A 144,179-nucleotide genomic window follows, 5' to 3' on the forward strand; every position below is an offset into this window, starting at 1 on the left:
ATCGGAGGAACACTGGTGCACCCTGTCACACTGCAGTCTGAAGAGAAGGAAGTGGTGATGTAAGTATGTTCACACTGCGCTGCTCTGCATAAAGGAAAAACAAAAATTTGCTTTCCTAAAACAGAAAGAATTTGCGATAATTCAGGTTGGAGTGAGCTCGAGATGTCTCCCAGAGCACCACTGCTGAATATATGCAAATTAACCATCGTACCCTTAGAAGCTAAACACACCTCCAGAACCGCTGGAATGCAATGATGTGTCAGCTTGTTAAATTGTACAGAGCCATAATAATCCAACATGCATACAGACTGTTTCGGATTGTTTGATCCTCATCAGTGCATGGCATGGATTAATTTGGCTCTATGGAGTAGGGCTTGTAAACCGAGAGGTACAGACTAACCAGCAAGCTCATGGTGACCCAGAACTCATTGGAGTGTGTAAGGGACTACAATGGTCCTAAAAGCCCCCTTACTAAGATGTTAAGAAAAACAAAAATTTGCTTTCCTAAAACAGAAAGAATTTGCGATAATTCAGGTTGGAGTGAGCTCGAGATGTCTCCCAGAGCACCACTGCTAAATATATGCAAATTAACCATTGTACCCTTAGAAGCTAAACACACCTCCAGAACCGCTGGAATGCAATGATGTGTCAGCTTGTTAAATTGTACAGAGCCATAATAATCCAACATGCATACAGACTGTTTCGGATTGTTTGATCCTCATCAGTGCATGGCATGGATTAATTTGGCTCTATGGAGTAGGGCTTGTAAACCGAGAGGTACAGACTAACCAGCAAGCTCATGGTGACCCAGAACTCATTGGAGTGTGTAAGGGACTACAATGGTCCTAAAAGCCCCCTTACTAAGATGTTAAGAAAAACAAAAATTTGCTTTCCTAAAACAGAAAGAATTTGCGATAATTCAGGTTGGAGTGAGCTCGAGATGTCTCCCAGAGCACCACTGCTGAATATATGCAAATTAACCATTGTACCCTTAGAAGCTAAACACACCTCCAGAACCCCTGGAATGCAATGATGTGTCAGCTTGTTAAATTGTACAGAGCCATAATAATCCAACATGCATACAGACTGTTTCGGATTGTTTGATCCTCATCAGTGCATGGCATGGATTAATTTGGCTCTATGGAGTAGGGCTTGTAAACCGAGAGGTACAGACTAACCAGCAAGCTCATGGTGACCCAGAACTCATTGGAGTGTGTAAGGGACTACAATGGTCCTAAAAGCCCCCTTACTAAGATGTTAAGAAAAACAAAAATTTGCTTTCCTAAAACAGAAAGAATTTGCGATAATTCAGGTTGGAGTGAGCTCGAGATGTCTCCCAGAGCACCACTGCTGAATATATGCAAATTAACCATCGTACCCTTAGAAGCTAAACACACCTCCAGAACCGCTGGAATGCAATGATGTGTCAGCTTGTTAAATTGTACAGAGCCATAATAATCCAACATGCATACAGACTGTTTCGGATTGTTTGATCCTCATCAGTGCATGGCATGGATTAATTTGGCTCTATGGAGTAGGGCTTGTAAACCGAGAGGTACAGACTAACCAGCAAGCTCATGGTGACCCAGAACTCATTGGAGTGTGTAAGGGACTACAATGGTCCTAAAAGCCCCCTTACTAAGATGTTAAGAAAAACAAAAATTTGCTTTCCTAAAACAGAAAGAATTTGCGATAATTCAGGTTGGAGTGAGCTCGAGATGTCTCCCAGAGCACCACTGCTGAATATATGCAAATTAACCATTGTACCCTTAGAAGCTAAACACACCTCCAGAACCGCTGGAATGCAATGATGTGTCAGCTTGTTAAATTGTACAGAGCCATAATAATCCAACCTGCATACAGACTGTTTCGGATTGTTTGATCCTCATCAGTGCATGGCATGGATTAATTTGGCTCTATGGAGTAGGGCTTGTAAACCGAGAGGTACAGACTAACCAGTAAGCTCATGGTGACCCAGAACTCATTGGAGTGTGTAAGGGACTACAATGGTCCTAAAAGCCCCCTTACTAAGATGTTAAGAAAAACAAAAATTATCGCAAATTCTTTCTGTTTTAGGAAAGCAAATTTTTGTTTTTCTTAACATCTTAGTAAGGGGGCTTTTAGGACCATTGTAGTCCCTTACACACTCCAATGAGTTCTGGGTCACCATGAGCTTGCTGGTTAGTCTGTACCTGCATGAAGGAGGGAGAGAGAGCGTCAAGCCCTCCTCCTTTTGCCCTCAATCTTCCCAGCGTCAGGGCCTTCTCCAATGAATCTTGCCTTCTCATTATGTGCCCAAAATATTTTAGCTTCAGCATTGCTCCTTCCTCTGAACAGTAGGGGGTTTATTTGTTTAAAGTGTACCCGAGGTGGATTTTAAGGGAGGCAAAGGGACACAGAGGCTTGTTCCCTGTTCCATGACATGACTCTGTGTCCTTCTGCTGTGCTCTCTTCCCCCCTGCTCTGTGCACTCACCCTTCCATATGGTACAACTTAGCAGGGGTCACACTTGCGCCTGCATTTTACTGTGTGATTCCTGGTTTTCCAGTGCTCTGCGATTGCGTCAGGGGCGTAGCCAGGGTTTTCAGCACTCGGTGACAATGACAGACACCCCCCACCCTGTACAAAATAGGCTACACATCAGAATGTGAGGTCACGGAAGTAGCCAAATGTACAAATGCTGTTTAGATGTATCCCCTTCCCCCTACGAATATCAATTTGTGATGAGCTCCGAATGGATTCCAAATTAGTTTAGACTTGAAATCATTCAGAATCCTAGCGCTAATTAGTGCACCTGAGCGGGCTGGTGTGGAGGAGTTAATTTACCCAGGGTTCCTTCTTCTTTAATCCGTGTCTAACTGCATATCACGTCGGGTTCCAAGTTGCTTCACGTGACTAACACGCTTCCTCTTTCAACACAGGAGGAGGAAGCATGTTAGTCGCGTGACAGGTGATCTGTACGGATCTGTACGGAATGTTCATTACTGAGAGTTCTATGTTTATCGTCTGTCTATCTTCTGCTCCTCTATCATCATATGGTATGCAGGCGCTACCGCAAGCAACAAGTATAAACTACAAAGAGTGATCAATGCTGCAGAAAGAATCATTGGGACAACCCTGCCACCACTGGACCTCCTCCACACAACCAGGGCAAACAGGATCGTGCAAGACCCCCACCACCCTGGTAGTCGCTTCTTCATCCGCATGCACTCTGGCCATTGTTACAGAACTATTCCCACCAAAACCTCCAGGTACAGGAACTCTTTTTCCACCAAGCACAGGAACTCTTTTTTCCACCAAGCAGTACTCCTTCTAAACTAGTGCCCCTTACGCAGCTTGTCCTCAAAGCATGGTCCGCCGGTCACCCTGCAGAACTGCTACATAGGTCCCTATATCTGTATGTTTATTTTTTCATTCTGTCTGTGTTTTATGGATCTTCGCACAATGTCAGTTACGTTACACTGTTGTAAATCTGTACATTTGCACTATGCCCAATGCCTGTGTACACCACAAATAATTCTGGGTGTGGCATCCGCCAACATATGGCGAAATAAATCTGATTCTGATGTTTAGAGGGAGATGTGGCTTGCTTAGCAGTTGGAAAAAGCTGTTATTTCCCACTTTGCAATGAGGTTCACAGACAAAAAACTGTCAGGACCAAGGTTCTGACATCACACTGTGGGAGGGGTTTACTACAATATCAGCCATACAGACCCACCTAATGATCTATTTAAGAAAAGGTAAAGATTTCTCATGGGAAAAGGGGTATCAGCTACTGTTTGGGATGAAGTTCAATCCTTGGTTACACTTCCTCTTTAAAGGATACCCGAACTGAAATGTGACATAATGAGATAGACATGTGTATGTACAGTGCCTAGCACACAAATAACTATGCTGTGTTCCCTTTTTTCTTTCTCTGCCTGAAAGAGTTAAATATAAGGTATGCAAGTGGCTGACTCAGTCCAGACTCAGACAGGAAGTGACTACAGTGTGACCCTCACTGATAAGAAATTCCAACTATAAAACACTTTCCTAGCAGAAAATGGCTTCTGAGAGCAAGAAAGAGGTAAAAAAAAGGGGAATTTCTTATCAGTGAGGGTCACACTGTAGTCACTTCCTGTCTGAGTCAGAACTGAGTCAGCCACTTACATACCTGATATTTAACTCTTTCAGGCAGAGAAAGAAAAAAGGGAACACAGCATAGTTATTTGTGTGCTAGGCACTGTACTTACACATGTCTATCTCATTATGTCACATTTCAGTTCGAGTATCCTTTAATAACCAAAAGCACTGAGCAGCACTGATCTGTATTTACAGCATTTTTAGAACAAAGGTGGTATCTCCCTTGAAAAAGTGGGCCATTAGGTATGTTTGGAATTTGGCATAGACACAGGCGCATGAATTTGTCCATTGTATTGTAAAATGAGCATGATGAGATAGAAAAATCCGTATACAGTACTGTAACTCCTGTGAGTTTTAATACAAGCTGTCAGACAATAGCAGGGGAAAAAGAACAAATGTAACGTCTATCTTTGATGCTTCCAGTGGAATTCTGTTAATTTCTAGAGTCGGAGAGACTTTGCTGCATGCGGTGAGGGAATTACGCTGACAAAATTCAAAAGTCTTAAGTAAATCGTGTTCCTGGCGTTTCCATTTACAGCACAAATGATTCATTTTTCAACAGACAGTGTTATTGGGTGTGAAATTTATTGCTGTGGCTTGTTTAAAGCAGAAATTTGAGCAGAAGTAAAAAAAAAAAAAAAAAAAAAGTGGTGAAAGCTTTTAAAAAGTTGCAGTTCTATAAAAGTCCAAAAGAAAATTGCAGTAAAGTAATGTCAGTTTCAATAATCATAAAGTTAGACGAAGGAGTTGTAGGTAGATACCTATTTGGGGTTCTGTATTAAGAAGGATAATCCATGTAAATTGTATTATAATAACTATAAAAAATGATTTCCAGTGTGTGATGGGGAGCACAATCATGGATATGTCCCAAGCTGGTGAATGTCCACTGTGATAGATCGAATCCCTTGCCATAGAGATCTGTTGCAGTGCATGTTTCATAGCTGTCTTATGTGATTCTATGAATTCCCCTATTCAAATGGGGACATTACAAATAGGCCCAATACAAATTATTATGTTTTTAGTACAGTCAACATTTAAGCTAGCCATATATGGATCAGCAATGACCCTATCGTCCTATCGACCCCTTTAAAGGCAACCGAGACCACCGGTCCTCCTTTGGCTATGGGTCCCAATGCAGCTGCTATGGCTGCTATGGTGAACTCTACCCCACAGATGAGACCCCTAGACTACCAGGGAGGAATACAGGGGACTACTAGACCTTCAAGGAAGCTTATGGGAGGCCACTAATCCTCCAGGGAAGCATATGGAAGGGTCACTAGATCACCAGGGAAGCATATGAGGAGACCACCAGGAAAACATATGGGGGGACCAGTAGACCACCAGGGAAGCATATGGGGACCACTAGACCACCAGGCAAGCATACAGAAAATCACTAATAAACCAGGAAAATGTATGGGGGACCATAAGACCACCAGGGAAGGATATGCAGGATCACTATACCACCAAGGAAACAAATGGGGGACCACTAGACCACCAGGGAAACCTATAGGGGAAGACTAGACTACCAGGAAGATATGTATAAGGTAAGTGGAACATGTCAGATGGGGAAATATAATAGGGAAACCATGGTAATGGGGAATTGGGGGTGCAATGAGAACTAGTACAATAAAACATAATGTTTAACCGTGCCCACTTAACGACCGCCTAACGCCGATAGGTGTCGGCGGGTCGTTAGTGGTATAGCATGGAAACGACCGCTCGATCGAGCGGCCTTTCCATGCTAGTTCACGGAGACTGTCTCCGTGAACAGTGTGCGAGCCGCATGCATAATGTAAACATACATCACACGGCGCTGCTCCAGTGACGTACATCGGCGATCCCCGGCCTCTGATTGGCCGGGGATCGCCGGCATATGATAGGCAGAAGCCTATCCTATCAGGCGCAGGACGGATTTCCATCCTGCGCATTAATGCTGAAGAGGAAGAGGGAGGTAAGCGGAGGGAGGGTGGAAATGGCTGCGGAGGGGGGCTTTGAGGAGCCCCCGCTACTCCGTAATAGCCGGCGGCGATCAGACCCCCCCAGCAGGACATCCCCCTAGTTGGGAAAAAAAGGGGGGAAGTCTGATCGCCCGGCCACAATCCTGATCGGTGCTGTGGGCTGTAGAGCCCACACAGCACCGATCATTAGAAAAACCCCTGGTCCTTAAGTGGTTAAGACCACACCCTCTACATAATAAAATGATTATTTAAATAGGGGGCCTGTTAGGTTTGCCCATTGTGGTGCCTATACATTTCTGATGGTAATGCTTATCGCTATGCATTCCACACACCACGATACCATTTTAACCACTTTTGTATGAACAGTCTCTGGCCCCTTAAGGACCAGATTTTCCAAAAGCCAAGCTGTGATCACTGTGATTGGCTCACAGTGATTGTTCAGGGTCCATAGTACTGATGTGAATCGCAATGGCCACATTGTAACGTGGAATGTCGCACAGCAATGCAACAGCAATGGGACTTTCACAGTGAGGCCATTGCGGTGCTGCCTGGCGGAGTGTGTCATCCCAACGCACTGCATGCAGTGTGACTACTGCATAATGCCTGCGTTAACAGTATAGTGAAGCATACTTTCCGTTCACTTCACTGGCTTCACTGTATGCGACTACACTTGCAGATAAGAGATAACGTGTGGTGCAGATTTCCTATTCTGTTGCGTTCAGTTACAGGAAAGTGAACTCAACTCTCTCAGTGAATTAAGCCTAAATGATCCCCCCAGCCCATAAATAAATAGATAAATAAAAGCCTTAGACTATGTTAGGAACTTGAGACTGATGAGACAGTGTCTATGGTGAGGATTAGAGTTGGTAAATGTGATGAAAATAATTCTCAGTTGATGCAGGATTATACATATTATAGCGAAAGAAGGTGTGCAGGTTGGCACTGCAGCAGGTGTACAATCTTGAGTGGGGAGCTGGCAGGACCACTATGCTTCAAACAGCATGGTTGCAATTGCGTGCTCTGGTATAGGAAATAGTAATGCTGTACAACAAGAGGAGAGAGAGGAGAGGAGACCGGCACTGCAATCGACTTATTTATTCCATGCTGTAAAAGGTGCATACAAAGAGTCACATACTCAGTGCAAAATAGTAAACATACCAGGTGGATGAAGCAATGTGGGTGACGGTGGGTGCTGGGCACTGTGGGCCTGACGGCCGTTTCGCGCAGACGTGCGCTTCAACGGAGGCTCTAGTGCGGGCTGGGCGCTGGCCGCACATAGTGCCACTGTACCAGTATTCATAATAATATTTATATTGTCCTTTTGTCCAGGAGTTCCCTCTCTCATTCTACCTCTCCCAACGTTTTATCATAGTAAGCGCAGCTTGCCACTACCTCCACTTGATACGCCATTAATGAGTACACAGTTTACAATATATTTAACTGTTTACGTGCACCTGATAACGTTATTCTTACACTTTAGTCACTAAGCTGCTATAATATGTTATTCACGTATGAGTTCAGTGTCACATAGGCAGATTCCTGCCCTTAATCACCATATGTTGGATCATGTTTTATCCAATTTTCTTATTTGCACTGCCTTCTCAACATTGGCCACAAGATGGCGCACATCCGCTCTCGGATTGCCGTTTATATGCAATAGCATTCAGCAGCCACCTAATAAGTGTGGACTGCTCAGGCAACCGTAGAGGGGAGGTGCCGCCCTCCAGGAAGTCCCAGCTGGAGTGCAGATGCATTCCAGCATGGGATTGGAGACTGCAGGAGGAAGTGGGCGGTTTCTATCGGCGTGGACACGCCGAATGCTGACCCCGGTATGTATTTAATCCCCGGCCATCGCCCAGCCCGCACTAGAGCCTCCGTTGAAGCGCACATCTGCGCGAAACGGCTGTCAGGCCCACAGTGCCCAGCACCCACCGTCACCCACATTGCTTCATCCACCTGGTATGTTTACTATTTTGCACTGAGTATGTGACTCTTTGTATGCACCTTTTACAGCATGGAATAAATAAGTCGATTGCAGTGCCGGTCTCCTCTCCTCTCTCTCCTCTTGTTGTACAGCATTATACATATTATGCAGGCAAATTTATGCAGCTTGAAAATGGCCTAATTGAATCTCAGCAAGGTGGAATTCAATTGGTCTATTTTCAAGCTGCATAAATGTGCAAATTTTGTATGCAAAAATATGCAGCTTGCAAACAGACCAACCAAATTCCACCTTGATAGGATGTGATTGGTCCATTTTCAAGCTGCATAAATTTGCATAATTATGCATCAACTTGTAAGTAGTATGCTGATCAGGTGATGTAACTCAATTCCGACTCCTAAATACCTGAAAACTGTGAATGCAATATATGTTACATTTGATGATTAATATATATCCCAGTTGTGATAAAGTCATAGTCAAGTCTTATCAAGTCAAGTCAAGTCTTATCTATTTGCCATAAATACCTCACAATCCTTGCAAGATCCCTTGTAATTAATGTAGCTGAATGACACATACTGTATTTGCAAAAATCCCTCTACCTCCTTCTGATTGTATGTTTATCAGTCAACAGGAATAGAGTCTGAAGAAGGCTTACTAGCTGAAAGCTTACTGTTTTTTCTTTTAAATTAGCCAATAAATTGTATTATTCTGATTCAAAACTTCCTGTGTGTAAAATACAAGCTCTAGCCCGCAGCAATGCTTAGATACTAGGATAAGGAATTACACACACAGTGATTCTCTCCATCTTGCCTCTTATCCTTCCCCTTGCTTGTAGAGTCATCAGACACAGGCTGGGGTTGGAATGATTTGTCTGTGATCTGTCCACACAGGAACAGCTTGCTGGTAAGTAAGGATTAAAGCATGTCAGCTAACATCTGTAAGTACATTTTTTTCCATGATAGCACCATCATTTGCACAATCTGCTCTGTTAAAAAGTCTCTAAGTTCTGTTTGTGATATTTACATTTGGTTCCTATCGTTGCTGAACTAGTTAGCCTTAATTTTATCACCTGAGTTAGGCACAAAATATCTAAAGCTTGCCATACAAGCATCAATTTTGATTATCCAAATGGGCCTCACCAGCCAGCCATCATGCCCCCTTTCATTTTTTAAGCTGGGGCCACCACTGGATAAAGTGTCAGGAACTTCTGGGGTGACTCTGATCAAGAAGGTCAGCGAGGTTAGGTATTATGCTGTCTGAAGTTTAGCATGTGAAAGTCAGCAAGGGTAACAGCCAATGCATTTTGTAAGTGGAAAGGCACACAAATGTATGGTTTTACAAGAAGAAAAGCAGTTACCTTCAGCCATTAATTTCACCAATAATAATGTCATGCCCGTGAAGACTCGGCCTTTTCCATGGAGCAATTTTAATGTGGTCACGGACAGGAAGGCAAAACAAACTAATAAAACATTTTCCAAATTTGTTCAAAGTGGAAAAATGTCCTCGTACTCCAGTGAACTATTACTAATCTCATGGCAGCGCAATATGCTGCTAAACAGTCCTTCGCTCTATTTCAGGTCTACAGAAATGCCAAAGAGAAAAATGTAAATTTACTGCAAAAAAAAGAGACCCAATATACTATAAATATTGGCTTGCTTGATTGACCTTTGAAAAATGAAGCTCCGCCTCCATGTGCACACACAAATACACACGCACACATGCTTGAATGCTAATACACACACAAACACACCACCATTTTATCCAGTAACGTATCGTTTCAAAATAATTGGATCTCTGCTTTCAAAATCAGATCGTTAAAGCAGATCTAAATCCAGGACTTTCTCTTTGCTTTAAAAGATAAGCAACAGTATAACAGACTTTTGCAGAAAACAGTGATGAGCAGAAACTACCCCAGTGCGAATTTACGCATCGTAGTTCGCATCTACACATCGTAGTTCGTAGGTGAAGTTTCAAAACTACGTTCACGAATTTACACGTAGCGAAGTACCGCTACGCGTAGCTTACGCCCACTATGCATACTTAACATGTGTATTGCATAGTGAATAGAACTACAAATGCATTACTCGCGTCTAATTTTCCATGTGCGGTTGCATGCTTGCAAATGTATGCATTGGAAAGGGGAATGTACGCATAGAAGAGTTACCGGTATAAGCATTTAATGAAGAATTAATGCGTAAAATTTTCTGCATACGGGCATAAGCATCTGCATACACTACGCTTCATACTACGCGTAATTGCGTATTTTAACGCGTAGTTTACGAAATGCATACAAAGCGAATATTTGATTTCGAAGCCGTAGTTTAGTGAAGTGTAAATGCGTAAAACTAGGCATAGTTACAGCGTAGCGAAGTTGACTGACTACGACCATCCCTGGCAGAAAAACATTTTTTGTTACAGCCCACAGAACTCCTACTGAGATTCTGCAGTGCAGTTACTTCCCGGTTTCATGGAAGCACGTATAGGGTTAAGCCCCTGTGTTTACATATAGCTTGTCTGAAGGGCACAAACCTCAGCACAGATCAGACAGAGCTGACAGCTCAAATTACAGGGACTCATTACTAGCAGATAAGGGAGAATTAGATCAGCTGGTATCTCTAAATACGAACAGGGTGGGGTTCTTTGTGTTTTCCTTCTCTCCTGTGAAAGAGTTTAGGTCCTCTTTAATGCTTTAATTAATCCTCGATAAAAGCTCAGGTTCCTTTTGTTCTTTACTCTTGTTAAAGCATTAATATAAATTAATTATGAGAAAAATCCTCTACAAGATACATTTTGAAGTGTTTGCAAAATGAAAAGGAAAATACCAGCAGCACCAAATCACAGTTTCTTATTTCCTCCTGTCCTCTCCTTTCATAACCACTCCCCCAGTCAATCTGAATGTATTCTGTTGTTATGGAGGGGGATGGAGGGTCGAGGAGGTGCACGATGGAGATTTTCCTGATGGAGCAGTTTGTCAATGGAACAAGTTCCTTAGGTGATATTGGTAGCAGGAAATAAGGGCGCTGGCCCGGCGGCTAGTGGACAAAAAGGGTGCCACCATAGACTCTAATGCAATTATCGTTAATACGGCAAAAAAGGCAGAAAAAAAGGGCGCCCAATAAATACTGTTAATAACATTAGAACATTACAGTTTTTGAAGTATGTTATCATTTTAGAAGCTTGCAACGTTATAGTTTTTGTCATATTATTTCATTTGTATGTACAGATTTTACGTTATCAAAGATATTATCATTTTGTATGTGTAAAAGGGTATTTCTGCAGGTGAGGTGGTTAGGGTCAGGCACCACCAGGAGGAGTGGTTAGTTTTAGGCACCATCCAGCCAGCGGTTAGTGTTAGGCAACACCCGGGTGGGGGGGGTTAGGGTTAGGCACCACTAGGGGGTGGTTAGGGTTAGGTACCTCCAGGAGAGTGGTTAGTTTTAGCCACCACCAGGGGAGGGTTCTGTGTGAGAGTAGGGTTGGGTTAAGCTGTTCTGTTGAATTATGCAACAATTTTTAACGTTAATATGTTTTCGTTATTATTTCCCATCTGTTTTTAAAATAGTATTTATCGTTAACCAAGTTTGACAGTGATGTTTATCGTTAAGATTTTGTTATCCACTGGCACCATTTCGTTATCTAGCCGGGCCCTTTTTTTCCTGGCGCCCTTTTTTTATATTGGGCTGCTGCTGTACACACAATAGATGACAGAATGATTGTTGCCCAAGGCCGTCATATAAGCCACGCATGGAGGGGTCGTCTGCACTTCCCAGCCTCCCCCTCTGGGGTGCTGCAACAGGGCTTCTGAGCAGTGAGAGGGCTCGGAACTCTGCGGCTCCCCGGTTGATGGGGGCGTGGGGGAGCCTCCCCAGGGTGCCCCTGGATAGTGCTAAATGTTGCATGAACTAATCCCCCCAGGGCAACCGTTTTGCGGTAATTAGTTTTAGACCCTGCATATTTTGGCATGCGAAAGCAAATGCAAATTTGCATGAGCATTGCCTCGTGATTAAGCCAATTAGGCCAAATTTGCAAAGCCAGATATATCAGGTTTTAACTTGATGTTCAATTTACACATTCCTCTGCTGCTGTGTTAAGGCAATCATTTTCAGCTGTTTCAGACGACTTTTACCTAGTGTGTGAATGCAGCTTTAGGCAGTAGGGAGGTGTGGCTTTAGATGGCAAAGCAGTGACTTATTTCTCCCCCCATACCCATGTGGCAAAAGGGTAAGTGTTTTAGGGTTCATTTTCACTTACATGCTGTGCCAACTTCAGCAACACATATAGCGTACACAAGAACATCAGAAACACATTGGCTGTACTGTCTGATGTTCTGATTTCTGTGCTGCGCAGCTTTTTGTGGCAATAATGCACTGCTGCATGCATTTTGGTTCGTAGCGCTGTTACTGAATGGGATCAGCACTACAATGAAGAGCAACGCAGGGGCTGTGTGTTTGTGTACAAATGCAAGGCCATTGACATTGTTTAGTGAAAACAAGGCCTAAATATTAGGTATTATATAACAGTAATATTATATAGTATATAATATTAGTATATACTTCATACAATGTTTTAAATTTCTTTTCAAGAATGACAACCAATTTTTCTGAGAGATGCAGAAAACACAGCAATGGGCATCAATATAATACTGTACATCCACCACTGTTATTTTATGGCAATGTGTGTAATCCTGGGAATGGGAGGAGCCTGTTGACGATATGGTTGCTAGGCAGATTCAGCTACCTGCTGAAGGTGGGTGCCAGATCAATGAAATTTGGATGACGAACCTCAGGAACTGGGAGAGAAAAAAAGGAAACAGAAAATGCCAGACAGTGTAGCATTTCTAGGCAATGAAATAAAGTGTGAAACAAATACTACTTACAATCCTGGGTTTCTATTAGTCAACCACAGTATTAGGCAATAGGCAGGTGGGTATCCTTTTCAGGATTGGTTGGGTCGCACTCCAGAAAAAAGACCACTGGATAATAATCACAGGGGACTCATGGGGGGGTAAGCTGAACACAAAATGAGAGGAGGTGCCCCAATGTAGTATGCAGTGGGTAAACTGTACACATATTCTTATGTCTCCTCAGTAGCAAAACCCCACATCAGTGTAGAGCCTGGTACGTACGTGTAGAACCTGGTACATACGTGTAGAGCATGGCACATACGTGTAGAGCCTGGTACGCACACAATTTTGATTGGCCAATTTTACCACCTCCATGTAGTATGAGGGTCACTACATGGAGGTGGTACAATTGATCAATGATTGGACAAAGTTAAAGGTGTATATACCAGGCCTTAAAGAGACTCAGAGATGAGTCTTCTTGCCTTTTTTTACTTACTTGGGGCTTCCTCCAGCACCATAAGCATGAATGTGTCCCTCTCCGTCCTCCTGCAATGTCCCGTTCAGCTGTTATCAACTCCTGGTACGTGGCTCAGTCGGACTCAGTCTGGCTGTGTGACATCAGCCAGGGCCTTCTGCGCTTGCAGAAGGTCCGCGCATGCAAAGAAGGTCCGCTGCTGACGTCACTGAGCCGCTTACCGGGGCTCGCCGCTGCTGAACAGGAGATTGCAGGAGGACGGTGAGGGACACATCCATGCTTATGGGGCTGGAGGAAGCCACGGGTAAGTAAAAAAATAAGGCAGACTCATCTCTGAGTTCCTTTAAGTGCATGTAGGACTTAAATTAACCCATTCACTACCAATCATCTCTGGCATCTTAAAGCAGACCCAAACCAAAAATGTTTTTAATTTAAAATATTTAGTTGCACCACTCTGACACATACAAAGATAAATAAACACTCCTTCAAGCCTATGAGCATTTCAGTGCATGGTTTTCACCCTTCTCTTTCCATAACTAGGGTTATACAGGTGGCAGCCATTAGCAATTCTCTTCTCTCCTTTGCCGGAAACCACCTACTCCAGCATTTTGCCGGATTCTGTCCCGGCACTATGAAAGGAAGGGAGGGGTTCCTCCAATAAATGTAAAATATTTTATATTTGTCATCATGCAGTTGAAAAAAGGCTGCTATTTATTATTATAATTTAGAAAATAGATTATACTTCTGAAATCTTGTATTTTTAATTTGGGTCCACTTTAAAGGAATGGATACCTAAAGTAACACTAAGTTGCCCAGTTTAATTTACCTGTAGTTTCCTACAGCTCCCTGAAGTTGTCCTGGTCTCTCGCCATCTTTCTGCTCTGATCCATTCAGCAGCTGTCCCCTCCAAAAGAAGCATGCACGGGCCCAAACCACGCGCTGCTGCAATCCTGCTCCCACGGCTGGGATTGTAAAAACTACAACCTTGCATGTGCCAAACGCTCATGGGAGCACGATTAAGGTGAAAGTGGCCCCTGACAGGCGCACAGAGCTCAGCAGTCATTAGGACAGCTTAGCGAGAGCAACCGGACCACGTGACGGCAGGAATAAGAGGCAATAAATAAGGCATAGATTTCAATTACCAAGGTGCGGAAGAGGTTAATGTTAGGCGGGTACCAGGCACCTCTAGATGTGCAATCAGATCCAGCCCCTTTACTTGGTATTAGCTTAGATGTTGTTTACATGTGTAGTTAAGCAAATATCTAGTTTGTGAACACTTGTAGCCTTTTCTATGTCCATCCGGTCACATCCCACATGGAATATACAGTATTATAAAGCTCCTGGAGAGATCAGAGCCAATCCCAAAAGATAGAGTCTTAATGTGACTCGGGATGTACATATCATTGTATTACATTAGTATTGAAACATATTTTGTAAAAACATGAGCTTATATACAATTATAAAACTAATAACAGTTTGTAAGTTAAAGCACCCCTCTTCATATCATACAAGATTAAAATTGAAAAAAAAAACTAAATGAGGGCTTGAAGGCTAGGTATTAGTGGTCAGTAAAAAACATCACTTTTTATAACTATATTTATAAATAGTCAAATGTGGCATAGCACAGACATATGTCATCTGAAATGTAACGTGACCTAAGGACTCATACTACTGTGTGGACTCGTTTTACTGCAGCCACCCAAGGTCCGGGCCTTTGTGGCCTTTAAAAAAATCCGGCCCTGCTTAGTACATGTTTCAGGAGCTGAGAATGGTGCGCTGTATACTTTAAGACATTATTTACACATATGATGTATACTAAGATAAAATATTATGTTTTTATGACCCATGATTGTATATTTAAGCTCATTGTTTTTACACAATTGGGTCCAATCCATTCACTTTTTCTCCTTGGTGATATTTTCCCAGCTTATAAATAAAATACTCTTTAAAGAGACTCTAAAGCAAAAAAAATATATATAATATACTGAATTGGTTGTGTAGTATGGATAATTACTAGAACATTAGTAGCAAAGACAATACTCTCGTTTTTTTTTTTTCAGTTATATAGTTTTTTTTATAACATTGCATCATTTTCTAATATTTGCAGTTTACACACTACTCAGCATTCTAAATGATTTTACAGAGCAGGCTAGTGAACTTTTGACCTGTCCTCTGGAGAGAAAAAGAAAATACAGTGACTGACAATTGAGATAACAAGCTTCAGAAGGCAGAGCTCTCTGCGACTTTGAAAGTCATGGAGCTCAATGGCTCTTTTGCATAGATAATAACTGGAGTTTCTTAACTGTTCCTGTACTGGAAACAATATTAGACGTATGTCTCTGCTCCTAATGTTTTACTTCTTAGCTGTACTACATATACAAATCATCATATCATATTTTTTTTTCCCGCTTCAGTGTCTCTTTAAGCCACCAGCCAGCCAGAAAATACTTAGAATAATTTTGCCAGTATTTTTCAGTTGCAGAGTGCTGAAAAGGTATTTTAAACAGAAGATTAAAAATTATCTCCTAGGAGAAAACTTAGGAGAAAAAGTGAATTTGATCGTCACCATATATTTCAAAACTAATGTAACGCAATGATATGTAAATCCTGAATAAGACTGTAGGCCCATATCTTCTGGAACTTTCTCCCAGCACTTTTGAAAAAAATCTAGTTAAGCAAATACCTTGAAAACTGCAGACACTGTACAATTTTCCAGGTATTTGCTAGTTGGCCGTCAACCAGCTGTAAGTGGTTAGCAGATGGCGAACCAAGCGATTAGCTCTTCTCATAACCGTACCTCCACAGTCCACTACATAGCTCACCATGGATAAGCTTGGAAATATCCCCACAGTCATTACACACATATGCAGTTGAGAGCAGTTGCCATAATCCCAATGCTACAAGTAGTGTTCTTTAACCACCTTCAACCCTGCCTCGGTCTAACTGCATTCCTGCATCCCAGTCTATAGGTTAGTGCACGCTCAATGCCTCAATGCCAGTTTTCTGTCCTCTTAACCTATCATGTAAACAAGGCCTTATGTTGGGTGTTTGTCACTTTTGCCCTTCCTCATCAGCAAGGAGTAAGTGTCTTAGTGGTTAATATTGGTATAACATTTCAGTAGCCAACTTAAAGTGATCCTTAAGCCCCCCCTACCCAAAAAAAATGAGTTTTACTCACCTGGGGCTTCCAATAGCCCCCTGCAGCTGTCCGGTGCCTTCGCCGTGTCCCTCCGATCTTCCTGTCCCCGCCGGTGGCCACTTCCGGTTTCGCCATCAGCCGCCGACAGGCTGGGAACACGAGTGATTCTTCGCATTCCCAGCCACAATAACGCCCTCTATGCTGCTATAGCAGCCCTCTATGCAGCATAGAGGGAGCATAGAGGGAGCTATTGTGGCTGGGAACGTGAAGAATCACTCGTGTTCCCAGCCTGTCGGCGGCTGATGGCGAAACCGGAAGTGGCCGCCGGCGGGGACAGGAGGATTGGAGGGACACGGCGAGGGCACTGGACAACTGCAGGGGGCTATTGGAAGCCCCAGATGAGTAAAACTCTTTTTTTTTTTTTACTCAAGGGTCACTTTAAAGTAGAACTAAAAATTAAAACCATTTGCAAACTACTTCTGCAAATAGATGACTCTCTTCTTAATACAAAAATATTCATAACATATTTATTTTTTTGCGGTGATGATAGTTGTGGTTATTTTCTTTGGGAAGAAGGCACACAGCTGTTCTTGGGAAGAGACTGTGAGAAAATCAATAACTGCCTGGATTACATGGTGCAAAGTGGGTGAGCCAAGGGCCACTATTCAATTAGCGTTTTTTCCTGAGTTTTCCCTCTAAGTGATATTTTCATGCCCTGTCAATACTTTATCACCTACGTGTTGGTAAATTTTCTATTGCAAAGTAATGAAACGTTATTTTAAAGACAAGATTAAAAAAAATTATCTCCTAGGAGAAAACTCAGGAGAAAAAGTGAATTGAATAATGGCCATTGTCTACTCAGTGGCATCTGCTGAAAGGAAGTTACCACCATCCATATGTGGCTATTCTCTAAACTTAATATTAGCGCAAAGCCTCAAACACATATGGGTGAGTAGTCTGTCTTGCCATTTCTAAAAATGACTAATTACTAGCTTCTACTTTCTAAGGTAAAAGTCTTACTGTTTCTCCTTTCTATATTTCCAGTGGATGCCCAGACGACCATACAGTTCTCCTTAAAGTACCTCTGTGGTGAAAATCTTAAAATTTAAAATGCATGTAAACGGATACAAAAAAGAAGTATGTTTCTTTCAGAGTAAAATGAGACATAAATTACCTTTCTCCTATGTTGCTGTCACTTACAGTAAACAGAAGAAATCTGACATTACCAACAGATTTTGGACTAGCCCACCTTCTCATGGGGGTTCTCAGGGTTTTCTTTATTTTTAAAAGCACTTAGTGAATGGCAGTTGCTCTTGCCAAAAAAGTGTGCAGCGAACAAAGGCATCTTTGTATAATTCTTCTTCAGGGAATTATTATTATTAATTGTATTTATGTAGAGCCAACGAATTACGCAGCGCTGGTCAACAAATATATACAATGATACAAGGATGACAGACATAACAAGGTTATACAACATAGAGCAAAGTTATACAAGGCAAACGTTACAAAATTCATGATCATGCGATATGGGCTGGTTAGGTAGGCCCAGTAATACAAGTACAGGCTAGGTAGACTATTACACTAGGGAAGGGAGGACCCTGCCAGAGGCTTACAATCTAAGGAAATGTCTTTAGACACAAAGAATGAAGGCCATGCTGAGAATCCCTCATGAAGAGATGGACTAGCCCAAAATCTGTCTGTAATGTCAGATTTCTACTACTTACTGTAAGTGACAGCAACATAAGAGAAAATAAATGTAGGGCTCATTTTACTCTGGAAGAAATGTACTTCTTATTTGTATGTGTTTTAAATTTTAAGATTTTTGCGACGGTTCCTGTTTAAGGCCCCGTTTAGACTTGCATTGCAAGTGCGTTGCATTAGCCTGTTTTACTGCAGTGTAATGCAATGTCAATGCAAGTCAATGGGGCCTAGCACACTTACCGCCTCACGCTTCACCAGAAATTTCTGAATTGCTGCCGCAAAATCAGCAGCACTCTATCGTATGACTTCCACAGCGACGCAGTGGCGACGGAAGTCATTGGAGCCAATGGGCTACGCAGGAATTTCAGCGATGGGAGCATGCATGTGCGGGCCGATGGGAATCCTAGCAATGTACTTCATACCCAGCAGGGAGTACGTCACTGAGTGGAGGACGGCGCTGTGCATATGATCCTGTCGGCGCACTATGCTGCAGGGTCATATGTTAGTAATTTTTTGCATTACGGTGGGTTGCGGCAGAGGCACCGCATCCCCACCACAACTCAAAAATTAGATGTAAGACCGGCCTAAAGCTCTAGCAGTCTGTGAGGTTCCTACATATCTTACGCTCGAGATTACTTAAAGGATACCACAACTGAAATGTGACATAATGAGATAGACATGGGTATGTACAGTGCCTAGCACACAGATACTGTGTTCCTTTTTTTCTTTCTCTGCCTGAAAGAGTTAAATATCAGGTATGTAAGTGGCTGACTCAGTCCTGACTCAGACAGGAAGTGACTACAGTGTGTCCCTCACTGATAAGAAATTCCCCCTTTTTACCTCTTTCTTGCTCTCAGAAGCCATTTTCTGCTAGGAAAGTGTTTTATAGTTGGAATTTCTTATCAGTGAGGGTCACACTGTAGTCACTTCCTGTCTGAGTCAGGACTGAGTCAGCCACTTACATACCTGATATTTAACTCTTTCAGGCAGAGAAAGGAACACAGCATAGTTATCTGTGTGCTTGGCACTGTACATACACATGTCTATCTCATTATGTCACATTTCAGTTGTGGTATCCTTTAAACATAAAAAAATGAAACTTTAACATGGGGTAGAGAGTGAAAAAGCCTTTAAACGTGGCCTATTCTGGGTGTCTGAGAACCCAAGCTCCAAAAATATCCATCTAGTTCTTTTATTTCATCAATAAAACTAAACAATTTCCTTGCATTTTATAAAATTGAGCTGCGTGGAGTATCTTAATTTGTTTTTATTGCCTTACTTGCCTACCTACATCATTTTAGAACATAAAACGACACTATTATTTTATATCAAATAAAAGGATCGTAAAGGCACTTGAATTATTTTGACCATTATTTTTTTTTGTAGTGCAGAAAGGGCCTTTGGATCAGAATCTAGACAATCTTTTTTGATTATTTATATTAAACTAAAAGCAGGAAATGATTCATTTAATTCCTGCCAGTATTGGAGTGTTGCCACTTTGAGATCAGGAAGAGTATGCTTTCCCTTGGCAGATCTCGCTTGCACATTGATGAATGAACTTCTATGTTTAGAGCCAACTAACATTTTATAAAGTCCAAAAAGCAAGCTAACCATGATAAACCTAACACTTTTTTTTTCTCTTTGCAAGTGAATATCCCCGCTTAGGTTCCTCGCGTTGCCCTTAAGAAATGTTTTTATTCAAAATAGATTCCTGTGCTAAAATTTATTGCAACTTTATTTAAAATAACCAAAATATAAAATGTTCTTTTTAATCGGTGTCTGCTTTAATACTAGCCAAATACTAATGTATTTTTAAATATTTTAAAAAAATGTCATGGGGAGTGTTGAGAAGGCTGACTGCAAACAGTACTTATCCAAACCATTTCATTCATAAATTATCCTTTACATTTTTCTATATAGAGTCCTTGTTTATTATTTAATTTATTGTCATATGTGTATAAAACACACATACATACATACATACTGTACATACATACTGTACATACACAAAGACACAGACAAAAGCCTGTTTTTATTGAGTTTGAAACCATGTGTAGCCTCCTTCAATAGCAGTTTTTGTTAAAAAAAAAATGTGTATAGAATAACAGTAGCAGTAGAGTGCTGTACCATGTTAGCCATCAGTAAAAGCAAGAAGTTTTGAATCAGGATGATACCATTTATTGCCTAAGGTAAAGATAAATAAAAAGTAAGCTTTCGGCTAATACGCCTTCTTCAGACTTCCATCCTGTACACAGATGGGTGTTGAATGCCTTGACAAAGGGGACCCACCGTGGCCCCGAAATGTTTGTTGGTTATTGGAATGGACATCTGAAATGTAAATAAAAAAATATTTTGCTTCTACTGAATATGTGGACCTTGTGGATTATACTATGACTTGATTATCGGTCAAGCACCTTGAAATATTACATGGTGTGCGACTCTCTGTATGCTCCTTGGACCTCTCTCCATGGGAAATGGGTTTTGGACATTCAATGACTCATGTAGACCAAAACTTTCAGTGGAATAGTACATTAAAGAGACTCCGTAACAAAAATTGCATCCTGTTTTTTATCATCCTACAAGTTCCAAAAGCTATTCTAATGTGTTCTGGCTTACTGCAGCACTTTGTACTATCACAGTCTCTGTAATAAATCAACTTATCTCTCTCTTGTCAGACTTGTCAGCCTGTGTCTGGAAGGCTGCCAAGTTCTTCAGTGTTGTGGTTCTGCTATGAACTCACCCCTCAGGGGGGAAAGAAACACACAAATGATCTCTTGAGATTCAAAAGGAAAGCTGTATACAGCCTGCTTGTGTATGGATGTATTTTCTATGTGTGGACATACTGTACATCAACCTACTTCCTGTTTTGGTGGCCATTTTGTTTGTTTATAAACAAACTTTTTAAAACTGTTTTTAACCACTTTTAATGCGGCGGGGAGCGGCGAAATTGTGATTTTAACAATACAGATTCTCTTTAACAGATAACATGAGATGACATAGTGCAGTTAGCACCACTTTGGCACCACATGTCACCCAGTGCTGGAAGATCCATTCTAGTGCCTAGCTGAGCAGTGCCAGACCTCCCAAGTTGCATATTCATACAGTCAGTGTAGTCTTAGCTCTGATAATCTTGGTGCCAGGTCATTTTAGTACTGTTTTCCTTTAGAGGCATTTAGGGATTTCAGGATTTTATTTTACAAATTTGGGAACCCAGTGTTAGGCTTGGAGAGACCTGGTGGTATGATTATTTTCATATTTTGTCTAAAAACGGTGCAATTTATTCACAAGCTTTTAGACCCTAACAAAAGCGTACTGCTAGATACATCTGCGGCAGTTCTGCACATTATACACCTTGCATGGATCCAGTTCGGGTTATCGCTCTGAGTTGAGGATTTCCATACAAGCCTGACTCGGGGTTACCACTAAGGAAGATAAGGATAAATATTAGTGCCATGGTTAAGATTAAGCAAGGGGTAGGGTTAAGCTCAGGCAATGGGAATGTGGTTTGTTAACTTCCAGGTGGAGACATTTATTTTAGGATCCAAAAGTGATATCAGCTGCCTGCGCATGGCAATATTACCGGTAATATGTGAATCAGGTCCGTTACGTATTTATCTCAACTTCTTTTATCTTAACTTCTTATAGTTAAATTATAAAATAATTATAGTAATATAATTCAAGAGGTAAGCTTTTTGAATAAACTACGAAGGCAGGAACTTAAGGTCAGGTACCAAGAGGGGAGATTAAGATTAGGCACAATGGAAGGAGGGTATGGTTAGGCAGAAGAAAAGGGTTAAAGTGGACATGAACTCTTGCACAGAACACAAGGAAAACATAACAGAAATGCACCCTGTATGTATTTAAAGAGTTTAGCTTGTGTAATTCTCCCTTATTTGTGTCTAATCACTAGTTGTAATTTGCTCTCCCCCCTGTGTCACATGGCTGCCTATGGCAGATAAGCAGATAAGCCCATTTGAAAGTACAGGTGTAACCAGTATGAAACCTCTTGTACCAGGCTCCAGCTGAGTGTAATCCACTAGACACTGATGAAATTATCAAAGATTTATTCGCAACCAAACAGTGGTCACGGAAATAGTTGTCAGCCAAAACACTTCAATGTCAAAACACTCCTCTCTTGCACATCAAAGGTCAAAAATACACAATACCTAGTCTTCACAGCCGGTGCACCGGTAATACCTGAAAAGGAAACGGTTAGTTACACAGAAATTATATTGAGCTACAATAGGTCTTCTTGTACAACAATCAACCACTTTACAGCATATACAGATCACAGTACCGATGTTGGGCGTGGGCTGGTGAAAAGGTTGGTCTACTGAGCAATTCAGTGCAGTACCCAATCAGTTCTCAGTTCCTTGCCACCAAGTCCAATCTATATTGCTTAGCAAAACCTTGGGGGAAACTCGTGACAGTTTGCAATATGGTACTGAATAGATGACAGTTCTTTGGTTGGTCCAATCAGGACATTCACCTTGCTCCAAGATGTTGTAGACTCTTTAGGTTGCAGTTGTAGCACTCAATACACTCAATACACTTTACTCCTAAGACCTCCCCTTAGAATTGGGCTCCCCAAAATAACAAAGAAAATATAATAATAAGCAAATAATCAAAAAGGGTTAAAGTAAAATAAAGATAAACAAAATAAAATATAAAGTGACCGATGCACCCCTCTATACCACCAACACCACCCTCCTATACCCTACAATAGAACTTTCTTTAAAGGGAATGGGAACCCGGATTAAAAAAAAAAAAGTCAGATACTCACCTAAGGAGAGGGAGGCTCTGGGTCCCATAGAGCATTCCCTCTCCTCTCCTAGTCCCCGCTGTTGTCCTGGCTCCCCCGTAGCGGTATTCGACCGTTTCGGTCAAATACTGCTGTCTCCCGGCCTAAGGAAATGCTTCGAAAATGCTTCGGGAGCCTGAGTGCTCCCGAAGACGGGCCGCTCTACACTGCGCATGCGCGAGCACCCTTTATGACGCACTCGTGTGTGCGCCGCCTGTCTTCGGGAGGACTCGGTTCCCGAAGAATTCTGAAGTCCCCTTGGCGGGGGATGTGAACGGAGGAGCCAGCGCAGCACCGGGGGCACCGGGAAAGGAGAGGGATGGCTCAATAGGACCGAGCCTTCCCTCTCCTTAGGTGAGTATGTGACTTTTTTTTATTTAAATAAGCATTCCCATTAGCTTTAAGTGCACTTTGATGTTAAGGCTGAATAAGCTCTGAATTAGTTGATGCAAAACTTGTAATCTTACTTTCTCTGTAGTACACTTTAGTATCGCAAGATGCTAGGAAACTCCTCCTCTTCACTTAACTTTGTAATACTGACAGGTTCACTTTAAATATCAAACTCTTTGTAATCATGCAGAACACATCAACATCAGAAGTTTTTGACTTGAAACAGACTTGACAGGGATAATGTCTCTATATAACAGGACCATAGGCAACCGGGGGCTGAGTCAGCTTAGTAGGGTACTTTGGGTATTAGAGAATGTCTCTCATTGACAGTAGGGCCTAGACTTTTTATAAGCAATAGCAACTTGTCTTACTTTAGATCAGCAGCTTTCTTTTGCATAAACAACTGTTTACTCAGCACAAAGTCTCTGTGGCCAGAAACCCACTAGGAGCGCTTCTCTGAGCGCTTTGTGATTTGAAAAGCTCTTGCTAATGTAATGCTATGAGTGTGATCCCACTTGAGCAATGTGATTTTATAAAAATCCCCCATAGCATTGCATTAGTAACTTAGTAAGAGCTTTTTCAAATCACTAGCGCTTAGAAAGCGCTCCTAGTGGGTTTCTGGCCTGTGACTGTACAGCACTCTTACATAGGCAGTCTTTAGTAATGCCACTCAGGGATACAATTTGGGCCTCTCCACGTTCTAGTTTGCTATCTTCAGCAAATGACGCTGGACACTGGCTACTAACTGTACACACGTTATGGCTTAGATGTGGCTCTCAGGCCTATACTCATCTGACTGTGAATGTCTTTAGGTAAAGGTTAGTCCGGGTCTGCCGCTCTGGCTCCGGATGGTGTTTCCTTCGACCGCCGCTGTCCTTACTGTGTGGCCGCCGGGTCCTCTTAGCTTCTGGGCGACTGCTACGGCCCTTCTCTGCACTGGCTCGCTCCTGATCAAGTACTCTCGCCTCCTTCCACGCTCTCCAACTAACTCCAACTAGTTCCCGCCAGTAACTCCCTTCTAGACTCTGCCCCCTGCGCCTGCGCTGTATGTTTGTGGTAGGCTGCGCGGGTCTCGGGAAAGTCCCCGAAAATTCCCCTAATTTGCATACTGGGGTCGCTTGGCAACAGTCTATGCGACCTTACCTTCACTTACTGGGGCTTCTCATGCGCTGTTTTGGTTCTAGCAGCATGGGACTTAGTCTTAAAGACGCCACACACCTGGGAATGCTTAAGTAATCTGTAACCCTCTTTTGGAGGTGTTGCACAGGCTGTAAACAATATGTCTGCTTCCATGAGTCAGGAAGTAGAAACTGTGCAGATTTATTTTAGGATTTGTATCAGCTGTAACAAAGAAATGTTTTTTGTTTAAAGAGTAACTGTCAGGCTGCAAAAGCTAATTTAACCACTTGAGGACCGTGGGCTTTACCCCCCTTAAGGACCGGCCACTTTTTCTCCATTCAGACCACTGCAGCTTTCACGGTTTATTGCTCGCTCATACAACTTACCACTTAAATGAATTTTGGCTCCTTTTCTTGTCACTAATAAAGCTTTCTTTTGGTGCTATTTGATTGCTCCTGCGATTTTTACTTTTTATTATATTCATCAAAAAAGACATGAATTTTGGCAAAAAAATGATTTTTTTAACTTTCTGTGCTGACATTTTTCAAATAAAGTAAAATTTCTGTATACATGCAGCGCGAAAAATGTGGACAAACATGTTTTTGATTAAAAAAAACCCATTCAGTGTATATTTATTGGTTTGGGTAAAAGTTATAGCGTTTACAAACTATGGTGCAAAAAGTGAATTTTCCCATTTTCAAGCATCTATGACTTTTCTGACCACCTGACATGTTTCATGAGGGGCTAGAATTCCAGGATAGTATAAATACCCCCCAAATTACCCCATTTTGGAAAGAAGACATCCCAAAGTATTCACTGAGAGGCATAGTGAGTTCATAGAAGATATTAATTTTTGTCACAAGTAAGCGGAAAATGACACTTTGTGACAAAAAAAAAGTTTCCATTTCTTCTAACTTGCGACAAAAAAAATAAAATCTGCCACGGACTTACCATGCCCCTCTCTGAGTACCTTGAAGGGTCTACTTTACAAAATGGGGTCATTTGTGGGGTGTGTTTACTGTCCTCGCATTTTGGGGGGTGCTAATTTGTAAGCACCCCTGTAAAGCCTAAAGGTTCTCATTGGACTTTGGGCCCCTTAGCGCAGTTAGGCTGCAAAAAAGTGCCACACATGTGGTATTGTCGTACTCAGGAGAAGTAGTATAATGTGTTTTGGGGTGTATTTTTACACATACTGATGCTGGGTGGGAGAAATATCTCTGTAAATGACAATTTTTTATTTTTTTTTACACACAATTGTCCATTTACAGAGATCTTTCTCCCACTCAGCATGGGTATGTGTAAAAATACACCCCAAAACACATTATACTACTTCTCCTGAGTACGGCGATACTACATGTGTAACACTTTTTTGCACCCTAACTGCGCTAAGGGGCCCAAAGTCCAATGAGTACCTTTAGGATTTCACAGGTCATTTTGAGAAATTTCGTTTCAAGACTACTCCTCACGGTTTAGGGCCCCTAAAATGCCAGGACAGTATAGGAACCCCACAAATGACCCCATTTTAGAAAGAAGGCACCCCAAGGTATTCCGTTAGTAGTACGGTGAGTTCATAGAAGATTTTATTTTTTGTCACAAGTTAGCGGAAAATGACACTTTGTGAAAAAAACCAATAAAAATCAATTTCCGCTAACTTGTGACAAAAAATAAAATCTTCTATGAACTCACCGTACTACTAACAGAATACCTTGGGGTGTCTTCTTTCTAAAATGGAGTCATTTGTGGGGTTCCTATACTGTCCTGGCATTTTAGGGGCCCTAAACCGTGAGGAGTAGTCTTGAAACAAAATTTCTCAAAATGACCTGTGAAATCCTAAAGGTGCTCATTGGACTTTGGGCCCCTTAGTGCAGTTAGGGTGCAAAAAAGTGTCACACATGTGGTATCGCCGTACTTGGGAGAAGTAGTACAATGTGTTTTGGGGTGTATTTTTACACATACCCATGCTGGGTGGGAGAAATAACTCTGTAAATGGACAATTGTGTGTAAAAAAATCAAAAGATTGTCATTTACAGAGGTATTTCTCCCACCCAGAATGGGTATGTGTAAAAATACACTCCAAAACACATTATACTACTTCTCCTGAGTACGGCGATACCACATGATTGGCAGCACTTTTTTGCAGCCTAACTGCGCTAAGGGGCCCAAAGTCCAATGAGTACCTTTAGGATTTCACAGGTCATTTTTGTTTCAAGACTACTCCTCACGGTTTAGGGCCCCTAAAATGCCAGGGCAGTATAGGAACCCCACTAATGACCCCATTTTAGAAAGAAGACACCCCAAGGTATTCCGTTAGGAGTATGGTGAGTTCATAGAAGTTTTTATTTTTTTGTCACAAGTTAGCGGAAATTGATTTTAATTGTTTTTTTTTCACAAAGTGTCATTTTCCGCTAACTTGTGACAAAAAATGAAATCTTCTATGAACTCACCATACTCCTAACGGAATACCTTTGGGTGTCTTCTTTCTAGAATGGGGTCATTTGTGGGGTTCCTATACTGCCCTGGCATTTTAGGGGCCCTAAACCGTGAGGAGTAGTCTTGAAACCAACAATGTCGCAAAATGATCTGTGAAATCCTAAAGGTACTCATTGGACTTTGGGCCCCTTAGCGTACTTAGGGTGTAAAAAAGTGCCACATATGTGGTACCACCGTACTCAGGAGAAGTAGTATAATGTGTTTTGGGGTGTATTTTTACACATACCCATGCTGGGTGGGAGAAATATCTCTGTAAATGACAATTGTTTGATTTTTTTTACACACAATTGTCCATTTACAGAGAGATTTCTCCCACCCAGCATGGGTATGTGTAAAAATACACCCCAAAACACATTATACTACTTCTCCTGAGTACGGCGATACCACATGTGTGACAGTTTTTTGCAGCCTAGGTGCGCTAAGGGGCCCAACGTCCTAATCACAGGTCATTTTGAGGCATTTGTTTTCTAGACTACTCCTCACGGTTTAGGGCCCCTAAAATGTCAGGGCAGTATAGGAACCCCACAAGTGACCCCATTTTAGAAAGAAGACACCCCAAGGTATTCCGTTAGGTGTATGGCGAGTTCATAGACGATTTTATTTTTTGCCACAAGTTAGTGAAAAATGACACTTTGTGAAAAAAAAAAAAAAACAATTTCCGCTAACTTTTGACAAAAAATAAAATCTTCTATGAACTCGTCATACACCTAACAGAATACATTGGGGTGTCTTTTTTCTAAAATGGGGTCAGTTTGTGGGGTTCCTATACTGCCCTGGCATTTTACGGGCCCAAAACTGTGAGTAGTCTGGAAACCAAATGTCTCAAAATGACTGTTCAGGGGTATAAGCATCTGAAAATTTTGATGACAGGTGGTCTATGAGGGGGAGAATTTTGTGGAACCGGTCATAAGCAGGGTGGCCTTTTAGATGACAGGTTGTATTGGGCCTGATCTGATGGATAGGAGTGCTAGGGGGTGACAGGAGGTGATTGATGGGTGTCTCAGGGGGTGGTTAGAGGGGAAAATAGATGCAATCAATGCACTGGGGAGGTGATCGGAAGGGGGTCTGAGGGGGATCTGAGGGTTTGGCCGAGTGATCAGGAGCCCACACGGGGCAAATTAGGGCCTGATCTGATGGGTAGGTGTGCTAGGGGGTGACAGGAGGTGATTGATGGGTGTCTCAAGGTGTGATTAGAGGGGGGAATAGATGCAAGCAATGCACTGGCGAGGTGATCAGGGCTGGGGTCTGAGGGCGTTCTGAGGGTATGGGCGGGGGATTGAGTGCCCTAGGGGCAGATAGGGGTCTAATCTGATGGGTAGCAGTGACAGGGGGTGATTGATGGGTAATTAGTGGGTGTTTGGAGGAGAGAACAGATGTAAACACTGCACTTGGGAGGTGATCTGATGTCGGATCTGCGGGCGATCCATTGGTGTGGGTGGGTGATCAGATTGTCCGCAAGGGGCAGGTTAGGGGCTGATTGATGGGTGGCAGTGACAGGGGGTGATTGATGGGTGGCAGTGACAGGGGGTGATTGATGGGTGATCAGTGGTTTATTACAGGGAAGGACAGATGTAAACAATGCCCTGGCGAATTGATAAGGGGGGGTCTGAGGGCAATCTGAGCGTGTAGGCAAGTGATTGGGTGCCCGCAAGGGGCAGATTAGGGTCTGATCTGATGGGTAACAGTGACAGGTGGTGATAGGGGGTGATTGATGGGTAATTAGTGGGTGTTTAGAGGAGACAATAGATGTAAACACTGCGCTTGGGTGGTGATCTGATGTCGGATCTGCGGGCGATCTATTGGTGTGGGTGGGTGATCAGATTGCCCGCAAGGGGCAGGTTAGGGGCTGATTGATGGGTGGCAGTGACAGGGGGTGATTGATGGGTGATTGACAGGTGATTGACAGGTGATCAGTGGGTTATTACAGGGAAGCACAGATGTAAATATTGCACTGGCGAATTGATAAGGGGGGGTCTGAGGGCAATCTGAGCGTGTAGGCGGCTGATTGGGTGCCCGCAAGGGGCAGATTAGGGTCTGATCTGATGGGTAACAGTGACAGGTGGTGATAGGGGGTGATTGATGGGTGATTGATGGGTAATTAGTGGGTGTTTAGAGGAGAGAATAGATGTAAACACTGCGCTTGGGTGGTGATCTGATGTCGGATCTGCGGGCGATCTATTGGTGTGGGTGGGTGATCAGATTGCCCGCAAGGGGCAGGTTAGGGGCTGATTGATGGGTGGCAGTGACAGGGGGTGATTGATGGGTGGCAGTGACAGGGGGTGATTGATGGGTGATTGACAGGAGATTGACAGGTGATCAGTGGGTTATTACAGGGAAGGACAGATGTAAATAATGCCCTGGCGAATTGATAAGGGGGGGTCTGAGGGCAATCTGAGCGTGTAGGCGGGTGATTGGGTGCCCGCAAGGGGCAGATTAGGGTCTGATCTGATGGGTAACAGTGACAGGTGGTGATAGGGGGTGATTGATGGGTGATTGATGGGTAATTAGTGGGTGTTTAGAGGAGAGAATAGATGTAAACACTGCGCTTGGGTGGTGATCTGATGTCGGATCTGCGGGCGATCTATCGGTGTGGGTGGGTGATCAGATTGCCCGCAAGGGGCAGGTTAGGGGCTGATTTATGGGTGGCAGTGACAGGGGGTGATTGATGGGTGATTGACAGGTGATTGACAGGTGATTGACAGGTGATCAGGGGGGATAGATGCATACAGTACACAGGGGGGGGGGGTCTGGGGAGAATCTGAGGGGTGGGGGGGTGATCAGGAGGGGGCAGGGGGGGGGGGGGTAAAAAAAAATAGCGTTGACAGATAGTGACAGGGAGTGATTGATGGGTGATTAGGGGGGTGATTGGGTGCAAACAGGGGTCTGGGGGGTGGGCAGGGGGGGTCTGAGGGGTGCTGTGGGCGATCTGGGGCAGGGGGGGAGAAATCAGTGTGCTTGAGTGCGACATAGGGTGGCTGCAGCCTGCCCTGGTGGTCCCTCGGACACTGGGACCACCAGGGCTGGAGGCAGCCTGTATAATACACTTTGTAAACATTACAAAGTGTATTATACACTTTGTATGTGGCGATCGTCGGGTTAACATCCCGCCGGCGCTTCCGTATGGCCGGCGGGATGTTGCGGCGGGTGAGCGGAGACAGGCGCCGGCGGAGGATCGCGTCACGGATGACGCGATCGCTCCGCCCATGCCCCTACAAGGACCGCCGCCATTTGTCTATACGGCGGTCCTTGCGGGGTCCACTTCCCGGCCGCCAATTGTCAATACGGCGGTCGGGAAGTGGTTAAACCTCTATTCTCCTGTGTTAAACAGTTTAGAAGGAAGCCAAAAAGGCAATACTGAAGTTAAAAGTCTCTCTTACTGTGATGTGTGCTGAACAGCAAGGCTGTTATTCCCAAGCTCTGTAAGGAGGCCGGCAGGACGCATAACAGATACTGCAAAGCATTCTGGGGCTGCTTCTCCCCAGTGCACTACCTTGGGTCATCCCCTTCATTTCCCTATCACGCCCTAAGGCTGCTTTCACAGTGAGAAGTTACAGGCTCATGTTACAGCAGCTTCTAACAGCAGCAGTCTAAACTCACAGCACTGAAAAATCACAGGGCACATGTTCCGTTAGAGTATACTGCATGAGTCCACTATTGTTCCTAGCCTCATGGCCAATTAATATTCACTGCACAGTAGTGTTGTCCATTAGGATCTTTTTTCTGAGTGGAATCATCAGGAAGCAGGGAGGATATGACATCACAATTGGCTTCATAGGAGACAGACAAACATGGAACCTGTCATGAGCTGTCAGGAGCATCATTCTCTGCAAGTCCTATATAAAAATTCTGTGAAATCCAAACGTGGACAGTGAAATGCATATGTAATGTAAGTAGAGCCAATATTTAGCTACTGATATATGTGTTTTTTTCTCTGAGACCCTATACCTAACAGCTCCTCTTTAAAGGTTAATATGCTGTTGTGTATCTTTTGGAGCAGAGAGGAGTTCAGAGTTCAGGTCCACTTTAACCTCCTTAGCGGTAACCCCGTGCTGGACACGGGGTAAGCCGCCGCGGAGGATTTCTCAGGCCCTGCTGGGCCGATTTTCATAATTTTTTTTTCAAACACGCAGCTAGCAGTTTGCTAGCTGTGTGTTTGTTGCGATCGCCGCCGGCCACCGCCGATGTGCCGCTACCCGCCGCGATACAGGCCCCCCCCACATACCCCTTGCGCAGCCTGGCCAATCGCCGCCAGGCTGCGCTATGGGGTGGATCGGGATTCCCTCTGACGTCACGACATCGGTAACGTCGATGACGTCACTCCGTTCATCGCCATGGCGACGGGGGAAGCCCTCAAGGAAATCCCGTTCAGAACGGGGTTTCCTTATGGGCAAGCGTCGCTGGCGGCGATTGGTGAATACGGGGGGACGCCGCAGCGAGGGGGGAAGCACAGGGACGGATCTAGGGGGGGGGGCAAGCGGGTCTCTTGCCCCAGGCGCAGTTTGTTGAATTCTTAAAAAGGCGGCAAAATTTGGATGGGGAATGGCAGTTTAGGCGCCAAAACCTGACCTTGCCCCAGGCGCAACTTGGGGCAACTTGGTCTAGATCCGTCCCTGGGGAAGCATGTAGCTAGCGCTAGGCTAGCTACATGCTAAAAAAATAAATAAATAAAAAGGTGAAAAAAAACCTCCCGCGGCCGCGCAGCCGCACTTATCATACCGCCAGGGAGGTTAAGCATAGTGCAGGTTTAAAGAGAACCCTAGTTGGCATATTGTAATCCTAATAGGACCCAGAGGCATGCCGTGTGCACAATGACATGCCTCGGGGTCATTGTATCGCTGCTGCCAGCCCCCCTGCGCTCTGCTGTCCCCCCTAAAAAAAATCGCCAGGCTAGCAGCAATCTGCTTGTCCCTAGCCTGCTTTATTTATTTATGTAAGGCTGTCAATCAGCCTCCTTCTCACCGCTGCCTCCATGACAGGCTCCCACCGACGCTCTCTGCCTCTGTTAGCTTCCTCCAATAGGAAGCCAAGCCGCGACCCAGGAGTACTTACGCAGCGTTGGACAATAAATAAGGTAACAGACATCACAATACAGGTAATAAGCAATAAGATACACTATGCCAGATCATACACTGGAGTTCTAATCCAATTCAAGTTCACATTATTTTGTGAGTAGGCTGCACAATCAGGTAGAATACACATGGAGGGAGGGACCTGCCAAAGGCTTACAACCCAAATCGCCCTCCCTTGGTGGTGATACAAAAGGAGGGGGACTGCTTCGAGAGGTTATCAGCTGAGAGCGTTAGAGCATCACCAAGGTGGGGCAGGCCTTCTTGAAGAGGTGGGTTTTGAGGGTTTGAAGGTACTTAAGGATTAGTTGATTTATTTCAACCACAAGAACTAGTCTCTCCCCACCCGAAAGCACAAGCCAACAGAAATATAGAACCTTGGACCCAAACCTCTAAACCCCCATTTTCATACTCATTTACTAAATCAATCTCAGAGAAGACATTGCCCTCTTTCAAGTGAACGATGCTGAGCTTTTCACCACCCATATCAAGGGGAGGTTGGGGCAGGAAGAGTTTTTGGAATTAGAGGGAGGGGATAGATGTGGATTACGCTGAAGATGTTGTCACGGAACAGTCGTGAGAAACAAAACGCAATCGCGGTCGGTTTGCGACACAATCGTTAAACCGAGATGTGATATGTAGTCCCCCTCTGCTCTAGGAGTAGCTGGGAGGTTTTGGTCTTAGCTGAAAGAATTCCTGTAGAAGGCTGAGGGGAGGTGTTGATTAGCTTGGACAATACTTATGCCCACGGAGGATGTTTATTTTTAATTAGATGGGGACTCTATTCAGAGAAAGGCTGCCTTCCCAGCAGGGGGCTATTCAGAACCTGCTCTCACCCAGACTATCCGGCACTGACCAGGGCAGATCTGAAGGCATGTGATGCATGGTTTCTTGTCGATTATATGGCGACTTTACATCACACAGCTATAAAATTCATATAGTCGTATTCTGTAAAATCTGGCCATCGTGCTGATATGAAATTCATTGTTATAGCCCATCCGGTTATTGAGGTATGACCCTTCTCAAGAACTGCATCTGCTGCACTAGCCATGTATGATGTCATATTAATCTGTATTTTCCGACAAGTATGAATCTGTTACCCCCCTAAATATGACTTGTATCGTTTGTGAGTTACGACAGTTTATAAGTTGAAAACCTAAAATCTCTCAGAGGAAATGAACTGTCATTGGTTGGTAATTCAGAGGGGGCTGGCACTGCCACACCCCCAAACCAGCTTCATCAAAAGAATCTGCGAGGGGCTCTCCCCTCAGTCCTCCAAATTCCATCTGTATGAGAACGGTCTGCTGCCAGCCAGAGGACACATGGTTGGCGGCCATCTTGCTGAACTTTGAATCTTGCTCTGAAACAAAGAACTTTGCGGAACTTAAAACCATTTTGCTTGGATTTTAAAACGAGCTGAAACAAAGGATTTTACCAAGGACTTTATGATTCTTCCCACAAAAGGACATCTTTCCATGAAACTAAGTATTTTTTCTCCCTTTCTTTTATTTTTCATACTGGCTATTAATGTTTCAATAATTGTTGATTTTAATAATTGTCTGTATATATTAATTATTTATATTGCCCGTGAATAAAAGACTTTATCAAAGTCATTCACTGTTCCGCTACCCTGCTTCTCAGCCGCACAAACTGAACCAGACCTCTGGAGAGACGCTACTATTGTATTGTTGTTATCTAGACAGGATACAGCGTGTTTTAACCGTTTTTTATTTGCAGGTCGAGAAATAGTTAGTCAGTAGGGTCCACTGGCCCATACCAGTGGTGGTGGCAGATACCCTGAAATAGTGTGTAAAGTTGTAATTACCGTACCTCACAGGCTCCCTTCTGGTCAGGCCGCTGCCCAAGTTCCGTCGATTTCCGTGCACCGAGTGCGACCACAGCTTGCATGATCCGTGTGCTGAAACCGATTGGAAGGCAATTTGTATTCCGACCACTAGGGCTCTTGTGACAGATGTTACCAAGAAAGAAAAAATGGCAATCCATTTTAACATAGTGTGCAAATCATATTAAAGGAACCCAAGGTGTGAGACCATTGGAAGCTGCCATATTTATTTCCTTTTAAACACCGGTCCCTGCCAGTCCTGCTGATCTTTCTGGTCAGTAGGATCTAAATCAGACCCCTGAAACAAGCATGAGGCTAATCTTGTCAGATTTGTCTTAGACATCTGATATGCATAGATAGAGGCAGATGTTCAGCAGGACAGCCAGGCAAAGTGTATTATTTAAAAGGAAATAAACATGTCAGCCTCCATATCCCTGTCACCTCGGGTTCCCTTTAAAGTTTACTCGTCAGTCTGTCTGGTATGATCTCCTCCAGAAATTATTGAATTTCCTCTCTACCTTTCTGATTAAAAAAAACACTTGAACTTTCTCAATGAACTCTAGGGAAGGGTTTATTTAAAAGCCAAAATCAAGAGATATTTATCTGAAAGGTGGAAAGAAGTTCAGGACAGAGAAAAGCATGAAATATTTTACGGGTGGGTCAGCCTGAAGGATATTAATTTTTACCCAGAAATGAACTTTCCATACTATTCACACTTTTTGTTTTTTAAGAAGCATTTATATGATGTAGATGGATGGTTTTAATTTAATTAATGTCAGTTACTTCTCGTCAATATGGATTGTATTTCTGTAGCTTGGCTGTTTAATGTTTCTCGGTGTTGAGATAGAGGGAGGTGTGGGTGACCACCAACATAGCATTAATTATGAAAACACCAAGACACTATCTCAAGATCTGATGGAATGAACAAGATAACAAAATGGAACGCTTTACTCATACGGTCAGGTCAGCATCAAGAAGTGCTAAAAGCAAAAACTGAGCAGTAAAGATGAGTCTATTATTGCATCTAGGTTAAAATCTTCTCATGTGTGAAACAGTGACTGCAACAAATTCAGATGGTGAAAGTGAAATAATAACTAATTAAAAAAAAACGCAGCAAAATAAAATACTGCTACCGTGAATGCAGATGAGAGATCTAATAAAACACACAGCCGCCTCCTAAAGGTGCCCATTATCAGTACAAATTTTTTATCAGATACAATCTTTCGACGTGATATGAACGATTGTAACTAATCGGAAGTCAATTATTGATTATTCGCATTTACTAAACAAGTCTTTCTTCAAATTCAACCATAAAATCCAACTTTCGGATAGATTTTATCCTATTTATCCTTATCGATTGCCTTTACAAATGGCACATTTTCTATACAATTCGATCATTCAAATTGCATCAAAAGATCGCATTTGGTGAAAAAATTGTACCCTCAATGGGCGCCTTAAAGCATACCTGAAAAAATCTTGATATATTAAGAGACTGTGAGATAAAAATCTTAATATAATGAATTGTATGTGTAGTACAGATCACAAATAGAACATTAGTAGCAAAGGAAAGAGTCTTATATTCTTATTTCCAGTTATATAGCTTTTCTTTTCTTTATAATACTGCATCATTTGGTCATTTTTGCATTTTAGAAACCACACTCTGTATTTTAAAGAGAATCTGTAACATAAAGAGTTCCCCTGGAGGGTACTCACCTTGGTAGGGGGAAGCCTCTGGATCATATCGAGGCTTCTCCCGCGCTCTTCGATCCCAAGGTGGCAGAGATTGAGCTTCCCGAACGGCAGGGATGCAAATATTACCTTTCCGGCTCCAGCGCAGGCACAGTAGCAGCATGCGGCTCCGAAATAGGCGGAAATACCCGATCGTGGTCGGGTCCGCTCTACTGCGCAGATGCAAGTCTCCTGCGCCTGCGCAGTACAGCGGACACAACTGAGATCAGCAATTTCCGCCTATTCCCGAACGGAGAGCCGCAACAGAGCCCCTGCTGGAAGCAGGAAAAGGTAAACATTGCACAGCCTCACAAATTGTCGGCTGTGCATTCCGTGGGCTGCAGCGAGATCGCCGTGTGACACAGGAGGATGGGGAAAGCCTCGACAGGATCCAGAGGTTTCCCCCTACCGAGGCGAGTACCCCCCAGGGGAACTTTTTTTAATTACAGAGTCTCTTTAAGCTATAGAACAAAGCAGAAATAATGACCCTTTCATGCAGTACAACCTTATTTCAAGCTGTAGCTCACAGTTTCCTGGCTGTTTAAGTACTCCAAAAAACAGGACTATATTCAACCCAATAGATCCAAGAGCTCAGAGAAGCTCTTTTGCATTGATAACCAGATGCAGTAAACTTACCGTATATACTCACAAGCAAGCCAACTTTTTGACCCCCAAAAAGGGGGTCAAAAGTTGGGGGGTTGGCTTGCTTGCGAGTCAGCTGTGGGCACTGTACTAGCTATACTGGGGCACTATACTAGCTATACTGGGGCACTATACTAGCTATACTGGGGCACTATACTAGCTATACTGGGGCACTATACTAGCTATACTGGGCACTTTACTAGCTATACTGAGCACTACCTACCTATACTGAGCACTATACTAGCTATACTGGGGCACTATACTAGCTTTACTGGGGCACTATACTAGCCATACTGGGCACTATACTAGCTATACTGGGCACTTTACTAGCTATACCGGGCACTTTACTAGCTATACCGGGCACTTTACTAGCTATACTGTGGCACTATACTAGCTATACTGGGCACTATACTAGCTATACTGGGCACTATAATAGCTATACTGAGCACTATACTAGCAATACTGAGCACTATACTAGCTATACTGAGGCACTATACTAGCTATACTGGGCACTATACTAGCTATACTGAGCACTATACTAGCTATACGTGGGCACTATACTAGCTATACTGGGCACTATACTTGCTATACTGAGCACTATACTAGCTATACTGAGCAATATACTAGCTATACTGGGGCACTATACTAGCTATACTGGGCACTATACTAGCTATACTGAGCACTATACTAGCTATACGTGGGCACTATACTAGCTATACTGAGCACTATACTAGCTATACTGGGGCACTATACTAGCTATACTGGGCACTATACTAGCTATACTGGAGCACTACCTATCCATACTGGGCACTATACTAGCTATACTGAGCACTATACTAGCTATACTGGGGCACTATACTAGCTATACTGGGCACTATACTAGCTATACTGGGGCACTACCTATCCATATGGGGCACTATACTAGCTATACTGGGCACTTTACTACCCATACTGGGCACTATACTAGCTATACTGGACACTACCTACCTATACTGGGCACTATACTAGCTATACTGGGCACTATACTAGCTATACTGGGCACTTTACTAGCTATACTGGGCACTATACTAGCTATACTGGCCACTATACTAGCTATACTGGGCACTATACTAGCTATACTGGGCACTATACTAGCTATACTGGGACACACTGGGGGGATCACGCAGCCTGCACCAATCCAGCATTTCCTACCCCCGGCTTATATGGGGGTCAATCATTTTTCCCTGGTTTTTCAGGTAAAAGTTGGGGGGTCGGCTTATATGCGGGTCGGCTTGCTTGCGAGTATATACGGTATTATGCCTGATGATAATTACAGGAAACCAGAGATTCATACATACCTGGGGCTTCCTCCAGCCCCCTCTCCAGCAGCGGAAGATTTGGGGTATAATGGGTTGCAGCGTCGTAAAATACTGCGTGCAGTGTGTTAAACGTGTAAATTAACAATAAAAGTGAAGCATACTTTCATTGACAGTATGCTTTACCGTACCCAACGCAATGTGAGCATAATGTGCGGTGCCGCTGTCTCGATCCGTAGCGTTATGTTCTTGCTGTCATACAGTATGTAAGGGCCACTGTGAACGTAGCCTTAATCCTATCTACATATTTTCCCATCTCTCTATTTTGCCTCCCATACAACACCAAGGTGGCTCAGTCTCCCGCCTTAAAAAAAAAAAACTATTTCCATGAGCGCCTATAGGGCAAAAATCGTGCATTCGATGCCGGTACCCAAATCTCCTCCTACCACAGCACATTGTAAAGAAAGCTTTCAGTTAGAACACCTAGATGTAAACTGGCCCATAGGGAAACATGGAATATTGCTTATTTTGCACTGCGTATCAGGAGTCCACAGTAGCGTACCTACCATAGGGCTGCAGGTTCTCACAGCACCGGGTGTAGCCATGGCTAGGGGTGCCGCAGTGGTACTCAGCCACAGTGTTCTTCCACCTGGGACCTTTTCTCATAATTTGGGCAGCATTCGGGAAAATAGCAGCAGGCAGTGCATGGGACAGTACTACTTCCTGCACTAGATGTAGCACCCCACCCCCTTCCTGTCACGTAGGCAATGTGTCTCCTCACCTGCTACACACATCCTGCAGTGAGTGAATGTGCAGAGCAGCAGGGTGAGTAGAGAGAATGATTGCTGTGCTGCAGTTGGGACATTAGCAGGGAGAGGTGGCAGGATATGTTTAGTGCTTCAGGAGTTGCCAGTCATTAGTAGCCATGTGCACTGGCCGTTGTAATACCAGAGTGCCCTGGATTATTGATTACTTATCCTGATCAAAGTAATTAATTAATAATGCAGGGCAGTCTGCTGTTGCAGAAGTCAGTGATACAGGTGCTGACAGCAGACTTCTGTAGTGAGTAGAGAAGCAAGCTCCAGGCAATTTAGATTAGCTTGATTGCAGGTAATCCTATCACGTTTCCCAGCCTCCCCTCCCTCCCTGTTGTCTTCCCCCAATGACCCTTTCCTCTTTTCAGATTTCTGTGGCTTCTTTTAACAGCATGTCCCTGCCAAACAGCACTGGTGATGTCTGCAGTCTTGGTGAGAGGTATCCCTGCCATTGCTCCTCTCCCACCAGACTCTCCGTCTTTTGCCTCTACTTCTTTATCACCCCTTCCTCCTATGCATCCCCCTCTCTCATATGTCCCCCTTTTCTGACTGTCCTCAGAGGAGCTCACAATCTAATTGTAACATAGTCATAGTTTAATGTCCTACCATATCCTGACACATCCTGACGACTCCTTTTCCCCAAAATATGTAGTGACACGCTCAGCGCCCCAACCCGTCAAACCTCCCATAAAAAACTGGTTGTTTTATTTTTTTATTTTTTTTGGGGGGGGGGGGGGGGGTCTGTAAATAATCAGCATTGGATGTCAAATTCCCTTAAGTACGTCACTGGGTATCCATTGCATTATAGTTGAATAGTTGACAGCTACTGCTTCAGTGTAATTTGGTCCTTACAGTCAGCAAGACAGTAAACGGAGACTCATAGCTGCCAGTAGAGACTTCCTGTCACTAGGGGAGTGTTATTCAGCTTCTTCTTGCAGCTTATTACCTTGCTAATTAGGTTGCACTGTGATATTTTCACTGGCGGAGATTTATCTCTTTACAGCTTTACAGCTTGCAGTCACAGCTTGTCCCCTTGTTGCTTCTTCAAGCACCTGCCAGTCAAAGCAAATCAAACACACATTAATAAGTAGCACCTGCAATACAAATGCAAATGAGATGCAGTGCACATGCATTGGGAAATGTCCCCCTTAATCATGCTGGAAGAGGGGAGAGTGCCTAGCATTTAAAATGAGTGAGGAGTGAAGCCTCTCCCTCTGAAGAATGCAATGAAGGAAGAGAGGAGGGGGCTGCTGCAGAGGCACATACACAATTTTGCTTTCTTTATTCACAATCTAATGACTTGTTTCTATTTAGATGTTCACAGAGCTGTGAAGCTCAGGTGAATAGGACTGGGGGGGGGGGGGGAGTTACTCCGCCCATAACTCGATCAGCAGCAGGAAGTAGTTAACACCCCTGGTAATGTAACATGGTAGCATCTGGCAGCCAGCTGCACAGGAAGTGCAGACACCCTTATGGAAAAATATGTGTGTAGACTAATTTTTTTTTACAACAATTAAACTGTTATAGCATTCCTATAATATATTGGTGGAGCAACAACTACACCATTTTCTATAGGATTCCTGCTATTTTGCTTTAATAGCATTCAGCCTGTCTTAATCCACTACCACAGTTTATATGAGACTTAAAACAACTGAAACTGATTAAAAACGTTTGTACTACATAGTGTATAACGTGTAGTATGGGTCACTGAGAAGACGCCTGGCTGCCTCTTCACAGTGACCCGGTGCATGTCATTTCATAAAAACATGCGCCTGATCACTGAGAACAGGCACCCCTGTCAGGGTGAAGATGGTAGTGCATGGAGTAATCGAGCAGTGCACCCGCCAGGACGGCTGAGTTGCTATGCTGCCAGGGAGCACATGTTTCAGGGTCACCTGGGGGGTGGCATGTGCTTCCTGGGCCCCCTGAAAAGTTTTTGGCAGCATAGCAACTCACCTGTCTCGGTCAACACGCTGCTTCATTAGTCTGTTTGCTCTCATCTTCATTCTCGTCTCACCAAATCCTGACAGTGACCTAGCGCATGTCATTACATACAAACACATGCTGGATCGCTGGGAATAGGCGCCCCTGCAAGGGTGAAGATGGGAGTGCACCGAGTAACGGAGCAATGTTCCCACCAGGACAGGTGAGTTGCTATGCTGCCAAAAACGTTGCAGGAGCCCCAGTGAGGGTAGCCTTCAGTGCTCAACAGCTGACTCAGGAGCACGGGAGGGCGTGAATTTGTTGGGGGGGGAGGTGTCGGGGGGACTTCAGGCTACTTATGCCCCAAAGCCCCATAATAGCTAGAACAAGCCCTGAATACAAGTACAAAGTTGAAATCTCTGTTTTCATAATATCAGTACCTATGTAATATTAGGGCCTATATAATATCAGGGCCTATATAATATCAGGGCCAACGTATTCCCCCCAGTTGCGCTACAGGAAACAGTGAGATGAAAAATGAGAACTTGCTCAGTCACCACTGCTGTATGAACCGTATTCTGTCATTTAGAAAGGTAAGACCTTACATATTGTTATTGGAGGGGCTTTGCTAAACACAGGGCTACGCTTATTTATTTGGATTTAAATCTGAATTAAAGTTAGTAAAGTAATGAATGACTAGCTCCTTTATTTCAGCGTTTTCCTCTAGTCAGAGCTGCACAGTGAACTGATTTTGATATAAATTCTCTTTCACCAGACAGAGGTAAGACCTTTATAGGCTCGTTAATATCACATGTTTTCGGTTTTCACTTTTATTATGTTATGATACAATCGCTGCTGGCCACACACACTGCTAATTGGATTCATAAACTCTGACATGCATAAGTGGAAAAGGTTTCAACTTTGCGGTCAATGCCTTTTAATGGCAGACTTAAGGGGATGATTAAGGGGATTATTTACTAAAGGGTGCGCATTTTATCTTGGAGTGGCAAATCCATATTTGCTCCAGATTCTTAGCACTGCTCCATTCTAATATAAAACAACACAGGTTTAAAAAGTAAGACCTTTATAAACAATGATTGATTGGGGAAAGGTGAACTTAGCTTTGCAGGTCATATTTCTCGTCAGTCAATCAGCCATCAGGGTAGACTGTGAAAAGTTAATTCTACACAGGTCCCATTTCCACTACAGGCTTTACTCTCAGACCCCTTGCACACTGGGACATTTTCATTGCGTTTCGTTACCCTTTTTTACCGCAGGGCAACGCTAAAGCAATGAAAGTCTATGGGACATTTCATACCTGATGCGGTGCGATGTAATACGCTGTAAACATCACATGTGACGCAAAAGCATCAGTGAGTTACCGGTGAACATCTGTGGCAACGTGTGGTTACTGCAAGTCATGTAAGTCAATTGCACCGCACATATTTTAACATTTTTTGTGCGGAGGCATATTTTTTTCTATTTAATTCCGTGCAACTCGTAGTTTGGCCACAGGAAGTGATCGCTAGAGAGCTTCACTTATAGTTTGGCTTGCTGCCAAAATAGACATTACCGTGCATTGCCACGGATATCGCCAAAGCTTATTTTAAGCGTTACGGTGTGATGCAATCATCATCCGATCGCAACCAAAACACAGGTTTGCTGGTGAAACCAGCTTCAGCATTTAAGTGTTTACATGGCCAAAAAATGTGTTAATTTTGTACAAATTTTTGCATACAAAAAAATGCTGCAGGCTGTTTTCTTTTCATGCTTGCAAAAATTTACATCTATTGGAAACAGTATATTGGAATTCATTTGTAGAAAAAAAAAAAAAACAGATGAATTCTGATCTAGTGGAAGAAGGCCCAACAAGTATTGTGGAAGAAATATTCTTCATAGGAGTCCTTTGCAAGGGCGTAACTATAAAGCAGCAGCCCCTGCAACCTCCAACTACTAACTTTCACTCTCTCCAATACTGGGATCCATCCTTCAGATTAGGTGTTTTTATGGTTACACTTTTTATGGATATGGAGATCATGATGGTCACACTTGATTTATGACGTTTGTAAGATGGGCCCCCTAGGCTGTGAGGGTCACCGAGGGGAGGTATGGGAAGGGGTGTGAACATAGGGGTCCAACAAAGTTTTGTTGAAGGTCCCCATGATTTAAGCTTACGCTGCTTTGTAGCCTGAGTAGATCTACGGTACTGTATATGCAACTTCTAATGAAACTGTGCAGACACGGTGAATCATGGAGACAACAGAGTTATTAGTAGGGAAGTAGTATTTTATTACAATGAAGCTATGTACCCATATTGGAACTTGGAACTACACTTTAGTAACTGTGGCTTTATACAGCTTGGAAAATGTTATAAAATTACGGCAAGCCTTGAGGTAAATAGGTAATTAGCTTCTGATAGCCAGTTAGCCTAACTGGATCCAACATGTAGACATGCGTTACGCCCCTATGGATTCTGGGGCAATTGCCCCCTTTGCCCATATGGGAGCGCTAGCCCTGTTATCACAATTGATAGTCTCAGCTGATGAAAATCTAGTACACAGCTTAACACTTAGCCCAGTGTATGATGCCAGCAGATGTTTGACAAATTAAAACAACTTGTAACCAAAGCAGTAATACAGCTCTCTATGTATGTTAAAGTGGGTGCCTTAAACGTCTGTGTTAACTGTCAATACTGAAGAGGAATGTTGATGTTAGATCTCCTTGGGGAACATGTCCATGGAATAATCCTTTGCAGTGAAGAAAGATGAAGATGACCATACACATACTATCCAGATGTTAGCTTTCATTTTTATATTCCCTTTTAAATATTTCCTGTTGTTCCAGGTGCTGAGGCAATATCCGTATGAATTCCATCCTTATCCTGTGTCAGTGAGTGCTGACCTAAAAAGTGGCAGGTTGTATATTTTTATTTGTGTACCTGTTAGTGTGGCGGAACTAAAAATGTCTGCTAAATGCAAATGAAACTGAATAAATATGGCCTGAAGTGAGCTACAAGCTGCAGGAACATTACAACCTGATTTTTATTTTAGTGATGACATAAATACAAAAAAATAGGATCGCTGACTATTGTAAGGAGGAATGCCAGTGAATACTTTTATGATATGAATAGAAGGTCTGTAGAAATGTAAGGTCATTGCTATAAACACATGTATTTTCCTTGTAAAGTCAGCCTACTCTCTATGGGCCTGATGCATGATCCTATGGTGATTTTGCCTTCAGATGACAGCACACATAAGTATTACTGACACCATGGCCGTTTCTTGGGCAGTGTGGGCAGGACGACCACCCTGGGCGCAAACCGCCAAGTAGAAGAAGGGGGGCACAAGCAGAAGGACATAATCGCTAGGGAGCTGGTGACACGCAGTGCAGCCAAATGGAAGAAGAAAGAAGAATACCAGCACAATCACCTTTGTTGACTCCTCCTAGGCTGCTTGCGTCAGAAGTCAAGTCATCATCACGTCACCACCGCGTGATGACACCTGATGTCCTGTAGCGGTACTGCTGGCCGTCAGTGCGGGGCGCCCATGGAGGAGTCGGCTTTCCGGGCTCTCTTTGTCTGTGTGTTTTCCTGGTCCCTGCTTCCTTCTGGATGAGCGGCTGGTCACTAGTAAGTAGGCAGATCTACTTGCGACCTGTGGCTGTGTGACTGTCCCTAGAGAGTATGGGTTCGCAAGTCCACTTTGGTGGGGTGGAGGGGGGTGCAATTTTTACTACCTCGCCCTGGGTGCAATTTAGCCTAGAAACTGCGCTGACTGATGCTAACACCAGCAGATTATGGCGTATTGAGAAATTAACGTGGTCCGTGGTACATGGGTAATGCAAGTGTTTCTATGGTAATGTGAAGGGATGAGATGCAAATATTTCAGAGTTTATGCAAATTGATGTACATTTCCATTCAAATACATGCAGCCTGAAAATAGACCAATCAAGTCCCACCCAGTTTTAAATTGATAGGTCTTATTTCAAGCTGCATATATTTGCATAGGAAATGACATACATTTGCATAAACTCAGAAATATTGGCAATATCATTGATGATCATCCCTAATAATGTGCAATAAGCAAGTAATGTAATTATCATAGCAATGTTTGTGTCACCCAAGCTAATTGCACAATGCGCGTGCACCCTGCTGCTGGCGTTAGTAGTACCAGTTATATTGCCGTGCGTTACCTGCGGCAGGATGATGTTACCATAGATTCATACATCAAGCCCTATGTCTGTAGTGGGCAGTATTATCTGAGGGAGTGAAAGTGGCGACAGTGCAGTACCGAAAAAACTGACAGAGATGGGTGGATTTTATGGCTTATCGGACCAATACCGGTAGCTTGTGAAATGACTCTTTCCTCACTGTACCCCTCACTATTTGTAATAGGTTGACTTCTGACTGGAAAACTTGCATTCAATCATGCAGTTATTCCTGTAAAAAATGATGACGCTTTTAAGATCCTCATGTTCATAAAAGATTAGCTCACTTGAAGTAATCAACACTTTTATAGGAGAGCAACACTGTTCACATGTGTACAAATTATTTTTTATGATTAGTACTTTTGTGAACATCAACGCATTAAAAGTCGGTTAGCCTGATCACATTTGTCTTATTCACAGATAGGACGCAGCTCTTTCAAAGTGTAGAATACTTCTAATGGAGAACAGTGGAGCCAAACACCCATCTGCAAGAGAGCAGTTGAAAAGGGTGCAAGACACATCCTATTGAAACTTCTCACTTTGCAATGTATTGATTTATTTTGTCCCCCTTTTCACTAAACTTCCTCTTTAATTGATGCTCTTTTTACAAGGCTTTGAATTACTCAATGAAACATTTCTTTTACTTCTATCTGAGAACTTGTTTGTGTAGGTTTCAGAGTAATGAATTCAGTTTCTGCCCCACACTCATTGCCATGCTTTGGTATCCATCTTTTTTTAATCTAGTTTAAAATGGAAGGAAATTCCTGACTCCCGTGGGCCGACGTCTGGACCACACGGCATTTCTTTGTTTTTAATTAAGATAACATACATAGACCCTCACCAGGAGCTGTCAAATGAAAGTAAACAGTTGCACTGTATATTGCCTTCTTTGCAGGAAACCTAATTTCAGATTCCGAAATCTATCTCAGAAGAGATCTCTGTGAGTCCCGACTTCAATTATTTTCAGTACAATTAAATGGATTTTAAATTATTTGTGTTCCCAGCTGTTTGAAAACAGAAGTGATAAATAATAAGTGATAGAATCCAGTTGTCGGCTGTAGTAGATATAATCGGCATCTAGGGAGAGGGCAAAGAATGTCTGTGACTTTTCACTACACATCTTAAAGACCCTGTTTACCTATTGTTTTTTTTTTCTTTCACTAAACTGATGGCTTATTTTTTCTTCTCGAAGACCAGCAATAATACTGAAATAAAAATGTTTTTAAAAATCCAGGCTGGACCGAGGCAGAGGCAAGAAAGGCACCAGCCTCTGGGCATACCAGCCACCAAACACCCACTAACGCCCACTAATGTTCAGCACACCGAACTCACCACTCCCCCAGTGCTATTCACTCGTATACAGGAGTGTAACCATAGCCGCTGCGATCCCCACAATTGCAGGGAAGGTGAGGGCTAAGGAAGCCCACTACTGCTGCAAATGCAGAGTAATCTAGAGGCAGCAGAGCATCATACTTTACCTATTTCCAGTGTTGGGATAGGTCTTCTCTGTACATTGTAGTCACGCCATGTAGCATATCTCCTTGTGGCTCTTTATGCATGTCATGTGACATGCAGAGACAGGAGCCTCCGTGGGGGGAGCAGAGGTAGGCAGCTCCAGGTGAATGGATAGGCCACTTTTTCTGTAAACTGCTGTCCCTGGATTGGGATGTAGGTGACCTTGTCCCAGCTCTGAAAAAGGTCCATAAATATTTTAATATACAGGGTGGGCCAATTATATGGATGCACCTTAATAAAATGGGAATGGTTGGTGATATTAACTTCCTCTTTGTGGCACATTAGTATATGTGAGGGGGGGGGGGGGACTTTTCAAGATGGGTGGTGACCATGGCGGCCATTTTGAATACAACTTTTTGTTTTTTCAATAGGAAGAGGGTCATGTGACACATCAACCTTATTGGGAATTTCACAAGAAAAACAATTGTGTGCTTGGTTTTAATGTAACTTTATTATTTCATGAGTTATTTACATGTTTCTCTTTGTTTACAGCCATTGATATGTCGCCGAGATTAACACGTTAGGAGCGGATAGAAATTGTATTGATGTCTGGTGAATGCAGTAAGCGGGTCATTGCAGCAGATTTCAATGCAAGAAACCCTACGAGACCACCCATCTCCCATGCTACAGTTAGCAAACTGCTTGCTAGGTTTCAATCAACTGGGTAAGTGTTGGATTTGCCAAAATGTGGACGCATGAAATCTGTCACTAATTAAGAAACATCAGTGGCTGTCCTAGCGGATATTAGCTACTCAAAAATGGCACCCTTACAAACTCCAGCTACTGCAGCATCTCAACGAGGATGACCCAGATCGGTGCACTGAATTTGCAGAATGGGCAAAGCAAAAATTGGAACAGGACCCTCAGTTTACACAGAAGATTGTGTTCAGTGATGAGGCAAACTTTTATGTGAATGGTGAAGTTAACAAACAAAACCACCGCTATTGGTCTGACACTAACTCATATTGGATAGATCTCTCCAAGACTGTTGGAACAAAAACATTTATGGTATGGTGTGGTTCATGGGGTACAAAGATAGGGGGGCCATTCTTCATCAATAGAAACCTCAAGGCCACTGGATATCCAAAATTGCTACATGATGATGTGTTTCCCTCTTTATGCACTGAAGCTGGCACGTTCCCTGAGTTTTTCCAGCAAGATGGTGCACCACCACATTATGGGTGTCAGGTCCAAGCATTCCTAGATGAAATGTTTCCTGGAAAATGGATTGGTCATCGTGGGCCAATTGAATGGCCCCCAAGGTCTCCCGTTCTGACCTCCTTAGACTTTTATCTTTGGGGTCATCTAAAGGCAATTGTCTTTGCTGTGAAGATACGATATGTGCTGTGCAGCACTTGAAACGATGGATACTGGAAGCCTGTGCTAGCATTTCTCCTGCGGTGTTGCTATCCGTGTGTGAAGAGGGTTGCATTGACAATCCAACACAATGGGCCGCACATTGAACATATTTTATAAATGGTCAAAAACTAGTAAATAACTCATGAAAGAATAAAGTTACGTTAAAACCAAGCACACCATTGTTTTTCTTTTTAAAAATTCCCATTAAGTTGTGTCACATGACACTCTTCTTATTGAAAAAAACAAAGTTGGATTCAAAATGGCCGACTTCAAAATGGCCACTATGGTCACCACCCATCTTGAAAAAGTTCCCCGCTCACATATACTAATGTGCCACAAACAGGAAGTTAATATCACCAACCATTCCCATTTTATTAAGGTGTATCCATATAAATGGCCCACCCTGTAGTATTAAGCTGCTATTCAGCTATTCATTTCTGCTGTCGGGGACAGTGCAACTCTGCTTTGCAGATTCCAAAGAACAATGTAATTCAAACTCCGCCCCTCTGCACTAATCAATCCTTCCCTCCTCCCTTGTCCCTCAATGGGATGGGAGTTGATTGACTTGATCAAACTCGACCAAACTTGCTCAAGTGCCCATACAAAAGAACTCTGCTTTCATTACGGGGAGAATGCCAGAGCATATTTTGCTGGCAGTGGTAAACTTCGGGTTGTGTGGGGGGAGGATTAATTATCAGCCTGGGGGGGAGGTGAAAATGATGGGCTTGCAGGGGTATGCTTTTAAAGAAGCTTTACAACAGCTCCGCTGGGAGCAGTAGTGCACTGGAGTTTGGCTACACAGTAGTGGAACTGTAGCCTTTAGGTAGGTAAGGGGTTATTATATATATATATAGGGGAAATGTTAGTGTCAGGAGCAGGGGCATAACTACACCTAATGGGGCTCCCCTACTAAACTTTTAGGGGCCCTCTTCCTACAATCAGAACCCCCTTTACCCCTGTACCCAGTGAGGAGGAGGGGCCCAAATGTCTTCCTTCCTCCACCGGGGCCCCCCTCCTGTGCTACCCTGGATATGCCACACAGATCTACAGATCAGCGCAGTGTCAGTGACAGAGCTTACATATTCACACACCAGTTCCCTACTGCACTCCTGCTGCAGCCACTACGTTTCACTGTCCTATCTGCAGTCCTATTGGTCTGAACTTCTCTGCACATCATGCGAGGTAGAGAGCAGAAAAGGACCGTGACAACTAGTGGCTGCAGGGGGAGCATCATAAAGATTCCTGTCTGATACCTGTCAGATCCAATACAGCACTGTGGGCCCTTGATTTGCTGCCCCTCTCAAACCCCAGCCGATCAACCTAGACTTTTTCTCTGGTCTGATCAATCTATTTGATCAATTGTAGGCAAAAATCGACCAAATGATCCATTGATCAGGTCACTCGCTGCATAGATTTCTAGCAGATTCGTTCAGAATGATTGTATCGTTTCGATTGGAGATTTCAATGAATGTATGGCCACCTTTAGTGTGATAATTAGATTACAAGGGTAATAGTAGAATATGGGTATAATTACAGATATCGGGGATAGTTGATTATTGGTAAAATTACACATATTATCTGAGCAGTATTATCTCACTCCCATTTTCCCAGGTGCCCTACATGTACACTACCACACTTGGTGACAATCATCTAATGTCTGCATATAGCTTAACTTGATAGCAACATCAGCAACCATCTGCAATACTGCTCAAACTCACACCGTAATGGAAATAAACAATATGTCATAATGTCAGCTATCTTACTAACGTCTATGTAGTATGACGGCCTAAGCAATCTAGCCAAAATATTATCTATTTAAGTGTTTCACCACTTCCCAAAGAAAAAAAAACTGTATTTATCAAGTCATTATTGTATAGAGCAATCATTTTAACATGTTGTATAGTTATAGTTGTAATTACGTTGGTGTTTCTCAGGCCTTTTCTTTAGGACTCATGTTTCATTGAGAAAGCTGCCGTGTTTTCTTCTCAGCTGTTAGTGCTAACTGATATTGCCTGAAGAAGAGCTTGTCATATTGTTTATTTAAAAAAGGTGCACCCAGGCCTGGATTTACATCATAGGAGCCTATAGGCACTGATGTCCCGGTACCCTAGACTTTACCCTTCATTAACCTACAAACCCCCACCGAACCACGCCGCAAGTGTGCTGGCTGGCCCAGCTGTCACTTCTCCCTTACTTGCCTTGCCTGTCATAGGGTCATAGGAAGCTACAAGTGTTCCTTAGCATTAGGTAGTCAAAAGCTGGGTGAGTAACCACTCATTTATGCTCTGCCCAGGACTTTGCATAGGGAAGGAGGGAGGAAGGCACTGAGCCGCCTTTCCATCATCATGTGCCTATAGTACCTTATGGTAAATCTGTCCCTGGGTGCACCACAATGATAATCAAATAATGGCTTAGCATTGAGAATGTGTGTGTTGCTATTGCCAACGGTTTCTAAAGCTGGGTATGAGTATGAGGGTAATGGCTGGGAAGAGCCAATAAAAGTTTTAAAATCGCTTACCTCTAAGAGAGGACCAAGCCTATATGGGGTAAGTAAAACATTTTTTATTATAAAATCAAAACACTTGAGGGATAATGCATTTTGCAGATCTCTGTTCATTTCTTCAAATCAATAAACAACATGTCTTAAATAAAACAGATCATAGAATAGGGAATGGGTAGGGCAGCCACCAACAGGACGAGGAAGGCCTCTAAAGTTAGTGGGGCCCCCAAACTGCCAGTAATGATTACATTTGCTGATGACCAGAAATAAGCAAATAAGTAAGCTTCTACTGCACTCTGCAGTGAAAATAAATTATTTGACACACAGGGAATACATGGGAATGTTTTCAAATGTTCTTTTATGTAACTATCAGTAGTTACTTAGCCTCCCTGGCGGTATGATTATTTCCAGTTTTTAGGGTCTAAAAGCAGTGCAATTTTTCAGACCCTAAAATGCGGAAATAATCATACCGCAAAGAGCTCTGCAGCAGCCCCAGCGCTTACTCACCTCCCTGGGATCCAGCGCTGCAGTTCTCCCTCTGTACTCCGGGTGGCGCTGTGACCCTATAGAGATCTCACCAAGGGGATGCAGAGCCTCGGAGCACAGGGAGAAGAATGGCTACCGGCATCTAGATCCCCGGGGAGGTGAGTGAAAACGCCCGTTGTGCGCCATTGCTCTGCATTAATCTCGCAGCGGTCACTATGAGTCTGGCTCGAGGTTACCACTCTGAGCTGTGGATATTCTTACCCCCGAGCCTGACTCGGGGTTACCGCTAGGGAATCGGGATGTTACATTTTACTTTTGGGAATATAATCCCACCTTAAAGTCTTTGCCCTTCCCAACTATGCTTATTACAGCACATGACGGCACACTGCCTTCCCATTCATAGGATCACACCATTGCAGTGGCCACACTCAGGTATTGCGCCTGATGTTTTAGGGTGCTTGCTAGAGGCTCTCCCCATTAAATTTTAACAAGCAATTTGGCCTGCAACTTTAAAAAAAAAAAAAACTTAAGGGGCCCATACACCTAACGATTTTCCCGCCGATATACAGCAGATTCGATCACTGTGATCGAATCTGCTGTGAAATCGTTGTGCAAACGCAAACGCAAATGATTGATTTCCGTCCAAAATCAATCGTTCCCGTCGAGCCGTCCGTGCGAAAGATTTTTCTTGATCGCCAGCGGGACGGCAGTGCATCGATAGCGGCATTCGAATGCCCAACGACCGACGCAATACAGCGGCAATACATTACCTGCTCCGGCCGGCGCATATCCCCACTGTCACCGCTGCTCCGTCTCCGCGCTGGGCTCCGAGTCCAGTAGGCTTCACTTCCTGTCCCGGCAGGAAGTTTAAACAGTAGAGCGTCCTCTACTGTTTAAACTTCCCCGGACAGAAAGAAGTGAAGCCAGCCAGAACCTGGAGCCCAGCAGAGAAGACAGCGGTGACAGCTGGGACTCGCGCCGGCGGAGCAGGTAATGTATGCGGGGGGGGGGGGGGGGGGGCAGCGGCAGCACCACCACTGATTGTGATCGGTTTCATGCTGAAATCGATTTAAACAATCTGTTTGCAGTAAAGGCAGCCATATGATCCCTCTCGGATCAGATTCAATCAGAGAGGGATCTATCTGTTGGTCGAATCTGATGGCAAATCGACCAATGTATGGCCACCTTTAGACTGTGCCTTAGATTTTTGCTCCTTGTGTGTTTGAGTTTGACACCCCTGAATTAGTTGGCCACAGTATAGGTGTGTGCTTGCCAACTGCAGAGAGAGTACGCTCCTCTGAGGCAGAACCCATGTAAATGGCTCTATGTACTCTATAAAGCACCTACATAAATATAGCAAAATAATGATATAATACTACGGTATATTTATTTAAACCTGCCTGCAAGTGTCCTTTTTCTAAATTGCAGGACCTAACACTTTCACGCATGAAGGCTGCTGTGTCCTAGATAAAATCGTAGACAGTACCTGCATTTTGACTGCGCCCCCACTAGCCGTTAAACGAAATAGGCAGGTAATTATCATCTCCAGGAAGAAGTCACAGAACATCGAGGCATCTCCGCTGACACAAGTGCATTTATCACGCCTAATGCCCAATTTGTTAAACTGTTGTAGCTGATTACTGGCCTTAAAGTAAAACAAACAAGAGCGAATAGAAAAACCTGACTTTTCGACTATTCAAATCAAGTTTGTCAGGCGTTTCACTTAAGCCAGAAAAACAGACTATCATGAATCTGCTTCTCAATGGCCGCCTGCGCTGGGCAGCTCAATAAGCTCTTTATTTGTTAAAGATGGATTATTTTAAATAAATTACAGGGCACTTTCACTGAATAAACAGAGTCTCAGTGGCGGTGGCATGCTATACATGTTTAATTGAGCACAGAAATCTTAAATGACTTCTGAACTGTATAATCATCTTTGATTTTGCTGATCGGGTTGATTCTTGGAGACTGAGACTGGGCCATTGAGAGCGCTGAAAGGGAAAGCTACCTGGAAGAAAAAAGAAAGTTTAATCTGGAATATATACTTATAATATCTCGGAAACCACAAGGATAGAGTGTTCCATTAACGGAACACAAGGCCGCTTTAGAAGTGAATGATCAGCGCGTCGTTTTTATTTGAACTTGATATGTTAAGCGGCCCACATGTTTGTGCTCCGTAAGCCCACTTAAACTTTTGCAAAGTGCAATAGATTTGCTGGCAAAATAAAACTATGGTGCCTTTTGCTGGTATGATAAGCTTAATTATTTTTCACCCAGAACAGTCACGGCTGGTCCACGATGATAAAGGATTGGAAAAGACACATGGAAAAAAAGGTGCAGGGGATTGCCGCTAGTGGAATATCGCTACAATTAGCGATATTCTACTACTGTATTTTGATAGTAAAATATTAGTAATATTCACTGATATTTTACTATGACTAAACCTAACCCTACTCTCACATGGAGCCCTCCCCTGGTGGTGCCTAACCCTAAGACACCCCCCCCCCTCATGGCACCTAAACCTAACCTCCCCACCAATGCCACCTAACCCTAAATCCCCCTAAACTGTAACCCCCCTTGCCACAGTATCTATGTAGTAAACAGAGGCGCTAAAAAGAATAACATGAACTAAAAATGTTAAAAATTGCTTGGAAGGCAGTGGTGGACTTACCTCCTTAAAGGAGACACATAAACTGACAATTTCATGACATATGTTTATCAGATACTCCACAAAGTGTTGCAACACATTTCACAGGTATAATCCTGCTTCTTCAGGGAATATAAAAAGGAGTATAAACAGTGAATGGTCCGGGATGCACCAGGCGCCTCTGTGCTTGTTACAGAGCTTACCCCCCTACCACAACGCCACCGCAATATGCAGCAAAGGTTCCCAGGGGCAATTTGCATTTCCACAAGCCCCCTGCTACTGCAATTTTTTGGGACGCCCCTGGACGCTGTTATTTTACAAAGTTGCTGCTAATCAGGCACCTTCGGGTACCAACATTTACCTTCTTTACCACATATTACAGCCATTACAAAAGCCGCAACAACATTTTCGTGTGGCGAATATCACAGCAAACTTTCTTGTATTTTTTTTCACACGAATTGCATTTTATATGTCTAGCAGGTGGACTTCGACTTCTACTTAAAAAAAACGAAACACCAAACACCTCTTTGCATGTAAGATGTAATTACTTGAAGCTTACTGGTCATCTCTACGGCCGATCAGTTATTTGGCTGCTGGTTAATTTACCTGCAGCTAGATGCATTGATTGGCTAATTTTAATTCTATTCCGTGTAGTAGGATGGTAAACTGAGCGAATATATTTTGCATGAATACTTTACGTAGTCCCTCATATTATATAGAAGGGGTTATATTATACAGTACAATCAAGATTGTATCATTAGTGGGCACATTAAGATCGACCAAGAGACAGATTTCTCTCTGATTGAATCTGATCTAAGAGAGATCTGTTGTCTGCCCATACAACACAGGTCGATTTCAACAAGAAATGTCTTCGGAATCGGCCTTGTGACTGCATCTGCTGCCTCGCCGCCCCCTACGCTGTCCCCCTAATGTAAAATGTGCGCCCCCCCGATTCCCGGTGCAATACACATTACCTATCCGTGTCCTCTGCTGGCCTGCCTTATACATGGGCGTGTGTGTAACGCCACATTAGGAAGAAGAGTGCCAGGGTTCCATTGCATTCGTTGCTCGTCCCGATATTGCATGCCATTATCACCACGCACCAGATCGAGCATGTTGGCCCTACATCTTGCAGCTTTTTCCAACCAATATATCCGACCAATTTTGGCCGAAATTGGTTGCATTGTCAATCGGGCATGCTCTTGGTGGCACCGATTTTCATCCGATTCAAAAATAATTATCAAATAGGATGGTCAATCGGCCGCCAATTCACCTGACGTATGGCCACCTTTACTGTCTTCTTGATCAGATCTTTGTATTTGTACTAAGATACCAGAGCAAAAGCAAAGACAACAAGAGAGATAATAACAACACCCACCGAATCTGACGTCAGCTTTCCATTATTATACAGACGATGTGAATGATTCGGTAACGAAAGTCTAGTCACCTGCGTTTCCAATAAAATATGATCTAATTGGCTCACTGAGACTTGGCTGCATAAAGCAGCAGACAAGGATATTAAATCCACAGTATAGTGCATAGTACAAGGAAAGGAAAACCTCAACAGGACACATGGGGTATAGACATATGCGTTAGACATGATGGTGAGCCAGAAAAAAGAAATGATATTTAATTTGCCACTGATGTGGAAACAGCTGGGAACTGGCGCGGAGTTATGATCATAGGAAACAATTATAGATCTCAGAGGACCGATGACAGAACAGATCACACACAATCTGCTGCCGTACAAGTCTCTAGTATAATGGTTCAATAATATTGATGACCAGGGGATATTATTTACCATTTAAAAAAGAAGAACATGTGCTAAATCAATATCAGATGCCGTCCCAGTTGGAAAAATCAACTTGTAAAATGAGAAGGCAAGTTAAAGTTAAGGTTTTAAAATGCAGCAATAATTACCAAATAGTAGTTTATATGGTACTATCCAGCCTGGATTAGTTTCACAGATTTACGGGTCACGGAGGCAGGAGAGGGTTTGATCTGTCAGTACATTTGTGCAAAGTTCAGCCTAATGCTTTCTTTGTTTAAAGCAGACTTTACACCTTGCCTTGGAGAGCTATGGAAGCTGACATATTTAACTTCTTCTAGATATGGTGAGATTCTAGCCTGCCAAGCTGACCCCCTGTACCACTGCTGCTTTGGCGGGCATCTCATTTTTGCCCCTCTAGTGCACCTGCTGTTCATTTCATTAACACTCCAGCAGCTGAAACTCAATAACAGCCCTCTCTGCTACTTAAAGTACTTAAAGGACCTCTGTCGTGAAAATCATAAAATGTAAACATATACAATTAAGAAGTATGTTTCTTTCAGAGTAAAATGAGCCATAAATTACTTTTCTCCTATGTTGCTGTCACTTACAGTAGGTAGTAGAAATCTGACAGAACCGACAGGTTTTGGACTAGCCCATCTGCCCATAGGGGGTTCACAGGGATTTCTTTATTTTCAAAATGCACTTAGCGAATGGCAGTTGCTCCATCCAACTGCCAAAAAAGTGTGCAGCGAGCAGGGAGGCTGGCCAGCATCTTTGTATAAATCTTTTTCAGGGAGTGTCTTTATAAAGAATAAAGGCCATGCTGAGAATCCCCTATAGAGAGATGGACTAGCCCAAAACCTGTTGGTAATGTAAGATTTCTACTACCTACTGTAAGTGACAGCAACATAGGAGAAAAGTAATGTATGGCTCATTTTCACGTACTTCTTATTTGGATGTGTTTTACATTTTAAGATTTTCTTGTTCAGTTCCTCTTTAAAGGAAATCTAAAGCAAAAATAAAAAATCAGTTTAACTTACCTGGCGCTTCTACTAGCCCCCTGCAGCCGCGCTGTGCCCACGCCGTCACTAAGTGATCCTCCAGTCCCCCGCAGCGACCCTCTTCTGGCCAGCCGACTGAACGAGATGTGCGGCCACAGCTGTGTGTCCTCGTTTCATGCTCCCACCGCCGGGAGTGTTCTGTGCATGCACAGTAGAGATTTCGGTGTACTGCGCGGGGGTGAGATCAGTAGGCGTGCTGACCGGTACCGCACAACAAAACAAAAGTAGGGCAATGTGGGAACCGGATGATCGCTTTGTGACTGCACATGCATAGGACGGCCTTTTGAAGAGAATCCAAAGCAAAGCATACTTACCTAAGAAAGGGGAAGCTTCTGAATCCTACAGAGGCTTACCAGGTCCTCCTTGCTCCTCACCAGGACTCTCCTTAAAATTAGGGTCATGCTCCTCTACTGGCACAAATGTGGCCATGCTGTACCCGCTTGAGAAGCGCACACTGAGCAGCACTGCTACTTGTCTGCACATTATAGCCTTAAGTACTTTTAACTGTTGAAAAAAAAATCCTTCCTGGAAGGGTCATCAGAAAAGAGACAATATAAAAGCACATTCTGTTCTATAGAAAATCAAGCGAGGAGTATGAATAGGTGTCCTTCTGCTCTAGTCATAGAGTGGTAACAAAATAGCAAACTAACCAAGACCTTTTCACCCTGGTAGATCAATTTAGATGAGCCTGTGATATCAAGGGACACCCTAATCCATAGAGCCATATCAATCCCTGCCAGGCACTGTTGAGGACCAAAAGTGTGAACCAGGCTGTCTGCATGCTGGGTTGATGTGGCTCTGTGAAATGTATTAGCTCCCGGCTCACTATACACCCGCGGTTCTGGATGTAAGCCTGCTTTCAGTGGCAAAAAGAGATCATTTGCATAATTAGGAGTAATGCATCATGGGAAGCCACAGTTGCTCACTTAAAGCAGAATTATTGCAAATACCTTCCGATTTAAGAAGACAACTTACACTGAGTTTTGCTTTTTAGTAGGAGGGTTTTCAGTCGCTATTCTTCCCTATACTTTCTTGTGGTTCTGGGTCACTATCAGCTGCTTGGGTATTCTCATGAGACACTTGTAAGACTTTCGCTCACAATTATTTGGGGGATAAAAGCTTACTGGGTGTACCTATTCATGAATCTGAGGTGCCAAAGTCTGTACTCCATTCCTTTCAGAGTCAAAGCAGTCATTGGTGTGAGACTGCTACAAAGCGGATCAAGCTGTGTAGACCTAAAGCGGACCTGAACTCAGAATGTCCTCTCTGCTCTAAAAGATACGCAACAGTATAATAACCTTTAAAGAAAAAACATTTCTTTGTTACAGCTGATACAAATCCTAAAAATACATTTGTGGTGTGTCTACTTACTGCTTTCATGGAAGAAGACATAGGGTTAACATCCTGTGTTTACAAATTAGCAGCTCTGCCGTGGCAGAGGAGATTCCTGAGCTGACACCGCTGAAAGATCAAATTACACTAATCCTTAGTCACAGATGAGGGGGGACTAGACAGGCTAAACTCTCTAAACACATATAGGGTGCATTTCTCTATGTTTTCCTGCTGTCCTGTGCAAGAGTTCAATTCCACTTTTAATTGATCCCTTTTATTGTCTCACTGTGTTGAGTGATGTCACTGATGTTGGATCACTGTGTTGAGTGATGTCACTGGATATCCTCCTTATATATGGGCATAAAAGTGTTGCCTATTTTCTCATACTGTAGCAAATTCTACATTTGTCTGTTCATTATACTGTGGTTAAGGAGTAATTTAAAATACAGTATACAGTATTCATTTTTTTTCTTCCATTAGTAGCATTCTGTCTTTGTGAATGGAACATTTCTAATGTTAACGTCCAGAAGCAACGAGGTAAATATTAAAAATACAATGCATTGAATCTTCATAAAATTATGCTTGGACAGCAAAAGTCGGTTCTTTTATTACTTCTGGTTTAACACAACTTTTCCACATGCCATCTTTGTATTTTTCTTCTCCTGACTGCACATTACATGTGCCATATGGAAGTCAAGACAAGCTAACTGTTATTACATGACCGCAGACAAAAAATAAGAGAAATATTCATTAAAAATGAATGTACCATTATTTCATTTTAAGCAGATTAAAAATACACTAAATGGAAAAGGGTAAATGACATTTTGGGATGATTTCAGGCAGCCTCCCTTCTCTACACTTAATACATTCAATACACATACTGTAATCACGGGCTGCTGCTGTTGTAATTATTTGGTAAATTGTAATAAAAAATATTAATACATATACTGTATACAGTATATATGGTATATATAGTTTAATCTCGTGGGGTTTCCTATCTTAAAGGACCACTGAGAAATTGTAAAATTTAAAAATAAATACATATAAAGGTACATTTCTCTGAGGCTAGATTCACAGTGGGACGTTGCGTTTTGATGCCACGTTAAAGTCGCACCGCAAGCTTACAACGCAACGCGCCCAAAAAGTGGCAACGCAGCGTTACCGTTGCATACAGCAGATACAGTAAAAAATACAGGCAATGAAAAGTATGCTTCCAAGTCATTACTGAGCATGTGCAAACAGTCCAACGCAGCTAATAACGTGTATAACGCACTGCATGCAGTACTTTTACTTAACGTGCAGCGTTGGACACCAACGCAACGTGTGCACTGTGAACAGGGCATTGATTTTTCATTGCAGTGAGTTATTATGCGTTAAATGCTGTTTTAACGCGCGACTTTAACGTCCCACTGTGAACTTAGCCTGAGAGTACAATGCACTATAAATTACTTTATAACAATACTATTGCCACTATCAGAAGCAGTGAAAATCTAAAAGATCTGTCAGGTTTTGTTTTGTCTAGATAATTTTCTCATGGGGGATTCTCAGTTATATCTGTATTAACAAAAGCACTTATTGAATTGCAGCTGCTCAGTCCAACTGCCAGAATAGTGTGCAAACGAGTAGGGAAGCTGGCTGACGATCTTTGTGTAGATGCTTTCCGGGAACAGTTTTTTCATTTTTTCTAAATTTCAAGAAAAAGCTAAAGTGAACACTGACAATCTACTATTAGGAAATTGACTAGTCCATTAGTCCATTATTAGTGACAGCAACATAGGAAAAAAATAATTCCCTTTCAGTTGTATCGCTCTAGAGTCATACACATTTGTTGATATCCTTATAACTTATTGAAAAAGTGTTTTTTGCCACGTCATAAAAAGTAACTAAATGAAACAATTGTCCCAAATATTCCTGCATGTCACTGAAATGCTGTCAAATAAAACAAAACCATTGTTTTGTTTAAGAAGGGCAAAAAATCTGATCCAGGAAATTATAGACCTGTAAGCTTAACATCAGTTGTATGCAAACTATTTGAGGGGTTACTAAGAGATACTATACATGACTTCATAGTAGAAAATAATCTTATTTCTCAGCATCAACATGGGTTTACTAAAGACAGGTCCTGTTTGACTAACATGCTCAGCTTTTATGAGGTAGTGAATGCTAATATGGATATTGGGAATGCTGTAGATGTGATATACTTGGACTTTGCAAAGGCCTTCGACACTGTTCCCCACAGAAGTCTGGTGCAAAAGTTGAGGATGCAAGGACTGGGGAAGAGTTTGTGTGCATGGATAGGGAACTGGCTAATGGACAGAAAACAAAGAGTTGTGGTCAATGGATCGTACTCAAAATGGGAGACTGTTAGCAGTGGGGTCCCACAGGGGTCTGTACTGGGTCCAGTGCTCTTCAATTTATTTATTAATGACCTAGTAGATGCAGTAGTGAGCAATGTTGCTATTTTTGCAGATGATACAAAATTGTGCAGAATCATCAACTCTCAGGAAGATAGTGTCATATTGCAACAGGATCTGGATAGGATGGCTATATGGGCACATACATGGCAGATGAAATTCAATGTTGACAAATGTAAAGTCATGCATTTTGGTCGTACCAATGGTCTAGCACCATACAAAATAAATGGGATACAGTTGGGAACATCAAACTTGGAGAAGGACTTAGGAGTACTCATCGACAACAAGTTAAATAATCGTACTCAATGCCAAGCCGCTGCAGCTAAAGCGAACAAAATTTTGGGATGCATTAAAAGGGAAATAAAAACTCGAGATGCTAGCATAATATTGCCCCTGTTTAACTCTCTAGTAAGGCCACATCTGGAATATGGAATTCAGTTCTGGGCACCACATTACAAAAAAGATATTGCAGTTTTAGAGCAGGTGCAGAGACGAGCTACAAAATTGATACGTGGGATGGAAGGTCTCGCTTACCAAGAAAGGTTAGATAAACTGGGTTTATTTAGTCTAGAGAAAAGACGCCTTAGAGGAGATCTAATTAACATGTATAAATACATTAGAGGGCAATATAATAGCTTGGCGGATGAGCTTTTTGTCCCTAGGCCTTCTCAAAGGACTAGAGGACATGAGCTGCGCATGGAGGAAAAACGTTTTAGCCATTTATTTAGGAAAGGGTTCTTTACAGTAAGAGTGGTTAAGATGTGGAATGCATTGCCACAGGAAGTCGTTATGGCAAACTCTATACCTGCATTTAAAGGGGGCTTAGATGCTTTCCTTGCGTTGAAAGACATCCATGGCTACAATTACTAGGTTATGCCTAATGATGTTGATCCAGGGATTTTATCTGATTGCCATCTGGAGTCAGGAAGGAATTTTTCCCATTTGGGGCTAATTGGACCATGCCTGGTGGGGTTTTTTTCGCCTTCCTCTGGATCAACAGGGGTATGTGGGGGACGGGCTGGAGTTGTACTTTGTACTGGTTGAACTTGATGGACGTATGTCTTTTTTCAGCCAAAATAACTATGTAACTATGTAACTATGTGTGTGCTTATTCAACAAAAGTATTCTACAAAAAAAAATGTGGGTACCCCTTGTAATACATATTTGCCGGTTGTTATGGGCAACATTACTACACCTCTGTTCGGCACCATATCACAGAACCGTGATAACTTGACATTCGTCACATCAGCAGCAGCAAAGGAGATAGAACTGATAGACGTCTTCAAACTTTAAGAAATTTATTTGCCAAGATAGATATACAGGTGTGTTCATCAGCAGTCTTCGTTACATGTTCATTACCTCAGCGAAGCAATCAATCTGTAGTAAGTCATCTTAAAGTGAACCTCCAGACTAAAAATCGTCTCAGCAGCACTGAAAAGGCCTGGTGTTTCTTTAACAGTTTCACAGCATCAGAACTTTGTTTCTCTTATACAAGCCTCATTTTTAGCTGCACAAGAGAAAACTGCCCGGGCTTTTTTCCCCTGATGCTGTACAAAGCATGATGGGATTTCTGATTTTGTTGTTCTCGTTCTGCTGTTTTGGTGCATTTTTTTTTTTACATTTTTAATTTGACATTTGAAGCCTAGCGCGTGCAGCTGGGAAGGGTTATCAGGACACAGGACAGTTGGAACTGTGTCTTATGCTCCCTGTCACCTCCTTTCAATGAAAAAGATGGCTGCCCCCATGACAAAGATGGCAGCCCCCATGAATCACAAACATTTGCCTGTTCTTTTAAAACAGGGTGGGTAAAAGATTATATTACCTATCTATTCTAATTAACATAACCAATGTAACTTAATAACAGTATGTTTGTTTAGGCTGAAGTTCCTCTTTAAGCATTTCCGGCACTTGAGCTAGTCCTTGTGAATAACCCAGGCTTTCCTTTGCGAACATCTATGCTATGTTGCACTAAGACAGCACTTAGGCCTATGTACGGCATAGAGATAAATGACAGGAAATTCTAGACGTATAAGTCAGGAAGTAGAAGTCCCTTTCTCCAAGACTGTCCATTCCCTATAACAGCCCGTCAAGGGTTAACACTGGGGCCCACCCCTAGCGGGTGGAGTCTGCTGTCCATCACCTACTCGGCCTGCCATTGGCTGGCGGGAGCACGTGATGGAGTGACCAGCACAATCTTTACTGCAAATGCATTGGAAAATCCTATTTTCCAGTGACCTGTTCCCTTATGCCAAGGAACGTGTTATTTACCATACGCTGGCCGCTTTTTACCTTGTTGCAGCCTGGATGTCGGTACATTTTGAGCTGATAAGAAGAAGTTCTCTGGCCTTCTACAAGAAAAACATGCTGCTCCAACCTTCCGTATGCCTTCAGTATGGAGATTCCAGAAAGTGTAATTTAAGGAGATACTCTGCATAGCTAATCTTCTTACTATAATAGTGTTTCTTAAATGTAGATCAGGGTTCTATCCTGCAAAAAGATTCTTACACCCCTTAAAAAAAAAGTGATCTTTTTTCTTTAACCACTTGAGGACCGCAGTGTTTAATCCACCCAAAAGACCAGGCCATTTTTTACTTAACTGGCCGCTGCAGCTTTAAGGCCAAGCTGCAGGGCCACACAACACGGCACACAAGTAATTCCCCCCCCCCCTCTTTTCTCCTTACCAACAGAGCTTCCTGTTGGTAGGGTCTGATACCCTCCTCCAGTGTTTATTTTTTTTTTATAAATATTATTTTTATTTTTTATAATAAAAATGAGGTGTTGTTTTTTTTACATTCTGCCCTCCCTCCCCCAGCCAATCACCATGATCAGCTGTCATAGGCTTTAGCCCACTGGCATAACAATAGGCCCTGCAGCCCCTGCTCCCGCAGCAGGCAGCTGCGGGCAGATACATACCTTCTGTGCGTTCCACCACATACTCCTCGCTCTAGCGGCTGACGTCACTTCCGGAAGTGACGTCACTTCCGGAAGTGACGTCAGCCGCTAGAGCGAGGAGTATGCGGTGGAACGCACGGAAGAAGGTATGTATCTGCCTGCCACTGCCCGCTGCCCACACTGTAACTAGCTGGAGGGGAGAGCAGAGGGGAGAGCCCCAAGGTGAGGAAGAGGGGGGGAACTTCCCCTCTCCCCGCCGACTGTGGCCAAGGCTTTCCCCTCATGCTACCACCCTTCCAGCCCCCACAAAATGTCCACGAGCGGGCCCCAGGGAGGGGGGGGGCCCGCTCTGAAATTCTGCAGGGGGGCCCGGTGGGGCCTAGTTACGTCCCTGCTTCGGCCTATGGCAGCCAATCACTGCAGAGTGTCCCGGGGGCAGCTGTAGATCGTAGCGCTGTACATGCTTATTAGACAATGGTTTTCGCTGTCTAACAGTCTCCAAGCGGCGATCGCCACTGGGAGACTAAAGACGCATCCGCGCGCATGATCTCCTGCAGAAGCCAGTCCCAGGACTTGACGCCAATTGGCGTTAGGCGGTCCTCGGGCTGCCGCCACGGTCACGCACATTGGTGTGATGCAGTCTTCAGGTAGTTAACCATTTATGCCGTGATTGTCACTTTCAGGCAGCTGCTGCGCTCCCGTGCATGATCATGCGCTCCCGTTCTACCCCCCATTAGCCCAGAAATCAGTAAATGGGAACATAGTTCCCATTCATTGATCTAAGTCCCCGGTAGAAAGATTGACGACTTCTTTTCAGAAGCCGCAGTATTTCTGAGAAAAAAAAAAGTTTCCCGTCCTCCTTATACTTCCAGACTCACTGTAGTAAAACTACATTTACATAAATTTTTTATAAAATAAACACACATTATTACATTTAAAATTAACTGTTTATCTCCCACACCAAAAATTATCCAAATAAAAATTTTAATGAGAAACAAAATTAAAATAAAAAAAACAAAAACCATAAATAGCTACCTAAGGGTGTGAACTTTTTTAATATGCATGTGAAGAGGGTATATTGAGAGCATTTTTTAAATTATAAGCTTGTAAATAGTGATGGATGCAAAACTGAAAAAATTCACCTTTATTTCCAAATAAAATATTGGCGCCATACATTGGGCTCTATTCATAAAAAGCTTTGCAGTAAAAAAAATCTTGGAGGGAAAATACTGCATCGGTATTTTAGACTTTTGTGTGCTAATTGATAAAAAAAAGTTTCAAACGACCCGTCGTTCCGAAAAATCAGACGTGTGTATGGGCCTTTAGAAGAACTTCAAGTAATGTTACACATGCAGGCTTTCTGATGTGAAATTTATCTGAAATCAGGTAATCAAGAGGTTAAAAAACACAGCCTGGGTATTCCGGAAAGCCTTTTTTGTTCCCTCCTCTCTGCTGCTGCCAGGGAGATCTGCCCCCATTAGCTTTGCTTCTATCCACTCTCTTGTCATCTTTTCTAAACAGACGGTATTCTCCGTCCCAATTCCGCCTGCTCTAATCTTCATGAATTGACATTTAGTGACATGTGTTGAGATAATCACTGCACAAGACGGTAATTTTTCGCTGTGCTTGGGAATGTCGGCTTTTCATTCAAAAACTGAGAAATAATGAATTCCTGTTAAAATGCATTTAGAAACAAATAATTCTTAGCAAAATGTACCACCCAAAGAAAGCCTAATTGGTGGCAGAAAAAAACAAGATATAGATCAATTCTTCGTGTTCGAATGGGAGGTGAAAATTGCTCTGATGCATAAAGTGAAAAATACCCGTGGGCTGAAATGGTTATTGGTATCACACATATCTCCAACTGTACAATCAGTACTTTGGCCTACAGAGATGACGAAAAGTAGTCATTTTTCTGTTTGTGACCTCAATTGAACATGGGCCACATAAAGTAAGGGAGATAGTTGTCTAAGGAGATCAGAAGGAAAATTATAAATAATATATCTGTATGGGTCTCGGGTGTTCCCTTCACAATGGAGAGGGCTGTCCTTGACCTATAGAAAAGGTGAGACCGGGAGCCCTTATGGTTCAGTATTGTTAGTATAATTGGAGATGTAAGTTTGTGAATAAGTTATACTCACAAAGGTAGGTTGCAATCCTGCAACCACCGTAAATGCCTGCGGAAAGATAACCGTTTCCGCTCGGTGTTCCGGACCCTCTGGATCTGGGTGGTCGCTCTCCTCCTATGGTCCTGGTCCCCAGCAGACAATGTCCCCAGGGAAAGGGATGACACCTCAAAGAAGTGTTTAGAGATGTCGCGAACGGTTCGCGGCGAACTTTGGGGGTTCGCGTTCGCCTGCATCAGGCGAACTTTTGCGGAAGTTCGATTCGCCCAATAATGCTCTATTGAGCAAAACTTTGACCCTCCATATCACTGTCAGCAGACACATTATTGCCAAACACACTGGTCTCACTGCTGTAAGCCAGCTCACCCTCCCTCCTTCAAGCAAGGTCCTACCACCTCCCACCTCCCTCCTCCCTTCTACCCTTCTACCTATTCCCTCCTCCCTCCTCCCGGAGGGAGGAGGGTCTCATCTGCCAGGGAATTATCCTATTTCAAAAACCAGTATACATCATACCATGGCTGGGAATCGAACCCAGATCTCACTGTGTGGTGGGCAAGCACACTAACCACTGTACCCCTACAGTAGTAACTGAAGCTGACCTAAAATTTTGAATCTCAGCTCTGTCTGTTCAGTAAGCCAGCATCTATTCAGTAGGAGACCTTAGGCAAGTCTTCCTAACACTGCTACTGCCTATAGAGCATGCCCTAGTGGCTGCAGCTCTGGTGCTTTGAGTCCGTCAGGAGAAAAGTGTGATATAAATGTTATTTGTCTTGTCTACTTTTTCTCTTGTATTGAGCATAAATGGTAAATTTTAGGCCAGCTTCAGTTACTACTGTAGTGATACAGTGGTTAGTGTGCTTGCCCACCACACAGTGAGACCCAGGTTCAAATCCCAGCCAATGTGAGTTGGCTTTTATGCTACAAATCCTTAAAGGGAACCTAAACGGAGAAGGAAATGGATTTTTCCTTTTAAAATAATACCAGTTGCCTGAATCGCCTGCTGATCCTGTGTCTCTAATACTTTTAGCCACAGCCCCTGAACAAGCATGCAGATCAGGTGATCTGACTGAAGTCAGACTGGATTAGCTGCATGCTTGTTTCAGGGTGTGATTCAGCCACTATTGCAGTCACAAAGATCAGCTGGACTGCCAGGCAACTGGTATTGTTTACAGGAAACATCCATATCACTCTCAGTTAAGGTTCCCTTTAAGCAACCTAATGCTTCTATTGCATGGGGCATAAATGGTAAATTTTAGGCCAGCTTCAGTTACTACTGTAGTGGTACCGTGGTTAGTGTGCTTGCCCACCACACAGTGAGATCTGGGTTCAATTCCCAGCCATGGTATGATGTATACTGGTTTTTGAAATAGGATAATTCCCTGGCAGATGAGACCCTCCTCCCTCCGGTAGGAGGGAATAGGTAGAAGGGTAGAAGGGTAGAAGGGGAGGAGGGAGGAGACCCACAAGAGGCTAATTAAAAACTCCCTAGCAGAGTGTGTAGCTGCTGTCCCATAACTAATTAGTGTAGGCAGACAACTGAGTCAAATGGTATAAGGACCTTGCTTGGAGGAGGGAGGGCGGGTCCTCCAGCAGTGTTGTGTATTTCACTCAATCAGGTGTGCCTCCAGGTATTAGAGCTCTTGAAACATATTTTCTATCATTTTTCCAGCCGGTAGAATTTTTTAAAATTTTCAAAGTTCGCCTCCCCATTGAAGTCTTTTGCGGTTCGCAAACTTTTTCGCGAACCGAACCTTTCGCGGAGGTTCGCGAACCTAAAATCGGAGGTTCGCGACATCTCTAGAAGTGTTGAGTATTCGATTGAAGCACGTCGGTGGAGGCGCCCAAGGATATATTGTGGCAGCAACTAATTGGTTGTACTCATAAAAATTATGTAGAAAAATTATACATGGTATAATAAGGAGGTCTCTTACCTCCAAAAGCAGACTCATGCAGATAGAAAAAGAAGTCCTTAATAAAATAACGGTTATCCTGTACTACAGGATAACCGTTATTTTATTAAAGACTCCTTTTTCTATCTGCGTGAGTCTGCTTTTGGAGGTAAGAGACCTCCATAATATACCATGTATAATTTTTCTACATAATTTTTATGAGTACAACCAATTAGTTGCTGCCACAATGTATCCTTGGGCGCCTCCACCGACGTGCTTCAATCAAAATTATAAATAAGCATGTTAAACACTTGATGACCCAGCCTTTACCCCCCCTTATGGACCAGCGCTGATTTCGCTGATCTGTGCTGGGTGGGCTCTACAGCCCCCAGCACAGATCAAACACCAGGCAGAGCGACCAGATCGCCCCCCTTTTTACCACACTAGGGGGATGATGTGCTGGGGGGTCTGATCGCTCCTGCCTGCGTGTGGCTGGCGGGGGCCCTCAAAGCCCCCTCCACCGCCGGATTCCCCCTCTCCCTCTCCTCCCTCCCTTCCCCGAAGATGGGAGGCTGCACAGGAACAGATCTGTCCTGTGCAGCCTCTAACAGGCTCCTGCCTGTCATGTGACAGCGATCCCCGGCCGCTGATTGGCCGGGGATCGCTGATCTAGTACAACGCTGCTACTGTTAGCAGCGTTGTACAAATGTAAACAAAGCGGATTATTTCCGCTTGTGTTTACATTTAGCCTGCGAGCCGCGATTGGCTGCCCGCAGGCTATTCAACTTCAACAGAGATAAAAGCTGAACTTCAAGGTCAAGGTTTATTTATTGAATCCACAGCAGCTTTCAGAGGAACAGTGAGCTCTATAATAAAAAATAAAAAAAACAGGAGAACTTCACTGATAAAGTAAAAACATGAAAAATTCAGAGTGGAATTTGTAAAATGTATACTGACAAGATTGAAGTTCACATCCTATGCAGGGAGAGTTTGATAACATGGTCAGAGATGTAATCCTAAAAAAATAGTGTGCTATAATGCCTGGGTAATGGGGGTGGGATGCAAATTAGCAACTTGCTATACACACAATGGTGAAAAGTGGGTTGGGCAGTGGCACTGAATAACCTAAAACAAATTGCAAATTGTTAAGCTACGTACAGACGTCACGATTTTTTGAATGATATTTCCCGTGACTAATGATTTTTTGCGTAACATGCAATCATTTCCATGATCTCACAATGTCGGGGCAAAGCCAGGATATTCAAGGGGGGAGGAGGTGATTCCTGAAAGGTCTCCTTCAGCCACACATAATATACTAATAAAGTAGGACATAACACGGACGATTATTTCTCACATGTCCGATCTACTCCCAAATGACAATGGGATCGTTCAAGAGCAGTTTTGATACAAATAATAATGAGGACAGCTGTCATCTGTAGTGAAGGGGAAGTGAAGCTTTCTGCAAGGTCCCAACTTCCTTCTTTACTAGCGCACAGCAGAAGCACAGGGCTGTGCTCATACCTGGCTCTGTGCTCTGTTAAGTTCCCCAGAGCTGCTCCATGCTCTGTACACATACTGCTGCCACATGCTCTGAACACACACTGCTGTACGCATGCTGCTGCTCCATGCTCTGTACACACGCTGCCGCTCCATGCTCTATACACACACTGCTGGCATATGCTCTGTATACACACTGCTGCTACATGCTCTGTACATACACTGCTGCTACATCCAAATTCATCTGTAGCCAGGAAAGAAAAGGGGCAGTGCTGTGAGCTGCAGGATGCGTGCAGATATTCTGGTGTCTCAACTTGTACCTGTCCCCAGACACTACACCAGTTCTGGTCTGAGGGGGGATACTGGGCATTAGTAATGCCCCCCTAAACTTGCCTATGGACGTGGGTATATGTGCGCAATTAGGGGAATGATGCTTTGCAATGCACGTTGATAACAACCATCACAGCGGATCTTTAAGATCCCAGACAACTCCCCCGCAAAGTGCCACAATAGTTTGAACTCTCGTTCGCGCCTGTCATGTGCCCTTGCGTGATGTCACTTGTTCTCACGGGTAGGAACATGGACTGGAGGAACACTTGTTTGTAGGTACGGGTCACTGAGCATTCTCTGATCCATCTAGCGGCGGTAAGTACAGGGTGCAAAAGGTCTGGGTGAAACTGAGGAAGTAATACACCCCAGCAGAGTTATATAAGATGACCATGGTTAAAAAAAAAGTATTCAAGCTGCACAGCTTGCCAGAGAAGCAAAGGCAGAGCTGACTACGGTGTTAGAGCTATTTGACTATATTAAAGATGCAGGAAGTACAGTGCTGGCTTCTCTAGCATGTGTAAGAACCTTCCAAAAATTCCTATTGAGTGTTTAAGCTGCATCCAGATTGAAGCAAGCACTGTTCAGCTGTCAGCCAATCAGGATGAAAGTTGAGTAGTTAAAACAAAATAGAAAATTCCTTTGTCAAATTTAGCAGTATATTCATCAGACCTCTAATACAGTCGTGAGCAGTGTTGTTGAGTGTGGAAATCGCCTAGTATGTATATCTTTACTCACATGGAAGAAGATGCCATTGTGAGCAAATGGTAAAAGTTGTCAATCAGTTAAATGTCTACTATGTTAACTCATTGTGGTGCTATATTGGGGTGCTGATGCTGTTAAGGATAATACAGTAATATATTTTCAGTTTCCCATTTTTATATCTGCTGTGTTATGTCAAAGGTGTAAAAATGCCAGGCTAGATTTATGGACTGTTCTTGTGATTATGTGTGTGGGTCAATAGACCTACATTTGCATCTAAGAGGACTTCAGTGAATAGAGCTGGGGTAATCAGACAATGGCAGAAGTGAAGTGTTGAAGTCATTGACACTTGAAACATTTACACTTCTGTTGATGAAGGCTGTTAAAGCATTGTGAAGAACTCTAGACTAGTCAGGAAGAGTCTCTTCACCAAAAGTTGACATGTGTGTTAAACACTATTTCATTGTGAGGAAATTGAATTATTGGTGGAGGTGCAAACTATACCCTGTAAATTACATCTATGGGAAGGGGTTGGAAATCTCTGCAGACTTTATAAACGGAGACAGGAAAAAGCCTTAAAGAGTAACTGTCAGGCTGCAGAAGCTAATTTAAACCTCTAGTCTCCTGTGTTAAACAGTTTAGAAGGAAGCCAAAAAGACATTACTGAAGATAAAGATCTATCTTACCTTTGATGTATGCTTATCAGCAATGCTTAGAGCTAAGCAGGACGCAAGCCGCATAACATACTGCAAAGCATTCTGGGGCCCTCCCCTCGGCTGCTAAGGAGAAGACGGGATCAAGTTTCAGCAGCTTCTAAAACTCAGTCCAGCCACAGCACAGATAAATCTCCTGGCAGAGTACACTGCAGGAGTCCGCTATTGTTCCTAGCCACATGGCTCATTAATATGCACTGCACACTGTGTTATTCAGTATGAGCTGTTCTGTGATCAGAAGCAGGCAGGACATGACGACACATTTGGCTTCACAAACATGGAACCTGCCATGAGCTGTCAGGAGCATCATTCTCTGCATATACTATATACAAATTCTGTGAAATCCAAACGTGGACAGTGAAATGCATATGTAATGTAAGTACAGCCAATCTTTAGCTACTGATATATGTGTTTATTTTCTCTGAGACCCTATACCTAACAGCTCCTCTTTAATCAAGTTTTCACCTGGAGTTGAAAAGCCTCACTTCACAATCTTTTGATGTATAGACTTTTACCTGGAAATGGAATTATGTCTGAGATTTAATTAAAAACTAGTTCCTCCCCTCCCCAGGGAAGTTGCAGCCTCCAGGCGTATCTCACAGTATAAAACAGCAGCTAGGATAACCACAACTTGTAGTTCTTGGAGATAGCACACACGGCTAGAACTAACCTGGTTCCTGACCAGAAAGTGCGTACTCCCGCAACAACGCCAGATCGATACGCTGGTACGTTTATTTCCCCGTTTATTTTGGTAAGCAAATCGCTTTGTGTGTATTTTTGTACTTTTATCTTTGTAACTTTTTACTTTGTTTTTGTAATCTTTTGTATATATTCTGTTCTGCATTGTTCCACTTTTTTCCCTGGAATATTAAATTATTATTTAATAAGCTTGACTTCTGCTGTACTAAACTAACACTCATAGCCTAGAAGAGATTGAATTATGTATAAGTCCGTGCCTGATTGTATGATTGAGCGACACTACCGTATAAGATTGTAATTGCATTGTGCGTGGGGCGTTTGTCATACGTTGGCCTAAAGCGCGCAGCTGACCCAACGTACAAAAATGCCAGTGCGAGAAGCTCAACAGCTGAGTGGCTAACAGTATCATTCGGAACGACTGTTAGTGGTTTTGCTTCACTACAGTGTAAGATTGCAACTGTGTGTGTGTGTGGGTGCGTGGCGTTCCCGTATTCGGCCTAAGCGCAAAGCTGACCCGAATACGAAAACGAGGATTGCGCGCTGAGGACTCGACAGCAGAGTGGAAGTGTCTAGCGAACCGCTAGTGGTGGCAGTGAGAGGTGTTCTGAGGGGTCCCAGCTTTGTTTTAGCTCGAATAAGGCTGCTCCCCGCTTGATCTGGTCATCACCAGCTATTTTCTGTGTGGTGGAAATTTGCTGTGCATATGAGAATTCTCTGCTCAGTAATGGCCATAAGCAGATTCATGCAGGACAAACAGAGCTGAAAAGTAATGCCTTAGAGAACCTGACTGTGATAAAACAAGTATGCCACGTCCAGAGGCATAACTAGAAACCATGGGGCCCCCCTGCAAAAATTTAGATGGGCTTCCCACTCAGGTCCATTTTGGGGGGTAGGAGGGGTCGCAGTATGAGAGGAGAGCATGGCCACCTACATTGGCGGGGAGGGGGGCACTCCCCCCATCTCCCTCACCTTGGACTTTCCCCTCCAGCCCCTTTATGGGGATGAAGATTTAATTTTTCAGCACGACCTGGCACCTGCTCACAGTGCCAAAACCACTGGTAAATGGTTTACTGACCATGGTATTACTGTGCTCAATTGGCCTGCCAGCTCTCCTGACCTGAACCCCATAGAGAATCTGTGGGATATTGTGAAGAGAAAGTTGAGAGACGCAAGACCAAACACTCTGGATGAACTTAAGGCCGCTATCGAAGCATCCTGGGCCTCCATAACACCTGAGCAGTGCCACAGGCTGATTGCCTCCATGCCACGCCGCATTGAAGCAGTCATTTCTGCAAAAGGATTCCCGACCAAGTATTGAGTGCATAACTGAACATAATTATTTGAAGGTTGACTTTTTTTTTTGTGTCAAAAACACTTTTCTTTTATTGGTCGGATGAAATATGCTAATTTTTTGAGATAGGAATTTTGGGTTTTCATGAGCTGTATGCCAAAATCATCAATATTAAAACAATAAAAGGCTTCAACTACTTCAGTTGTGTGTATTTTAATCTGAAATATATGAAAGTCTAATGTTTATCAGTACATTACAGAAAATAATGAACTTTATCACAATATGCTAATTTTTTTGAGAAGATCCTGTAATTGTCTGTGACATTATACACAAGCACAATAGTATTCCAGGGCATCTGTTATTATCACTGTATTGTGTTTGAACTGTTGCATATCTCAGTGTCTGTCTGATACTCCACAGACAGAGCCCACTGGCACTGACTCACACCTGGGCCCACTTCTAGTGGTGATTTATAATTGTGTGCCACCTAACAGCATACCAGCAGAGTACTAACACTACTGCTCCAGGGCATCTGTTATTATCACTGTATTGTGTTAATTAAAAAAAAATAGGTTGTACACTGAGCCTATCAGTTTGTTTTCATCATATAGCTCCATGATTAACTTCCTATCCTGGCCTCTGCTATACGCCACGCTGGTCCGTTCAGTTGAGCGCACATGCAGCACCACACACACATCTAAGGGCCTTACAGACCTGTTAGCGCTAAATGCTGCATTTGGTCTTTCAGTGTGAAGCAGGCATAACCCTTACATTACCACTCTGGGCATTTAAAAGCAGCCCTTTATTCCTCCAGTGTAGGAATATACTGTGATTTCTGCCCTTTAGGGATTAAAACCAGACTCTGAGTCAACTCCATAATGTTTGGTGGGACTTCTGGCATGGATCCCCCTCCAGCATGCCCCTGTCCAGGTGTTGGACTTTTTGAAACAAGTTTTCCATCATTTTTGTGACCAGAAACAGTCTTTGTAGGTTTTTTAATTCACCTTCCCATTGTAGTCTATGTCAGGTCTCCCGGTTCGTGCGAACTCAAACTTTTCCGGAAATTCGAGTTCGCTGAAACGGAAAATGTGATGTTCGCGGAATCTCTTATTACCGCTAGTAGAAGCTAGTAGAAAATAGGTAAAATTATCGATATTCTATTAGTTAATTCCATTATGACCTAATCTTACCCTAATACAAGCTCTCCTTCTTGATGCCTGACACGAACCGATCCCCCCTAGCAATGACTAACCCTAAAGTCCTCCTGGTGGTTCTAAAGACTAAGGCCCCCCCATGGGGCTGCCTAGCCCTAAGAACCCTCTCCCTGACAAATCCAAACCCGCCCCGGTGGTGCCTAATGTTAAACCTCCACATAACACTATGGACACTAAACCCCCACCGCCACCTAACCCTATCCGTCGTTATTTTTGGTACTGCCATTGATCAGTCTAATAGACCCCTTGCTTTTTACCAGGGGTGTAACGACAGGGGAGCAGCCCCTGTGACAGCAGAGGGGCCCAGAGCTGTAAGGGGGCACCGACTACTCGTTCACTCCCTCTGATAAAGAGATTCATCCTTCAGATCAAGTGTTTTGTGGCTACACTTGTTATGGGTGTGAAAATGATGTTGTCCACATGAATTTTATGACCTTTGCAAGATGGGCCCCCAGGCTGTGAGGGTTAGCAGAGATATACAAAGCAAGGGGTATGAACATGGGGGGGGGCCCAAAGTTTTGCTGGGGGGTCCCATGATTTGTAGTTATGTCTCTGCCTTTTACTAACTGCTTTGCCAGTTCATAGAGTATGTGGTGTCCGACTTTTTAGGGGTTATGTTAAAAGCCAGTGTCATCATGTTTCTGGTAAACATGGTGTCTGTGTCCACATTTGGTACATTTATCTCACATTCCATCATTGCAGAAAGTAAATCCAGCAGGGCCAGAGACCACAATATACAGTATAAGTAACTTATGTCTGTAGGCTGAAAAAAGAGTAAGAAACTCTGTGAAGTTTTCATTGTTGTCTCTTATTTCCTGTCCCAGTGACCACAAGGCTCTGCATTAATGACCTGGTGGTCACCAGAACAGGAAGTGAAGGGAATTGTCCTCAGCAGGGAGCATGGACTGCAGGAACAACCTGACAGGAGTTTAATATATCACATTTAATAACTATTTTATTCCTTGTTTGGAAAGTAAAATAGAAAATGATTCACAGTTTATGGCAATGCTCACACTTCTTGCACTGTAAAACATGTAGCTTAATTTCATTAACTTCATTGCACCACAAGAACTCTATTTGCCATCTAAAGAGTAACAAGTATCCCTTGATGGCCATATTTGAGAGTGTGAGTCAACTCTGCTAAGTTCCACTATTTTTGCCAATAGAAAATGTATAATTTATGTTGTTCTTTACCTAGGCTATTTGCCACACCATTTGATGCAATAAAATTACATTACATATATCTGCATGATTTACAGCTGTGTAGAATGCATAAATCAGAAGCGTGAAATAGGTCAGGAATGGGTATGTATGTTTTTCCAAGATGTCTGAATGAGAAAACTTTGAAAGCACACTGAAAAGGCCTTCACAGTTCCCCATCTGGAAGCCATAATTGAAGTTAATAGCACTTGTTTAGACATAAGGAAACTCTTTGACACCTCTACAATTTTAGAATGAAATGATCAAACAGACATCATCTACTTGTAAGAAATGAAAGTAGCTGGCTCTGGCAATATGTCACCTCAAGACATTTGCTTTCCATCTCTGTCTAATGACCTTCAAAAGATGTTCCATTCACTTCAGCCGCATTTAGGGTTCACTACCTCAACTCCACCCCATTACCTTGGTCACAGAAGATGAGCATATAATTACCTTATTGAAATACGGTTCATTGTAAACAGCCGTTCAAAGAAAAACGCGCTTCAGACATCATACTCTCTCCGTAGCTTGGAAGGAAAGTAGAGTGTTTTTGTTGTTTTTGTTTTTATTATTTAAACAATTGTGCTTCAAAAATAAATACTAGATTCTTTGATATAGACCTAAAAACTGATCTTGAAAACTGTCTGAAAAAAAATAAAAATTATTAACAAATATGAGACAGATGGGATGAAATAAATTTTATTTACCTGGAGCTTCCTCCAGCCTCTGTATTCCATCAGCTCCCTCACCACCCTCCCATTCCCATCCGTTGTGCTCTGTGGAGTCCACAATCCAGCTGGGTTGTGGACCACTGCACATGCGCTGCTCTGGCCGCGCACCTCCTTCAGTGCACTCCGTGTGTGCATTCTGTGCAAGTGCAGTTACAGTTTTGTAGAACTTTAATGTGCAGAAGGTCATAGATGCGGGCCAATATGATCGTGCATGCGCAGTAGTCCATGACTCAACCAAGTCGTAGACTTTACAGGGTGAACGGGAGGAGGGGGAGGGAGCAGATGGACTACATGGAGCTACTACATGGGGCTGGAGGAAGCCACAGGTAAGTAAAAGTCTTTTCCACCCATTAATCTCAGGTACACTTGTACACTGACTTTAGTGCCAACGTCTTCCATGGAGCTGTACAATGGAAGAAACAAAATAAAAAATATTTTTAATCTGGGATAACTTCTTACTTTTGGTTTGATTCAGCATTTGTTTGAATGTGGAAAACGACTGTCTCCACACGGCGATGATGACTCGGTTGGGTCTACATAGGTCGCCCTCCTGGAAAACATGGGTAACACTGTACTTATTACTTAACTCCACTTACTACATATCTTATCACAATTGCGGTGCCTCTTCCCATTTTGCATTGTCTACTAAAAGGATTGTCTCAGGCATCACAAGTGTACGAACTGTATGTAGAGTTTAGAATCATGATTGATTGGCTTGAGTTCCTAGCCAGTCACAGCACCAGCTAAGATTATGCTCTGAGCAGCCAGTAGTAGTGCTGGCCAACTAATATGCTAATTAGCCCAGGGGTGTAGCAATAGGGGTTGCAGAGGTTGCGACTGCATCGGGGACCTTGGGCCAGAGGGGCCCCGAAGGGCACTCCCTCAACTGCAGTATTAGCTTCCTATTGTTCCTGTGCTCATAATGATCACTTCTATAGATACTTTGAATAGTGGTAATCATTAACAAACTGTTCCGCATCCCCTTCTTGCACCTCTAACACGGTAGATGACATTGGCAGGTTTTGGTGCACCGTATCAATTGTTATGTATAGAGTGCTTGGGGGGCCCCATTGTAAAACTTGCATCGGGGCCCACAGCTCCTTATCTACGCCACTGAATTAGCCCCAGCAAGGAGGCAGAATTTGGGTTCAGCAAGTCACAGTTTCTAGCAGATAAATCACTGAACTGTCAATTTCTTATTAACTAAGGTTATTACTTTATTAAAATCGTAATACCAGGCTGGCTCTTCTCTTTTCCATTTACATTCATGGCTTGGGACAATTAATAAGCTCTTTTGGTTTTCAATATCATTTCTATGCTAATGACACCCAAAAGTGTTTCTTTACCCCTGGCCCTGACCTATCTGCACTATTATCTCAAGTTCCTGACTGTCTATCTGCTGTTTCTACTTCATGTCATCTCGTTTCCTTAAACTTAACATGAATAAAATGGAGATTGTAATATTTTCACCTTCTCTCTCTGCTTCCCCACCCATAGTGACCATCAATGTAGAAAATATCCCAGTAACCTCCACTCCTAAAGCTTGCTGTCTGGTAGTAACTCTGGACTCTGCCCTCACATATTAACACATTAAGTAAAAGGCAAATGATCATTATTCACCATGAACTGTCTGCCGGAAAACATGTTCATTCATTGCTATTCTGCATCGGCGCTGGATCCACTAGCACTGGCTCCATTGAAACCAATTAATACCCCATTTCTTTACAATCGTACATGGCCCTAGCAATCGGTCCCTCAAGCATCAAGCTTAATGCAGAGGATTGAGAGAGACGGGTGGTCGGGACATGAACAATAAGTTGCTAGTGATATATAAAGAAGTGACTGAGCTGCGCCAGCTAGACAGGAACAGAATGGGGAAGGAGAGTAAGTGTGACAGCATGTTCCAAATGGTGCAAACTGCATCTGGGGGTTGGGAGAAAGCTTTAAATGTTTTCCTAAGTTCGGAATCACTTTACGCACACTGCAAATATTAATGCAAGCTCCAGAAGAATGAAGCTTAATTACATCTGCTGAACACTATTTTGCCTTCCCAGACAAAACATCTCTGCTTTTCACTAAATCGAACATTTCCTATATGATGTGTTTAATAGAGCAGAGACATTAGCCAGTAACACCGAAATACAATACATAGATTTCATGCATCACCCTCGTTCCCTGCTGCCTTATTAAAAAAATATAGAAAACTACTGCATGATGCAGATAACGGGAACATGATGTCATTAGGGAAACATATGTTTATTAGTAAAGACCCCGCCGGGACCTTTCCATGTGTTGAACAACTCTGTCTGAGCCTTCATTCTTTCAGGGGACTTCTGGTGAGTCGTAAAACAGGTTTCACTTGTCTCAAGTGTTACTTCTTACGTTTTGTATCATTTCAGACCCAGAAAGGGCCGCATATCCTCTCTTCCCAGCACAGACCAATAAGCAGTCTCTTATATTTCATCTGTTATGGCAGATTAAATTACATGGTAAGCTTTTGGTCTTTAGGGAGCTCTTTGATTCCTCTGTCAGGTCCATGATTTGGCTGAAGGCTATGTAAGCAATTGCTGTGTTGTTACAAGCTTAATTTGGGCTTAGTGTGTGTTTAAACCGTATAGTTAAGCATGTTCTGTTTATTTGTCAAATGCTTTCTGACACCTGTCCTCATTTAGATGCTTAGATCTCTAGGCTGATTTTAGGAATTGTTGCCATCAATGCACTATATTCCCCCATTACTGCCTTTAACCTGAAAATTCCACGACCTCAAGAAAAGGGCTTATATTAGGGCAATGAAACATTTTCTGGTTTTACATCTAACAAGAAGAAAAAAAATGCAGTTTATTGATGTTTTTGAACCTGTTTTGTTTGTAAGCTGTGTTTTTCAGTGTTTGTCAGGAACCAGTCCGACGAAGGCTTTTTATAAGCTGAAAGCTCACTGTTTATCCATCTCTAAGTTAGCCAATAAATGGTATCATCCTGATTCAAAACTCCTTGCTTTTACTCATGGCTAAAACGGTACAATACTCTACTGCTTCTTGTCTGTAAAGAGCAATGAGATTCCAAAATATAGGCAGTAACCAATGGCAATTGGCAAGCAGTCTACATAGCTCCTAACTGTCCCTCTTTTGGAGGGACAGTCCCTCTTTGGGAGCCCTGTCCCTCTGTACCTCTTTCCTCCTCATTTGTCCCTCTTTCAGGACTTTGTGCCTCTTTCTATGTAAATATATATATTTCTCTACTAAAAAATGTGTTTGACTCTAAACTTTATTCCCATCCTCTAAATTGATATATTATTAATTTTAAAATGTTACTATGAAGGAAAATGAACCAGGATAGAAAGAATCAGTGTGGTTTGAATTGTAAAACAACATATTTTTCTTATGAAATCTTTATGGTATGCGTGACTAGGGGTGTGACGGGCAAACACAGTGAATCCAGTGGAGGAGACTTGGGTGCACAGGGAGTAACTCCGGCGCCATCAGAAGACGGAGCTGAAGTTACTTTTAAAACACAATAATTCGGCTTCCAGCAAGTGCTGGAAGCCGAATTATTTCATTCCCCACCATCCATGGCAGCCTGGAGGGGGAATAGTATTTAGCGCAGCCGGGACTTGTGCAGCAGCAGGATCAGCCTTATACCGGCCAGCTGTATCCTGCGCCCAAGTCTCCCGCGCCGATTCCTCTCGTACACTCTGATGGGGGTGTTATCAGATGTGTGGCAGGGGCGTGGCTTAAGTGTCCCTTTTTCTCATCTCAAAAAGTTGGTAGGTATGAGTCTATTGTAATCTTAATTAATAAGCTCATTTAGTCAATTTGTTGGTGACTTAGAGCTACCACCAAATTAACATCCAGTAACAATAGAGTCTTATGTTAGTATTTTAAAGCAGATCCACGCATACTCACGAGTTCACAGTATGGAGCGGCCCGTCTTTGGAAGCTCGAGTGCTTCCGAAGACTGCTGAAGGCCATCCAATGCTGCAGAGAGCCGTCCACAACCGAACGGGCGTGGACTGCTAACGGGGGGAGCCTGAGGGGGAACAAGGATACTGGTAGGAGAACGGGGAAGCTCCATAGAAGCCAGACCCTTCCCTCTCCTTAGGTAAGTATCTGTTTTGTTTTTTTTAAATCCACTTCAGACTCCCTTCAACCTGGCGTTCAATTTCTACAGGATTTCTGTGCAAAAAGTGGATGAATTAATTTTCTGCTTGCAACTTACTAAAATCCGCCAAGCAAGGGTCTAGTAACAATTTTGATTATAATAAAAGTTTCAAAACAAAATCATGTCAAAAACTTAAATTAAAATTTCAACTTTTTAATCACAAATAGAAAAATCCTCCTCAAATATGGATGAAGAAATAAATCTACAGATGCAGAAATAAATACCGTACAGTGTTTAACTAAAACATCTCTCTTGTGTGGTACATCAACTAAGGGCCAGTTCACAAACACACTTGCAAATCACTTACCACCGTTTATGCAAAAGCAGCATTTTGATCTTTATTTTTTCCACTGTCTGGAAGCAGCAGGGTCTGGTCGTTCTGGGGTCCATTAGCGCCGCACTCCATGTGTCCCCCTGCGGGATGAAAAAGGACGATCGCTGGGAATCTTGGCTGAAAGTCGACAAATGCTTTTCTGCACGTTTGCAGAAAAGCATTTGGATGAGACTCTGGGCAGGTGATTGAGACATCCACCTGAACCAGCCCTAAAGGTCCATACACACGCAGGTCTGAACTCTGAGTGGTGCACCATAACAACTGCCATGACGGGGGTGGTCATTATTAGGGATGATCGGAAGAGGCAATTTCCGAAATCGCGGTAATTCCGCCTACCGTAATAACGAAATTCTGCTACCGCTACATTCCGGCGGTATTCCGTACAATTTCTGTAATGTTAAAAGGATTTCCGTAAATTTCCAAGGCATTACTCACAGGCTCATTTGAAACATTGTTTTTGAAACATCGTAGGCCATGGGACCTAGAGGTTGTTCCACGGCGGTCATTGCGATTTTTTGGGGGGCGCATCAGGAGTTGGCGTAGGCCATGGGACCTAGAGGTGGTTTCACGGCAGTCATTACAATTTTTTTTAGGAGCAGCAGGAGAATAGGCCATGGGACATAGAGGTTGTTCCATGGCGGTCATTAAAATTTTTTGGGGGGGGAGCAGCAGGAGTTGGCGTAGGCCATGGGACCTAGAGGTGGTTTCACGGCAGTCATTACAATTTTTTTTTTGAGCAGCAGGAGAAGTTGTAGGCCATGGGACCTAGAGGTGGTTTCACAGCAGTCATTACAATTTTTTTTGTAGCAGCAGGAGTTGTCGTAGGCCATGGGACCTAGAGGTTGTTCCACGGCAGTCATTACAATTTTTTTTTTGAGCAGCAGGAGAAGTTGTAGGCCATGGGACATAGAGGTTGTTCCACGGCGGTCATTACAATTTTTTTTGGGGGGGAGCAGCAGGAGTTGGCGTAGGCCATGGGACCTAGAGGTGGTTTCACGGCAGTCATTACAATTTTTTTTTGAGCAGCAGGAGAAGTTGTAGGCCATGGGACCTAGAGGTGGTTTCACAGCAGTCATTACAATTTTTTTTGTAGCAGCAGGAGTTGTCGTAGGCCATGGGACCTAGAGGTTGTTCCACGGCAGTCATTACAATTTTTTTAGAGCAGCAGTAGTCGTTGGCCAAAAGCATAGGGTTAGGAATATAACGTCGGACCACTGCAAAAGCTGCATTTTTATGGTCTTAAAATGCAAAAATATGCAATGATAGTGATAGGCAGCAGAGTTTGAGAGAGAGACCATTTGGTCATTAAAAACAGCAAAATTGTAATTTAGTCTGTCTAATCTTCATCATGAATCAGTGAGAGGGGCCTTGTAATTATCCCTGATCCATGACTCGTTTATTTTTATGAACGTTAGTATGTCCACATTGTCTGTGGTCAGACAGGTCCGGTTGTCAGTGACCACCCCACCTGCAGCACTAGATGCAAGAACCTGCATGCAAGAACCTCCAGTGCATACTGAGCGAGTTCAGGCCAGGTATCCAGTTTTTGTGTCCAATACTCCATGGGGTCATCATTACTCTCCATATTGTCTGGAGCACCGTCCAACCCCAAGTAATCAATCACCATACGGGCCAGCCGCTGGCGGTGACTACTTTGCCCGTTGGTGGTGGTGCTGCTACAAGGAGAATCTGGCAGTGGCTGATAAAATTCCTTCAACATACTCAGCAGGTTCACAGATTGGCTAATGGTGCTTCTGCTGGGAGTGGGACCACCAGACCTTTGCTGAGTATGATGAGGCTTGGTAGCTTGGGCCCGGGATACAGGTGCAGGAAACGCATCTTCTACCCAAGGAAGAAGGGCATCCCGGATGTGGCTCATCCTGGTGTCTGCTTAAGAGGGGGTATGAACTGCCGCATTTTCCTCTTGCACCAGGGATCTAAGATGCCTTGATTTAAAAGTTTTAATCCGGGGGTCCTTACGGAGGCACTGGAGCATATGCACAGCCATAGGGAAGAGATGTCTGCCATGAATCACCTCTTCCTGGCTTTCAGAACTGTCGTCATGCTCCAGCTCCACATCAAAATCTTCTTCCCACCCCCGGATAATGGGCTCTTCCGCTTCCACAAGCTCTGCCTTCTCCTTCCTCCTCATCCAGAACTTGAGCATGCTCATTCACTCCCCCACTTGACTGACCACTGTTCAGTAGGGCTTCCTCCCCTTGTCCGAGCAGTTTGTCAAGAGCCTTGTCCAACATGAAGACAAGAGGGAGCTTCTGATATGCTGCAGTGCTCCTCACTGACCAATTGTGTTGCCTGCTCAAATGGCTCCAAGACTTTACACACCTGTCCAATCAGCTGCCACTGGTCCCCAGTAATGTAGTCCAGTGACCCTGTTCTGGAGGATGATGTCTGAGACAGGTATAGCCTGACCGCCATTCGCTGCTCCCACAACCTCTCCAGCATGTGGAGGGTGGAGTTCCACCACATCGGAACAATCAGAAATAAGCCTGCGCTGCGGCAGGCTATGGCAGCACTGCAGCAGTTTCAAACAGTTTCAAACTGGCGGTGTGGCGGTTGAGGAGAGATGGATGTAGGCTGACACTTTTCATGCTGAGGCCACAGCGTCCTTTAACCCATCAAAAGTGCGTAAAAACTTCTGGACTACAAGGTTGAAGACATGCGGAAGGGGGCACAGTCCACAAACTGGTAGGGCAGCAGCTTTTGGCCCATCAGCCTTGGCAGGAGCACATTATTTTTAATAACAAACGTATCAGTTGAAAGGAGCATCCGCTTCCTCTGAAACATTTCTGGCACAGAGGCCTGACGCTGGAACACATTGATTCAGAGGAAACCAACAAGGATGATGATGAGGTGGTTGCCGAGGTCTGGAGCCCTCTTCCAGCCTGGCATGCAGAGGGATTTGAAGTAGAATGGGACTGAACAGGTTAGATAGGGACAGGACGACTAGAAAAAGAAGAGGAGGGGCCTGTTGCGTGCCAAACCCGCTGCCCAATTTGCCTCTGCTCACCGATTTATGGCACACAGAACAGACTGCCCTGGATTCATCCTCTGCAGGAACAGAAAAATAATTATATGATGGGGACGTGCGTGCACGTGGAGCAGTGCTGCGACCTGTTATAGCACGTCGATGCCCAGCATTGGACTGGTGGGTACTGACAGACGGGATAGCACTTGCAGGCTGCTGGCCAACCGTTTGCTCTGTTTCTCCATGCTGCTCACGCCTGCTAGTACCTAACCCACCAGATGGTGACCACGTTGGATCAGCCACCTCATCATCCAAAACATCATCCAGTTCAATCAAAGCTCTGGAACCCATAAGTGACTCTTCTGGACCCTCCACCTGGCCACGAAACACCTCTGTAGTTGACTGGTGATGTTGATTGGTGGTGACACAAGCTCCCAGTTGTGAGGGTTTACTGGATGAAGAAAACACAGGGGCCATTTCTGTCACCACAGAACCCACCACTTCTTGGGAGCTTGGTCCCATGGTCTCCTCCAATGCCTTCTCCCAATCCTTCTGCACATCTCTCTCATAGACAAAGGTGTGCTTTAATTCTGGAGGAGAGTACTGGGAGGAAGCAACCTCATCAAAACAAGCAGCTATGGTCGGGTTCTGGTCATGAGGAACCTGGCCACTACTGGTGCTGCTGAAACTAGCTTCAAGTTCCTCAGATTGGGTAGAGGGTTCCTGATCGAAATAATCAACAACTCTGTTCGCCTGCTGCTCTGTCAAAATTTTCCTGCGTGCGAACATAGGGAAGACATCTCTGATCGGGGGGAACGCTTCCTGCTGCTGCTGCCACCCTCAACCTGATCACATACTTGATGTGATCCACCAACACCACCATTACTCCATTTTCTTTTAGGAGTGGCAGGAAATTGCTGCTGCTCTCGCTCCATTGTTTTGGGGCAAAAAAAGTTTATTGGGGAAGGGGTATGAGCGACAGAACCAAAGTAAAATAAATCCACCTAACTTGAACTAAAAAACAGATAAGAAAATAAGGGGGTGAAATAAAGAAAATAAATCAAAAACAAAATAAAGAAAATAAAAAAATAAAGTAAAAATGAACTTAGAAAACAAAAAAAAACCTTGCACTACACTCAACTAATCAATCACCTAACTCTCTCACTCTGTCAAACACCAAGCCTGCGGCCTGGCTGGCTCTCTCTAACCCTCTCCACACAGCAACTACTAGTACACTACACTACAATCTATCACTCAAACTAACAATCTACTGTCACTCTCTCACAAATACACCTACTACTACTAATAGCTCACACTCAGTCTAATTCTCTCTCACAGTCTATAAAAAGACTTTTGTTTTATGTACAGTCTTTAAAAAGACTATTGTTTTATGAAGAAACAACTAATATGGGTCTGTTTCTCCTCTCTCCAAAACACCAGACTGAAACCCACAAGCTTTGTGACTGTTACACCTCTCTTATATACAAAATGGGTGGGAGAGCTGATGATAGGTAGCTAGGAGCTGGTTGCTAACGTAGGATTGGTTGGTTTTTGTAAAGACTCTAATTGGTGCTGAAATTCCGATTTTAATGCAGAAATCAGTGTGTTTTAAGCTTCTGTGATGGGATTAGTAGCAATGCACTACTAATTTACTCGTGCTCCCCCCAGAACTAACAGCTGCTCCAATCGTCCCACCCTGGATCCTGTCAGGTCCAGTGACTTTCTAGGGCGAGATTCCCGCACTTTGATTGGCCCAATAGGCTGTCTGTCACTTGACAGGCAGCCTATTGGGCCAAAGTACAAGGATCTTGTCCTCCAAAGTGAATCAACCCCCAAGTCAGCTAGCTAATTGTACAAGCTGTTAGTCTGTATTTCTCCTGTCTGGCTCTCGGGGAAATTGCTGATGTTTATCTTCCCACGGACTCTGCGCTCTCAATGTACTCCAATCCTCTGTGCTTTTATACTCCAATTCGTGAACATAGAAAAAATAAACAAAAATACATAGCGTGACTCTGTATTAACATATGAATCCACCACGTGTTTTGAAAGATCTCATGTGGTCCCACCACAAACAGGTATCACAGCTCCTCACCCTCTATAGTGGCTGTCAACCCACAAACAGCTTAAGCATTTAATTCTCCGTGATTTTTAAAGCCTTTCACCTTCCACCACGTTATGCTGCATACACCTCATTAAGACCTCCAGCCTCTCACCTTATATGCTTGCTGCCAGATTATAGGTCAGCTATAGCGCTTAGTGAGTCCCACTCCAGTTGTTTCCAGACCAATCTCTATCTCGTTTTCCACCGCCACTCCATCACGTTTGCACCCTATTGACTGAAAGGAGTCTCCATAGCGTAAAACTGTTGCTTTAATTAAAAATTTAAAAACAATTGCACTCACATGCTCCCATAAAGTAATGCGCATATAAAATCCAAGACGAGCTGCAGTCCAGTCCACGTCCTTAAGCTCCGGGCGGATCATTACAAAATGGCCATTAAATCGAACAATGAGCTAGCTATTCGATCAACACTAACAATCACCTAAAACTAACAACCTGTTAAAACTGGTCATTGTTATAATTGCATTATTTCAAAAATTTTAACCCCATTATTTAAATCTCACATGAATGGAACTCGTCTTTCCCAATACATTTTCTGGTTTTAGGTCAATCCAAGTAAATCAGAACTAGAGCTGGTCAATGAGATTCTAATAATTTTAATGCTAATTTAATACGATACATTAATTTTATGCAAATATTTGCAGCTTAGAACTGGACCAACTGCAATAACTGATGACTTTAAAGAGAGGACTGGGCATTGATCATGGTAAACCGGCTATGTATTTTTCAGTGTAGTAGTCATCACAAGTGGGTGGTACAAAGTGTCAGCCTAACAATTTTGCAGATAGCCCTACTTCTTCAGAGGCCACTAATTGTGGGATCTTCTAGTGGCCTCTAAAGAAGTCGTGAAGGTATACTATACGTGTAGGTATTACAGACTATCCATTAAGCAGTCCATTGGTTTGTGCACTATTATGATAAACAAGGGTTAATACCCATAACAGTGCAATATTATTGAATAGCTCATGTTTAGTAACCCATTAACTTTTCACATTGAAAATTGAGGGCATACCGGTATAAGTACAAATATTTTCCCTTTCATTAACGTGTTTGAAATGTTTTTATCTCCTTTTTTTGCATTTTTATTACAAAAAAAATCAGCCTTCCCCCAAGTCTGTTTAGCCCCTTGACCTCATGCAGACTGGTATTGCCAGAATAGCTGACCCACCTTTAATGAACCCATCTTTGATTATTTGTCTGCACTGCGTAGCCCTGAAATAATTGTTAACTTACAGTGTTTGACACATTATGTAAGAATTAACGTACACATTGATCTTTGAGCTGGTGTGCTAACCAATCCTTCCGACAACTTGACTGATAGGGGATGTTGCTTTGCATCCATGGTTATGCACCCAAATTGAGTGTAAGGTGTGCCGCTCCTTACCTTCTCCTGCCTGTCACCTTTAACCTCCCTGGCGGTAAGCCCGACCTGAGTTTGGGCTAAGCCGCCGCTGAGGATTTCTCAGGCCCTGGTGGGCCAATTTGCATTTTTTTTTTTTGGTACACGCAGCTAGCACTTTGCTAGCTGCGTGTACAAACCGATCGCCGCCGCACCGCCCCCCCCCCCCCAGACCCCTTGCGCAACCTGGCCCATCAGCGCCAGGCAGCGCTAAGGGGTGGATCGTGACTCCCCCGTGCGGCATGACGTGGATGACGTCATCCCGATCATCGCCATGGCGACGCGGGAAGCCAAACAGGAAATCCCATTCAGAATGGGATTTCCTGCTTGCTTTGATCGCCGGAGGCGATCGGAAGGGGGGGGGGGATGCCGCTGCACAGCGGCTATCATGTAGCTAGCGCTAGGCTAGCTACATGATTTTAAAAAAAAATGTAATGTGCTGCGGTGCCCCCTGGCGGTTTTAATAGACCGCCAGGGAGGTTAATGGCGGTTTGCTGCCTGAACAATACCAGCCAACATATTCTTTGATATGGAAAAAAACTCTGTGAAAAAGGTAGTAATACTGAATTAATGCTAGATTATTGCCAACATCCAAATTTATATTACTCACTTTAAATACATGCAGAAATTTTACTGGGAAAAAGAATATTTGTTTTTACCACTTAATGCTGTGGAACTAGTCATATGAAAATACTGGAAGTGAAACAAAATTTATAGCAGAAAAGAGTGGATGGTAGAGGTTAAATATATCTTTTCTCAGGAAAAGGTTTCTTTCCAAGTGAAGAAAGATATACAGACTTTCAAACTTTTGTGGGGACCTTGGGAGAAATTTGTTACTGAGAATAACAATCATTCAAATTTAGGTTAAATATATGATGTTAGTAGGATGTTATAAGACTTTATTAACACGAGCCTATAAATTAACTGATATATTTTTTCTGTTAAGGACCAGTACTTATAGATTCATGAAAACTTTTGCATCAATTGAAGAGGTTGGCTATTTATGTTACGTTGTTTGTTGGACAGAATAACAAATATTTTTAAAAGTGTAGGTGGGGGTCATCATCGCTGGGAATGGGCTATGGTGGAACTGGAGGCCACCCTCATTCCAATGGATAGAAGGAGTAGAGGGGTATATTAGTACAAGTAGTTCCCAACTTATGAACTGCCATCTTACGTATGACCCATCAATAGGAACAGCCTGAAATGTGAAATTTGATTCTGCCGAAAAAAGTCAAAAACATTTTTTTCAAAAAGACCTTGTAGTGTTTGAGAAATTCAATTGTATTTTGCAGTGTTGCTCTGGTACACTGAGGGCACAGCTGACAGACGTGACACAGTGGGGGGGGGGGGGGGGCAAAGGTGGCACAGAGGGGGAAACTAAAGGCACACAGGACAATAAATGACACAGTGGGGGGACACTGAAGGAACAGGGGAACAGAGGTGAAACAGTGGAGAAGTCGAGGTGGCACAGTGGGGGACACTGAAGGCACAGGGGAACCGAGGTGACACAAAGGGGGACAATTGGAGCACAGGGGGCATAGAGGAGGTACAGGGGACAGAGATGGCACAATGTTCCAACTTCAGAATAGATTGAGTTTAAGAATTAACCTACAGTCCCTATCTTGTTTGTTAACCAGGGACTACCTGTATTAGTACATTTATTCCCATTCTTTGCACACAAAAAAATCTTGTCCCTCTCTACTATTCAATTCTTATTTTGATATCCCAAGCATTGCATTTTGTAAACCTGGATTGAAGGCCTTTAATGCCCCATTAAAGGCATCCAGGTATAGGTTCCCCCTAGTATAGGTAGGTATAAGTCTGCCAAGTATAGGTAGCCAGGTATAGGCGCTGCGGTATATGTGCCCTAGTACAGGTAGCTAGGTATAGCTGCCTCCAGTATAGGTAGCCAGGTATAAGATACACCAGTATAGGTAGCCATCAATAGGTGCCCCCAATATAGGTAGCCAGGTATAAGATACACCAGTATAGGTAGCCATCAATAGGTGCCCCCAATATAGGTTAGCCAGGTATAAATGCCTCAAGGATAGATTAGTCAGGTATAGGTTCCCCCCATATAGGCTTTCCCGGTACGGGTGCCCCAGTATAGGTTGGCCAGCTATAGGTGCCCCAGTACTCAATTACCAATTAGATTGACCAATTGCTTGTCAGGGCAGTTTGTAGACTAAATTGCTCTTAGGGCAAAAGTGTAAAAATTGCACACACACACCCCCACCCACCGTGTTCTCACAATATTTGTGATGTGGTATTTAGCCCTGAGTATAGGTAGCCAGGTATAGGTGCCCCAGTATAGGCATCCAGGTATAGGTGCCCCAGTAAAGGTTAGCTATTAGTGCCCCAGTATTGGTTGACCAGGTATATGTGCCCCAGTATAGATTAAGGTATAAGTGCCCCAGTGTCAATATAGCAGTGCATGTATCACTGTCTCCTCAACAGCTCAGACTCCCTATCACTGTCTCCTCAGCAGCTCAGATTCCCTATCACTGTCTCCTCACTCAGCAGCTCAGACTTCCTATCCCTGTCTCCTCAGAAGCTCAGACTTCCAATCACTGTCTCCTCAGCAGCTCAGACTTCCTATCCCTGTCTCCTCAGAAGCTCAGACTTCCTATCCCTGTCTCCTCAGCAGCTCAGATTCCCTTTCACTGTCTCCTCACTCAGCAGCTCAGACTTCCTATCCCTGTCTCCTCAGAAGCTCAGACTTCCTATCACTGTCTCCTCACCAGCTCAGACTCCCTATCACTGTCTCCGAGTCCTCAGCAGTACAGTATAACAGCAAACAAACAACTCTGGATAAGGTATCTGGAGAGTGAACAATAGACTTAATTGCTGATAATATTACATTGCTAATAATGCCGGTTAGACCAGTACCTGCATGTGTACCTTTGCACTTTGAAGATTCAATTTTTACAAAGTTCTCTCTAAAGTGAGCCAGTCTTTTTTTTTTTTTTTTTTACTTCTATTAAATCTACTTAATCTTACTTGACAGTTTAAAGGCTGTAAACCTTTTTGCCAGTAATCACAGTGCCTTTCAGTTTCAGCTAGCGGAGCCTCAGAAGTCCAGATAAAGCTGCTTATTGATGTGTGTTTGAATAGAAGTCATTTGAATAATGAAGTCACTGCTGGCTCTTGGAAAAATAGTCGCCTGGACCTGTGTGACCTCTTGCTGATGCCACGTGTGGGAATTTGACATAATTTAGTTGTGTTAAAATTAGAGGAGGTGCATAGAATATTACTTAAGAAAATACTTCTTCCCTGCTGCCAGGCCATATTTCCCCATGTAATTGTCTCTTTGATAGCCATGGCAGCTTGGACACGCGGCTCAGAGTTCACTTACGTACTCGGTGACTAGGCTCCAGATGTTGTAGAACACATTGTGCCACTCAGTCATAATTAAGTCAAGCCTAATATGCGTCTGTCAGGAGCTATTGACCTTCCCCGGTGATGTTGAAATAAAAGCTTTGATACTCTAGCAGACATTTAAGGATTTTTGACGGAAAAATGTCAAAGGTTTGCATGTTTTGGCAGGATATTAGCTCTTGAGATCCTAATGACAAATGTTTTATGCCTAATCTAAAACAACAATGAAATGGTGATATTTCAGTCGGGATGTCTAATCCATGGTATCATCTTACCTGTAGGACTCTATCAGACATATAAACAATCATTAAATCAGTCGTCTAAAGATAGAAAATAAGAGTCTAAAGGCTTGATTCTCTAATCATTACCACATTTGGTAATGAAGAAAAAAGCAGAAAACAGTTGATTTTACCAAATATTTTATCAAATGTGAATTCACTAAGGTAGTTGCCGCACGACAAGCTTAAATTACCGACCAGTGAGGTAAATTACCGACTTACCGACAAAGATTAGAGCATGCGGTAAAATCGAGTGAGAAGTGAAGGATTTAGGCCTCGATTCATCATTGTCTTTGAGATAACTTTTTCCAGTTTGTTAAATTACCGAATTCAAAGTTTATCGATTTCTAGTTGTATTTATCAAGGTTTTTCCGCATTCGGTGTGAATTCGATAACAATTCGGTAACCATTCAGTAACGTGTTGATATTTCCATTTTACAGTGGTAATTTAACACAAGGCCATAAGTTTCCCATGGAATTGTGGGTAAAAGGCAGTCCTTTGAACACTACGTAGCAACATTCTGAATAGGGCTTAACAGGGGCGTCTCTAGCCATTTTGTCACTCCAGGCGAGAATGCCGGTGGCGCCCCCCTCCCCGTGTGGTGCCCCCCTGCTGCAAATAATCGTAACGCAGCAAAGATTCACCATAAGATAAAAGTAATGCGGCAGACTTTCCCCAGAAAATAACCATAACGCAGCAATGATTCACTATAAAATAATTATAATGCAGCAATGATTCACCATACAATAATCGTAATGTGGCCAGCGTTCTCCAGGAATTAATAGTAATGTGGCCAGCGTTCCCCAGGAAATAATCGTAATGTGGCCAACGTTCCCCAGAAAATGATCGTAATGTGGCCAACGTTCCCCAGGAAATGATTGCAATGTGGCCAGCGCTCCCCAGGAAATAATCGTAATGTGGCCAGCGTTCCCCAGGAAATAATCGTAATGTGACCAACGTTCCCCAGGAAATAATCGTAATGTGACCAGCGTTCCCCAGAAAATGATCGTAATGTGGCCAACATTCCCCAGGAAATGATCGTAATGTGGTCAACGTTCCCCAGAAAATGATCGTAATGTGACCAGCGTTCACCAGAAAATAATTGTAATGTGGCCAGCGTTCACTAGAAAATGATCGTAATGTGGCCAGCTATCACCAGAAAATAATCGTAATGTGGCCAGCGTTCACCAGAAAATAATTGTAATGTGGCCAGCGTTCACCAGAAAATAATCGTAATGCAGCCAGCGTTCACCAGGAAATAATCGTAATGCGGCCAGCGTTCACCAGGAAATAATCGTATTGCAGCCAGCGTTCACCAGAAAATAATCGTAATGCGGCCAGCGTTTACCAGGAAATAATCGTAATGCGGCCAGCGTTCACCAGGAAATAATCGTAATGCGGCCAGCGTTCACCAGGAAATAATCGTAATGCGGCCAGCGTTCCCCAGGAAATAATCGTAATGCGGCCAGCGTTCACCAGGAAATAATCGTAATGCGGCCAGCGTTCACCAGGAGATAATCGTAATGCGGCCAGCGTTCACCAGGAGATAATCGTAATGCGGCCAGCGTTCACCAGGAGATAATCGTAATGCGGCCAGCGTTCACCAGGAAATAATCGTAATGCGGCCAGCGTTCACCAGGAAATAATCGTAATGCGGCCAGCGTTCACCAGGAAATAATCGTAATGCGGCCAGCGTTCCCCAGGAAATAATCGTAATGCGGCCAGCGTTCACCAGGAAATAATCGTAATGCGGCCAGCGTTCACCAGGAGATAATCGTAATGCGGCCAGCGTTCACCAGGAGATAATCGTAATGCGGCCAGCGTTCACCAGGAGATAATCGTAATGCGGCCAGCGTTCACCAGGAGATAATCGTAGGAGATAAGGAGATAATCACCAGTAAATTATGCTAATGTGGGCAGCATTTACTCACCTGCAGAAGTCTCCTGTAGCCAGCCGGCGGTGGCACTGGTCCCTGGTGCGTCACACGGTGCCTTGAAGTCTCCTGTAGCCAGCCGGCGGTGGCACTGGTCCCTGGTGCGTCACACGGTGCCTTCAAGCACGTGTGACAGGCGGAGGGCGGAGGTAGGGGCGGCGCCGCACGTATAGACGAACTAGCGTGCGGCCGCTCGCTCTGCACAGAGAGGTAGTGGGGGCGGACCAGTAGGCGGCACCAGGCACAGGCTGAGCTGCCTGTCACAGCCGGCTGCTCGCTCTGAAGGGAGAGGAAGGGGGCGGACCAGTAGGCGGCACCAGGCACAGGCTGAGCTGCCTGTCACAGCCGGCGCCGACCTGATAGTGAAAAAAAAAAAATAAACACACACACAGCGCGGCGAAAGAGCGCCCACTTCCACCCACGGCGCTCTAGGCCAAAATTTAGAGTTGCCTAATGACAGAGACGGCTCTGGGGCTTAACACCTGGGCCAGGATTCTGGAAGTGGCTTTGGACAATCCCACAATTTCGCCAGCTGCAGCTTGATAGGAGCCTTTTCTAAAAAAATATAGTGCAGCTAGCAAATTAGTTAACCCTGGCACTGCCTGTGTTCTCTTACAAGATGATTCAAGAGAAATGCAGATGTCCTGTTATAGCAAATAAATCTTTTCTCTTGCAAATTGATATGGTTCTAGGCCTTATTCTTGCCCTTCTGCACCTTTGAATCACTCTCAGCTGACACGTAACCACTTCAAATAGCTCCAATAGCAATGATCTGACAGGAATAACGACAGAGCAGTGAAGGAGATAACTAATCCTAAATGTAACGCTAAACCACGCCCATTTTCATGAATTGCACTTTCTTCCATTTTAACGAATCCCTAACGAATGATTATGAATGATTACCGAATGCTCGCTAACAGCTGTAGATAAATTTGATGAATCCTGAAATCAACTTAACGAATTCGGTATTTTACCGAACTGTCGTTAACCAATTCGATAAGTCTTGATGAATCGAGGCCTTATTCCCAGCTTTGAGCTGTCGTTAACCAAGTGTTACAGACAAAGGAGACAGCCAATAGGAGGAGCCACCACATCCTGCTACTCCTTCTATTGGTGCCGATATACTGTCGGAGGGGCAAGCTTCTCTCCCTCAGGTAGTAAAGAAGAAGTTTCCATTGCAGCCCTTTAGATTTTAACCCAACCATCCTGTCATGGTGTGTCTTAGGTTTATTGAAAGAGCATGTTTAAACTGGAATAGTACAGAGAACACAAGGTACCAGCTGCATACTTTAAAATGAAGCTTTTCACATTAAAAATAGGAAGGGATTCTTTTTGGCAAGAGTGATTAAAGGGACTCCGAGTAGTGCAGAAACTATGGAAAGATGCATATCATTTTAAAGCTCTCTTTCTCCTCTTTCTGATGACACCTAAATCGTCGCCCTACGCCTTTTAGTTTTCTCTATTTTCGTGATCGAAATCACGGCCGCGGCAATTTCAATTGCGAAAATAGCGAAAACTAAAAGGCATAGGGTGGCGGTTTATATATCATTGGAAGGAGGAGAAAGAGAGCTTTAAAATGATATGCATCTTCCCATAGTTTCTGCACTGCTCGTAGTCCCTTTAAGCTATGGAATGTTCTTATTTTAGATATGTAAAAGTAGTAATTGAATTTGAAAAGGGGGTGTAGACATATTTCTCTTAGCTGCCGATAATCAAATTAGAATGACCAAATAATCATCCATAAATATTTGATCTGTTTACATGACTATCTTTGTATTTTCTGCCTGCAAGGTGGAACAGGACAGCATTTCCCAAAGGAAGGGAGGTTCTGCATCCTTCCAGATCAAAACAAAACTATTGGAGTTTTTTTTTTAATGAGCATAGGTCTTTTTCAGTGTATTCACTAGAATGGAATACCTAGCAGTATTCATGGCTCAGTCACTGTATTAAAGCGCAATGAAACCCAGCAATTCTTCTTTGCTCTAAAACATTATTTACAGCATATTATATACTATCAGCATTTTTTTTTACTAGAACAGCATTCAAAGGGTTAAACACAGGTCAGAAAAGTTCAATGCCAGGAAAGCTGGACAAACTGGAAATAATGTTATCTTGTGTTTAATTGTATCAAGTGAGGAATGTAAACAAACACTTTTCTAACACTGCAGACTCTCCTGAACACAAACAGACAGCCAGAAAGCATTTCTGCTTATATTTCAAGATGAAAAAAAACAGTTATGAATAAAATGCAAAGTCAGCTCTCAGAGCAAAAAAAAGGGTACTTTGGAAACTTGTAATTTCTAAATAAATAATAATACTTATGCACAAAAGCAAATATGATAACCGCAGGGCATATAAAGAATAGGAAAACATGTTTTTATTGATTATTATGTCAGGGTTTTATACCGCTTTAACTATTCACAATGTTGACTACTGCTGATGTTCTTTGTAATGTCAGTTTATTTAAAACAGGATTAAAATCTGTTATTCAAAAAATATAAAATGAATTCTACATTGATTAAAATCTATATAGATCCCCACTCTCTTAAAAACTCATTAGTACACAATCAGGAGAATGTATCGCTTCAAACCTGCAGTTCCCTACTTCTGAAACTAAGATATTTTTTCAGGGATTGGGATTTCTGGAGAGATTTTAGAGTATTTTTGGGGTAACTGTGTTTTTCATATAGGCGTGAGCTCAAGATGGATGCTCACCTTGGATGAATATTCAACAACAACAACAAACAACATTTGTAAAGTGCTTTTCTTCCATAGGACTCAAAGCGCATAAGCATGGCTCAGACCAGTAGCAAGGTACATGAGGTGAGAGTGATATGGAGGCTGCCATATTTATTTCTTTTTAAACAATACCAGTTGCCTGGCAGTCCTACTGATCCTGTATCTCTTATACTCTTAGCCATAGACCCTGACTCAGCTGACTAAGGTTTTACTGGATTAGCCATATGCTTGTTCCAGGGTTTTGACTCAGACATTACATATGCCAGAAGAACAACAAGACTGCCAGGCAACTGTTTACAAAGAAATAAATATGGCAGCCTCCATATCATTCTTACCTCAGGTGTCCTTTAAGAGAGCAGCAGCCAGCTTGGGTGCGCTCAATTTACTATATAAACAAAAGAAAAGTGTTTACCATGGTGCCAGGCTTCAGACACAGGAAAAGTTGTTATAGGTGCAGTACATTTATTGTGAGGGTGCCAATAAATGTTTCTTTTTTTATTCATCATCTATAGAGTTTAATCTACAGTTTAATCTAATTTTGAGATAATGCATTGTATGTGTAGTACGGATAATTACCGAACATTAGTAGAAAAAAAAGGGTCTCATATTTTTATTTTCAGTTATATAGCTTTATTTATAACATTGCATAATTCTGCCATATTTGCAGTTTAGAAACCCCACTCTGTATATTAAGCTGTTAACCTCCTTGGCGGTAATCCCGAGCTGAGCTCGGGGTATGCCGCCGGAAGTCGCCGCTCAGGCCCTGCTGGGCCGATTTCGTTTCTGAAAAAAGCAGCACACGCAGCTGGCACTTTTCCAGCCGCGTGTGCTGCCCGATCGCCGCCGCTCCGCGGCGATCCGCCGCGTGCAGCGGCGAAAGAGGGTCCCCCCAGCCGCCCGAGCCCAGCGCAGCCGGAACAAACAGTTCCGGCCGGCGCTAGGGGCTGGATCGGGCGGCTCTGACGTCAGGACGTCGACTGACGTCCATGACGTCACTCCGCTCGTCGCCATGGCGACGAGGAAAGCGAAACAAGATAGGCCGCTCATTGCGGCCTATCTTGTTACTTTCGATTGCCGGAGGCGATCGAAAGTACACATCAGGAGCGCCCTCTAGTGGGCTTTCATGCAGTCGACTTTCAGTTGGCTGCATGAAATATATTTTTTTTTATTAAAAAAAACCACATTGCAGCCTCCCTGGCAAAATAAATAAACCGCCAGGGAGGTTAAACAGAGCAAAGCTAATGACCCTTTGAACTTTCTTGCAGTAAAACCTTAACCCTCCTGGCGGTCTATTAAAAACCGCCAGGGGGGCAGCGCAGCCGTTTTTTTAAACTTTAAATCATGTAGCAAGCCTAGGGCTTGCTACATGATAGCTGCTGTGCAGCGGCAACCCCCTACCCTCTTTGATCGCCTCCGGCGATCAGGAAATCCCGTTCAAAGAACGGGATTTCCTGGAGGGCTTCCCCCGTCGCCATGGCGACGGGGCGGGATGACGTCACTGACGTCATGACATCTAAGGGAGTCCTGATCCACCCCTCAACGCTGCCTGGCGCTGATAGGCCAGGCAGCGCACGGGGTCTAGGGGGGGGCTCTGCGGCGCGGCAGATAGTGGCGAATCAAAGTGCTAGCTGCGTGCAGCAAAAAAAAATTGCGCAAATCGGCCCAGCAGAGCCTGAGAAAACCTCCTTATCGCCAGGAAGGTTAAACAAACAAGAAACAGTGAGGGATAGGTTGAGATAAGTGCTTCAGAAAAAAGGACTGTCTTCGACCCAAGTTTGGGTCAAAGAGCTCAGAGAAGCTCTTTTGCATAGATAACAACTGACGTTTCTTGACTTTTCCTGTACTGGAAAACAAAACGAGACTATTTTCCTGGCTACTAATGTTCTATTTCTTAGCTGTACTACACATACAATTCATTATCTCATCGTTTTATTTTAGCTTCAGGTTTGTTTTAAGCCAATTGGTGATTCTGTTCTGGATGCAAATTTTTTGCTGTTTTTCAACTTACTGTACATATATAAAACATGTATATATTCAACCTATTTTTCAGAATTGACAAAATAAAAAATCTTTTTTTGTTGTGGGAGTTGTCAATTGGTGTAAATCCATTACAGCTAATTGTGCTTTCCTTTCAAAGATACTCTTTCTCCCCACATCTGGTTCAAATTTGTCACCGAATCTTCCAGCAAATGTTAGAACAGCACTGTACAATCTGTACTATATTAAAATTGTTCAATGACCCAAGCCTGGAGGTGAGAAACAAATTTGCACCCTGTTAAAATATCCAATTACAATGCTTGGTCATATACGGCGAGTTATTAATATAGGATTAGGGCCTAGGCTCTGGAATAACGTTGTGAAAGTAGAAGCTAACTTTCAAGGGGAAAAGGGGGCAGCAGACAATTACTGCAGGTAAAATCTGGAAAATGGCCCTGTTGGCTTATGTAGGATTTATATCTACGAGTAACTGGAAAAAAAATAAATAAAATTAAATAGGTCTACAATGTGTGTTTAAGGAGGTAATAATGGAGGAACTTAGTGTTGGCAAACATGAATACCACCTGGTCTCTCAATGTGTAAACTTTTATAAATAATAGCATAGGTGTTCAAACTTGCTCAATCAATCTAAGACCCAGTACAAGAATACTAATTGTAGGACCTTTGTAAATTGATTGGTTTTATTATTAGATGACACAAACAAACAATCAGTACAGAATTCAAAGGTTGGTATATACAGTAACATGTACTGTATAAACAACCATCACATATATTTATTAAACCCTAGTTAACCCTCTAGGGAATTAGTATAGGTAAATGGGAACAATGCCATTATTCCCCTTAGGCTCCCTGGACACTGCAAATCCATTTTGCGATTCCGATTCCGATTTGCAATTCCGATTTTCCCTGAATGTAATCAACAGAAAATTGGAGGAAAAAACGCAGCATGCAGTAACGATTAAAAATTGGAATCGGAATTGGATGTAAAAACCGATTAAAAATCGTAATCAGAATCGCATGCAGTGTTCAAGGAGCCTAATCAGGTTAAAAACATACAGTCAAGAAGCCAACGTTTTGGACTCACCATGGTCCATAATCTAGGAGGAGTCCTAATAAAGGTGGATATACTATTTGCAATAGACATTGTGCAGAGCTAATTCCTTCTTCTACATTGTTTGGGTTGAGTGGCCTGGTTCCAGCACTGCCCTCGCAGTAGAGGTCACCAACCTGGCCATTATTCACACAATAATCAGGTTTGATGCAGCAGTTCAGGGAAATTGCCATTGAAAGAGTCAGTCACATGATCCAGAGATCTGTGTACAAAGCATGGAGCTGAAAGGAAGTGGGAGTAGCTTCCCCAGCAAAGAGTTATCTTTGGAGCAAAGGGAGGAAGTGGGCAGCCTCCACTGTGTGGTTAATGCTAAAGACACGCTGGTGCCCCCTCTCAGCTCCTCCCTGACTACCTCATGTAAGTATTGATTAGATAGAATTTTCTTGATCAACCAGCATCTGGCCTTGGCACAGGAAGACAGGATTTCAAGCTTTGTGCATTATAAATTGTGATATTCTCTACACAACAGTATGTATTTACACAAGTACATGCCTGAATGATGACTTTAATAAAACAGTAAAATCGTAAATGATTTGTTACAAACAGGTCAAGCTCCGTCAAGCTTGACCTAAAATTTCTAGCCATGATAATAATAGTAATTAGAAACAAGTCCATCTTTCTATGGTTGGTGTATGGAAGTGCTCTGTATAAATCTGAACTTTATGAGAACTTTGGATAAAATCAGTTGAATGTAGTTTAGCTGTCATACAATTTTCTTTTCTTGCCCCCACATCTAGGTACCCAAAATCATTTGGGTACCTAAAAAAAATCTCAGACCCTCCTTCCCCCCTTTCTTCTTATTGCCATGACAAACCTCTGAAGTTCCAGCATTGATGTCAAGTGAAGGCTTTCATTAAACATCTGGATGTCCTCTAGAGGCCTGTCAGTAGGTCAATGTAGTGGTCTAACCTCCATCTCATGCAGTGTCTTCTGGGAGGGGGCAATCCTATTTGTGTCACCACCATTTGTTTGCAAAAAGCTGCAAGTGAGTCTCTTCACTCTTCCTAATGGGATTAATTACGTTATAGTTACATATGGGCCAAGTCTTTTAAAGGGACTCCAAGCACCTCTCATGGGCATGCCTTTAAGCGAGATGACTTCCAACAAAGTCGTGCTATGACCCCTCTGGAGGAGCCTCTTGCAATGGCCATGTGTGTCGCTTCCTCTTCCTGCTTCATTCAGTGATGCACTTCTCTAACAGAGAAGAAAGGGGTGACCCGGAAGTTATAACATAGCCAAGATGGCAGCCACGATTTGTAAATTGAAATTGAACGAAAACTATTTGGTTTAGAATGGCGATTTGGGCATCAAATGAAAGTGGAGAGCACAAGCTACAGAAAGTCATGCATCTTTAAGTACTTTGCAGTATCGGTCGGAGTCTTAAAGGCATGCCTATGAGAGGTGCTCGGAGTCTATTGTATGTGGTGACTTACATAATTAGATAGTTTAGTTAAAAAAGACATTCGTCCATCAAGATCAACCAGAAAAAAAAACATATTTATTAATGGTTTATGTATGACCACATTTGAATACTCATGAATAATGAGGGATTTGATGCATTTACATATATGAACACCTTTTGCATTCATGAATGCCTTTCCCATACTGACTCTGGCGGGAAAGAGTATTATTACTACAGACTACAGATTGCCCAGCAAGCTCATGTGGTAAACCAGAACTCCTAGGAGTGTGTAAGGGGCTGAAAGAGACCAAAAAGCCTTCTTACTAAAATGCTATGCACAACAGAAGGTTGCCTTCTTAAAACAGAAGGTATTTGCGATTATTCAGGTTGGTTAGTCTTCTAACATGTATTACACTTAGGCTGCTTTCCCACCAGGACGTTGCGTTTTAGGGGACGTTATAGGTCGCATAACGTGCCCGCAACGCCTGGTGGTGTTGGAGCAGGACGCTACCTAGAGCTGCGTTATGCAGCTCTTGGTGCGCCATTTTTGTGCTCTGGGATGCGGAGACCACGTGATCCGCATCACGTGGTCCCACCAGCCAATCGCCGCACAGATCGTCCGCTCCTGGAAAGTAAACACTGCACGTCACAGTGCTGTGAATATTAATTAGCCATGTGGCTGGCCGCGGAGGAGGAGGGGAGACCTCCTCCTCCAACATTACTGAGCATGTGCAAACAGTCTAACGCGGCTTAGCCGCATATAACGCACAGCATGCAGCACTTTAAGTTGACGTCCAGCGTTACACTGTAACGTAGGCACTGTGAACTGCCCATTTCATTTTCATTGCTGTGAGTTAGGCTTCGTTACAGGCTGCACCAACGTGTGCCTGTAACGTCTTACTGTGAAAGCAGCCTCAGAGTATATACTGTATGTTGGAACTTTGTTACAAACAACGGCTAAAAAGAAATAAGTTGGTTATTAGATTTTGTATCAGAAATGCTTTCTCTGTGTATATTTCTGATAAGATGTTTTTTTATTATTAATTATAGTGGCAACTAGTTTCCAATCAACGCTGTTTTTAAGCACAAGAATTGACCCGAGGAAGCATCTTGTAAACCATGAAACACATTGTCTTAACCGTGTTACATCAACTAAATTTTTTGTATTCCAGTCTGTGTTATCTGTGGGAGATAAGCCAACAGTAACCCCAGTTTTAAACGTTTTTTAGGCAATTTACTGTACATACAAATTCGACTCTTTCCCCCATCTCATAGCTATGTCTTGAGTTTAGGATCAATAATAAGTGTTCCCAGAAGACTATATTCCATCCACCAAGATGAGATTAGGTAACATAGTTTTGGAGGACTACAGCTATCCCTGAGTGGTCAAATAGGCTTGTCTTCTCTTCTCCATGCATTTCAAGGCTCAGCTCTGACTGGAGTGTATCCTTAAATCTCTTGGAGAAAGTGAGAAATCATGGCAGAGCGTCTTTGGCTATTTTCCTTCTTGTACATCTCCAGCTGCTTTACCGATGTCATGTAACACATACCTATGGGTGCCTGTGGTGTCTCTGCTTCATGGCTAACGCATTTTGTTTCCTAATTGGTTGGTACTCTTGGCTGGAATAATGACGGTACTGACCGAGATATTTACAGCGTAAGATGGAATTCTTTCCCGTCTATGCTACTGTAGAAAAGCTCGACTAATTAAATTGGTGGTCTCACTTTTTTCTTTTATACGCTACTCACATGACTTACAAAATAAAGTCTCCACTGATTTTCAATATAACGCATCTTAGTGTTTATAAGTTGTGGAACTAATATTCAGCTTTGCCAAGGTCCGTCTGAGTAGAGTTTGAGTTTATTAGAGGTTGGAGGACTTCCAGCTTCCATGTTCATTTACAAAGGTATAAATCTACATTGCTTAAATACTGTATGACTTTAAAACAACTTTTCAGCTAAAAAATCTTCACTGGTACGAGTTGATTGTAAATCAAATGCTGGTCCCAATGCTCATTTCCAGAGTTTCAGCATGTTTGGTATGTTTACAAATGGTCATATATTAGAGTCGCCCAACATGTTCCCTTCATTTACTGGAAAATAAACATACTGTACTTGCATATTTTTTTTTTCCAGTAATAAGCGAAAATGCTGATAAACTTTTTGCATTAATTTTTGCGAAAATAACGTTGAATTCAACTTTCGAGATAGAAATACCATTGAAAAAATCAATGTGTAAATAAGTTCGCAATTTTTTGCCTATTTCACACTCAAATAAACAAGTTTTTGCAAAAAAAATACTTGCGTTTTCACGAATTTTCGCTATATTTCAAAAATACAATGTATTTCCGCAAAACAATTCTCAAAATCGAAAATACCTTTTTCAATGTGAAAATGACGCGAGCAACACTGTTTATTTTTAATTTTTTGCCAAGTCCGCACTCTGCTTGCTTCTAGGAGCATTTGCACGTTGTGACTGTAAAGGCTATGTTATACACAGACAACACTAAAGCTGCTAATACTACCCAGTGCAGTTGTTAAAGGGAACCTGAGAGTAAAAGAAAACAAAAATTCATACATACAGTACCTGGGGCTTCCTCCAGCCTGATTGCTTCCTTGGTGCCATCCTCCGCCTTCGGGATCTTTTGTAAGGGCTGCCTGTATCTTGGCTAGTTGGGGCTTATTACACATGTGTGGCCCAGCCACACCCTCCTGCCACTGGGAGCTTTCTGCGCCTGTGCAGTTTTCCTGCGCAGGCACAGAACTCTCCTGGCCGCGCAAGTGAGACTGGGGAGCGTGCACAGCCGCTGTATATGCGCCCAACTGGCCTCAACTGGCCGAAGATAACAGGAGCCCTTATGAAAGATCCAGGAGGACGGCACTAAGGGAGCAATCAGGCGGGAGGTGGCCAGCAGGAAGCCCCAGATATATATAATGTATAATTTTTTTTTATCTTTTTTTATCTCAAGTACACTTTAATTCCCCTGTTACACAAGCAGCAATACAAAAATATGTATTGTAGCTCTCCCCTGAACTGCTCCACCTGTTCGCATCATGATGTTTCTCATTTGGCAATGATTCTTAACCTCAAAATACTGAGATTTGGAGGTGATGTCATGACCTAATCCCTCCTAACAGTCTGGCTTCCAGCCATCCAGACTCTATCCCTAGAGTCTATCCTCATCCCATAGGTCACACTTTCCTGCTTTAGAGAACAACAGGAGAAAAGTGACTGCTCCTACCTACAACCCACCTTTTAGCATTACACAATGCCCCCCCCCCCCCCCCATGCATTTCAAAACCATCAGCTCTGAAGGCATGTCCCTGTATATATGAGAATGACCTAAGGAGGCCACTAATGATCCAATCTTTTGTATCCAGTTGTACCAAATCCATGTAGTATAAGGGTAAATTGAGTGTTTATATTAAATGGATACTATAGGTAGTCTCTTATATTATATGGAGATAGTAAGATTGGATGAAAAAGATTGGATCATTAGTGGCACCATCAGAGGACAGGACAGTAGCTTATGTAATCAAGTCCTTAACCACGGATAACAACAGGTACATTGGCGATTAGCACCATATCTCCCTTCCTTTCTTCTAGAAAGCACTGCTGTGATGATGCAGTAGGCCACAGGGAGAAAGCAAGAATACAGTGAAGACACCATGTGATGTCATGTCTGGTTCATCTTAGTGAATTCAGTAAATTTAGGAAATATTTTGGGGAAGATTTCCATTTAACTAAGAGGGGCTGACTTGAAAGACAATTCCTGGCCCTACGCTGTAACATATCCAACACTTTGCCCATAAGAGAAGCAATGAGCAGATTATTGTAATTTAGCATAATTTTATAATAAAATTGCTATGGAAAGTGTAGGAGGGTGATTGAAGATGGAAAATATGATTAATACTAAAGGTCTTCTTTGTCTGTTGTGACTCTTTAGTCAGCAGGAGACTAGCTGGTTAACAATGTGATTATCTTAAGTATCTATTGACATTTGCTAGCAATTTGCAGAGGCGTTCTTAACCAGAACTTCAAAATGAGACGGCATATGACCAAGTCCTCCGGATAGTTTCAGACAGTAAAATGTCCAGGCTTTAAGGATTATGAGATATTCATTCTGATGGGTATATCTATAATCTTGTCTTGTCCTCTGTTCCGTACGCCAGGATCATTGAAATAAAGAGCTATTAGACTAAATTAGCATCAATTTTATCATTAGTCATACTTGGACATATAGATTACCAGGGGGACAACCAAGACATTAAACTTGGAATGTAATAGTTTTGTTTTTAATGATTTCAAGATAAAGCATCTATTATTAAAGCTTCATAAGAGGAAACATTCTCTAGAGGCCTTTTTGTCATAAACCAATATCAGATGGGTGCTTTCTTTATTCATTTGTCTTTCAACTAAAAATAGCAAATGAAGTTACCTTTTGTGATTGATGTCTGGCGTACCAGCATCAACGACCATATAAATAGCTTATTGCTGACTTCTCTTCCCTTTGCAAATAGACTGCTGTCCGTAGATGAAAAGTCAAATTCTATTCCATTCTACTTTTCATCTACGGATCTACCAGTGTCACCATAAAAATCAAATTTCAACAGAAACTGGTCTGAGTGTATTAAGTGATAAAGATGCCAATCCTGCATTCAAAACTTTCAAAAAAAATTTTGCTTTGGAGTTATCACATACTTAATGAGAACCTGAACTGAAAATTAAAAGTCAAAATAAACATAAACACATCATACTTACCTCCTGTGTAGTCTACTCCTCAATCTCTTTTTCTTCTCCTGTGTAATATCGCCACTTGAGCCATTGGGAAACATGGACATTACCTTGCACCTTCAGTTGTAACTGACAGCAACTGGTATATTTCAGTTCTGACAAAATATTGTCAGAACTGGAAGGGATCACTGTAAGAAGAAAATAGTGAGCCTCTGAGAGGAATTGATGGCAGGGTAAGTATGTAAAATTCATTTTCAGCTACATCATGTGTTTATTTTAAATTATTTTACTCAGTTCAGGTTCCCTTTAAGGAGTTCTGGCCCTTTAGTAGTCAGCGACAAACAGTTGCATGCTGGGGGTTCTTTTTATCTATAATATATTCCTCCTCTTCCATTTATTTCCCTGCCTATGCTTATCTGTAACACGATCCCCTGCTCACTTGTGTTTACAAGCAAAGCTGAGGTGACTCAGCGATTGGAGGAGAAAAGAAAAAAAGTAAGGGGCAGAAATGACATCAAGATTTAGCCTAAATTGTGGGCAAAAGACATGGTTCCCACCAGGAACAGAATTCTCTTAATTTACTATTTAAAACTCACTGAAATCAAAACATGGACAGTACAATACAGTGGCTTGCAAAAGTATTCGGCCCCCTTGAAGTTTTCCACATTTTGTCACATTACTGCCACAAACATGAATCAATTTTATTGGAATTTCACGTGAAAGACCAATACAAAGTGGTGTGAGAAGTGGAACAAAAACCATACATGATTTCAAACATTTTTTACAAATCAATAACTGCAAAGTGGGGCGTGCGTAGTTATTCAGCCCCCTTTGGTCTGAGTGCAGTCAGTTGCCCATAGGCATTGCCTGATGAGTGCTAACGACTAAATAAAGCCATGTGGGGGACACAGCAAACATGTGGAAGAAGGTGCTCTGGTCAGATGAGGCCAAAATGCAAAATGCTATGTGTGGCAGAAAACTAACACTGCACATCCCACAGAACACACCATCCGGACTGTCAAATATGGTGGTGGCAGCATCATGCTCTGGGGTTGATTCTCTTTAGCAGGGACAGGGAAGCTGGTCAAAGGAAGATGGATGGAGCCAAATACAGGGCAATCTTGGAAGAAAACCTTTTAGAGTCTCCAAAAGACTTGAGACCGGGGCGGAGGTTCACCTTCCAGCAGGACAATGACCCTAAACATAAAGCCAGGGCAACAATGGAATGGTTTAAAACAAAACATATCCATGTGTTAGAATGGCTCAGTTAAAGTCCAGATCTAAATCCAATCGAGAATCTGTGGCAAGATCTGAAAACCGCTGTTCACAAACGCTGTCCATCTAATCTGACTGACCTGGAGCTGATTTACAAAGAAGAATGGGCAAGGATTTCAGTCTCTAGATGTGCAAAGCTGGTAGAGACATACCCTAAAAGACTGGCAGCTGTAATTGCAGCAAAAGGTGGTTCTACAAAGTATTGACTCAGGGGGCTGAATAATTACGCACACCCCACTTTGCAGTTATTGATTTGTAAAAAATGTTTGGAATCATGTATGATTTTCGTTCCACTTCTCACATGTACACCACTTTGTATTGGTCTTTCACATGAAATTCCAATAAAATTGATTCATGTTTGTGGCAGTAATGTGGCAAAATGTGAAAAACATCAAGGGGGCCGAATACTTTTGCAAGCCACTGTATTTCGTGGGGAATTAACTGATTCACAGCCATTATTGTTACAACATGATGAAGGCGCTAAGCAAGTTAAACCACCTCATATGTCTGAGTTAGGCGACATTATGGACGTAAGGTGTGAGGAGGAGGATGATGAAGTACCTGCTGTTGGTTCAATTTTGGAGGTGTCTGATGCAAGCGAATCTGGGGAGGATCATTATGATAATGCTGATTATGATGATATGGAACTCACGTGGGTTCCCAATAGAGTAGATGAACAGGGGGACAGTTCAGAGGGGGAGTCACAGAGGAGTCAGATGGGGAAGAGGAGTCAGATGATGAGGAAGGTATTTTTTTGGAGGAGGCGGAGAAGGCAGAAGAACAACTGCAGCACAATAAAGGATACAGCAACTGGCACTACGGCGGCACTCAAAACAAATCACTACTTGCAATCCAAAGATGCATCGATTCCACCAGGTAGTAACACATGCAAAGCACAGCGTGCTCAGGATCCAGAAACACAGATATCAAACTCATTCACCAAACAGATATATGAAGATCCGGCACTGCTTCTAGCTTTAAAAAGAGCTTTATTGCCAGCGGCTCTTTCAATATGCAAAGGTATTCAAAAAGTATTCATGCAATACAAACATGTAGAGTGCACATACCCGTTGTGGTTAGTTTAGGTTGTGGGGCATGGTGGTAAGAACGGCCCGCCTAACGTCCGTTTCGCTTCAGTAGCGTCTTCAGAGGCAGTGTAGTGTGGCTACACTGCCTCTGAAGACGCTACTGAAGCAAAACGGACGTTAGGCGGGCCGTTCTTACCACCATGCCCCACAACCTAAACTAACCACAACGGGTATGTGCACTCTACATGTTTGTATTGCATGAATACTTTTTGAATATCTTTGCATATTGAAAGAGCCGCTGGCAATAAAGCTCTTTTTAAAGCTAGAAGCAGTGCCGGATCTTCATATATCCGTTTGGTGAATGAGAAGAACAACTACAGTAGGCATCGCAGGGGCCTTGTGCTGCTCAACTTTCATGTGGTATTGTTCGTGGCTGGGGGGAGGAGGAGAACTTACCTGACATCATTGAGGAAGAGTAAGAGGAGATGGATAGTACGTCTGCACCCAAATTTGTGCAGATGGCGGCTTTCATGCTGTCCAGCCTGTTTAGGGACCCCCGTATAAAAAAACTCAAGTGGAATGAGCTGTACTGGGTGTCCACGCTAGTAGACCCTCAGCAGCTGGCAAGTATGCTTTACAGTGCATTTAAGGGTGATGTCACAGCACAACAGAATAAAGGTGCCTCCTCCTACCATGTCCATGCAGGCAAGGACAGGCCTTAAGTGTGGATGTAGACACTGTGAGCAGCGATGGACTACTGGGTGCACAGGCTTGACCTGTGGCTAGAGCTGTCACAATTTGCCATCCAACTTCTGTCTTGCCCTACCTCAAGCGTCCTGTCAGAAAGGCCTTTTAGCGCAGCTGGAGGCATTGTCAGTGAGAAGAGAAGTCGCCTAGGTCAAAAAAGTGTTCAGTACCTTGCATGGATCCCGGAGGGCTACTGCCCGCCCAAAGACTAAGTCAGTCCCCACACACAGCATCTCTGCCTGCACGCCATGTGACTGCCTGCCCCAAGACTAAGTCGGTCCCCACACAGCATCTCTGCCTGCAGGCCGCCTGACTGCCTTCTCTGTCAGCACCAACAGGGTCCAGGACTCCAGGCGGATTCCTGAACTTTTAAGACTGCTGCTGCTACAACAACACAAAAGGCATGTACATGTGTTAATTCCCCTTCTTGATTCTTTGTTACCTAGCCGTGGTGAAGGGACTTGCGTATCACAATGAAGCAATGACCGCCGGCTATATGAGTGTTTCGGGGGGGGGGGGGGGGGGGTTGGGGGCACACCCAAGATAATAAGGTCGTTGCTTCATTGTGGACCGACCAAATTTGATCAGCTGGACAGTCACTGTTGTTCTGTCATTGAGCTACCTCAGCCCGGCGACCATATGGGCTTGAAAACCGCTATCGCCTGCACTCTGGCCATGGTGCGCACCATTCCAGCACGGCCGTCACTACACAAACAGCTGTTTGTGGTGCGTTACACAGTGAGTTTGGTCTGTCAGTGTGAAGCAGTACTCTAATTACACTACCTGATTGATGTATACACATGCAAGATGTTTTAAAGCACTTTAGGCCTCCAATTTAGCAATAAGATGTGATTTCTGCCCTTAAACCCTGCTGTGCGTAAAATCCGGATTTCTCCCCTGGACTTTTGGCATGTATCCCACTCCGCCATGCCCCCTCCAGGTGTTAGACCCCTTGAAACATCTTTTTCATCACTTTTCTGGCCAGCATAAATGTTTCTAGTTTTCAAAGTTCGCATCCCCATTGAAGTCTATTGCGGTTCTTTATTAAAGAAGCATTCAACCTTATCACCTAACAGAGGCCTGTAAGGACCAGAACAAGCAGGAGAGGATTCCAGACATCAGAGTTAAAGACTACTGAAAGCACAAGGAATTGGAATACCTGCTAAACATTATTATTATTTTGTTTTTATTATTTTGTATTTATACAAAAAAAAATCATAATTTATTTGTATATATAGTCTTGTCACTGATTTACTCTCAGAGGAGCTCACAATCTAATCACTACCATACTCATATATCGATTGTAGTCTAGGGTCAATTTAGGTGGAAGCCAATTAACTTATCTGTATGTTTTTGGGATGTGGGAGGAAAACCGGAGTGCCCAATGGAAACCCACGCAGACATGGGGAGAACATACAAACTCCTTGCAGATGTTCACCTGGCCGGGTTTCGAAGTGGAGAGCCAGCGCTGCAAGGCGAGAATGCTATCCGCTATGCCACTATTCCTTGCTGTCTAGTGCCCCCCTCCCTCCCCTATACAGTTCTTTGGTAGTCTAATTGTCCCTTCCTCCCCTATACAGTTCCATGATAGTCTAGTGGTCCCTCCTCACTTGCCTATACAGTTAACTGGTGGCCTAGTGGTTACCCCTCCTTCCTCTATAAAGTTCCCTGGTAGTCTAATGCCCTTCACCTAACAATTTCTCCCCTGGTAGTCTAATGCCCCGCTATTCCTTCCCCAAGCAATGGTTTCCATGCTGGTCTTGTTGCCCTCCAAAAAAATGGCTCCACTGGTGGTCTAATGTTTTTTCCTCCTTCCCCAAACAATGGCTCCCTGGTGGTCTAGTGCCCTCCACCCTAAACAATGGCTCCCCTATTGGTCTATTTGCCCCACAAATAATGGCTTCCCTTTTGTTCTAGTGCTCTCCACCCTAAACAATGGCTCTCCTAGGGGTCTATCCCCCCCCCCCCCCCCCACATACACACACACATGATGGCTCCCCTGGTTGTCTAGTGCCCTCTACCCTAAACAATGGATCCCATAATGGTCTATTTGCCCCACAAATAATGACTCCCCTGGTGTCTAGTGCCCTCCACCCTAAAGAAATGACTCCCCTAGTGGTCTATTACCAAGTCTTACCTGATCCCGATTGTGTCAGTGACTTAGTTAACTTCCCCCTAAAATTGACCCTAGACTACGATACATAGACTACAGGATACATACATTCATATGACTATGGTGGGGATTAGATTGGGAGCCCCTCTGAGGGACAGTTAAGTGACAAGACAATAAACTCTGTACAGCACTGCAGAAGATGCTGGCGCTATAAAAATACTAAATAATAATCATAATAATGATGATGTAACGCAGGGTATGTGAAAGGGTCCTAAATAACATTTCTATTTTACAGTTGATGAATAGAAAAAAAATTAAATATTACAATTAATCTAAACTTTTATATTTGTTTAGCAGATTTGTTAGTTTGACTGACAAGAAACGGAATGATAACTGTTTTAATTCTAAACTTAGTAATTAACACATAAAATTAAAAGCATTCCCTTTAAAGAAGCGGTCAAAATAGAAATGAAATGTGACTTTTTGGTAAATGTTGGAGTGCTGAATCACCCAATCATTTCTATTTAAAGTGAACCAGAGACAAAGCACCCTCATGTATTTTACCATATATATCAGTGGGAACATTAGAGAAAACATCTACCCTGCTGTCTGTTTCATTTTTAACTGTTCAGCTTGCTTCTAATCAGCCCTGATCAAATCCCAGACTGAGCATTCAGTCTGGCTTTGCTATAATGACTCAGCTATAATGATTCCTGAGCAGACCCACAAGGTGGCAGGCTTGGGCTTGAAAGGACACCAGAGAAGACAGACTCAGCTATAAAAATTCCTGAGCAAAGCCAGACTGAATGCTCAGTCGGGGATTTTATCATGGCTGATAAGAAGAAAGCTGAACTGTTAAAAATGAAACAGAGAGCAGGGTAGGTGTTTTCTCTAAAATATATTATAAAATACATGAGGGTGCTTCGTCTCTGGTTCACTTTAACAAAAACTTTTCCCTTAATCATTTGAAATTTCAATTTCTCCTTTTACAGTATTTTAAACATGTGTCTAAGCTAAAAGGAGCGAGCATACCGACATTTTAATAATGAATATTTTAGCATCTTTAATACATTGGAGGAGAAAAAAAAGTGGCTAAACAATTTTTAAATTTATCGTTAGTTATGAAGATAATGAAATCAAATCCTCTTCCTCATTAGTTTGGCTTCCTGTTGGAGGAAGAAGCTGTATGGAAGGATTGCCGGTGCTGGAATGATTTGTGCCTTTGTGTACTAATATGCATTGAAAGAGACATGTTAATGGAAATGATATGTCGAATTTTTAAATAGTGGCCTACAGACGGCTAGCCTTTCTCACAGCGCACAGACTATAGAGAGCACTCTCTGTGCTTAGCAAAAGGAAGTAAGGCAGAAAAGGTTTATTTTGCATGGTTTAAATCAGTAATTCCTATCTCTGGTCCTCAAGGACCCCTAACAGAGCAGTTTTTAAGCTTGTTCTCTCAGGAGGAGAAACAGCTCTATCATTATTTGGGTTATATGGTTTCACTTTCCTGCTCTCAAGCCATGAAAAGGGGGAATGGGGAACTTGAAATGGCAAATGAATAAATGAATGTGCGCCTCTGCAAAAGCTGTATAAGAGTTTTTGCTAAAGTGATAGTCTTGTACAAATTTGTAAAGCAAAATAAAAATACACATCGCAAGGTCAAACTATATAGCATGCCCGTTTTATTAGCAAATCTTCATAGGTCCTCAGTTATTATTTGGCTTAAATGTGTTTTTTATTATATTTAATCCTTAAAAATACTTTTTTTAAAAAAATGTATTCAAGCAGAATGAAACCCAGCATTTCTTCTTTTGCTCTGATAGATTATTTACAGAATCTTATATACAACCAGCATTTTTTTTTTTACTAGAACAGCATACAAAGGGTTAAACACAGGGCTTAGAAGCTCCCCTGCAGGGAAAGCTGGACAATCCAAACTAGAGATAATGTTATCTTGTGTTTAATTGTATCAAGTGAGAAATGTAAACAAACCCTTCTCTGACACTGCAATTTCTCAGGGGGCCATACACTAGATGACCAACCAACCAATCAACCATCCAATTCGATTATTATAATCAAATTGGATGAAAATTTGTGCTGCCAAGTGCATGCCCAACCGACAAAGCGACCAATTTTGGGACAAAAATTGGCCGCACAGTACATCGCGCATGTTGGAAAATGTTGGACTGAGGTTGGTTGGTCGGGTGTGCGGTGGTACGGCGGCCGAATTGCAAACGAGCGACGAGATTATGAAACCCCCGCAATGTATAAATGTATGTAGTGTAGTCCATTTATACATTACCTGTCCGGTGTCAGCCTCCACGCGGTTTCCGTCCATCTCCGGGTTACGCATGCCGGCGGTGCTATGTCTGACGTCACAAAGACGCATAGCGGCTGACGTCAGACGCTCTGCGCCGCTAGCGTATATACCGGCGCTAGCGGCTTACCCAGCGAGATAAACGGACACCGTGTGGAAGCTGCTACAGGACAGGTAATGTATAAATGCACTACACATCATACATTTATACATTTTGGTGGCAGCGGCGGGGCGGACGTGGCAGCTCAGTCGATTCCCTGATGATTTCATGCTGAAATCGGACGGGAAGATTTGATTAGAGAAAAATTTGTCTCTTGGTCGAATCTGCCCATATTCGTCCTAATGTATGGGCACCTTAAGTTAGAAGATGAATAAAGCAGTTATGAATAAAATGCAAAGTCAGCTTTCAGAGGAAAAAAAGGGTACTTTGGGAATGTATAATTTCTAAATAAATGAATAATACTTATGCACAAAAGCAAATATGATAACCGTATGGCATATAAAAAGTAGGAAAACATGTTTTTATTGAATATTATGTTAGGATTTTATACCACTTTAAGGAAAATTGGCAAGCTTTTTAAATATAGTGGTGGCACCAGAGAGGGGCTTGTTGGTAATAAGATACGGCTTTGCACCACCATAAATTGCAATCAGTTTCCTGTGGCCTCTTCATGTCACAGGACCTTTTTCACAGCCCTTCCCATTGCTGAGCTATTAGATTATGGCGATCCAAATGAGATTATCTGCCCCCTCAACATAGACTAGGAACAAGGCATAGTGGTTAGCACTCTCGCCATACAGCGCTGGGTCTCTGGTTCGTGTCCCAGCCAGGGCACTGTCTTCACAGAGTTTGTATGTTCTCCCTGTCTGTGTGGGTTTCCTCCAAGCATTCTGTTTTCCTCCAACATACAAAAAAATACAGATTAGTTAATTGGTGTAATGATCCGCGCTGCAGTCTGCATAGGCAGACAGCTGTTTGACCATTGTTTAGGTCTGAGTGCTGCAGGTCTCTGGAAAAGAGACCTGTCTTCACTCTGTAAATTTCAGAATTGCTCTGCTGGTGAGGAATTTGCATACACTTGTCATGCAAATTGCTTAGCTGCTTCCTTTGATGGCTTGCAGTATAAATACCTTTTGCTCCCATAATTCCCTGCTGGTCATACAGGTTTGTTCCTGCTAACTTCCTGGAGTCTCAGCCTTTGCTAATTGTTTGCTAAGATTATCTTAGAGTAATTCTTGGGGAGTGCTCCTTGCACTCCTATTTAGTGCAGTCAGGTTTGTGTTTAATTTGTACTGCCTATTCTATCTTATCTGTTGCGATTGTCTTGTCGCTAGCGGCGGTCGACAGGAAATCGTTCTGACTGTCTGGATCGCATCCGCTCTAGCGGTAGTGGGGGTGGTTCCGTCTGTACTCTGTCTGGGAGTGTAGGCCAGAGCTGCGGTTGCTACTGGTTACTCCTTCTGTCTGTCTTGTCTGGAACGAACGCTTGCTGTAGGCTCGGTGAGGTAACCGTTTAACAAGCGTTCGCGTTCTCTATTCATTTTCGTGTTCATTGGTTAGTTAGGGTTGGCGTGTGTTGTCTCTGTTGCGCTTTTCGTGTGGAGATCGCGCCATTAGCGTGATTTGTCGCTGTTGTGCTTTTCGCGCGGTGACCGCGCTTAGCGAGTGCGTTTGTTATTTTCCTTGGCGTTCTGGTCATTGTTATTTACTGTGTCTTTCTCGCTACACTTGTGCTCTGTCTTACTCGGTCTTGTGTCACTGTTGGCAATCGCCACTCTTGCAATTGCGTTCCCACTTGGTTTCCGCTGTTGTGTGTTCACCGTCGCCGGGTGGCGACTAGATTGGTGGACACACATACATTCTGTCTCTGTGCTCACTTTCTCTCTACAGGTGCATTGCACCAAAGCTGGGTTCTGTCGTTTGATACGCTTGTGGAGGACTTCCCGCAGTGTCAGCGCACATCTTGTGCGCTGACCACGGAGATAATTCCACAATCGTTACAATTGGCTTCCCCCTAAATTGGCCCTATGATACGCTAAATACCCACACTGGCCCATATGCAATTACATATTTCATCTGACTTATCTCCAAGGAGATAATTTTCATCTTCTCTTTAAACTCACTTTTCAGCATTTTACAATTGAAAAAGTACCCAAAACTTTGGTGAAAAAGTACAGGTAGTCTCTGACTAACGAACACCCGACGTACAAACGACCCGCTGATATAAATGGTATGGATTCTGTGTTTCCAGGGGAACAAGTCAAAAACATTTTTTTTTTTTCAAATTGGTTTTTGAGAAAATCAATTTTAGAAAATTCAAAGAAAAAATAGCTTTTAAAATTGTACAGGTACAGAGGGCAGAGGTGACACAGAGGGGGACACTGGAGGCACAAGGGGGGCACAGAGGAGGTACAGGGGACAGAGATGGCACAATGCTCCGACTTAATAACAGATTCAGGTTAAGGACGAACCTACAGTCCCTATCTTGTTCGTTAGTCGGGGACTACCTGTACTATCAAATTTATTTTGAGTATTTACTTGCTTGCTGGTGGCTTAAAAGGCATTTTATGACAAGTTATGAAAATATCACCTTAGAGAAAACGCAGGAGAAAAAGTAAATTGCATATGGACCATAGACATATGACTATGGTAGGGATAAGATTGTTAGCCCCTCTGAGGGACAGTTAAGTGACAAGACACTATACTCTGTACAGCACTGCAGAAGACGTCAGCGCTATATAGATGCTAAATAATAATAATAATAATAATAATAATAAATAGTGTAGGTCTCAGGAACTTTTAAAGGGTAAGGAGGCAGGAGAACATCACAGGAAGGAATGGTGTTGGTGTGCCCTTTTGCTACATGATGCAGCCAAGACCCACGACCATCAAGTAAGAGGTGAGGGGAGACTGGAGAAGAATGTGAAGTGAGTGTGGCCTACCCTTGCCTGACCCCCTTCTGTACATTCCTTCCTCTTACTCCATTTCCCTGTCACTGTATCTGCCATCTATCGAGTTATCCTCTAGCTACCCAATACCTGTCTCTTACTTATCTTACTCCCACTAGCACCTGTCCAGTCAAAGCAAAACCTGCCTGGCACTGGGGTACCTGCTATGCCTGGTACACATAATGCAATTTTCTGTCAGCTTGACGGTCAAATTGATTATTTCCAATAGGTCCGATCTGATTTCAGATCGATTTTTTAATGAAAATTTTGTATGAAAATTGCTCACATGGCATAGTGTGTACAAAGCATTACTGGGAAATCTGTCAGTCAATTTGATGCGAAAATGATTTGGGTGAAAATTCGCAAGCAACACTGCTAATTACCTCACCTGTGCATGTTTGTAGTTTTCTGCAAAACATGCACTGTTGGTGAGCCTTGAGGACAGTGTTGGGGAACCCTGCTCTATAGGACCCAGAGCCTTCCCTCTCCTTAGGAGAGTATCTGGTTTATTTATTTATTTTTATCTCGGTTCCCATTCATTTTAAGTATCACTCTATAAAAGGCTGCAAGCTTGGTAGGTGAACTCAGAGAAGCTCTTTTGCATAGATAACAGCAAGTTTCCTAACTCTTCCTGTACTGGAGACAACAAGAGACTCATATCTATGCTACTAATGTTCTATTTCTTAGCTGTACTACACATACAAATCATTATATCATAAGTTTATTTTTTTACTTCAGATTCCTTTTAAGGACAGCAGATTTCTTTCAGTATGCAGTGAGCAGGCCAGAGTCTAGTATTCCAGAGGTTGATCCTGGATTGAAATAAACATATATCTTACACGGACAGCATCTACTGTAGGTCAAAGAGCAGCTATCTGTGCTGAAGAAAGGTCACAAACAACTACAATTATTTTGACCAGCCTCATTCATCCCCTAGAAATACTTAACAGATGGAGAGTGTGAAGAGTTTATTTGTCTTTCGTTAACATAACCAGTGTGACTAATGACACGATAAATACCAGGGAACTCCTACACTTTTTTGGAGTGCAGATGTGTATGTAATGCAGCATACAAAGTTCTTGCTGGTGATAAGCTTCCCCTGCCAGAAACAGGAACACCATACAGAAAATTCATGGGAGTTGGAGTGACACCACTTATGCCTTGCAGTCATCAGCCACTCCTGATTAACAAATGAGCCAATCAAAATAATAGATTTCCTGTTGATCATAAAGAAATTCTTCTGCTAACTGATCATCAGAAACCACCAATAAACAATTATTTTATCTTCAGTTATTGGAGTTGATTCATCAATCGCGGTAATTGCCTGCACTGTGCGTGCTGAAGATGGGCTTAAGATGGTGAATTCACCACCTATCTGCTGCTCCCGTTCTCCGGACAGGCACTTGCTATTACTTAGCATGGGTATAAGAAGGATTCCCCCGCCGACATGGAGTTACATCTGAGTGTAGCCATGCTCAAACATAACAAGCAGTTTTTCTTGGCCACCAGGTAACAATACTGCGTGTAAAATGATGACACCCTTGTTGCTACCAAACACTGTCACTTGACTCCATGAAATTACAGCTATAAGGCACTTGTGGCCGGCAGCCTGGATTTCCCAACAAGCTCATAGTTAAAGGAGTTCTTTCGCGAAAAAAGTAGGCTGTTAAAAAATGTGACAGATGACAGGTTTTGGGCCAGTCCATCTTTTTAAGGGGGATTCTCAGGGCTTTCTTTGTTTTCAACAGCATTTCCTGAACAACAGTTGCAAAATTTAACTGACATAATAGTGTGCAATTGAGTAGGGAGGCCGGCTGGTATCTTGCTATTTTGGCAGTTAAACTGTTGTTCAGGAAATGCTGTTGAAAACAAAGAAAGCCCTGAGAATCCCCCTTAAAAAGATGGACTGGCCCAAAACCTGTCATCTGTCACATTTTTTAACTGCCTACTTTTTTCCGCGAAAGAACCCCTTTAAATCCTTCCTTGCTAAAGGAGCCTAAATGATTGGCTGTGCAAGTAAATACTGAATGACCCCGTACGTGTCACCCTCAGTGTTGCCAACCTTGGAAAAAGTTTTACTGACAAAGCTCAACAAATTTACTAACATCTTATATTACTGAAATTTAGTTAATTATATCACACACGCACCCCACATGCAATACTCTGGCAACCACTTGGGGCACAAATGAGCAAGAAAAGTGCAGAGACAGTAGTGGACACCAGACAGGTTAAGTATTAATGCATGGGCGCAGGGGGGAGGAGGGGGGTACATCGACATTTGGGGTTCCCGTCACGTTAGTCGATCGCGATTATCAAACGCCGTTACTGCCGTGCCCCCAATTGAGCATGTCGGCCCGATATTTTCCAGCGTGTCAGATCAATATACTGTGGGATGTGAAAGTTTGGGCAACCTTGTTAATTTTCATGATTTTCCTGTATAAATTGTTGGTTGTTACTATAAAAAATGTCAGTTAAATATATCATATAGGAGACACACAGAGTGATATTTGAGAAGTGAAATGACGTTTATTGGATTTACAGAAAGTCAGGGAAGAGAGAGTTTTTGATTACTGACACCACTGCATAAAAAAATTGGAGGTTGTAGCCCGAAACCGCCGCATTCTGTGTTTACCTTGGTGATCGGTGCTGCCAGCAGGACCCAGGCTTCTCAGTTGCCGGGATTCCCTTTACCTGCATTCTCTTTCCAGGAATCCTCGGCGGTCAATCAGGACGGGCAAACGGCGGTACGTTGGGCGGCGTGACGTCTTCGAGGGTGGTGTCAAATTTTAAAGTGGACCTGATCTCTCGCTCAGGGCAGTGCGCATGCCCTGTGGCATCTAGCCTCTCTATCCCCATCTGGACAGGGGGGAGGTGGGGGGTACATCTACATTTGGGGTTCCCGTCCAGTTAGTCGATCGCGATATTCTCACGCCGTTACTGCCGTGCTCCCGATTGAACATGTCGGCCCGAGATTTTCCAGCATGTCAGATCAATATACAATGGGATGCGAAAGTTTGGGCAACCTTGTTAATTTTCATGATTTTCCTGTATAAGTTATTGGTTGTTACGATAAAAAATGTCAGTTAAATATATCATATAGGAGGGCACAGCCCAACTGACAGAATAGTGGTGCAGCAGGATGCAGGAAGATCTTGCCAAAGAGTAGAGATGGCCCGAATGGTTCGCCGGCGAACGGGAAGCGGCAAACTTCCGGGGTTCGCGATCGTGGAGAACCACAAACTTTTCCGGAAGTTCGATTCGCCCCCATAGTGCATCATTAGGGTGAACTTTGACCCTCTACATCACAGTCAGCAGGCACATTGTAGCCAATCAGGTTGCACTCCCTCCTGGAGCCCCCCCCCCCCCTTATAAAAGGCAGGCAGTGTCAGGCATTGGACTCACTCCTACCTACCTATACCTACGTGAGCGCATCCATAGTTAATACCACCAGTCATTGCACCTGTTCACGGTACCAGAGTGTGTGTGACAGGCAGCTGCACACTTGTAATCCCAATCATTGATGTAATGCTTGTATGGAGGCTGGAATCTGGTCTGCATAGAGAAGGAGTATCCAAGGTGACCCTGTGGTGACATATATCCTCTTGGTGTGGTGGGGGACAGCCCGAAGTGTCCCAAAGCACTAATAGACCTGAGTGGAGGTCTTTAAATTTGGTGAGTGTCTGCTCACAGGGTGCTGGTGGAGGTGATAGGAAGATAAGAAGCTGTGAACACCTTAACCTTTTTGGCAGATGTGGACTTGCTTTATCCTACAGCATAAATACTGTGACATTTCCCACATAGTGACAGTTGTGTATGTGCTACCTTCTAAAGAGACTTTTGTATTAAAAATAAGAAGGAGTGGCTCCGACTGAGTGGATGCAATAAGCACCTTTCTTTTAAGGTGTAGCGCTTTTCTGCTTGCTGGTTTATACCAATCACTGCACCTGTTCACCTACCTACCTACCTACCTACGTGAGCGCACGCATTGTTAATACCACCAGCCATTGCACCTGTTCACTGTACCTTTGTGTGTGTGACAGGCAGCTGCACATTTGTAATATCACTCACTGCCGTGCATACCTGTAACCTGTTCAGTGCACCTACGTGAGCGCAAGCAGTGTAATATACCACCAGCCACTGCACCTGTTCACGGTACCTGTGTGTGTGTGTGACAGGCAGCTGCACATTTGTAATACCAATCACTGCAGTGCATACCTGTAACCTGTTCAGTGCACCTACGTGAGCGCAGGCAGTGTAATATACCACCAGTCACTGCACCTGTTCACGGTACCTGTGTGTGACAGCTGCACAGTTGAAATACCAATCCCTGCATACCTGTTCACTGCACCTATGTGACCGCACGCTGTTTAGTATACCAGTCCGTGCATACCTGTTAACTGCACCTGTGTGACAGCTGCACATTGTATTGTAATACCAGTCATCGCATACCGGTGCATACCTTTCACTTCATCCCCCCCCCCCCCCGATATGGACAAAACAACAGGCAGAGGCAGAGCCAGAGGCAGACCCAGAGGCAGGCCACCCAGCAGGCTGCCTTGGCAGAGCAGCTAATTTGTAAACACAGGATGTTAACCCTATGCCTGCTTCCCTGAAAGCATGAAGTAGGCACACTGCAGATTCATTGCAGGATTTCTATCAGCTGTAACAAATAAATGTTTTTCTTTAAAGGTTATTATGCTATTATGTATCATAAGAGCAGAGAAGAATCGTGGTGTAATGTAACATGGATAAACATAAGGGATTTTAAATGTTGATGTCAGGTTGCTGTAAACAAGCACATGATTAAGTTGTAGAGGCCACCATGACTGATAAACGCAGAGAGCTGTGATAAGACATCAAACACATATCAGTGGGACAGGAATCAGACATCTCCACACTGTAAACATAAAAGCAACACATCCCTTTCATAAACAAACCTCAAACACTGTAATCCTAAACATTAATCCAGAATCCTTGATAATGAATGGCATCTTCAGCATTCCCTTGGCTCTGGTTAGGATTTTGTGCTGGCAGCTTACAGTATGAAATGATAGGCCATTAACAAGTCTCCCCAAATACTACGTACCTTATATTTACAAGAACATATCTCAATGAATAATGTGACAACATAGAACCTATTTAAATATGTTTAAAGAGTTGGTCGATTAGTCTACATTATTTGATTAACAAACAGTTATTCATCTAATTAGTAAAGCATATTAAATCTAATTACTACGGTAAGTGCTAATGAATCTCATGTTTTCCTCTCTTTTCTTTCTTCTGAGCACTTAATTTATAGGAACGAACCAAGGGGTTCTGAGAATAGTGTAAAAATGAGAATAGATACCATACACAAAACCAGGGCCGGATTTGTACTCTTTACCACCCAAGGCCACTGTCAACAGCCTCCCCCCCCCCCTTCAGTATATGTAGCCAGATTACCCTTGCCCCTCCCTCCAGTATAGGTAGCCCGTTGACCCTTCCCTCTAGTATAGGCAGCCAGATGACCCTCCCCCCATCCACTAGATAGCCTGATGAACCCCTCCTCCAGTATAGGTAGCCAGGTGACCCCCTCTCCCAGTAAAGCCTGCAGTCCACCCACCCCTGATTATGTGGCGCCCTAAGTCATGGCCTATGTGGCCTTAGCTTAAATCCGGCCCTGCACAAAACTGTCCTCCATGATCATGCTAAGCTGATCAGAGTATAACTATTCATCATGGGGCTCCCTGCCTGCCCTCTTATGTACAGCCTGGGCTTTTGCAGGTCATTATATTGTCTTAAAAATCTAGAAAAGTTGCAACAACCCCCCCGCCCCTTCTCCCTAGGCACCTGCCTGGTGTGCCTATGCCTAAAATTTAGGCCAGCACCTATTCAGTAGGAGACATTGGGCAAGACTCCCTAGTACTGCTACTGCGTATAGAGCGAGCCCTGGTGGCTGCAGCTCTGGCGCTTTGAGTCCGCCAGGAGAAAAGCACGATGTAAATGTTCTGTGTCTTGTCTTGTATACCGGTAACTTATTCTTCTACTTCTGATTTAAAATACAAATATTTTTTTTTCCCCAAAAAATGTATGTATGTATTTATTTACAGTTTTTCTAATCCCATTAACCATTGTTGGTTGTTGCTAGTAATATAGTTGTAATTGAATTAAAAAGACTGCAAATTAGAAATGATCATTGAGCTTCTAATGGTTGCGAGCTGTTGCAAATGTTATGTTATACATATTTATAAAGTTTAAAGTGAACCCGAGGTGAGAAAAAAATGATGAGATAATCAATTGTATTTATCCTCCTACTCCTAAAAAATGACCTTTTTTTAGATATTCCATGGTTTTCATTTATATTTAAACATTTACAAAGTTAATTGACTGTTTTGTTGCCTATTACGTGTCCCTAAGTGAAAATGCATGACCTATTGACCTTTTTCTATCTCCCCTGCTCTCTGCCAGGAAAACCTTTATGGCAGTAATTTGCTTATCAGTGATGTTTACTATATTCCCGACTAGATGCCGACAAGACAGAAGCTGTCACTTGCATGCCTAAAAATTAAATCTTTCGACCAGCAAAATATAACAAGTAAAACAGCCTGGTTATGAATATGTTTTGACCTGTACCTACACATATTGATCTCATGTCACATATTGCCTCTGGTACACTTTAAAAATAAAATGCAGTAGCTGATGATTTTTATCCAAAGTCCAATTCCAAGGTGCCTAAATTTGTTCAACATTACACATTTTTCATCAACTTAAAATGATCAACATTTGATTGAACACCTGTATTTTAAACTCACTGAATCTGCTTGAGTTGAACCTGTCTGAATCTACCAGTTATCTTTCAACAGGCCATGTTGTAGTCTTACTGGTGGATTTTGACCTTACCGGAGGCCTTTGAGTACTTTCAGTTGTTATCCACTAAAGTAGAACTACTTCCACTAACGGCTTAACCTGTTTTATCCCACATTGATCACGTCTTAATTTAAAACACAAGGCGGAAATGTGCTGTGTCAACCGAGAAAAATGTGGCCGACCATAATCCCATTAAATTAGTGGAAGAAGAAACTTCAGGGAAAGTTTAGAGAAGCAGGCCATCTCAGTGTAAACAGATTATTTAGGCAAAATGCTCAGCGTGATAGATGGCAACAGGAGATCAAATGTTAATGACTTTTTAAATTGTCGTTTGTATCCGAAAGCCTGCGTATTTAAAAATGACATATAACCACGGGGAAGCAAGAACTCTCACCTAAATTATCCCAACATTACGCTGTAACTGCCGTAGTGATCGTCTCGGGTAGAATTTTTATTGTGGACATGTTTAGCTGAACATTTCCTTACATGGCCAATAAGAGAAACAGATGGGAAGAATAATGTCCCAACTTGGGACATTTAGTGCAGATTCCTTCTCTGCTTTTTGTAGAGCAGTTATACACTGGTGACAGGTCTGCATTCTGTTGTAGCGTGTGCTCTGTACTATCAGATAGCCCTGACATTCATAGGCTTGCTGTGTTGACAGCGTTTTTATGTAAAGTAGTAAAAGCGGATGACGGAAGACCTGTCTAGCATTGCGTGGAACGATGCACCACAGTGTATTTGTCTTAAGGGTTCTGCTCATTAAAGAAAAGGATCCTCTGTGTCGTCTCTTTGGTTTTGGCATGTGTTTTATTGTAGTTGCCATCTCCAGGACTCCATAATCTGCTGCTTAAGACATTTTAACTTCAATGAAAGAACACAGAAAATTGAATGTTCTTTGTTGCTCTTCACCTACAGAGCGTACGAAAAACGGTCTGTGGAAAACGTACTTCATCTAATTCTGTCAATTATTATTCATTGGGTCAGGTGAGGTAACGCAGTCCTGTTGAAAGACAGTCTAAGTTTTTGTACTGGTTTTATACCTTGCTGAGATAAATTGAGTATATACTCAGAGAGCATGAATTTTAAAGGGAATCTAAAGTGAAAATAAACGTATGATATAATGATTTGTATGTGTAGTACAGCTAAGAAATAAAACATTAGGAGCAGAGATACTGTATGAGAGCAGGAAGAATTAAGAAACTCCAGTTGTTATCTATGCAAAAGAGCTTCACTGATCTCTCCGACTTTCAAAGTTGCAGAGAGCTCTGTCTTCTGAAGCTTATTATCGCAAGTGTGTTTCACTGTATTTTGTTTTTCTGCAGAGGAAAGTTCAAAAGCTTACTAGCGCAAGTATATCAATACTAGCATGCTAGCTTTATAGTGGAGCTGCTGGAGCACACATGCAGGAGGCGGGGGAGTGTCCGTACTTCCGGCGTCATGATGCGACGCCAGAAGCAAAGATTACAGGACATACTGCGCATGTGCGGCGCAGTATGTCCGGGTCAGGGGTCAGGAGAGTCGGCCAGTACCGGGAGCTGTGGCTGACGAGCGGGACCCGAAGGCAGGGAGCGAGGGGAGCGGTAAGTATGTCCTTTTCTTTCCCTACACATTGCAGGTTTATCTCTCCGCAGCCTGTTGGCTGCAGTATCCTTTAATGGAGGAATAATGCCTGGGTGGCCTTGCTTCATCAACAGTCTATGGGCTTGATTCACAAAGCGGTGCAAACTGTTTAGCACGGGTGTGCTAAACAGTTAGCACGTGAAGTGCTTTTCGCGGACTTTTGCGCGCAAAGTGCCGCGAATCGTGGCAAATTGCGCGCACAAAAGTCCGCGAATCGCGCCACTTTGCGCGTGCAAAAGTCCGCGAAAAGCACTTCACGTGCTAACTGTTTAGCACACCCGTGCTAAACAGTTTGCACCGCTTTGTGAATCAAGCCCTATAAGTGATTTGAACTGCATCTGTCATCAGCCGGCCTATGCTTGCTTGCTTGCTGCAGCTTAACCAGCTCTCAAAGGACTTATCCCCATTAGGGGGAAGCAGCTGCTGTGTGCATGGTGTTTGCTGCTGTGTGATAGTCAGGCTGACTGGGCTTGGGTGCATGGAGCATAAGAGTCCTTTTGACAGACTCCATGCACATAAGCCTAGATTGGACATCTATGGGGGATGCGGGATGGCTCCTTGGTTTTTAATGTATTGAGTTCTGTGCAGAAACAGTTTTTAATGCTATCTGTGGATTGGTCCCTAAAAGGAGTACATCTGTAACGTTTTATTGATCGTGCAATAAAGAGATGAATATTGGACTAGGATGACACGATGTCTATGGCCAATTTATGAAATTGTTTTAATTTGTGTCAAAAGGTTATTAGCCTGCTCTGTAAAATCATTTAGAATGCTGAGTGTAGTGTGTAAACTGCAAATGTTAGAGAATGATGCAATGTTATAAAAAAAAAAACCACAAACTATATAACTGAAAATAAAAATATGAGAATATTTTCTTTGCTACCAATGTTATATTAATTATCCGTACTACACAACCAATTCATTATATCATATTTTTTTCGCTTCAGTGTCACTTTAAGTTTAAATAAAGGCAGATATACTGTAGCTAGGTATCACCAGGCAATGTGAAAATCACGGGTCAATAAACAAGATTGGTTTACATAAAATAGTTTGCATATATACTGGTAGGTCCCTATTTTAGGGACATGTGAAATCTTTTGATGTCACTTAACCACCTCATGTTCCAGGGTTTTTACCTCCTATTCTGGGATTAAAATCTCTAAAGGGGCCCATACACCTAACGATTTTCCCGCCGATATACAGCCGATCCGATCACAGTGATCGAATCGGCTGTGAAATCGCTGCGCACACCGCTGACAGAACGATCGATTTTCGCCCGGAACAGGTAATGTATGCAGGGGGGGGGGGGGGCGGCAGCAGTGGCAGCGCCACAGATTGTGATCGGTTTCAGGCTGAAATCGATTCACAATCTGTTTGCAGTAAGGTGGCCATATGATCCCTCTCTGGTCAGATTCGATCAGAGAGGGATCTATCTGTTGGTCGAATCTGATGGCAAATCGACCAGTGTATGGCCACCTTAAGCTAAAATGTACGTACCCAGGTGAAAGTTTGTACTGCTCTGCTTATCTCTGCTAATCAGGAGGAAATGTAATCATTGCTGACTAGAAGCTCTCTGCCTGGTCTCTTCCCCTTGTTCCCCCTCCTGCCTCTCCTGAAGTGACACAGCTATTGCCAAAGTGATGTGTCTATGCAGCAGAGGAGGGAGGTGGGGGGGGGGGGGGGGCAGAGTGAAGGCCAGGCAGAGATTATTCTGCTCAGCAATGATTACATTTATATTAAAAGTAGACATTTTTGCAAAGGGAGTGAATTCTTTCACATATTGTACATATAAGAGTAGGTTTAGATAGTTTAATCCTACTTCAACTACATAACGACTGCGTCACGCCGAAGGGCGTGACCGCGGCAGCAGCCCTAGGACCGTCTAACGCCAATTGGCATCAAGTCCTGGAGCTGCAGTTTGGCAGGGAATGCGTGCGCGCCTGCGCGATCGTTCCCTGCCAGTTCAAAGAGCTCCGCCTGCTAGCAGACTGTTTCGAGCCAACAGGGGAAAGTATTCCCCTTTGTTTACTGCAGCCCAATCTGTGTGGCCTCTCAAAGGCTGATGCCTATGAGAGGTGGGGAGCAGTGCCGATCGCCATCCAATGGCGATTAGGACGGTACAGGGGGGAGGGGGGGAGAGGGAGGATGGAGAGAGGAAAAACCCTCCCTTTACTCAATAAAAATGAAAACAGCATTGTGCCCTGTTAAGGACACTAAAAGGAGGAAAAATTGATTTGCGTGGTGAGTTGTAGGGCTGTGCAGCACCCTGACCAAGCTGCACAGCCCTGTATTGTAAAAAATGGCCTAGTCGTTAGGGGAGTCTAACATTGTGGTCGTCAAGTGGTTAAGCTTCTTGACAATTTTGGCATTTCAGCTGTGTCACTACTGATACAGCAACAACTTTTTCATTACTTATGCCATCTTAACCAGTTCAGGACCACAGGCTTACACCCCCTAGTGACACACTCTATTTTTTACAACTCAGGGCTCTGCAGCTTTGAGAGCTCGCTGCAGAGCCATACAACTTAGCACACATATGAATCCCTCCTTTTCTGCCCACCAACAGAGCTTTCTGTTGGTGGGCTCTGATCGCTGCTGGGATGTTTATTTTTTTTTGTTTATTTATTTGTTCTTTTATTTTTAATAAATGTGTCTATTTATTTTTCCCCCTCCCCCCTGACTTCCCCCGACACCCAATCCCAGCGATCAGCTCTCATAGGCATTAGCCTATGAGAGCCGATCGCTCTCTGAGCCTCCCCAGGGGACAGGCGAGTGACACGGCTGTCCCTAGTACAATGCTGCAGTAGATCGCAGTGCTGTACAATGTAAACAGACGTCAGTTTCACCATCTAACAGTCTCCTAGTGGCGATCGCCGCTGGTAGAGTGATGAAGGAGCGCTTCGTCACTCAAGTGGGGATGCGCGCGCATCGTGTGCGTGATCGCCAGCAAAACACACACCCCACAGTTCATGGCAATTGGGGCTGCCACCTTGCGACCGCCAATTGGTGTTAGGCGGTCACAAGTAGATTAAACCCCTTTCACACTGTGGCGTTGCGCCGCTCTTTATTGCCACTCATTCGCCACTATGTGGCCATTAGTCTCTATGAGACTGGCTACTCTACCGACTGTGTTATGTGGCGGAAGTGCTTCTGACGATGCAGAGGTGATGCGGACTCTGCAGTGCATTGCTGAGCTGTACCGTGCGGCAGGCATTTGCATTGGAGTCAATGACACAACAACAGTCTACTTAGATTGTTGTGGTGGCAATGTGCAGCACATGCAAAGATCTGGCAAAAATCAGTGACTAACTTCCTGTCCAGCATATAGCATGTCACTTTTCGGGGATATGAGCTATGCATGTTAACCTGTCGCCACTGAGCCGTGGGCTATGTGCAAGGTGGAAATTGTACAGTGCAATTGTCCTGCGGTGTGCTGTCCTGCTGCAGGACAATCTCACTGCATCATGTGTGAATTTAGCCTAAGTCATTTATATAATTTTTTTTTTAAGGACAAGCTAGGCTTTTTCTGGGTAATATTTCTTTTATAAAACTGTTTTATTTTATAGGCATTTTACAGGGAAGAATTAAGCGTATTTGCAGAAAAGATGCATTTTTTTATTTTCTCACCCTACCTAATTTTCCCATGGCGAGTGCCACAGTTATAAATCACCAAAACATCATCATCCTGCCAGTGGCGGCTCCAGGAAGTATTTTTAGGGGGTGCTATGCAGGTGCTGGATCTTTTCTAGGGGTAGATGTGAACTCAAGGGGCGTGGCCAAAAAACAGGGGCATGGTAAAAAGGGGCATGTCTATGCACTGTAAAGTGGGCGTGCATAGGTAATAAAGTTGCCCCAGTATAGGTAATAAAGTTGCCCCAGTATAGGTAGTATAGTTCCCCAGTATAATTATTACAGCTGCCCCAGTATAGGTAGTATAGCTGCCCCAGCATAGGTAGTATAGCTGCCCCATCATAGGTAGTATAGCTGCCCCAGCGTAGGTAGTATAGCGGCCCCAGCGTAGGTAATATAGCTGCCCCAGTGTAGGTAATATAGTTGCCCAAGCATGGGTAGTACAGCTGTCCCAGTGTAGGTAGTACAGCTGCCCCAGCGTAGGTAGTATAGCTGCCCCAGTGTAGGTAGTAGAGCTGCCCCAGTGTAGGTAGGCGAGCTGCCCCAGTGCAGGCAGGCGAGCTGCCCCAGTGTAGGTAGGCGAGCTGCCCCAGCATAGGTAGTATAGCTGCCCCAGTGTAGGTAGTATGCTGCCCCAGTGTAGGTAGTATGCTGTCCCAGCGTAAGTAGTATGCTGCCCCAGTGTAGGTAGTATGCTGCCCCAGCCAGTAAGTAGTATGCTGCCCCAGTGTAGGTAGTAGATCTGCCCCAGCCAGAAGGTAGTAGGTAGTATTCTGCCCCAGCCAGTAGGTAGTATGCTGCAGTAGTGTAGGTAGTAGATCTGCCGCAGTGTAAGTAATGTAGCTGCCCCAGTGTAGGTAATGTAGCTGCACAAGCGTCGGTAGTATGCTGCCCCAGCGTAGGTATTATGCTGCCCCAGTGTAGTTAGTAGATCTGCCCCAGTGTAGGTAATGTAGCTGCCCCAATGTAGGTAATGTAGCTGCCCCAGCGTAGGTAGTAGACTGCCCCAGCGTATGTAGTAGATATGCCACAGTGTAGGTAATGTAGCTGCCCGAGTGTAGGTAATGTAGCTGCCCCAGCGTAGTTAGTATGCTGCTGCCGTGTAGGTAGTAGATGTGCCCCAGTGTAGGTAATGTAGCTGCTCCAGTGTAGGTAATGTAGCTGCCCCAGCGTAGGTGGTATGCTGCCCCAGTGTAGGTAGTATGCTGCTGAAGGCTGCTCCCCTAGCCTCTCCCGCGGCCGCCGCTTGTGCATCCTTCTGAGCTGGCGGCCGCCTCCTCTCCTGCGTCAGGCGTCTCCCCGCCTCCTCTCCCTCTGTAGTGCTATAAGAAAATGGGCGCCGATGTCTGCATTTGTGGACATTGGCGGCCATGTTCTTGTAGAAGGGAGAAATACAGAAGGGAGAGAGAGCAGGGCGACAAGCGGCTGCCGATGCCGCTGCAGGTGCTCAGGGGGTGCTTGAACAATTTTAGGGGGTGCTTCAGTACCCCAAAACACACCCTGGCGCCGCCCATGCATCCTGCTTAAATTGCCCCCACATACACCTTATTTCAACAGCACAATGATGCATCTTTATAGCATTGGGGCACCAAACTCTCGCTCTAGTGATCACATCCGATCCCTATGGGCTGCAGTAATCAAACGTATCCATGGATCTTAAAGAGGAACTGTAGTGAAAATAACATAACAAAATTGCATATGTTTTTCTTTACGATATCCATTTATACATTAACAACTCAGAGTTTGTCCATTGTAAAATCTTTCCTTTCCTCGATTTACATTATGAAATGTATTACAGGTGGTGACATCTTTAGTCCTTGTGCATGTAGGAGAATCAGGTTGTATTTATGAGACCAAATCAATGCCAAAGTAATTTTGTGCAAAAATCTGTATCAAACTTTATTATATCAAAAATTAAAAAAAAAATTCTGCTAAAGGTTTGTCAAAAAAAAAAAGCCAAGACAGATATTCACAAGTTACAGTTGAAAAATCACGCAATTTTGAACAAACAGATGCTTTCTTGTATAAAGTTTTAGGCCTCGTTCACATTGCGTTCTGATCGTGTTAGCGTTCGCGTAGGACGTTTTTTGAAGCGATTTATTTTCCCCTTCCTGCCAATTTCTGTTCGTTGGACGTTTTTGGTAAGCGCTTTTGTAGGCATTTTTGCAGAGTGATTCCGTTTTTGATCCTGAAAATAATAATTGCAATGTATTTACTCTTAAAAACGCGAACGCAATCGCTGCACAAAGCGATTTTGTGTGTGTTTTTTTTTTCATTTTTCCTATACCTTCCATTGTAGCAAAATCACTACGAAAATGGTCCATGCAGCACGTCTCTGAGCGGAAAGCAAGCTGATCTGAAGTAGTGCATAGGATAGCATGGTGTAAGCGCTTTCAGGGCGATTTTATAAAATCGCAGTCGCTTAAAAAAATCCAAAAACACCTCCAGTGTGAACGCGCCCTTAGACAGTTTCAGGCCTTTTAATGGATTTTTTTTTTTGTGATTTTTGATATAATAAAAGTTTGAAACTGATTTTTGCCCAAAATTACTCTTGATGTGGTTTCATAAATACAAACTGATCCTCCTACATACAAATTGATTTGTTACCGAGTGTGGAAGCTAACTCGAATGAGGACCCTATTACTTTTCAAAAAAAAGTTAGTTTTGGACTTACTCCCAACTATTATTAACATGACCTCTCCAGGTGATCACTGCAGAATGTTCGTTTACTAAGAGTTCTATGCACAGAGGGTGATATTGCTTGCTTGGCGGTTGAAAACAGCTGTTATATCCCACAGTGCAACGAGGTTCATGGACAGGAAACTCCTATCCCTAACCACCCACCACCAGTGGCGTAGCTACAAGCCTTGGGGCCCCGATGCAGAATTTGGACCCAGGCCCCCCCATCCTGATGCGGAATTTGGACCCAGTTCCCCCCCCCCCCCCATATTAAATAGCCAGGTATAGACGCCTCTAGTATAGGTAACAAGGAATAGGTGCCCTCATTATTGGTAGGCAGAAATAGGTCATAAGTGACCTAATATTAATCATAATAAGTTGTAGAATACCTTTTGATGTGTCCTAATGCATGGACCCCTGTCACATAAAAAAATAGGTAGAGACAAACTCAATCCATCATTCAAAAAATGTAATCTTCAAAATGATGATTAAACGTGGAAAAGTTTCAATATTGCCACTTGCCCACTTTGTAGTTAATGGTGTGCCACATGCCCAACTAGCTATCAGCTGACAGATATTTGGTATTACTTTAACCATGATAATTTGTAGAATAGATTTTAGGGTGTTTTATGGTTGAGGCCTATGTCTTGCAAATTATATTTAGTGGCAAACTGAGACAAACAATAACATGTTTGTTTTCTTTCATATATTTTGTACCAAATAAATAGCTTGAAAAAGAAAACAAAAATGAGAGAACATAATTAAGGTTACAGGTGAAATAAGTTATGAATTTGCTGGTAACTTCACATTACTCTTTTGCATCATAATTGGGAATTTTGATACCAAATAACAGTGATGCAAAATTTGTGTTCAACACTACTTGTAGGTTTACTAATGTAACTTTTTGGAATGTATGTTTAATTCACTGTGAATCTGAAGCATTTTGCTGTTCTATTGTTGAAATTGGTGTGTTTTATAACCATTTGGTGTGTTTTATAACCATTTGTTGGCCAGTTGTCTGTGTAGTTTACTCAATAAACACCACATCTGTCAGGTTCACTTATGTCTGCTACTGAGAGCTCTCTCTCTCTTGGTCTTTTTTCACTGAATACTCAAGGGAAGTAAATGGCAGAATGGGCAAAGAGCATATCTACTGCATAGAATGAAGGTCAGGGGAATGAGTGTCTGCAGTGCAGAATTTCTAGCATTTGATGTTTGTGGCAGTGTTATATCTGTGGTATTCTGTATGGGTATAGCAAGTGTAGCACACTAAAACAGTTTAGCTATGGGTCATCTAATTTTCCATAATAAAGAGGCACTGTAGTGAAAAATAGTAGAATGCAATACATTATTCAAGACACCCACATTTATGGTAATTTTCCTGGTTTTAGTATCAGAAACACTTCCTGTATCTATATATTGCTGGATATTGGTGTTTAGACCCGCCCTCCCAGTGTTGCTTAGCCTATTCTATTTAGCTATGTAAAATTCTCCTCCCAGAGCATTCTGGGAGACCAGGCATTATTTTCACTGGCTTCGGAATTTTCCCTACAGTTACTCTGTAAGCTCCTTCTTCAATTTGTTACCACACCCACTGTTTGCAGTGGTTCAATGCACACATTTTATTTCTGTGATGTGACTTGAAATGTCCATCAATGATAAAATCTTGATTGTATACTCTCATTACATCTACAGGGGTTGGACAAAATAATGGAAACTCCTAACATTTTGGCATCATAATCTTTGAACATGTTTTAAGCATTCAAAACTTGACATATGTAAAAAAAAAGTGTTTATTATTTTTGTTATTTGGTATGTTTAACCACTTCACCACTGAGGGGTTTTACCCCCTGACCACCAGAGCAATTCTCACCTTTCAGCGCTCCTTCCATTCATTCGTCTATAACTTTATCATTACTTATCGCAATGACATGAACTATATCTAGTTTTTTCCTCCACCAATTAGGCTTTCTTTAGGTGGGACATTATGCCAAGAATTATTTTATTCTAAATGTGTTTTAATGGGAAAATAGGAAAAAATTTAGGAAAACATTTATTATTTTTCAGTTTTCGGCCATTATAGTTTTTAAATAATGCATGCTACTGTAATTAACCCATGAAATGTATTTGCCCTTTTGTCCCGGTTATAAAACCGTTTAAATTATGTCCCTATCACAATGTTTGGCGCCAATATTTTATTTGGAAATAAAGGTGCATTTTTTTTTCAGTTTTGCGTCCATCACTAATTACAAGCCCATAGTTTATAAAGTAACAGTGTTGTACCCTCCTGACATAAATATTTAAAAAGTTCAGTCCCTAAGGTAACTATTTATGTATTTTTTTTTGTACATTTTTTAATTCTTTTTTAATTACAAAAAAAAAAAAATTGGGAGTGTGGGAGTGTGTGGAGGTAATGAGTTAATTTTTTGTGTAAAAGTAATTTATTTGTATGTGAAAAATGTTTAGGGTGTAGTTTTACTATTTGGCCACAAGATGGCCACAGTAACTTTTTGTTTAATGCGACCTCCAAGAGTCCTTCCGGACTCTTGGAGGAAATACTAGGAGGCTGGGTAAGTGTTTTTTTTTTTCACAATGATCGCGCTGCTCATCGGAGAGCAGCGGATCATTGCGGGGCTTAGATCAACGAACGGGAATGGATTTTCCCGTTCATTGATCTCCGGGCGAGCGGGCGGCAGCGTTTTTACTAGCGGCGGGCGGCGTGTTTACGAGCGCGAGCGCGGACAGCGGCGGGAGTGCGCAAAGTACGGATTTCTCCGTCCCTGGGGGTTAAAGGATGGAAAAAGGGACGGAGAAATTCGTACTGGCGGGGGTAAAGTGGTTAATTAAAATAATTAAATAAATAAAAGATAATGAAATAAATAAAAGATATTTAAACCAAAGGTGGTTATAATTTATAAAAATGGCACATCTCTTTTGCGCGCGCAAAGTGCCGCGATTCAGGTGATCGCAGACTTTTGCGCGCGCAATTTGCCGCAAATTGCACGCAGAAAAGTCCGCGATCGCGCGAATCGCGGCACTTTGCGTGCGAAAAAGTCCGCGAATGCCACTTCACGTGCTAACTGTTTAGCACACCCGTGCTAAACAGTTAGCACCGCTTTGTGAATAAAGCCCTTGGAGACAGCCCAAAGAAGCATTTCATCCAGACTGCCTTCTCCCAACCGTAAAAGATGGCAGGGGTTCTGTGATGATCTGGGTTGCTATTTCTTGGAAATCCGCCGGGCCAATGATTTTCCATCATGGAAGAATTAAAAGCCGAGACCAAGTCCATCCAATGTTCAAGAACTGTTTGCGGAGGGGAATGCCATCTTTCAAGATGATAATGCCTCAATCCATACAGCTAGAATTGTTAAAGAATGGCACGAGGAACATTTTAATGAAGTTTAGCATCTCATCTGGCCACCACAAACCCCAGACCTCAACATTATTGAGCATTTATGGCCGTTATTAGAGATTCAAGTAAGAAGTCTTTTCCCACGGCCATCGTCTCTAAAAGAACTGGAGGGTGTTTTAACTGAAGAATGGACTAAAATTCCTTTGGAAACAATTCACAATCTGTATGAATCAATACCTCAGAGAATTGAGGCTGTAATTGCCGCAAATGGTGGACCTACACCATATTAAAATATATTTTGTTGATTTTCAAGGTGTTTCCATTATTTTGTCCAACTCCTGTATGTAATATGAGGAACTGCCTACTTTACTTTATCAGTTCAAAGTATATTTTTTCAGCTTACCCTTCCACTACAAAAATTTGGTAAAATTGTACTATCAAGACTATATCATCGATGGGCTGCTTAAAGGAGTTATTAGGCAATATGACCACAATAAGCGCTACTTATTCGGGGCTTCCTCCAGCCCCAAGCTCCCAGCATGTCCCTCGCCGTAGTTCTGCCATCAGCTGTTCACCACAGCTCCGTCCCGGTCGGCCTGTACTGCGCCTGCGTGAGCGGCGCTGTCAATCACCGCCACGTGGACCGGAGCGGACTGCGAAGGTGCAGTAGTTCTGCGCCTTCGCCGTCCGCTCCGGTCCACGTGGTGGTGATTGACAGCACCGCTCGTGCAGGCGCAGTACAGGCCAACCTGGAGGTCGGCCTGACGTCATCGCCGGAGACCGGGATGGAGCTGCGGCGATAAGCCTGCGGGGAGAGCTGCGGCAAGGGACGTGCTAGGAGCTTGGGGCTGGAGGAAGCCCTCAGTAACTAGCGCTTATTTTGGTCATATTACCTGATAACTCCGTTAAAGGTGCCTTAGTTTTACCAAAAACCTAGCAACGCCCCTGGTGTGCAGAATCAAAAACTGTAGTCAACTATTTGAAGTTGTATGAAAATTAGCTTTAATGACAATTGTATTTTGGTATAATTTAAGCACTTCAGTCTATCTGGACGCATATGTTCATCCAGATAGGCTGCGCTAACTGCCGCTGGCCCCGTGTGCTCCAGCGCGCCCTCTCGCCACCTTCCGCTGCCCCGGAAATCTGTGTCTCCGTATGAAAAACCGTCGGCTTCTCAGAAAAGCCGCAATTTTTCTAAGTGTCACGTCATCTCTTCAGTTCCTGTAAGTGAGACCTCTCGGTTACATATGAATAACAAAAACATTACTGTGGCCATCTTGTGGCCAAATAGTAAAACTACATCTACATATATTTAAAAAAAAATATACACAATCAATTACATTTAAAAGTATTTTAATTTAAATGTTTTTTAATATGCATGTCAAGAGAGTATATCACTATATTTTTTAAAAAATTATAAGCTTGTAAATAGTGATGGATGCAAATTTAAAAAATGCACCTTTATTTCTAAATAAAATATTTATGCCATACATTGCTATAGGGACATCATTTAAATGGTATAATAACCGGGACAAATGGGCAAATAGAATACGTGGGTTTTAATTATGGTAGCATCTATTATTTTAAAGCTATAATGGCTGAAAACTGAGAAATAACAAATTTTTTCAATTTTTTTCTTAATATTCCCATTAAAATTAATTTAGAAAAAATAATTCTTAGCAAAATGTACCACCTAAAGAAATCCTAATTGGTGGTGGAAAAAAACAAGATATAGATCAATTCATTGTGATAAGTAGTGATAAAGTTATTGGGGAATGAATGGTAGGTGAACATTGCTCGGATGCATAAGGTGAAACAACACTGAAGGCTGAAGTGGTTAAAGGACCACTATCACAACAATTTGTAAGATTTAAAACACATGTAGACATATACTGTACATATAAGGTGTACATTTCTCCCAGAGTAAAATGCACTATCAATTTGTTTTTTTTCTATGCTGCTGTCGCTTACAGTAATCACTAAAATTCTGACAGCTCTGACAAGTTTTGGACTAGTCCATCTCCTTGTGGGGGGCTTCTCAGCATTACCTTTATTCTTTACAAAATCACTCTCTGGAAAGAATCTATACAAAGCCCCCCTACTCCCTTGCACACTATTTTGGCTGTTGGGCTGATTAACTGCTTTTCAGTATGTTCTTTTGAAAATAAAGAAAACCTTGAGAATTCCTTTGAGAAAATAGACTAGTCCAAAACCTGTCAGATCTGTCAGAATTTAACTACTTGCTGTAAGTGACAGCAACATAGGAAAAAATACATTTATAGTGCATTTTATTCTGGATCAAATGTACATTTTACATGTATGAATATTACATTTTTAAATTTTTCCCGATAGTGGTCCTTTAAAGGAAATTTTTGTGGAGATTCTGGTCTCTCCACAGTTGCATATTTTCTGGATTGCGTTAGCGGTTTTCTGCCATGATTGTTTTTTTTTTTTTGCTCTTGCAGTACCAGGTAACAGTCTTGGTCTATGGAATGTATATTTGTGTCTAAAGCCCTGTCTGAGTGTTTGGGTAACAGGAAAACGTGGCTGGAGCCTCCCCATGAATTTCTGTGCTGGTGGCTGGAATGGTCTGGGTCTCTTTAAACAAAGGCACCATAGAAGAGATGTACATTTTAATTAAATATAAAACAGAGCACTTTGCAAGTTCCTACTGATCTCCTTAAGTGTCCTACATTGAAAAGAAAAACAAATCGAGCTTATTATGTTCCAACCACTGGGGCTCACTTAAGTACTTTTCCATCTCTTAGCGTCTTTTTCAATAACTTCAGCAACTGGATTTCCAACCCCCGGGGGATTTGTTTGGGAATGCCTGCTTTACTGCTTTGTGTTTGGGCTGTATTATAGCTGTGATGTAAGGTTATTATGATAGATAATGTACTAGGACTGCACTTGTGTGATCTGGGAACATCTGGAGAACCATGCAGCCTATCACCGGAATTAGGATTCTATTTTTTGGGACACACGATTAACAAACTGCTTTACGCCACAAAAATATTGAATTAATGTGCAACAGTTTTCAACACTTGTGGAAAAGCGCTGTAAAGTGGGAATACTTTCAAAAGTACTTCAAATAATCTGCACAGTGCACAAACGGAAATTGAAAACTACAGAAAATCAATATTTGGCATGACAAAGCTTTGCCCTTAAAGTAAATGGGAACCTTTAAAAAAAAAAAAAAAGAAAAAAAGCCAGATACTTCCATAAGAAGAGGGAAGGCTTTGGGTCTTAATGAGCCTTCCCCCTCCTTTCCCTGTGCCCGTTCCAACGCTGACTCCCCCGTAGCAGTATTGTAATGCTGTGGGGAGGGGCATACTTTCTGGCCACCCAGCGCAATCAGGCTAAGCAGCTGTATAATGGAAGAGGCTACACAGGTTGTCCAGAGCAACTGCAGCTCTGGGCTTCCGATATCACTACAAATAAGACACAATGGCAGCGCAGTGCGATATTGCGCTGCCTATGGTCTGAGTAACCAGACAAAGAACGAACAGACAGACAGAACGCTAGCAAGACTAAGCGCTGCCCTAGCGATAGCAAGCATTCAGACAGATACAAGACAGGACTATAGATTGGAGCATAACTAGTAGTAGTAGCAACCACCGCTCACATTCACGTCCACAGAAGCAGAGCAAGCAGGTTAACAGTCACCAGCAAGCATCCACACAGGCAAGACTACAGGAAAGTAGCTATTAGCAACTGCAGCCTATAGTTACGTTCCCAGAAACTAGAGTAGCAGGAATACTACCAGTCACCAACGTGGTGATGGCAGAATTCACTGACCCACCGCGGATGCAGCGAACGTCCATCAGGCTTGGAAACAAGGCAATACACAATAATACAGAAAAATAACAAATGGCTCAACTAACGGATAAATAAATATTAGCAAGTCTGCATATATATGTATCAAGAAACTAGCTAAAGCACAAGTAATAAGGTCGCATTGAACTACAATAACAGATCTATACAGAGTGACAAAGTGCCCAGCAGACCAGCGTACTGACCGCTATGTGGGGCAGATTCTGAAATGGGAGGCAGACTTTTATGCCGGAGGCTGGATATCACATTACACTGTAACCCCAACTGGGATGGGTGGTAAGAAGCACCTCCCCCCACCCATCCCAATTCTCAATTGCAACATGGTTCCTTCCCCAATCTTTAAATCTTTCCAATTCAAAATAAATAAGTAATTTTGAAGATCCATTTGCAGAAGCAGTTAATTTGGGTGACTGCAGTAAATGGGCCATTTGGGCGCCACCATTGACACTCATATTAAAAAGCGGCAACCGGCTAAGCAGAATATTTGGTGCCCGGTAAAATGTATTGTTAATTATGTATCGTATTGTATATTGTGTATATATTCATTTATGTAGTAATCAACGCAATGTGAAAACTGGAAATTTGGGCACTGATAAATAGTGGGTATCCACAGTTTGCATAGCGGGTAGCCCTAGAGCCCACTATGGGCCTAATTCACTATTCGGTGCTAACCTAGTTAGCATGCCTAAAGGCTTTGGGTGTGCTAACTAGGGTGCTAAGTAGTTAGCACGCACCAAGCTGAATAAGATCGCACGCAAAATGTCACACCAGGAGCAACGGAATTGGATGCTCTCTAAATGTCGCACCCATGCGATGTTTTGGGTGCATCCAAAGCGACCTTATAGGCGCATAGGATGCTCCGTATTCATTTTGCGCGCAGTGGCCTTTTTTACACGGGGGACTTTGTGCTCGAGAATGAATGTGAATCAATCCCTATGTATCAGGCTCCTCTGGTTCCCAAATGTCCACCCATATAAAATATTTGTATGAGCGCCTGTGGTGGCATCCAAACTTGTGAGCTGCCTATGGAATTTTCTGTTTTTTTGCAGTGCGGGGGATGGTGAAGTTTAAGCGTCAGGAAAGAAGTTTGCGGCAGGGAAGTGGTTAAGTGTTAAGAAGGGGGTTTGCGCCAGTGGGGGTGGTGGTTAAGGTTAGTAGTCAGGAAGGGGGCTTGTGCCGGGGATGGACCAATGGTTAAGGTTAGGTCTATTTTAAGGTTAGGTGTCGGGGTGGGGGGTTAGAGTTAGGCATGGGGAGGGGTTCTGCATGAAAGTAGGGTTAGGTTTAGCTGTAGCAAAATATTGGTAACATTTACTGATATTTTATTAACCAACATTAACACTCTAAAATAGTCAAGAAAAACAAAAGTTTGCTTTCTTAGAACAGAAAGAATTTGCGATAATTCAGGTTGGAGTGAGCTCTGAGATGTCTCCCAGTGCATCACTGCTGAATATATGCAAATTAAGCATTGTTGCCCTTAGAAGCTAAACACACCTCCAGATCAAATACCAGTAAACGGTTATTTTATTTTTTGGACCTCAGCTCAGTTTATTGCTTAGCCTATAAGATGCACTGCCATATCCCAACACCCAAATTTTCAGGTGCCTTTATGTCTCCCATGCTCCAATCACTACTATCTAAAGAGAGATAAGACATGGGGACACCGAGAACAAAGGACCAGAGGTTCCACAGGTAGGCAGCTGCTATTGTTCCTGCTTAAAAAAAAAAAAAAAAAGATGTTCTACTTTATGCGACTGGAACAGCCCTGCAGTATTTTAAGAAGAGCAGCAACCAGTATTAACAATATTATGAATATATTTGTAGAGAGGTGCGCTCTCCAGCCACAAGAGCAAACAAAGACCAGCCTGCCAAAGCAAGGCTTCCCTGTATATCTCAAAGAATGTCAAATGGTATCAAAATAAACGTAAAAACTGAAACAATATTAACTGTGTTCTCACGTAGACTGTCACATAGATCAATGCAAGCTGTATGTACAAGACAGCACTGTCACGAGCAATAAAGCAAAGCAAAGGCAAGTACAGTATCAAGACATAAACATAACTCACTCGGTTGAATACGTGGCATATGGTCTTTCTCAAACATTGGACACGTTCTGCGATTTGATGTTTTTGTTACGCAGAACTCCAGTTACTTAAGAGACAGAACAATGCACAAGTGTACTGGGCCTTTTTAATAATGTATAAACAGATGGCGATGCCAGAGTTGATAACACAACGTGATTGACTGGTCAATATCGGCAACACCCAAAAACACTTAAGACTGACAAGCGATCGCATTAGAAAAACAAACTGATGTTCCTAAGTGCAAAAATTCCTGCTGAACCCAATACAATTTACAATGTCAAAAATCATTAATCATGTTGTCACCCAACGCTTCGCATGCTTCCCGAAGTTGCGTAAGCCAGCCGTGGAAGTCGATGTATTATGGTAGAAGGGAGCTCATTGTTGGGTGGGGAGCTGCAGGCCTTTAAATTATTCCTAGCAGGCAGTTTGAGTTTTCATAAAATAAAGCAGAACCGAATCTTGACATAAACCTATAGAATGGCACAGGTTACATACAGTGGCTGAATTGTGAGTTGGATTCACGCACCCAGTATCAATTGACAAAAGTCGCCAGTATTTTTCTCCATAATTTAATAAGATGGTGGCAGGGAGAAGGAGAAAAAAGAAGCCCTCTTTCTTTTCACTGAACAGATTTATAAAACTATGATTAACATGGACACATTCAACGAACCATGAGGTATGTAGAAATGAATTTAATGGAGGAACAGTCAACCTTAAACTTAAAGAGAAATAAAATCACTGAAAAAAACAACTAAGCCCCTCTATCAAAATCATTTCAGTGTATAGATATGAACTAATATTATTCCAGATGACATGCAGATGGATGACCGAAGTAGGAGGGACAGTCAATGGTCCATTTTTTTGCCACTTTCACAGTGGGGCATTGTGGTGCATTGCATCAGACGATATAATGGCAATGCTAACATCATGCAATTATATTGTATAGTACGCTGGCATAGGCGCAGCAGCGTGGTGACATATCGTTGGCATAACGCGATGTAAGCAGTGCGGTACCGCAAAACATAAACATTAATAGTGAAGCAAGTGACACCATTGGGAGTGAAGTACATTATAGTGCCCTTTTGATGCGCTATTTTGTCCCAGGAGAGGAGCTTTAGGATATGTGCTCTTTATCTTTTAATAGGTTGATGCACTGTATGCTTGCATGATGCATTATGTATAGTATAGGACCAGACTTAGGAAGCATATTGACCCAAACTGGCCTTTTTTACTACATATGTGACTACACAATTTTTTTTTTGCAAACTAAAACCTCTGCCTTTTAATTAGCAGTATGGATAGTGGTGGTTCCTAAACTTACTTGTGTTTGAATGGCTGGTCTGCAGTGAGTATCTTTGTTATTTATTAAAGAGACTGAAGCGAGAATAAATCTCGCTTCAGTGCTCATAGTTAGCAAGGGCATATGTGCCCCTGCTAAACCGCCGCTATCGCGCCGCTAAACGGGGGTCCCTTCACCCCCAAACCCCCCACTGCAACACTTGGTCGCAGACTTGGTCGCTCCTGGAGGCAGGGCTAACGGCTGCAGCCCTCCCTCCAGTCTCGTCTATCAGCGGCGCATCGCTGCCTCTCCCCCGCCCCTCTCAGTGAAGGAAGACTAAGAGGGGCGGGGGAGAGGCGGAGATACGCGCTGACAGACATGTGTGGGGCAGGGCTGCGGCGGTTAGCCCTGCCCCAATGCGGAAGCGCTCCCCCGCTGCACGGTGGGGGATTTGGGGGTGAAGGGACCCCCGTTAAGCCGGGGGATAGCGGCGGTTTAGCAGGGGCACACATGCCCCTGCTATTTATGAGGTCTGAAGCGAGATTTATTCTCGCTTCAGACTCTCTTTAAAGAGACTCCGTAACAAAAATTGCATCCTGTTTTTTATCATCCTACAAGTTCCAAAAGCTATTCTAATGTGTTTTGGCTAACTGCAGCACTTTCTACTAACACAGTCTCTGTAATAAATCAATGTATCTTTCCCCTGTCAGACTTGTCGCCTGTGTCTGGAAGGCTGCCAAGTTCTTCAGTGTTGTGGTTCTGCTATGAATTCCCCTTTATGCACACTGCCTGTGTGTTATTTAGGATTAGAGCAGCTTCTCTTTTCTCTCTCTTATCTTTTACAAGCTGGATAAATCGTCCTCTGAGCTGGCTGGGCTTTCACATACTGAGGAATTACAAACAAGGGCAAAGCTGTTTGCAGGAAGAAAAGAGCAGCCTGAAACTTCAGTGCATGGGGGAAAGAAACACACAAATGATCTCTTGAGATTCAAAAGGAAGGCTGTATACAGCCTGCTTGTGTATGGATGTATTTTCTATGTGTGGACATACTGTACATCAACCTACTTCCTGTTTTGGTGGCCATTTTGTTTGTTTACAAACAAACTTTTAAAAACTGTTTTTAACCACTTTTAATGCGGCGAGGAGCGGCGAAATTGTGACAGAGGGTAATAGGAGATGTCCCCTAATGCACTGGTATGTTTACTTTTGAGCGATTTTAACAATACAGATTCTCTTTAAAGAGTGGCTAACACACTCACCCTGTAGGGCTGGGGTCCTGGATTTAGATCTGAGCCAAGGTGCTGTTTGGAGTTTGCATGTTTTCCCCATGTATGTGTTAGTTTTCTCTGAGAACCCCAGCTTCCTCCTGCATTCCAAAAAGATACTGATAAGTTAATTAGTTTCCCCTTAAAATTTTCCTTTGACTAAGTTAGGGACATTAGAGTATGAATATGGCAGGGATTAGATTGTGAGGGACAGTCAGTGACATGTCTGTGTACTTAGTAACGTGCTGGAGAAGATGTCAGCACTATATACGGTAAATAATTAGTAAATACATAAGTAATAAATAAATAATAATATAGTAGGGCATTGTATTATGACTGTGGTAGGGATCCGATTCTGAGCTCCTCTGAGGACAGTGAGTGACAAGATTATGTACTCTGTAAAGCACTGCGGATGTCAGCGCTATATAGATACACAATAACTATAATAATTTAACAGGCCCTGCCTAAGTGTATATGTTATTAAAGCACCGGGGTAAAGCCGTAAGCCTGTAAAACAACTCACCCTGCGCTTGCAAAATTCTTGACAGCATTAATTGCTTTTCCCACTCCAGGCTGCCATGGCCAATAAGGTAGGAAGTAAGAAGTAATTCAGCTGCCAGCTTTTGCTGGTGGACAAACTTTTTTTCCCCGTAATTTGGGGCTCCATCTTTTGATGGCGCCCAAATTACTGACTGGCATGGGTAGGAGGGTACAGAGTCCCAAATCATTTCACAGGGTCCGTTGGGTGCATAACCAGGGTAGTAAACCAAACTATAGTTTCACTATACATAATAAGTCCAAAGTAGGTTAGCACAGTATTATGCACTTGCAGAATGGTGTCCTAATTCTGCTAACCTACTTTGGATTTATAAGATTACTGATGGAGTAATAGCCATATTTTACATTATGGTCTATAGCGGTGCAGGCTGAGCCTGAATTTTCACCACTGTTTTTGCCTGACTCGCTGCTTAAAGTCTGACCACACTAACAATGCTTATTTCATAGCAAGTAATTCAGACAATACTGACACCACAAACCTCAGCAGCACAGCCAGGCAACTGGCATGGTTTAAATGAAATAAATATGGCAGCCTCCATGTCACCTATGCTACACTAGTCACTATAAGACACAGGGCCTCATTTACTGATGCTGTACAGGCCTGGAGAACATTTTAGTATATATGGGGCTTGATTCACTAACCGGCGCTAAGTGTTAGCGCCGGTGTGAAAAGCCCTTTTTGGCCGCACTAATACAGGCGCACCCGTGCTGCGCGCGCAATGCACGTGCAGCCCCATGCATTGCGCGCGCAGCACGGGTGCGCCTGTATTAGTGCGCGGTGCGACAATAGCGCTGCACCCGCTGTCCCTTAAAAGTCACACCCGGTGACGAAAATGCCACATCGGGTGCCTCCAAAGCGGCGCATCACAGCGCTGCTTAACAGGCACCCAATGCACCGCACGCAGTGAGCGGGACTGTATCAAATGCGTGGGCGCAAACCACCTAACGCCGTGGTTTGCGCACACTAACACTTAGGGCCCACTAACCAGCTTAGCGCCAGTTAGTGAATCAAGCCCTGGGGTGATATATATCGCCTGTGATAATTAACCCCCTTGGCGGTATGAAAAATACCGCCAGGGGGAAGCGCAGCAGTTTTTTTAAAAAAAAAAAAAAAATTTTATCATGTAGCGAGCCGAGGGCTCGCTACATGATAGCCGCTGCTCAGCGGCATCCCCCCGCCCGCTTCGATCGTCTTCGGCGATCACCGATCAGGAAATCCCGTTCAAAGAACGGGATTTCCTGGAGGGCTTCCCCCGTCGCCATGGCGACGGGGCGGGATGACGTCACCGACGTCGGGACGTCATTGGGAGACCCGATCCACCCCTCGGCGCTGCCTGGCACTGATTGGCCAGGCAGCGCTCGGGGTCTGGGGGGGGGGGCGCGCGCCGCACCGGATAGCGGCGATGGGGCGCGCGGCGGCGGCGATCGGGGTGCTGGCGCAGCTAGCAAAGTGCTAGCTGCGTCCAGCAAAAAAAAAATTAAGTAAATCGGCCCAGCAGGGCCTGAGCGGCACCCTCCGGCGGCTTACCCCGTGTCACACAAGGGGTTACCGCTAAGGAGGTTAAAAGACATCTCCAGTGGGAACATTTTTAAGGCAGATCTAAGACAGTCTGAACTTATAAAAGAAAAACTTGTGGTTGTAGGCATGCAACCAAGGCTGCATTTATACTTTTTGTGCCCCTAAGTCGAGTATGTTGCAGCTTGCCTTTCTTGTGCAGCACCACCCCTCCCAATCCATCTGCAGCCTCTCTTCCATGTGCATCATCCATGTACAGCAGCCCACTCCATGTGCAGCCTCTCTTCCATGTGCATCATCCATGTACAGCAGCCCACTCCATGTGCAGCCCCTCTTCCATGTACATCATCCATGTACAGCAGCCCACTCCATGTGCAGCCCCTCTTCCATGTGCATCATCCATGTACAGCAGCCCACTCTATGTGCAGCCCCTCTTCCATGTGCATCATCCATGTACAGCAGCCCACTCTATGTGCAGCCCCTCTTCCATGTGCATCATCCATGTACAGCAGCCCACTCCATGTGCAGCCCCTCTTCCATGCGTATCATCCATGAACAGAAGCCCTTCTCTTTCATGAACAGCTTCCTTGGGCATCACTTTCCCTTTATCATGTGTCACTCACCATTTTGAGCCTCTGCTTTCACATATAGCAAGCAACCCCTCTTTCATGTTCAGGTGCCCCGCCCCCCCTTCCTCCCTCCTTGGGCTGCAGCTGCCCAAGACCCTTTGTGACCTTTCCAGAAATCTAACCTTGCATGCAACTGTAGTTGTGTACCAGCAGATGTCCATTTGCCACCATCTCAGCTGAGATGGGCGGGCAGGACACATTCCTGTTTAAACAGGAAGTAGCATGAAGCACTTAGAGATCGGAACCTTTGGCACGATAGAGGTATGTGTCCTGCCTGCCGCCGCTGCTGCCACTAATAACTGCAGGAGGGGGAGCGCTGAGAGGAGAGCCCGAGGTAAGGGGGGGGGGGGAATGTCCCCCCTCCCTGCCGATGTGCGGCCATGCTTTCCTCTCATGTCTTTTAAGGGCAGCGTTTTAAGGGCAGAAATCACATTGCATGCTAAATTGGAGGTCTAAAGTGCTTTAAAACATCTTGCATGTGTATACATGAATCAGGGAGTGTAATTAGAGTACTGCTTCACACTGACAGACCAAACTCACTGTGTAAGCCCCGCACACAGCTGTTTGTGTAGTGACGGCCATGCTGGACTGGTGCGCACCATGGCCAGAGTGCAGCCCATGGCGGTTTTCAAGCCCATATGGTCACCGGGCTGAGGAAGCTCAATGACAGAACAACAGTGATTGTCCAGCTGATCGAATTTGGTCTGTCCACAATGAAGCAACAACCTGAGACACTCATATAGCCATCAGTCATTGCTTTATTGTGATACGCAAGCCCCTTCACCGCAGCAAGGTAACGATCACAAAGGGGAATTGACACATGTACTTGCCTTTTGTTTTGTTGTTTCAGCCAGAAAAATTAGGTAGGCATGTACACGCACCAGAAAAATTATTATAGCGGCCGCTGCTAACAGCAGCCTTAAAAATTCAGGAATCCGCTTGGAGTCCTGGACCCAGTTGGTGGTGGCGAAGAAGGCAGTCAAGCGGCCTGCAGGGAAAGATGCTGTGTGGGGA

The sequence above is a fragment of the Hyperolius riggenbachi genome, chromosome 1 (genome assembly GCF_040937935.1).
Source record: "Hyperolius riggenbachi isolate aHypRig1 chromosome 1, aHypRig1.pri, whole genome shotgun sequence".
Classification (NCBI taxonomy): domain Eukaryota; kingdom Metazoa; phylum Chordata; class Amphibia; order Anura; family Hyperoliidae; genus Hyperolius; species Hyperolius riggenbachi.